We start from the raw sequence: 134,036 nt of genomic DNA, 5'->3' as shown, positions 1-134,036 counted from the left end.
GGGGGGGGTGGGGGGGGTGACAGCGCGTCAGACTGTGGGTGTGTGTGTGTGTGTGAGAGTGTGTGTGAGTGTGTGTGTGTGTGTGTGAGAGGTGTGTGTGTGTGTGAGTGAGAGTGTGTGTGCGAGGGAGAGGGGGTGGGTGTGTGTGTGTGTGTGTGTGAGTGAGAGGTATGTGTGTGTGTGAGGGGGTGTGTGTGTGTGCGTGTGTGCGCGTGTGAGTGAGTGTGTGTATAAATATACAGATATACTAAATGCAAATCCCTTCAATTAAACCCAACGTTAAGTGAATAAACAAAAACTTTTTTTTGTTTTTGTTATTGGTCATTCCACCTTTGTTGGGAATCCTTAAAAGGTGTTACAACAACAGTGCGCTGCCAGGGGTCCCGCCACGGCGGGACGGGCTCCTCCGGCGGGACCGGGGGGGGGGGGGCTGGCGTCCGCTCACCTCTTGTAGAAGTGGAAGCGCTCGGTGAAGAGCAGGAACTGCGTGTCTCCCTTCTGGAAGAAGTGCCGGGCGCGGGACACCTCCGCCCGCTTGGAGTACTCGCACAGGGAGGCGAAGTTCACCTCCTCCCTCTTCAGGTGGTTGCGCAGGCGCACGAAGTCAAAGTAGGACGGCACGTAGATGAGCGTGTGGCCCATGACCGCGTCCCGGTACTGCGGCAGCACCTTATCCACCAAGAACCGGAACCTGCGGAGGGAGAGAGAGAGAGAGAGGCCCTTTACTGTCTGTGTCTCTCTCTCACTCACTCACTAACCCTAACCCTCATCCACCAAGAACTGGCACCTGTGGAGAGAGAGAGAGAGATAGAGAGGCCCTTTACTGTCTGTGTCTCACTCACTCACTCTAACCCTAACCCTCATCCACCAAGAACTGGAACCTGCGGAGAGAGAGAGAGAGAGGCCCTTTACTGTCTGTGTCTCTCTCTCACTCACTCACTAACCCTAACCCTCATCCACCAAGAACTGGCACCTGTGGAGAGAGAGAGAGAGATAAGCCGCGTTTCCACCAAAATTACCCGGAACTTTCAGTCCCAGGAACTACTTTACCAGGAACTAAAAGGTTCCTTCAGCCAATGGTTGTCTGCGTTTCCACCGGGGTCTAAAGTACCGCGAAGATTAGGCAAATTAGCCCACTGACGTTGTCGTCGGTCCATCTGTCATATGATTTCGTCTGTAACCCCATACTACCACCGAAGTAGCCTACATTATTTTCTAATAACCGGGACAGCCCGGAGGGGATTATTCCACATATATACAACGGGTTACCAACAATGACTATATATGGTTACTTTTGTATTTATTGATTTTCATATATCCTCTCAAACACATTCATTAACAGCAGAAAACATGCACACGTTGTAAACGATTTGATGTTTTATTACTTTCTCGTCGTCAATTCCATAGGCTATAGGCTAATCGCAAAATGACAAGAATAGAACGAAAACTCGGACTTGCATGAAAATGTAAATTAGTAGTGGTACAGCCACCGTTTGCTTTCCTTCGAAGTTACTGCTAGCCGAGCAGCGAAGTGTGCCCTCCAGATGCGAACCATGCACCATAAATGAGTCCATAGTCTTCCTGGTCTTTTCGTGGAATTGAAAAATGGCAGTAAAATTGAGTAAAATTACGGCAGTCTGAAAAAGCTAAAGGGAAGATTACTAGAATTAACCTGTTATTTTACCCGGATAAAAAGTGCGTAAGGTGATTTCCAGTTTGCTTGTACTGTATCACCAATGTTAATTATGCAGAACTACCGCATACCTCACATAACTGTATCAAACGTTTTGAGTCAATTACAACGGGCTAACAAAGAAAATCCGGAAGAAAATATTCAGCAACCGAATTAATCCGTTTGAATGTTTTGGTAGCCTACGTAATATGCTGTCCCAGCACGAATGCTTAGCATTTTATAAAACGAATACTAAAGCAAGAAAAGAACAGAAGAGCACACGTTATAATTCCAAGACGTTGACAGGTTATAACCAAAAGTAGGCTACTGCGCCGCATAACGTCAAATCAAACTTGTAAGTTATTAAGAAAATAAATTGGTTTGCCGCTGCATATTTTCAAACATGGCGGTTAATGGCGGAAAATAAATACAACACAAATGCTACGAGTACTCGACCAATCAGAAATGTTCAGCGCTGCAAGCTCCACCCAAAAGGTTCCTGTACTTTCGGAAAGTACTACCCCCCGAGCAGGAACGTTTTGGGGGGTAAAACAAAGCCCCCAGAACTAAATTTAGACCCTAGTTCCTGCGGTGGAAACGCACTGAGTTCCTCAAAAGGTTCCTAGTTCCGGGGTATAGTTCCTGCGGTGGAAACGCGGCTATAGAGAGGCCCTTTACTGTCTGTGTCTCTCTCACTCACTCACTCTAACTCTCATCCACCAAGAACCGGAACCTGTGGAGAGAGAGAGAGGGAGAGAGGCCCTTTACTGTCTGTGTCTCACTCACTCACTCTAACCCTAACCCTCATCCACCAAGAACTGGAACCTGCGGAGAGAGAGAGAGAGAGAGGCCCTTTACTGTCTGTGTCTCTCTCTCACTCACTCTAACCCTAACCCTCATCCACCAAGAACTGGAACCTGCGGGGACAGAGAGGCCCTTTACTGTCTGTGTCTCTCTCTCTCACTCACTCTAACCCTAACCCTCATCCACCAAGAACCGGAACCTGCAGAGAGAGAGAGAGAGGCCCTTTACTGTCTGTGTCTCTCTCACTCACTCACTCTAACCCTAACCCTCATCCACCAAGAACTGGAACCTGCGGGGACAGAGAGGCCCTTTACTGTCTGTGTCTCTCTCTCTCACTCACTCTAACCCTAACCCTCATCCACCAAGAACCGGAACCAGCGGAGAGAGAGAGAGAGAGAGGCCCTTTACTGTCTGTGTCTCTCTCACTCGCACTCTTTCTCTCACTAACCCACTCTCTCTGTCTCACTCTCAGTCGATCTCTCTGCTTTTTTTCCATTTAAAACATTGCTATGCAATATGGATTATAATAACATAATTGTGACCCTAGCTTAAAAAAATAATCAAATCTCTCACTGAGGCTGCACTTTTTATGGCTTGTAAAACACCTAAATACAAATATGGCATAAAACTTACGTGTGGAATTGCTCGTTCTAAACATTTTTTTATAATTAAAAAAAAAAAAACCAGACAGGCAAAAATGTGATTTAGTATGAGACAAACAAAAGTTACACCAGCAAATTTCAATTAGGCCCTTTCATTGAATGAACGTTGGTGCCCTCTAGTGTCCATGACTGAGACCTGCACCTCCACTTACCTAGCGTCCTGATCCATAAAGCTGTCAGAACTGAATCTCTGAAAGACGTGAGGCAGCTGGACCACAACCTGGCAGATGGACCCCGTTTTGGGCAAATTCTTCACAGCAACCTGAAAAACCAATCACAGCACAGCATTGAGACAGTGAAAATGTGTCATGGGTTCACAACTAGCGATGGTATCAAATGGTATCAAATAAGGTCAAATATCAAGGTAAAAAATCCCCAAAAAGACCAGTTTCCTGGCGGATACTGCTCAGGCGGGGGGGCCCGCGTTCGAAGCGGCAGTTAACGTTTGAACAGGGAGGCGGGGACTGACCTGGCCCCTGTAGTTGAAACAGTGCTTGGAGAGGATGTTATTGATCTGGGGTTCCTGCACGGCGCTGAACACCAGGGTCTGCCGGTAACACTGAGCCCAGTTGTTCAGGTTCCACATGCGCACCCGAGAGAAGTCCACCCCGTGAGCGTCCAGCGGCTGCAGGTTCAGGTGCTTCATCACATGCTGAGGAACGCAAAAGACGGGGATTGTGGGTTAAAAAATTTTTTTAATTAATTAATTAATTAATTAATTAATTAATTTAAAAAAACCTCACACAGCTAAATTTCTGGTGCTAAAATGTTGGTGGTGAGTGAAAGTGTTACGGTTCTGGTCTTAAATTTCTACGCTCTTCAATTACAGGCCCATTTCATGTGGAGAGACAGGTCACATGACACTACAGACCTGTGAGCTGAGGGTGGTGGGTTTTTTAATGGGAGTGCCAAATTAGGGTTGAAATGAAAACCTGCAGGACGGTGGATCTCCAGGAACAGGGTTGGAAACCACTATTTTAAACTAGGGATGCCCAGCCCTGTCGCGTAGGTTTAAAGTTTAACCCTAATTCGGCACACCTGTTACACTAATCAGCAGCTCACTGACATCTCTAGCTGTTGAGTGAGGCGTGCTTTGTTAGGTTTGTAGTGAAAACCCACAGGACTGGCCTCCAGCAACAGAGACGGGCAGCCCTGGCGTAGGATTTCAGCGCGGGTGAGGAAGAGGAGGGCCCTACCAGCACGTGCTCCCAGTTCTGCATGAGGAAGACGTCGGCCTGGTCCACCACCAGGAGCTGGATGGAGGACAGGAAGTCGAAGTCCCGCACGGACTCCCCCTCCGTCCCCAACACGGTGCGCAGGCCCAGCGGGGACGCGATGATGATGTCGGAGGAGTAGAAGGGGGCGTAGAGGCGTAGGCTCCTCCGCAGTATTGACACGCCTACGTGGGCGGGACGGAAGGCCGAAATTTGAGGGGATGGGGAAGAAGGCACCGTCCAACATCAACATCATGACGGATGTAAACACTGTGCAAATGGGACAACTGCTTGTGAGAAGCTTGATTTAAGCCTATAATGTGTGAGGTCACAAATGTGTGATTAGAATGTTCTTAGCCGAACATTCTAAATGCTGATGTCACAATCACTACTGGTGACTGAAAGCGACAGAGTTCTTAGAACACTGACTTGGTACATTCCAAAAAAAAAACCTATGCTTCAAAGGGTTAAATAAGGAAAGTGTGCTCTGCAGCAAGGAAAGAGTGATGACGCAGAACCCTGTTGACATGTGAAAACACAGTCAAGACAACAAATGAAGTGAATCTAATCTAACCTCTGCAGTTTGAGGTGAGGGGGAGAGAAATGGGTGAATAAACAACGGTTAATGGTTTGTTTAAAAAAAAAATAATAATAAAAATTTCTTAAAAAGAGTCATTGAAGAAATGTCCATCCGACCTATCCTGAAGTGGTCGTCCACGTTGCCGGAGAAGACGGCGTGGTAGTCCTCAGGCCTGGTGAGGGTGGGCGGCCGGTCGCCCGGCTCCTCTCCGAACTCGTCCTTAAAGCGCTTCTTGTTGCTGACGTCCATCTTGCGGCCGCGGGGCTCCAGGAGGCTGATGAGGGTCTGCACCACCCGCAGGGCGCTGTCCCGAAACGGAACCAGGATCAGAACCTGCAGGGAGAGCACAGGAGCCCGCGCTCAGAGACACTGTGCACACACACACACACACACACACACACACACTCAGACACACTGCACACACACACACACACACACACACACACTCAGACACACTGCACACACATACACACTCTCAGACACACTGCACACACACACACACACACACACACTCAGACATACTGCACACATACACACACACACACTGCAAACACACATACTCAGACACACTGCACGCACACATAGACACACACACACACACACACTCTCAGACACACTGCACACACACACACACACACACACTGCACACATACTCACACTGCACACACACACACTCTCAGACACACTGCACACACACACACACACACACACACTCAGACACACTCTCAGACACACTGCGCACACACACACACACACATATATGCACGCACACACACACACACTCAGACACACTGCACACACACATACACACACACACACACACACACACACACTCACACACACACTCACAGACACACTGCACACACTCAGACACACTGCACGCACACATACACACACACACACTCACACACACTCTCAGACACACTGCACACACACACACACACACACTCAGACACACTGCACACACATACGCATGGACACACACACTCAGACACACTGTGTGCACACACATACATACATGGACACACACACACACATACGCACGCACACACACTCAGACACACTGCACACACAAATGCAAGTGCACACACATACATGCATGGACACACACGCATATGCACGCACACGCACACACATACGCATGGACACACACACTCAGACACACTGTGTGCACACACATACATACATGGACACACACACACACACACACATACGCACGCACGCACGCACACACAGGCACACTGCACACACAAATGCAAGTGCACACACACACACGCATGGACACACACATATGCACGCACACACATATGCATGGACACACACACACACTCAAACACACTGTGTGCACACGCACGCAAGTGCACACACATGCATGCATGGACACACACATACGCACGCACACACACTCAGACACACTGCACACACAAACGCAAGTGCACACACACACATACACTCAGACACACTGTGAACACACATACATGCATGGACGCACACACACACACACACACACACACTCAGACACACTGCACACACAAACGCAAGTGCACACACATACATGCATGGACACACACACACACATTCAGACACACTGTGCACACACATACATGCATGGACACACACACACACACACATTCAGACACACTGTGCACACACATACATGCATGGACGCTCACTGACACACGCACACGTATCGACACGCACGCATACACAGACACACACGCACACACAGACACACACCAGATGACATACTGCCACACCACATCCGGCAGCACATATGCAATCTCTATTCTGATCAACTCCGTCCATCCAAAAATAGAGTCGCCCAAAATGAAAGCAACAGCCAGCAGCCAGCAGCCCGCAAGCACACTCTGCGCGCTCGTGGGGGGCCGCTTCATTCACGGCGGTAACCCCTCCGAAAATCGACGGGTCACCTTGGGGCGAGTCAGGCCTTGGTCCCGGAGCTCCCCCTGGTGGTCGTCCCCGGCCTGGCGCTCCCTCAGCTGGGTGTTGTGCTCCAGGACGCGCGAGTTGGCCTTCAGCACGTGGTTGAGGGCGTGCAGGCAGTAGGCGCTCCGCACCTGCGGCGCCTCCGCCAGGGGCGCGCTCTCCGGAAAGTACACGTCCCGGTAGGAGCCCATCAGGCCCAGCAGCTCCTGCTGCAGGGGACTCACATCCTCCGGCGCCCCCTGGGGGAGGGAGGCCTTGTTTGCGGCGGGCCAGTTGGCCTCCAGGGCCTTGTGGAGGCGGGGCGGAGTCCTGCCAATCTCCTTGCCGAGGGTGCTGAAGCGCTCCACGGTGGAGGTGAACACCAGGGACCCCAATCTCGGCCACTGTGGAGCAGGACAGAGGAGAGGGCCAGAAACATCCATTTACTTTCAACAAGACATTAAAGCCTTCACTACTCAACTTCAACAGATCCATCATGACACTAAAGGACTTCACTACTGAACTTCAACAGATCCATCATGACACTAAAGGACTTCACTACTCAACTTCAACAGATCCACCCTGACAGTAAAAGACCTCACACAGATAACCTCAACAATTCCATCGTTCCATCCTTTCTTGCTTACATTTTCATCGGGGAAGTTAACCATTAACCATTAACCATAAATGCTTCTGCACACATTAAGCCGTTAACTTGCGGGGCACTTTCAGATACTGTGGTTTGTTGAAGGACTGGCTGCTACACGGCAAGAATTTCCAGCAGAATTTCCTTCAACACCCACACCCGCACGTTATCTCAGCCATATATGACACAGTTCAGTGGTCTAATATAGCATCGATCACTGGACAAGAGCAAAAAACTAACTGTCAGAATGTTTAAAAACAGTGATGAATTCGCTTGTTCTGGAAACCTGCATGCGTGACGTGCCGAGGTAGTTTTGTGGAACAGAGGGATGCCCTTGGACGCCCCTTGAAGGAAACAGCCCTCACAGCTAGCAAAGGGACGCTTACCCTGGTCTGGGTCCTGGCTCTGCTCCCGGTTTGTGCCCTCTTCACTTCGTCTTCACTAAGCTCTGTGTCCAGGTGCTGTACAAAGAGGTCTGGGCACACAGAGAGAGAGAGAGAACAGCAAACTTCCTAAACGCAGGGCTCCCCAATCCTGTTCCTGGAGATATACCATCCTGTAGATTTTCACTCCAACCCTAACAAAGCACGCACCTCATTCAACAGCTGCAGATGTCGCTGACCTGCTAAATCAGTACAATCGGGTGTGCCACAATTAGGGCTGAAAGGAAAACCTACCAGATGGCAGACTTCTAGGAAGAGGACTGAGCAAAACTGCCCTAAAGCAAGTACACGACATAGCTCAGGAGGTAAGACCGACTGTCTGGCAGTCGGAGGGTTGTCGGTTCAAACCCCGCCCTGGACGTGTCGAAGTGTCCTTGAGCAAGACACCTAACCCCTAACTGCTCTGGCGAACGAGAGGCATCAATTGTAAAGCGCTTTGGATAAACGCGCTATATAAATGCAGTCCATTTATAACTTCTTTTACGCACGTTCATGAAAAAGCTACTGCACCAGTGGATGTGCGACAGCTTCAAAAGAAGGCAGCCCTCCTGGCGCTGGGGTGCGTCTGGCCCTGAGGCCCAGGAAAAAGGAAGCGTACCGTGGGCGTCATCCTGCAGCGCTGGGGCACCCGGAGCCTCTGGCTCCTCCCCTTCCTCCTGGAAGTTTGTCTCCAGACTGAACTGCGACTCGTGCTCTTTGTCCGTAAACTCCTCGGCCAGCGCGACGTCGTCCCCGCCGGCACGTTCGCCGTCTTCCTCTTCCTCACCCTCCTTTCCCTCTTCCATCTCCTCGCCCTCTCTCTCCTGCTCTCCAGGTGTTTTATCTACCTCGTCGCCCTCTTCGTCTTCGTCATCCTCTTCGCCACTGTCGCTCCCACCTTCTTCTCCTGTGGGGGGGGGATCGGGAAGAACAAAACTTTATATTTCGCGAGTATGGATTCAACGCAGCTACCCTCCAACTCTGTTCACGTGAACCTGCAAATACAGGTTCATTTAAAAACAAGACAAATCTAAAGATCCTGCCCGCATAATTCCACTCACCATTCTCCAGTTCTTCTTCTTCACTCTCGCTTTCTTCGTCTTCACTCTCTTCTTCCTCCTCCTCCTCCTCCACAGTAGGCTTGCTCAGAGTCGACAGCAGCTTCTGGTAGGCGGACGCGCACTCAGGCTCGCTCTCCGCGTCACTCTCCGCGCTGGACTGCTCCGGGCTCTCCGGCTGACGAAAGGGATAGAGCTCGCCTGTCAGTTAATACATCTGGCAAATGTTTTTTACACAATAAATTAAGTACATTTATATGCTAACACTAGAGCCATGCTGGCCTTATGATAATGTTTGCCTTCAATTTTGCAGGTGACGCTAGTCATGCACACGACGTTGTTTTCACCAGGAATAACGATAAAGTAAAATAACAGCAATAATAATTGTATCTCTAACTAAAATTAGCATGCCATTAGTGCGTAACGTGGATTTTTAGGAGTCACTGAAACAAAGGGAAATAACTCATTTAATAGTCTGTAAATTGACAAACTCGCAAAGATAAATACAAATCTAGCAAGAGGGTTAAACAGTTGCACTCACCAGATTCACAATTTGTGTCTTCTCGGACTTTTCATTGACGCTAGCGGGCACAATGAAATATAAAACAGCTAAATAAACATGAAACACATTAAAGACAAAAGTTCAACATAACAGATATATTATTTCAGCAAACTAAATGGCCGTTATACGGTTTCCTAACGGCAACTACCCAGCTAGCCAGCTATGTAAATAGTGGGTCGTGGCAACGGCTAGCAACAAGCTAGCTTTTACTTTAAACTGGCATATCAATTTATCAGTCGCGTACTTACTTGTCATGGAAAGGGTGTTGCTCTCCGAATTCTTTTAGATGCTTCTTTTGTTTTTTAGTCAGATTATTAAAAATATGACTTTTTTGCCTTCTCTTCCCCATCGCCACTACGACTTCACGTACAAACCACACGTGCGGTGCCTAGTAGTTTCCGGTAAAGAAATCCCAAGGTACGTTAACCAATAAGAACTGACGCTGCATAAAACGAATTTTTTAAGCGACGTGACGTCAACAGTAAACGCGATGATTGGAAGTACTGAACTATAATATAGTATCATATTATGAGAAGCGTAATTTTTTTCCCATATAAGTTCTTATTGTTCTACAGTCTATGGTTCTTATACAGGACAGATGGTATCATTTTACCGGCGTCAAGCCCGCCGCCATTTCGGTAAACAAAATCAAGCTAGCCTCAAAGTGATTAGAAATGCGCATCAGGACAATGCATTTTCTGCACGTAACAGATGTGTACTTTCAAAATAAAAGCACTTTAAAAAAATCATGGAGAGTTCGTTTTTCTCGATTGTTTAGGGACTTTTCCTGGAAACACATATCTTAACAGTATAAACACAAAAATCAAAGCAGTCAATTGTTTCTGCAAAATTTTAAATGAAACATTGTCTAATAGTATGTTCCAAAATGACACTCTGCCTCAAAATCATAAACAGAAGGCAATAATTGAATATACCTTTTGAATACAAATAACACTCGTGTGAAGAAATACAAGACACAATAGTGATTTTTAAGGCATGAGTATGCTTTTGAATTATCAGTGTTGTACTGTCAATGTACATACAAAGAACCTTGAGATGGTTTTTGTCTCTTTTTTTTTCTTCTTCAAATTAGTGTAATGTAGGGAGCGCACACTGTAAAATAAAAGAAACAAGGGAAAGAGATGAAAAACTGTTCTGGTAGTAAATTAAAAAATATATAATAGTAAAAAAAAAATTTAAAAAAATTTAAAACAGCTCCTCCAGATTTCCAGCGGCAGGTTTTCTTTCTTTTTGTGCTGGAATAATCAAAACTCAAAATATCGGGGTGTGCTCTCGGTCTCAGCCCCAACTGTGAAGAGGAATACAACTTTAAGCACCTGGGCTGATTGGTTAACGTAGGCCAGGTGCGTGTGCTCTCTCCACCAGCCGGCGCAGCCGAGATCAATCCAGTTCACCGCCGGACTGAATGCCAGTGAAAGATAAAAAATCAGTCAATCACTGACAATTCCCCAACATAAACACATCTACATCCCCCCACCCCCACCTCCCAAAAATCACAGCCACTCACAAACAGACATTGATCTCTTCACAAACACTCATAGGAACGCAGCTCAAGACAATATACATTTATTTATTTATTTACTTTAAAAAGGGGGTTCCTTTATTGATTCAACCGCTGGGTGATAATTTGACTCTGTATAGGCTGCAATGCTTCATGCATTTTCCCTCATATCTCATTGAATTCTTTCTACTGTCTGCTGACATTGACCTTTCAATACTCAAATAGTATTTCATAAGTGTTTTGCACTTCTCAAATTAAGGTGCTTTAGTATTTTTCCAATTTTTCTGAATTAATTTCTTAAAAACTAAAGACGCGAAAAGCATCTGCCATCCAGTTGGATATCTTACATTTTCCACATTTTGAAAAACACAGATCAGGGGTGTAAATGTGACTTTGCATTTAAACACCCCGGATATCCATCCTTCAATATCCTCACAAATCTTTCTAATTTTCTGACAATACCAAAAGGCGAGTTGCTTTGAATGTGGCACATGAAGCATCTATCTGAGGGTATTACACTTAAGAATTTACTAATCAATTATAATTTACTCCTGTCATCAACTTATATCTAATTAAACGTAAATTTTCATTAGTAGTAATTTTATGTGTGAGTTGCTAACATATTTTCAATTTAATTATAGCATTTAATTATGACTATCGCTACAATATGCACTTTCTATGACCATGACTAAGAAGTAACACGAAGGCTACTATTTAACACGTTATAGAATATGCCTTTAACAAGTTGTAGAGAACAGACAACGTGGACTGTAGGTAGTAGGCCAGTCTGGACCATAGACCGTATAAAAATATATAATATGAAAAATAGGCTCCACGCTGAAGCCCGTGCCACACCGCTTACCTCACCTGTGCGTGACGGTCGCGGAACCTCTTGCTTTTCATTTCGGCTCCCATGTTAACAGGTTAGAGCAGCCACGCAGCCTGCGTGAGACGCGTGTCTGAGACGCGGCACGAGCCTCGCTGCAGCGGCGCGTCATCTAGAGTTTCGGCGTGGAGCCAATTTTTCACGCGTGAGGCGCGCGGTTCTCAGCAAAAATAGACAGTGAAAAGATCTGTTGATGGTCATATTGACATCATACCAGCAACATTACATAACTGACACTTTTCACTCTAGTTTCAATGTCTAGACTATATCTGAATATGTCACAGACATGAAAAAATAATAATAATTATATATATATATTACAATTGAGCACACGCTTCTTAACCTTTTTCTGTCTAAACTAAATCTAAATTAAAGTTATAATGAAATGAAATCCAACATTATATTATTGATGGCCATTATAAAAGGCAAACTCAATGTAGAAAGACAGGACTGGCAGTAGCAGCGCCGCAACAGAGGCGCTGGCGGTGTGGACACACACATGCGTGCGAGCCGCAGCAGTTCAGCGTGATAGCCGTCACACACAGGTGATATAAGAGGTGTGGCACAGGCGTAATAAAGCCTGGACTGATGTTCTGCTGGACCTCCGAGTGTCGCATCTCTCCGGAACCCTGTGCTGTGAAATACTGACGGGTTTGTATTACCATTCCGTTTCTGTGTTGCTCGTCACCTCTTAAACCACATCTGTAGAATTACATTGTAGCCCAGCGGATCCTAGTGGGTCAGGTAGGAAGTATAAGGTGTGGGCACGGTAGTCCATGCACAGGTGATGACTGGCTTACGTGTACCCCCACACCAAACCTTTCTATTGTTGGAGATGCTGAGACGCTGTTAGCCTGGCTCTTGATTTCCCGTGGGTATCATATTGGTTGAAATGTGCGCTTTCGCTCCAACTCCCGTTTGATGATGCTAAGTAAACTGAATGATTGTTATTTCGTAGGAAGTGTAACCGAACGGACAGGCGATGTATGCATGAGTCAGCGCTACACAGGTATTTTGTTTACTGTTACCATGTTTTAAGTTTTATGCGCTGTGGTTTATGAAATTATGCAATAAGGTAACTAATTTCACGCCGGAATGCTGTGGGGTACGTGGGGAGAGCCAATGTGTTAGAAGGGTTAGCGGCGCCTTCTATAGTGGGTCACCTGTAAAGCTTATACACATTGCCCGTATGATATGGAAGTATTGTTTTCTGTATTGTAAATATTCATTGTGTTTATTTAAATGCATTTTGGTGCTGATATTAATGCTGCCTTTTGTGTGATTTTAGACCGTGTGTTTAGCCACTGCTTTTCTGGGTCTCAATTATTTGAAGTCGAGCCTTATAATATAAGGGACCGTACTCTGTAAACCGAAAGCACTGTTGCACTGTATAGTGCCTTATGATATATTGTACTGCGTGAAGCACTTCAAATAACAAAGGGAATTTGCAAGACGAGTAATATTGAAACTTGAATGAGATTCTGAGAACAGTTTAATATCTCTTAGCTACCAAAGCACTTTATTGTAATTTCCTTTTCATATCCAGTTTGCCTCTTTCTGTATGTTGCAAAGATTTTAGATTTAATCCATTGTTAAAATAAACTTTGTTATTTTATATATATATGCACGAGTCTGACTGTTTACCTGTTGAGAGGTCCGGGGCCTGCTCATGATATGTAACCAAGTGTTACAATATTAGTTCATTCTGTTTGGCAGTACCCTCCAGCCTTGTGGATATCATGTATATGTACTATTTTTTTTTTTAATTACCTGTAATGTACAATCATAATAATGCTAATACATTCATGTTTGTCACTACATATTATTTTATATGTATGGCATTGCATTCTGTCATACTGTGCCAGTATCTTCATCCAGCTCTACAACCAAGCTGGCTAAGGTGTAACTTGGCGGGATGTCATACCTGCCATCCAAATTTCCCTGTTTCCAGCTTTTCAACCAAACAGTTCACTGCAGGAAAAATAAACGAGCAAATGGTGGCACAGGAGGTCTCAGGAGTGCATTTGTTTAATTCTCAGACTTGCCAACCTGCAAAAATATTTTGAGTATTACAATAGTCAGTGCAACGCTTAGTTCACATGCTTTCGCACGTACCATTTCGCTTTGCACGCACACACAAGCCTTTCTTCATAATTCTCGTTTTGACTGTTGAAGTGATCAGGCAAAATTGTATAACTTGACCTGATTCTAAAATTGGGATGGCAGGTATGCCATCCCGCCAAGTTATGCCTTACCTATACAGCACCGAGAGTTTGGCACTTTTCAGGGTTCCCCACAGAAATAACCACAATAGCCACAGACACTCAGCCCTTAAAAACATTAAATTCTGTACATTCTGACCCCATTTCAACAGACAGATTTCATAAACAACTTCACATGTCCACACAATAAAGCCCCAAACTAAGGGGATTTTGCGTTTTCTCCTTCTTCTTCTCCTTCTTCTTCTTCTTCTTCTTATTCTTCCTGCCCACTAACAACATGTCCTATCCCACTAGCAACATGTCTCCCCATTGGACATTTCATGGTGCCCTCCTGTGTCTCGTCAGTGTCTGTTCTATTTAAGTTTCCCTCTTCCTTGACTCAGGTGCTGGATCCTTGTGGTTATGTCTGGTTGTTTTGTGCGCCCTGTTCATGTACCTGCTCCATGTGTTCCTGCCCATGTCCTGGTTTCCTGGTGTTTTTGGATTTTCTGCGTTTTCTTTGTTCCTGTGCTGTTCTTGAAGTTTTCCCTTGTTTGTTAATAGTTGCCCTGCGAGGCCTTTTGTTCCCTTTTGTTCCTTTTTTTCAGTAAAGTCTTTTGTTCTTATCATTTGGAGTTTTGTATTTTCCCCCCTCTGCGTTTGGGTCCAAACCCCCCACACATCCTGACACTATCTAACTAGCTAATTAACTATCAATGATCACGGTACTCGGACATGAAAGTCTCATTAATGTAAGTATTCCCTTTACAGTTCACTGCACGTTTCTGTATTTACATAGCTCCACACAAATGGCTGGCAGTTCATTCATTGATATGGGCTGGCATGCAGTGCAAGGAGAGGTCTTTAGTCAAGCTCGTTGCTTCGAAGTGCTTCACAGTATGCATCAATGTTTCCTTTTCAACATTTCCCCGTCTCTGCAGATAGTTTTGAGACGTGTTCCTTAAAAAATAAATAAGAACCTGCGAGACCATGAACTCTTTCACACCAGAGGACTTTGACTTCACTGTCCTGGAGGAGGGGTCTTGTGCCTGTGACGTCCTTGAGCAGAGGATCAACGAGTCATCCATGTCGGTGAGTGACTGCCAGCACAGAAATCTCAAAATGTACTGGAAGGCTGCAGCTTTTACAAAGGTTTAATTTCAATTAGCAACCTGTTCAAGTCCTTGAAGCTATGTATGTGGACACTTGCCACTTCATCTCTTGAAGTAAACACTTGAAACCAGCAGACACTTGCAGATCTCTCCGGGCCAGAAACTGAGATCCACAGTTAGGCGTTTTGCCTCGCTGTTGGTCTTTAGATGAGTGCCGTTGAGTTTTGTGCCACTCGTTTGCATTTTGTGCTGGGTGTCCTTGACGTCCCCTCTCACCGTTCCCCAGGATGACAAAGACGCCTTCTACGTGGCGGACTTGGGGGACGTCCTGAAGAAGCACCTGAGGTGGGTGCGTGCCCTGCCCCGCGTCACGCCCTTCTACGCTGTCAAGTGCAACGACAGCCGCGCCGTTGTCATGACGCTCGCCTCCCTGGGCACAGGTTTCGACTGCGCCAGCAAGGTACTGCCCTACACCAGAAGCACCAGGAGCTGCTGCAGGAGCATCAGTGTTTGCGTGCTTGTGTTTCCGTCTATTACCTTGGCTTAATTGGTTAATTAGTAGGTATGGGACAAAATATTGCTGTATCAAATTTCTCAATGCAAAACAATGGCAATGTGAAACATGTCCTTTTATCTTGTATCACACAATGAAATTAAACTCCCGCATAACTGCGTTCCTCATTAGAGGCTTATTGGAATATCGGATGCACTCGTTTATGAATTAACGTCAATTTGTAATTGAGACTGACAGCAAGGTGTAGTGCCAACTTTTTATACGAGTGCATGCAACTGATCATCTGTGTTCACCACGGTGTGAAAACAGGAAAAATGGGAACCAAACAGAAAAAATGGGAACGAAACCGGAAAAATGGGAACCAAACAGTTTGGATGAATTCAATTTAGAAATTGTCAGCTGCCATGCTAGTTTGCGTTTTTGCAAAGTTCCTATTTATGTCAGTTATGTGGGGATGTTTATTGTTCCACACGACGGATTAAAAATTGTTTTGAAAAAACAGTGTTGACTTATTAGGCTATGCATATTAACCACTGATTGTTGCTGCTGGTCATTACTTTTGGACATTGTTTTCATAATGAACTACACATTAATTTTTTTTTCAAGGAAACATGAGTTAAGGGTTTTAAACTTCTTTCTTCAACATAATTTTTTTTATTTTAATGTGGAGGGATGTCATTTTGACCCCTATAATTGGTTGCCTGTCTTCTCATGCCTGCTGATTAGTGGTGTGTCAGTTCACTGCTGTTAAATACAGTCAAGTCCATAAATATTTGGACACTGACAAAGTTATTGTTATTTTAGCTGTCTATCACAGCATATTGGAGTTGATTTTGAATTTGAAGGTATTTACATCCAAATTGGGTTGATGGTGTATTAATTACAGCACTTTTTATATGTGATCCCCCTCTTTTTAAGGGACCAAAGGTAATTAGACAGTTGGCTGCTCAGCTGTTCCATGGCCAGGTGTGTGTTATTCCCTCATTATTTCATTCACAAGTAAGCAGATAAAAGGTATAGAATTGATTGTGGCATTTGCGTTTGGAATCTGTTGCTGTTAACTCTCAATATGAAGTCCAAAGAGCTGTCTCTGTCGGTGAAGCAAGCCATCATTAGGCTGAAAAAAAAACCCATCAGAGAGATAGCAAAAACATTAGGTGTGGCCAAATCCACTATTTTTTTACATTCTTAAAAAAAAGAACGCACTGGTGAGCTTTGGAACACCAAAAGGCCCGGAAGATCATGGAAAACAACTGTGGTGGATGACAGAATACTTTCCCTGGTGAAGAAAAACCCCTTCACAACAGTTGGCCAGATCAGGAACACCCTCCAGGAGGTAGTTGTATCTGCGTCAAAGTCAAAAATCAAGAGAAGACTTCACCAGAGTAAATACAGAGGGTTTACCACAAGATGTAAACCATTGGTAAGCCTCAAAAACAGGAAGACCAGATTAGTTTGCCAAAAATCATCTAAAAAAGCCTGTACAGTTCTGGAACAACATCCTATGGACAGATGAGACAAAGCTCAACGTGTACCAGAATGATGGGATGGTGGAGGTAGTGTTATGGTGTGCGCATGTATGGCTGCAACTACAACTGGTTCCCTTGTATTTATTGATGATGTGACTGCTGACAAAAGCAGCAGGATGAATTCTGAAGTGTATAGGGCTATATTATCTGCTCAGATTCAGCCAAATGCTTCAAAACTCATTGGACGGCACTTCACAGTGCAGATGGACAATGACCGAAAGCATACTGCGAAAGCAACCCAAGACTTTTTTAGGGCAAGGAAGTGGAATGTTCTGTAATGGCCAAGTCAATCACCTGACCTGAATCCAATTGAGCATACATTTCACTTGCTGAAGGCAAAACGCCCCAAGAACAAGCAGGAACTGAAGACAGCTGCAGTAGAGGCCTGGCAGAGCATCACCAGGGAAGAAACCCAGTGTCTGGTGATTTCTATGGGTTCAAGACTTCAGGCAGTCATTGACTGCAAAGGATTTGCAACCAAGTGTTAAAAATGACAATTTAATTCATGATTAAATGGTAAATGGTAAATGGACTGCATTTATATAGCGCTTTTATCCAAAGCGCTTTACAATTGATGCCTCTCATTCGCCAGAGCAGTTGGGGGTTAGGGGTTAGGTGTCTTGCTCAAGGACACTTCGACATGCCCAGGGCGGGGTTTGAACCGGCAACCCTCCGACTGCCAGCCAATCGGTCTTACCTCCTGAGCAATGTCACCCCTATGATTATGTTAGTTTGTGGCTATGTATAAAAATGGTTGTAATTCCTACCTTTGTTCATACAATATTTTTGACAAAACCCTTAAATTAAAGCACTTAAATCACATCTTGATTGTTTCATTTCAAATCCATTGTGGTGGCGTACAGAGCCAAAATGATGAAAATTGTGTCACTGTCTAAATGCTTATGGACCTGACTGTATTTACTGATACAAACTACTCAGGATGTCCCATAACCCTGTTTTTTTTCTGGCGTCCCATCCGCCTTTTTAAGAATGAGATCCAGCTGGTTCAGTCTCTCGGGGTGGACCCCAGCAGGATCATCTACTGTCCCACATTAAGTACGCCTCTGCCCACGGGGTCCAGATGATGACCTTTGACAGTGAGGCAGAACTCACAAAGATCGTCCGTTACCATGAAAACGCCAAGTGAGTGACTGCCATGTTCTTTTGCTCCTTTCTCGTCATACTCAACCACTCACTCAAAGTTTTTAAAAAAATATATTCAGGGCTCATCAATAAGGAGTGCCCATCAGCCCAGGGTCACTATGTGGTTGGTTTGGGCCAGTTGAATGATCTGTTACATTACAGGCATTTGGCAGATGCTCTTATCCAGAGCGACGTACAACAAGTACATCTGTTACTTGCCCAACTGGGCCAGTACCCCAAATAAGTCTCATTCCGGTCAGAGAGAGAGATACAGAGAGCTGTTTTTACCATGCATGCATATTTAACTAGACAGGAAAAAACGCCTTCAGCTAACCTAAGCTTGTAATGTCCCGGAAATAAGCTTGCACTTTGCATGTTGAGGGAAAATCATTGGAGCTCCCAATAAAGTGAATGGGAAATATCAGACTTTTGAAGGCAAAAGAAAACTTTCTTGAAGGTATTTTGAAACTCGATTAATGAATTGTACGTTTCATTTCAAAAACAGATTGGAAAAACATGTAATAAAATATGTACATTTTAATCAATATTTTCCAAAGACTTCTTGACCAAAACAACCCGTTTCACAAACTGGTACACACAATAAAATTTACAGTATGGTCACAAAAAAATGTCCAATTAGGTTTTCTTTGTTTCTTTGTTTTGTTTTCTTTTTGAAGAAACTTGTGTTTAGGGTTTCAAATGTTCTTCAACATAATTTCATTATTTGAATGCTTAGGGATATCATTTTGACTCCCTTAGTAGGATGCAAATCAAAACATGGGCTTTTTGTCTTCTCATGCCTGCTTATTAATAGTGTGCCAGTTAATTCGTAGATTAGACTGCTCTCGAACATTTACTGATCCAAACCACTCAGGATGTCCCATGATCCTGTCTTTCTAGTGCCCCACCCCCCTTTTTCAGAATGAGATCTTCCCAAGACCAAAACAACCAGTTTCGAAACAACCAGTTTCACAAGTGGCTACACATAATGAAATTCATGGTTCAATGAGGTTTTCTTTGGTTGTTCAATCCCCTTGGTTTTCTACATTGAATTTAATGGGCAGCAAGCTCTTTTGCCCTCAACATGCGCAAGAACCTGTTCCCTGGAGAGCAAAACTATCTCCTGCTGCCAAGCATTCAACAGGTGTTCTCTGACAATATGACCTTCTGTCCTAGGAGTTACACAGCGAGAAAGTCCTGGGTTTGAATCCAACCTGGGCTTTTCTTTGTGGAGACCATACTGCTCATCCAGGAATCTTGCCATTTACGTTTATGCCTGACAAATGTGCAGATCTGGGTCCTGAAACGAGCAGCTGTCCCAGTGAGCCCTAACTAAGGCTTACTCAGTCTGCTTAGAGAAAAAAAAATGTATACATTTCCTGGAAATAACACTAGGATCCATCTGGACACTGAAACTAACACCTATCGTGGAGCAGCTGCTCATCTGACTATTCAGTATGTCCAGTGAATAACTTGTTAACGGTGTTACCCCAAAACTGCATACGAGACCAATACGGTGATTTTCACACCTCTTAAGTGTCACACTGGACCTAACTTACCATGTTCCGCACAATCCTACTTTTGAATATTTAAGGCCTGACCTCACCAGTATTTGGGCACCACTGGTACCAGCAACAGAAAGCCCTTCAATAGGAAAGGGCATGGTAACACAAAAAGACATCCAGTGGGCAGCAGTTCACTTTGTTTGTTAATAGATTTGGCTGAAAAATCTACAGTAACTGTGTGCTGCTGTCAGCATTGACTAAAATCCCTAAAGAATGTTTCCAGCTCCTTGTTGAAACCATTTCATGAAAATTTCAGGTTGATCTGGTGACTAAATGGGGTCCTACCCAGTATTAGATAGTTATACGTGTAGCAACGTGTTAGTTCAGTCAAGCCCAGCTCTGGCGAAACTGGCTGATGGCTCGGCTGATTAGTGATGTCACAACCCTGTCACAGTCCACTCACATAAAATGGCGATCTATTTAAATCACCCCAGCTCCTCTTATGCTTTTATCAGGCTGTCCTTTATGGGTGCTACGGGTGGTGCACTGGATTGTACTGTTGCCTCCTGGCAGGAATGTCCCGGGTTCAAATCCGACCAAAGCCTTTCCATGTGGAGTTTGCATGTTCTCCCTGTGTCCGTGTGGGTTTCCTTTGGATGTTCCGGGTCCCTTCCATGCTGTCAACCTATCCTGTGTAATTTTAACGTCCTTGTTGCTGCTGGATTTGTTCCGTGTTTGACACCAGTGGTCCTGACTGAATAAATATTTGGGTGGATGGATGGATAGATAAATGGATGGCTATTTGAATGGATGAATAGACATTTGGATGGCAGGATATCTTTGTGGATGGATGGATAGATAGATTGATGATGGATGGTTAGATGATAATAGAAATTTGTTTGGATGAATAGATATTTGGATGGGTGGACACTTTAAATGAGTATACAATGTACTGCAGGCATTTCAGTTTCCATGTTTGTGTATCTGCTTTGGAATATCCCACCTCTGAGCCGTCTCTCCCTCCCCTTCCTCCTCCTCTTGGTCAGGCTGGTGCTCCGCATCGCCACGGACGACTCGAAGGCATTGTGCCGAATGAGCGCAAAGTTTGGGGCGACACTGGAGAGCAGCCGGCTGCTCCTGGAGCGCGCGCGGGAGCTGGGCCTCGACATCATCGGGGTCAGCTTCCACGTGGGCAGCGGCTGCACCGACCCTGAGACCTACAGCCAGGCCATCTCAGACGCCCGCTGCGTCTTCGACATGGGGGTGAGCGCCCGGCACTGTGTGAAACACTCCACTCAGCCGGCAGTTGGAGTTTGAGCTGCCATCAAGTGTTGTAAAAACTACCCATTTTGACTATAATCCCCTTAGCCTAGATCTCAAATTCCAGCCGTAGAGGGCTGTAGTTATAAAAAAAAGAGAGACATTTCAATCAGCAGCAACATTTTGCTCCTGGAAAAAAGGGGTGTGTGGGACTTAGCCAATAAATTACTTAAATGAAGCATTAAAGTGCAGAAACACATCAAAAACCAGTAGATGTGGCGACCTATCAGGGACTTTCAGATTCCTGTCATAGCTGATCATGTGATGCGACAGTCAGGCTTTGCTTTTATGGCTTAATGCACTGTGGCCTTGTGTGTGGTCAGAGGGGTCTATCGTGTAAAGGATATGATCTTATGACTGACCTCTGGCTGTTTTGCAGGCAGAGCTGGGCTACAATATGACCCTTCTGGACATTGGCGGGGGATTCCCTGGGTCCGACGACTCCAAGCTGAAGTTTGAGGAGGTAATAATTTCTCCACATTCTCTCAGAAATAACACAAAGGGAGTATCTGCAGTCTTGTGATGTGTTGGCTTGCACTCACTGGAAAGGACCTAGAGTAAAAATGAATGTGTGAATTAAAGTAGAAATGAATGTGTGAATTAAAGTAGAAATGAATGTGTGAATTAGTGATGCACAAATCTGGCCCTAAATGCGAGACAGGGACTGGTTTTGACCTGGGATACTAAGTGAGTGGAATCTCTGGCCAATCAGTGACTAATTAGTCAGTCAGTTAACTGTCAGGTCGAAGAGCACTGCTGGTCTTCAGGGCCAGGCTTAGAGTATCCCTTATGTAAATGGAGGTTGTTTGAGAATCCTAGCTTTGTTGGATGGGCTTGAGGGGCAGGAGGGTTTTCATCTTGGCTGATCTATCCCTTGTTCCCAGTTCACAGCTGTCGTAAACCCAGCGCTGGACAAGTACTTTCCGGCCGACTCTGTGGTCCAAGTAATCGCTGAGCCTGGCCGCTACTATGTGACTTCAGCCTACACGCTGGGGGTCAACATCATCGCCAAGAAGGTGGTGATTCGAGAGCAATCGGCCTGTAACGGTAAAATCTGGGAAAATGCCACAGGAGCCACATGCTCAATCAGTAAGTTCTTTATCCTTCATTGACCAAGCCCTCTTCTGTGTATTCAATGCTGTTTTCACTGTCCTCAGAAATATTCAGTCAGACGAGTGGTATCTTCCAAGGCTTCCAAATGCAGAGTTTTCTGTTGTACATTTTTGTTGTAACATAAACCTTTGTAGGAGTAAAGTCTCAAACAACCGATACACCATTAGACATGTAATTCCGTTATCTAAAATGCTTCTCAGTCTGGCAGTGTACTGGGCAGAAGTTATACTGTCCATGTTGAGTCATTGCGAGTCCCATTGCCTATATTAAGGGTCTGCTAAGCAAGTACTGGTCATAGAAGTTTATAGGTGAATGTTTTGTTCCAGAGAATCTATACAAACATTAACATTATATAACATTAACAGATGTCACGGTACGGGTGCTGGGACCCAGGCGCAGAGTGGAAAAAAACACGAAACTCAAAAGGGAGAAAATTAACAAAGACTTTACTAACGACAGGTGAACAAACAGGGAACAGACAAGGCCACAATGGGCTAAAACACAAACTCAAAAAATAATCTAATGAAACAGAAAACAACAGGAACTCAAAAACACAGGCAGGGCAGAACATGGGAAGGGAGAGCACAAGGGAAGGTCAAACGAAACACAAGTCAGGAACAAAATACAGGCAGGTACAAACGGTTTGTAACAAATAGAATTCGGGAACAAACACAAGAAGGCAGGTACATGAAAGTCAGGAACAAACACAAACAGGTAAAAAACGCAGGCAGGTACAATGGGTCTGAGGAAACGCAAGTCGGGAACAAACACAAACAGGTAAAAAACGCAGGCAGGTACAATGGGTCTGAGGAAACGCAAGTCGGGAACAAACACAAACAGGTAAAAAACGCAGGCAGGTACAATGGGTCTGAGGAAACGCAAGTCGGGAACAAACACAAACAGGTAAAAAACGCAGGCAGGTACAATGGGTCTGAGGAAACGCAAGTCGGGAACAAACACAAGGAACCAGCACCCGAGTCAAGGGAACAGAGAACTTAAATAGACAGGGGTAACAAGACACAGGTGAACTCAAAAAACAATCAAACCAGAAGGAGGGGATAAGACACAGGTGGGAACAATGATGGGATAACGAGACAATGAAACAATCATACAATTAACAGGGGGGGAGCAGGACACAAAACAGAAGTGCCGCCATATGGCGGCCCAACAGGGGAAACACAGACAGGAAAACAGAACCATGACAAACAGATATATCATTATTTTGTACACAATCCTTTTGGGGTGGGACGGAGTGTGGCACAGTGGGTAAGGAACTGCGCTTGTAACCGAAAGGTCGCAGGTTCGATTCCCGGGTAAGGACACTGCCGTTGTACCCTTGAGCAAGGTACTTAACCTGCATTGCTTCAGTATATATCCAGCTGTATAAATGGATACAATGTAAAGTGCTAAGTAAAAGTTGTGTAAGTCGCTCTGGATAAGAGCGTCTGCTAAATGCCTGTAATGTAATGTAATGGGTGAATGCAACGGTGAAACAGACATAAATTCTCTATAGGAATTATCATTCTTAAGTAAACACTGGACATTCTATCAAGAATTCTCTGAGTTAGTATGTTTTAGGAACTAAAAACAACAATGGATTTTGTTCACTGGATTCTTGCTGACTTTATCGTGATTTGTGTCATCTGTGGAGTGCCAAAACGTAAAGAAGGTGTGGACCGCCCCAAGCTTGTTCTGCCACCCCACATGTTATTAAATAAGGAACCATTGTCGCTAAAACATTGGCAACGTAAAATAGTTTATAGAGGTAGGATCATGTGACGAGACTGAAAAATTCACCGTAACTAACAGAACAAATGCAAATAAACCACTCGGGCTGGTGCAACATAAGGGGTTAAGCATATTTGAGGCATCTTTTGGTATGCGGAGTCTTGCTTTTCTCTGATTCATTACTTTATTTGGCGTTTACACACCCAGGTTGTCTTAGCACAGTAATTTTGGAAAATGACCTCATTTCTTTTAACACAACTGCAACCCCCCTCACTCCCACAGGCAAAGCTGATGGGGCCAACAACGGGACCCTGATGTACTATGTGAACGAGGGGGTCTACGGCTCGTTCGTCGATGTGATTTTCAGCTACGCCCATGTCCTGGCAACTCCACATAAGGTGTGAGCATGAAGCCCGTGACCTGGTGCACTACTTTCATAGTCCTGCAAAACACTGCCAAGTTACAGCGCCAGGTCATGTTTGTTTCTGTGTCCTCTGTAGTGCCGGATTGTGTTTGCATTTCCTTGTAAGTGAGTTCTTCCTGTCTCATTGCAGAAACTCAAGCCGGGTGAGCGTACCTACCCCTGCAGCATCTGGGGCCAGACCTGCGACGGGCAGGACCGCATTGTGGAGCAGTGCATCCTGCCTGACCTGCAGGTGGGCGAATGGCTGCTGTTCCACAACATGGGGGCCTACACCATCCCCATGTACTGCACCTTCAACGGCTTCCAGAAGCCCGACATCCACTATGTGATGTCCCGGAGTGTGTGGTATGTGGCTTATGTTTTCCGCTGTGTTTTTCCAGATTTGTGCCATTCATTTTTTACAGAGAAGGTGCTCCAATGATCACCAAATGCATCAATGGTACCAGCCAAGGTGCCAACTTTGGCTGAGCAGCTGATTTCTGTTTCATGGTACAGCATGGCATATGCTGATTGCATTTGCAGAAAAGGATTGAAATGTTTCTGTCGTGGTGAACACAGCTGTGGGTTTGAAAGCCATTGTAGGCCCTGACCTCCAGTGACCCCCCCCCACCTTCTTTCTTGTTTCCAGGCAACGCATTCAGCAGATCTCCACTCAGGGGCTGCATAGCCCCATTGAAGAGGCCTGTCCCAGCGACCTGCCGTCCTGCTGCAGGAGGGAGAGCAGCCTGGAGCTGCCAGCCAAGCCCTTCCCCGCCCGCATGCGATGTTCACTCCCATAAATACTTGAAGATAACGAAGAATTCAACGACAAAGCAAATGCTAATGAGCAAGACCTGCAGTACCCGGCTCCTCTGTAGTGCATAGGCCTTTAATAATGAACGCCGTCCACCTCACTCAGCTTCAGGCAACTTCACCCCAGTTGTGTTCATTCCCAGTCCCTGGGTGTGGACATCCCTCTTCGATCTGTCCTGTTCAGACCTTTTGTCCGAACATGGTCCGGATATTCCGGAAGTTCCAGTAAGGGTGGTCTTCACCCTGAACATTTTATTCCATTATTATTCCACCAGAAGTCCATTTCAGCCCAGGCTTCCCCAAACGATTTTTGCCCAGTTCAGCATTACTTTTTGTGGCCAGGAGATATGGATCTCTCTACCACCAGACATTAATCAACATCACTCCACTGATTAAAAAAACTATTTAGGGTTCTCTGTTGTACTGATCACATTAACTCTTCAGCAAGACTCGACATTTACTTTTTTGGGGGGTGGGGTGGGGGGGGAGTATTTATCTGATTACCTGTATTGTGCATAAAAGGGGATCCCACCTGTGAAACCCTTGAGGGCTTTTTGGCTTTCCCCTGCATATCTCATAAATGCATTCTTGGATCTCTGTTTTTTTTTTGGTGCATTGACTTCCCGGCAGTGGGTTACTGGTTTGGCGTTGGGTTCTTGGTTTGGCCAGGAAGCATCACAGCCCCCATTTCCGAGGCACCCCCCTCAGCCAAGTATTTGATTTGGTTCCCATTCATTATTGTTTCTGTAACTGGCAGTTTTTTTCTGGGGGGGGGGGGGGGGTCGGGTTAGTTAGCCCCACACCCAACCCAAATGGCCAGGGACTGCCTGGTCTGCTTTCTTCCTTTTGACCTGTCCAGTTTGGCTGAACCTGCCAGGGGTACAAAACCCATCCAGCATAGCTCTCCGGGTCATGGGAGTCTGCAACCCTCTCCACCAAGACAAGGTTACAGTCAAGGAGAGGCAACTCCTGCATTGTGTTCAGTTAATGCTTAGTTTTAGTGGCCGTATGTCCACACTTTTACCAATAATGAGCCTATTAATGTACCTCAGTCTTTCATTTCATCAGTTTTTTTTTTTAACTCTCCTTATGTAATCTTTGCAATATAGCACAATGTGAATACGGGACTTTTATTCTTTATGGCATGCATATCTATTTTTGACACAATATATCTTAATCCCTCAAAACATGAAAAGTGTGGTTAAGAAAAAATGAACAGATAATTCAAATTCAAGGTTGCAACTGTGACTGGAACAGAAATGAGCATTCATAGTGGTCTTCCAGGACTGAGCGTGAGAACAGGGTTCCCACTCGTCCTGGAAAACCTTGAAAACCTCGACATTTATCAGCTAGTTATCCAGTCATTGAAAACGCCTGGAAATTAGAAAATTTACAAAATGTCCTGGAAATATTTGTGAGGTCCTGGAAAATTGTAGGCTAGGCTAAAAGTCAAGCTATTAATCAGTATATTTAGAACTGAGATTGCATATTTTCTTGTATTTTTCTCTGCTTTTCTCATTTTTTTCTTGGAAACATATCAGTACTTAACAGTATAAACACAAAAATCAAAGCAGTCAATTGTTTCTGCAAAATTTAAAATGAAACATTGTCTATAAGCATGTTCCAAAATGACACTGTGCCTCAAAATCATAAACAATAGTCAATAATTGAATATACCTTTTGAATACATATTTAACACTTACATTTGTGTGAAGAAATAAAAGACACAATGGTGATTTTTAAGGCATCCGTATGCTTTTGAATTGTCAGTGTTGTACTGTCAATGTACATACAAAGAACCTTGAGATGGTTTTTGTCTCTTTTTTTTCTTCTTCAAATTAGTGTAATGTAGGGAGCACACATTGTAAAATAAAAGAAACAAGGGAAAGAGATGAAAAACTGTTCTGGTAGTAAATTAAAAAATATATAATAGCTAAAAAAAAAAAAAAAAAAAAAAAAAAACCATCTCCAGCTTTTCAGCGGCAGGTTTTCTTCCTTTTTGTGCCGGAATAATCAAAACTCAAAATATTGGGGTGTGCTCTCGGTCTCCTACTGTGAAGAGGAATACAACTTTAAGCACCTGGGCTGATTGGTTAACGTAGCCCAGGTGTGTGTGCTCTCTCCACCAGCCGGTGCTGCCGAGATCAATCCAGTTCACCGCCGGACTGAATGCCAGTGAAAGATAAAAATCAGTCAATCACTGACAATTCCCCAACATAAACACATCTACATCCCCCCATCCACCCCACCCCCACCTCCCAAAACTCACAGCCACTCAGAAACAGACTTTGATCTCTTCACAAACACTCATAGGAACGCAGCTCAAGACAATAGACATTTATTTATTTATTTTAAAAAGGGGGTTCCTTTATTGATAAAACTGCTGGGTGATAATTTTACTCTGTATAGGCTGCAATGCTTCCCTCATATCTCATTGAATATCTCATTGAATTCTTTCTTTTTGTTACTGTCTGCATTGACCTTTCAATACTCAAATAGTATTTCATAAGTGTTTTGCACTTCTCAAATTGAGGTGCTTTAGTATTTTCCAATTTTTCAGAATTAATTTCTTAAAAACTAAAGACCTGAACATCCAGTTGGATATCTTACATGTTCCACATTTTGAAAAACACAGATCAGGGGTGTAAATGTGACTTTGCAGTTAAGTCTAATTTTCTCACAATACCAAAAGGTGTACAAGGGAGTTGCTTTGAATGTGGCACATGAAGCATCTATCTGAGGGTATTACACTTAAGAATTTACTAATGAACTATAATTTACTCCTGTCATCAACTTATATTTAATTAAACGTAAATATTCATTAGTAGTAATTTTATGTGTGAGATGCTAACATATTTTCAATTTAATTATAGCACTCAATTATGACTATCACTACAAATGCACTTTCTATGACTATGACTAAGAAGTAACACGAAGGCTACTATTTAACACGTTATAGAATATGCCTTTAACAAGTTGTAGTGAACAGACAACGTGGACTGTAGGTAGTAGGCCAGTCTGGACCATAGACCGTATAGAAATATATTATATGAAAAATAGGCTCCACGCTAAAGCCCGTGCCACACCGCTTACCTCACCTGTGCGTGATGGTCGCGGAAGCTTTGCTTTTCATTTCGGCGCCCATGTTAACAGGTTAGAGCAGCCTCACAGCCTGCGTGAGACGCATGTCTGAGGCGCGGCTCGAGCCTCGCTGCAGCGGCGCGTAGAGTTTCGGCGTGGAGTCTATTTTTCACGCGTGCGTCAGCAAAAATAGAAAAGATCTGTTGATGGTCATATTGACACCATACCAGCAACATAACATAACTGACACTTTTCACTCTAATTTCAATGTCTAGGCTATATCGGAATATGTCACAGACATTATATATATATATATATATATATATATATATATATATATATATATATATATTATTATTACAGTTGAGCACACGCTTCTTAACCTTTTTCTGTCTAAACTAAATATAAATGAAAGTTATAATGAAATGAAATCAAACATTATATTATTGATGGTCATTATCAAAGGCAAACTCAATGTAGAAAGATAGGGCTGGCAGTAGCAGCGCCGTAGCAGCAACGCTGGCGGTATGGGCACACACATGCGGGCGAGCCGCAGCAGTTCAGCGAAGTAGCCGTCACGCACAGGTGAGGTAAACGGTGTGGCACAGGTGTCAATGTAGAAAGATGGGGCTGGCAGTAGCAGCGCCGCAGCAGCACCGCTAGCGGTGTGGACACGCACATGCGTGCGAGCCGCAGCAGTTCGGCGTGATAGCCGTCACGCACAGGTGATATAAGAGGTGTGGCACAGGCGTAATAAAGCCTGGACTGATGTTCTGCTGGACCTCCGAGTGTCGCACCTCTCCGGAACCCTGTGCTGTGAAATACTGACGGGTTTGTATTACCATTCCGTTTCTGTGTTGTTCGTCACCTCTTAAACCACATCTTTAGAATTACATTGTAGCCCAGCGGATCCTAGTGGGTCAGCTAGGAAGTATAAGGTGTGGGCACGGTAGTCCATGCACAGGTGATGACTGGCTTCCGTGTACCCCCACACCAAACCATTCTATTGTTGGAGATGCTGAGACGCTGTTAGCCTGGCTCTTCATTTCCCGTGGGTATCATATTGGTTGAAATGTGCGCTTTCGCTCCAACTCCCGTTTGATGATGCTAACTAAACTGAATGATTGTTATTTCGTAACCGAACGGACAGGCGATGTATGCATGAGTCAGCGCTACACAGGTATTTTGTTTACTGTTACCATGTTTTATGCGCTGTGGTTTATGAAATTATGCAATAAGGTAACTAATTTCACGCAGGAATGCTGTGGGGTACGTGGGGAGAGCCAATGTGTTAGAAGGGTTAGCGGCGCCTTCTATAGTGGGTCACCTGTAAAGCTTGTACACATTGCCCGTATGATATGGAAGTATTGTTTTCTGTATTGTAAATATTCATTGTGTTTATTTAAATGCATTTTGGTGCTGATATTAATGCTGCCTTTTGTGTGATTTTAGACCGTGTGTTTAGCCACTGCTTTTCTGGGTCTCAATTATTTGAAGTCGAGCCTTATAATATAAGGGACCGTACTCTGTAAACCGAAAGCACTGTTGCACTGTATAGTGCCTTATGATATATTGTACTGCGTGAAGCACTTCAAATAACAAAGGGAATTCGCAAGACGAGTAATATTGAAACTTGAATGAGATTCTGAGAACAGTTTAATATCTCTTAGCTACCAAAGCACTTTATTGTAATTTCCTTTTCATATCCAGTTTGCCTCTTTCTGTATGTTGCAAAGATTTTAGATTTAATCCATTGTTAAAATAAACTTTGTTATTTTATATATATATGCACGAGTCTGACTGTTTACCTGTTGAGAGGTCCGGGGCCTGCTCATGATATGTAACCAAGTGTTACAATATTAGTTAATTCTGTTTGGCAGTACCCTCCAGCCTTGTGGATATCATGTATATGTACTATTTTTTTTTTTTTTAATTACCTGTAATGTACAATCATAATAATGCTAATACATTCATGTTTGTCACTACATATTATTTTATATGTATGGCATTGCATTCTGTCATACTGTGCCAGTATCTTCATCCAGCTCTACAACCAAGCTGGCTATTATTTCTTATTAAAAATATATATTTTGCATAATGCAAACCTGTATATGTATGGGGCATGCCCCCGCCAAGGTGTAACTTGGCGGGATGTCATACCTGCCATCCCAATTTCCCTGTTTCCAGCTTTTCCCCAAACAGTTCACTGCAGGAAAAATAAACGAGCAAATGGTGGCACAGGAGGTCTCAGGAGTGCATTTGTTTAATTCTCAGACTTGCCAACCTGCCAAAATATTTTGAGTATTACAATAGTCAGTGCAATGCTTAGTTCACATGCTTTCGCACGTACCATCTCGCTTTGCACGCACACACAAGCCTTTCTTCATAATTCTCGTTTTGACTGTTGAAGTGATCAGGCAAAATTGTATAATTTGACCTGATTCTAAAATTGGGATGGCAGGTATGCCATCCCGCCAAGTTATGCCTTACCTATACAGCACCGAGAGTTTGGCACTTTTCAGGGTTCCCCACAGAAATAACCACAATAGCCACAGACACTCAGCCCTTAAAAACATTAAATTCTGTACATTCTGACCCCATTTCAACAGACAGATTTCATAAACAACTTCACATGTCCACACAATAAAGCCCCAAACTAAGGGGATTTTGCGTTTTCTCCTTCTTCTTCTCCTTCTTCTTCTTCTTCTTCTTATTTTTCCTGCCCACTAACAACATGTCCTATCCCACTAGCAACATATCTCCCCATTGGACATTTCATGGTGCCCTCCTGTGTCTCGTCAGTGTCTGTTCTATTTAAGTTTCCCTCTTCCTTGACTCAGGTGCTGGATCCTTGTGGTTGTCTGGTTGTTTTGTGCGCCCTGTTCATGTACCTGCTCCATGTGTTCCTGCCCATGTCCTGGTTTCCTGGTGTTTTTGGATTTTCTGCATTTTCTTTGTTCCTGTGCTGTTCTTGAAGTTTCCCCTTGTTTGTTAATAGTTGCCCTGCGAGGCTTTTTGTTCCCTTTTGTTCCTTTTTTTTCCGTAAAGTCTTTTGTTCTTATCATTTGGAGTTTTTGTATTTTTCCCCCTCTGCGTTCGGGTCCAAACCCCCCACACATCCTGACACTATCTAACTAGCTAACTAACTATCAATGATCACGGTACTCGGACATGAAAGTCTCATTAATGTAAGTATTCCTTTTACAGTTCACTGCACGTTTCTGTATTTACATAGCTCCACACAAATGGCTGGCAGTTCATTCATTGATATGGGCTGGCATGCAGTGCAAGGAGAGGTCTTTAGTCAAGGACGTTGCTTCGAAGTGCTTCACAGTATGCATCAATGTTTCCTTTTCAACATTTCCCCGTCTCTGCAGATAGTTTTGAGACGTGTTCCTTAAAAAATAAATAAGAACCTGCGAGACCATGAACTCTTTCACACCAGAGGACTTTGACTTCACTGTCCTGGAGGAGGGGTCTTGTGCCTGTGACGTCCTTGAGCAGAGGATCAACGAGTCATCCATGTCGGTGAGTGACTGCCAGCACAGAAATCTCAAAATGTACTGGAAGGCTGCAGCTTTTACAAAGGTTTAATTTCAATTAGCAACCTGTTCAAGTCCTTGAAGCTATGTATGTGGACACTTGCCACTTCATCTCTTGAAGTAAACACTTGAAACCAGCAGACACTTGCAGATCTCTCCGGGCCAGAAACTGAGATCCACAGTTAGGCGATTTGCCTCGCTGTTGGTCTTTAGATGAGTGCCGTTGAGTTTTGTGCCACTCGTTTGCATTTTGTGCTCGGTGTCCTTGACGTCCCCTCTCACCGTTCCCCAGGACGACAAAGACGCCTTCTACGTGGCGGACTTGGGGGACGTCCTGAAGAAGCACCTGAGGTGGGTGCGTGCCCTGCCCCGCGTCACGCCCTTCTACGCCGTCAAGTGCAACGACAGCCGCACCGTTGTCATGACGCTCGCCTCCCTGGGGACGGGGTTCGACTGCGCCAGCAAGGTACTGCCCTACACCAGAAGCACCAGGAGCTGCTGCAGGAGCATCAGTGTTTGCATGCTTGTGTTTCTGTCTATTACCTTAGCTTAATTGGTTAATTAGTAGGTATGGGACAAAATACTTCAGTATTAAATTTCTCAGTGCAGAACAATGGTAATATGAAGCATGTCCTGTATCTTACATTACATTACATTATAGGTATTTAGCAGACGCTCTTATCCAGAGCGACGTACAACAAGTGCATAGGTTCATGATGTAGAGGTGCAAAAGAAACACTAGAGTGAAGTAAGGATCGTAGTGCCAGAAGTGACCACATTGATCAGGACTCCAACCCTGTAGAGTAAGCTTGTTCAGCAAGCAAGACTCCTACCAAGTACAAACTAGCACTGGAATCACACCTAATCAAACAAAAACAATCCTGCCAGATACACTAACATAATCATTATCCTAACTAGGTACAGTGAACTGAACTATAGGCTAGGGAGGGCTGGGGAGAGGTGCAGCCTGAAGAGATGAGTCTTCAATCTTGTATCACACAATGAAATTAAACTCCCCCATAACTGCATACTGCACTAGAGGCTTATTGGAATGTCTGACGCACTCGTTTATGAATTAACGTCAATTTGTAATCCAGACTGCCTGGTGTAGTGCCAACTTTTATACTAGTGCATGCAACTGATCATCTATGTTCACCAGGAAACAGGAAAAATGGGAACCAAACAGTTTGGATGAATTCAATTTAGAAATTGACAGCTGCCATGCTAGTTTGCACTTTTGCAAAGTTTCCATTGATGTCAGCTACGTGGGGATGTTTGCTGTTCCACATGACGGATTAAAAAATTGTTTTGAAAAAACTGTGACTTATTAGGCTATGCATATTAGCCACTGATTATTGCTGCTGGTCATTAATTTTGGACATTGTTTTCATAATGAACTACACATGGCACTGAATTTAATTTTTTTTTCAAGGAAACTTGAGTTAAGGGTTTTTAAACTTCTTTCATCAACATAATTTTTTTTTTTTAATTTTATTTTAATGTGGAGGGATGTCATTTTGACCCCTATAATTGGCTGCCTGTCTTCTCATGCCTGCTGAGTGGTGTCAGTTCACTGCTGTTAAATACAGTCAGGTCCATAAATATTTGGACACTGACAAAGTTTTTGTTATTTTAGCTGTCTACCAGAGCATATTGGAGTTGAAATTAAATAATGAATATGAGCTTCAGCTTTAATTTGAAGGTATTTACATCCAAATTGGGTCGATGGTGTATTAATTACAGCACTTTTTATATGTGATCCCCCTCTTTTTAAGGGACCAAAGGTAATTAGACAGTTGGCTTCTCAGCTGTTCCATGGCCAGGTGTGTGTTATTCCCTGATTATTTCATTTAGCCTACAAGTAAGCAGATAAAAGTTCTAGAATTTATTTCAAGTGTGGCATTTGCATTTGGAATCTGTTGCTGTTAACTCTCAATATGAAGTCCAAAGAGCTGCCTCTGTCGGTGAAGCAAGCCATCATTAGGCTGAAAAAAAAAACCCATCAGAGAGATAGCAAAAACATTAGGTGTGGCCAAATCAACTATTTTTTTACATTCTTAAAAAAAAAAAGAACGCACTGGTGAGCTTTGGAACACCAAAAGGCCCGGAAGATCATGGAAAACAACTGTGGTGGATGACAGAATACTTTCCCTGGTGAAGAAAAACCCCTTCACAACAGTTGGCCAGATCAAGAACACCCTCCAGGAGGTAGTTGTATCTGCGTCAAAGTCAACAATCAAGAGAAGACTTCACCAGAGTAAATACAGAGGGTTTACCACAAGATGTAAACCATTGGTAAGCCTCAAAAACAGGAAGACCAGATTAGTTTGCCAAAAATCATCTAAAAAAGCCTTTACAGTTCTGGAACAACATCCTATGGACAGATGAGACAAAGCTCAACGTGTACCAGAATGATGGGAAGAGAAGGGTATGGAGAAGGGAAGGAACTGCTCATTATCCAAAGCATACCACCTCATCTATGAAGCATGGTGGAGGTAGTGTTATGGTGTGCGCATGTATGGCTGCCACTTCAACTGGTTCCCTTGTATTTATTGATGATGTGACTGCTGACAAAAGCAGCAGGATGAATTCTGAAGTGTATAGGGCTATATTATCTGCTCAAATTCAGCCAAATGCTTCAAAACTCATTGGACGGCGCTTCACAGTGCAGATGGACAATGACCGAAAGCATACTGCGAAAGCAACCCAAGACTTTTTTAGGGCAAGGAAGTGGAATGTTCTGTAATGGCCAAGTCAATCACCTGACCTGAATCCAATTGAGCATACATTTCACTTGCTGAAGGCAAAACGCCCCAAGAACAAGCAGGAACTGAAGACAGCTGCAGTAGAGGCCTGGCAGAGCATCACCAGGGAAGAAACCCAGTGTCTGGTGATTTTCTATGGGTTCAAGACTTCAGGCAGTCATTGACTGCAAAGGATTTGCAACCAAGTGTTAAAAATGACAATTTAATTCATGATTATGTTAGTTTGTGGCTATGTATAAAAATGGTTGTAATTCCTACCTTTGTTCATACAATATTTTTGACAAAACCCTTAAATTAAAGCACTTAAATCACATCTTGATTGTTTCATTTCAAATCCATTGTGGTGGCGTACAGAGCCAAAATGATGAAAATTGTTTCACTGTCTAAATGCTTATGGACCTGACTGTATTTACTGATACAAACTACTCAGGATGTCCCATAACCCTGTTTTTTTTCTGGCGTCCCATCCGCCTTTTTAAGAATGAGATCCAGCTGGTTCAGTCTCTCGGGGTGGACCCCAGCAGGATCATCTACGCCAACCCCTGCAAGCAGGTGTCCCACATTAAGTACGCCTCTGCCCACGGGGTCCAGATGATGACCTTTGACAGTGAGGCAGAACTCACGAAGATCGCCCGTTACCATGAAAATGCCAAGTGAGTGACTGCCATGTTCTTTTGCTCCTTTCTCGTCACACTCAACCACTCACTCAAAGTTTTTAAAAAAATATATTCAGGGCTCATCAATAAGGAGTGCCCACTGGCCCAGGGTCACTATGTGGTTGGTTTGGGCCAGTTGAATGATCTGTTACATTACAGGCATTTGGCAGATGCTCTTATTCAGAGTGACATACAGCAAGTACATCTGTTACTTGCCCAACTGGGCCAGGACCCCAGATAAGTCTCATTCGGTTCGGAGAGAGAGATAGAGAGAGATGGTTTTTTACCATGCATGCATATTCTGTTGGACGGAGTGTAGTACAGTGGGTAAGGAACTGGGCTTGTAACCAAAAGATCGCAGGTTTGATTCCCGGGTAAGGACACTGCCGTTTTACCTTTGAGCAAGGTACTTAACCGAAATTGCTTCAGTATATATCCAGCTGTATAAATGGATACAATGTAAAATGCTATGTAAAAGTTGTGTAAGTCGCTCTGGATAAGAGTGTCTGCTAAATGCCTGTAATGTAATGTATTTAACTAGACAGGAAAAAACGCCTTCAGCTAACCTAAGCTTGTAATGTCCCGGAAATAAGCTTGCACTTTGCATGTTGAGGGCAAATCATTGGAGCTCCCAATAAAGTGAATGGGAAATATCAAACTTTTGAAGGCAAAAGAAAACTTCCCTGAGGGTATTTTGAAACTCGATTAATGAATTTTACATTTAATTTCAAAAACAGATAGTAAAAACATGTAATAAAATATGTACATTTTAATCAATATTTTCCCAAGACTTCTGGACCAAAACAACCCGTTTCACAAACTGCTACACACAATAAAATTTACAGTATGGTCACAAAAAATTGTCCAATTAGGTTTTCTTTGTTTCTTTGTTTTGTTTTCTTTTTGAGGAAACTTGTGTTTAGGGTTTCAAACGTTCTTCAACATAATTTTATTATTTTAATGCTTAAGGATATCATTTTGACTCCCTTAGTAGGATACAAATCAAAACATGGGCTTTTTGTCTTCTCATGCCTACTTATTAATAGTGTGCCAGTTCATTCGTAGATTAGACTGCTCTCAAACATTTACTGATCCAAACCACTCAGGATGTCCCATGATCCTGTCATTCTGAAAAAGGGGGGTGGGGCACTAGAAAGACAGGATCATGGGTCTTCCCAAGACCAAAACAACCAGTTTCGAAACAACCAGTTTCACAAGTTCTCTGACAATATGACCTCCTGTCCTAGGAGTTACACAGCGAGAAGGTCCTGGGTTTGAATCCAACCTGGTCTTTTCTGTGTGGAGACCATACTGCTCATCCAGGAATCTTGCCATTTACGTTTATGCCTGACAAATGTGCAGATCTGGGTCCTGAAACGAGCAGCTGTCCCAGTGAGCCCTAACTAAGGCTTACTCAGTCTGCTTAGAGAGAAAAAATGTATACATTTCCTGGAAATAAAACTAGGATTCATCTGGACACTGAAACTAACACCTATCCTGGAGCAGCCGCTCATCTGGCTATTCAGTATGTCCAGTGAATAACTTGTTAACGGTGTTACCCCAAAACTGCATACGAGACCAATACAGTGATTTTCACACCTCTTAAGTGTCACACTGGACCTAACTTACCACGTTCCGCACAATCCTACTTTTGAATATTTAAGGCCTGACATCACCAGTATTTGGGCACCACTGGTACCAGCAACAGGAAGTCCTTCAATAGGAAAGGGCATGGTAATTATACACAGTTTACAGAGAACGGTGTGAAAAACAAAAATACATCCAGTGGGCAGCAGTTCACTTTGTTTGTTAAAAGATTTGGCTGGAAAATCTACAGGAATTGTGTGCTGCTGTGTCAGCATTGACTAAAATCCCTAAGGAATATTTCCAGCTCCTTGTTGAAACCATGTCATGAAAATTTCAGGTTGTTCTGGTGACTAAATGGGGTCTTACCCAGTATTAGATAGTTATACGTGTATACAGCAACGCGTTAGTTCAGGCAGGCCAAGAGAGTCAAGCCCAGCTCTGGTGAAACTGGCTGATGGCTCGGCTGATTAGTGATGTCACAATCCTATCACAGTCCACTCACATAAAATGGCGGTCTATTTAAACCACCCGGGGCTCCTCTCTCATGCTTTTATCAGAGTGTCCTTTAATGGGTGCTACGGGTGGGGCAGTGGATTGCGCTGTTGCCTCCTGGCAGGGATGTCCCGGGTTCAAATCCGACAAAGCCTTTCCATGTGGAGTTTGCATGTTCTTCCTGTGTCCGCGTGGGTTTCCTTTGGATGTTCCGGGTTCCTCCCATGCTGTCAACCTATCCTGTGTAATTAAAGGTCCTCGTTGCTGCTGGATCTGACACCAGTGGTCCTGACTGAATAAATATTTGGGTGGGTGGATGGATAGATAAATGGATGGCTATTTGAATGGATGAATAGACATTTGGATGGAAGTATATCTTTGTGGATGGATGGATAGATTGATGATGGATGGTTAGATGATAATAGAAATTTGTTTGGATGAATAGATATGTGGATGGGTGGACACTTTAAATGTGTATACAATGTACTGCAGGAATTTCAGTTTCCATGTTTGTGTATCTGCTTTGGAATATGCCACCTCTGAGGCGTCTCTCCCTCCCCTTCCTCATCCTCTTCCTCAGGCTGGTGCTCCGCATCACCACGGACGACTCGAAGGCAGTGTGCCGGCTGAGCGTGAAGTTTGGGGCGACGCTGGAGAGCAGCCGGCTGCTCCTGGAGCGCGCGCGGGAGCTGGGCCTCGACATTATCGGGGTCAGCTTCCACGTGGGCAGCCGCTGCACCGACCCCGAGACCTACAGCCAGGCCATCTCAGACGCCCGCTGCGTCTTCGACATGGGGGTGAGCGCCCGGCACTGTGTGAAACACTCCACTCAGCCGGCAGTTGGAGTTTGAGCTGCCATCAAGTGTTGTAAAAACTACCCATTTTGACTATAATCCTGTTACGCCCCTCCGCGTCAGGTGGGGGCGCTGGCTGTTTGGAGGCCTGTTTTCTCTTTTCAGATAATTGGAAGCACCTGTGGTGGTGCCCATAAAAGGAAGCCTGTAGTCGGCTTCTCGGGAGGGGGCTTGATTTTCTCCTCGCCGTTGGACCACGGCCGTGTCTGGATTTCACCTTATGATGCATAGTTATTTTGTCCTTACGTATGGTGTTCTAATAATAAAAAGTATTGGTTATTATTGGGAAAACTTGGTGTCGGCATCGCTTATGTTTGCGGGTGTGGAGCGCAACCGTAACAAATCCCCTTAGCCTAGATCTCCAATTCCAGCCGTAGAGGGCTGTAGTTGTCTCTCTTTTTTGATATTTCAATCAGCAGCAACATTTTGCTCCTGGAAAAAAGGGGTGTGTGGGACTTAGCCAATAAATTACTTAAATGAATCATTAAAGTGCAGAAATGCATCAAAAACCAGTTGATGTGGCGACCTATCAGGGACTTTCAGATTCCTGTCATAGCTGATCATGTGATGCGACAGTCAGGCTTTGCTTTTATGGCTTAATGCGCTGTGGCCTTGTGTGTGGTCAGAGGGGTCTATCGTGTAAAGGATATGATCTCATGACTGACCTCTGGCTGTTTTGCAGGCAGAGCTGGGCTACAATATGACCCTTCTGGACATTGGCGGGGGATTCCCTGGGTCCGACGACTCCAAGCTGACGTTTGAGGAGGTAATGATTTCTCGGCATTCTCTCAGAAATAACACAAAGGGAGTATCTGCAGTATTGTGATGTGTTGTCTCGCATCAAATTTAAAACATTGGTCCTAGCATACCAGGCAGTCAAGGGATCAGCCCCAGTATACCTCCACCAGACATTCAAACCCTACATGCCAGCCAGATCCCTCCGTTCTGCTACCTCAGGACGCCTAGCACCTCCCCCTCTTCGCACCTGCACTTCCAGAACACGTCTCCTGTCTGTTCTGGCCCCACGATGGTGGAATGACCTCCCTGTGGAGGTTAGAACAGCTGAGACACTGACCCATTTCAAACGACGACTGAAGACTCACCTCTTCAGGCCGCACCTCTCTCCATCCCACCCTACCCCCCTGTAAATGACTGTAAGCTTAGGGTTGTAACTAGGCAGCTGTTTCGTAAGTGACTTAGGTGCATTAACTGTCTTAACTACTACTTGTATTTTTTCCATAGACTGCGTTGTTGCCGTTCTCGTTGTAAGTGTTAATCAGTTTAACCTTCAGGGTCCAAGTTGAACTATGCGGTTGTTCCCTGCACTTGGACCGGTACTTCTCTCTAGGGGTTTCGTCATACTTGTTGATGGTTATGGTTATACACTTTGTTGTACGTAGCTCTGGATAAGAGCGTCTGCCAAATGCCTGTAATGTAATGTAATGTAATGTGTTGACTTGCACTCACTGGAAAGGACCTAGAGTAGAAATGAATGTGTGAATTAAAGTAGAAATTAATGTGTGAATTAGTGATGCACAAATCTGGTCCTAAATGCGAGACAGGGACTGGTTTTGACCTGGGATACCAAGTGAGTGGAATCTCTGGCCAATCAGTGACTTTAATTAGTCAGTCAGTTAACTGTCAGGTTGAAGAGCACTGCTGGTCTTGTATGAGAATTCTAGCTTTGTTGGATGGGCTTGAGGGGCAGGATTGTTTTCATCTTGGCTGATCTATCCCTTGTTCCCAGTTCACAGCTGTCATAAACCCAGCGCTGGACAAGTACTTTCCAGCCGACTCTGAGGTCCAAGTAATCGCTGAGCCGGGCCGCTACTATGTGACTTCAGCCTACACGCTGGCGGTCAACATCATCGCTAAGAAGGTGGTGATTCGGGAGCAATCGGCCTGTAACGGTAATATCTGGGAAAATGCCACAGGATCCACATGCTCAGTCACAAAAGCCGCGTTTCCACCAAAATTACCCGGAACTTTCAGTCCCAGGAACTACTTTACCAGGAACTAAAAGGTTCCTTCAGCCAATGGTTGTCTGCGTTTCCACCGGGGTCTAAAGTACCGCGAAGATTAGGCAAATTAGCCCACTAACGTATAAAAAAGCGACGTTGTCGTCGGTCCATCTGTCATATGATTTCTTCTGTAACCCCATACTACCACCGAAGTAGCCTACATTATTTTCTAATAACCGGGACAGCCCGGAGGGGTTTATTCCACTTATATACAACGGGTTACCAACAATGACTATATATGGTTACTTTTGTATTTATTGATTTTCATATATCCTCTCAAACACATTCATTATGTTTTTATGCGAACATTCACTTTCATGTCTTGACATCCGAAGCGACAGAATGCATTCACATTTATATGTATAACTGGCAACAACAGCAGAAAACATGCACACGTTGTAAACAATTTGCTGTTTGATTACTTTCTCGTCGTCAATTCCATATAGGCTAATCGCAAAATGACAAGAATAGAACGAAAACTCGGACTTGCGTGAAAATTTAAATTAGTAGTTGTACAGCCACCATTTGCTTTCCTTCAGTTACTGCTAGCCGAGCAGCGAAGTACGCCCTCCAGATGCGAACCATGCACCATAAATTAGTCCATAGTCTTCCTGGTCTTTTTGTGGAATTGAAGAACGAGTAAAATTACGGCAGTCTGAACAAGCTAAAGGGAAGATTACTAGAATTAACCTGTTATTTTACCCGGACAAAAAGTGCGGAAGGTGATTTCCAGTTTGCTTGTACTGTAGCCTATCACCAATGTTAATTACGCAGAACTACCTCATACCTCACATCTGTATCAAACGTTTTGAGTCAATTACAACGGGCTAACAAAGAAAATCCGGAAGAAAATATTAAGCAACCGAATTAATCCGTTTGAATGTTTTAGTACGTAATATTCTGTCCCAGAACGAATGCTTAGCATTTTATGAAACAAATACTAAAGCAAGAAAAGAGCTGAAGAGCACACGTTATAATTCCAAGACGTTGGCAGGCTATAACCAAAAGTAGGCTACTGCGCCGCATAACATACAAGTTTGATTTGAAGTTATTATGAAAATAAATTGGTTTGCCGCTGCATATTTTCAAACATGGCGGGTAATGGCGGAAAATAAATACAACACAAATGCTGCGAGTACTCGACCAATCAGAAATGTTCAGCGCTGCAAGGTCCACCCAAAAGGTTCCTGTACTTTCGGAAAGTACTACCCCCCGAGCAGGAACCTTTTGGGGGGTAAAATAAAGCCCCAGGAACTAAATTTAGACCCTAGTTCCTGCGGTGGAAACGCGGCTTAAGTTCTTTATCCTTCATTGACCAAGCCCTCTGCTGTGTATTCAATGCTGTTATCACTGTCCTCAGAAATATTCAGTCAGACGAGTGGTATCTTCCAAGGCTTCCAAATGGCAAGTTTTCTGTTTAGGCTTACCAATTGCAAAATAAAACAAAAAAACATTTTTGTTGTAACATAAACCAACTTGTCTCAAGTTGAGACTCATGCACAACATTTTCAGCATGCACACTGAAAGACTGATGGCTTGTTTATGCTGGAGAAAATGCGTGTCCTTTTTATGCAAGCCAAACAACCGATACACCATTAGACATGTAATTCCGTTATCTAAAATGCTTCTCAGTCTGGCAGTGTACTGGGCAGATGTTATACTGTCCATGTTGAGTCATTGCGGGTCCCATTGCCTATATTAAGGGTCTGCTAAGCAAGTACTGGTCATAGAAGTTTATAGGTGAATGTTTTGTTCCAGAGAATCTGTACAAACATTAACATTATATAACATTAACAGATATATCATTATTTTGTACACAATTTTGGGTGAATGCAACGGTGAAACAGACATAAATTCTCTAAAGGAATTATCATTGTTAAGTAAACACTGGACATTCGATCAAGAATTCTCTGAGTTAGTATGTTTTAGGAACTAAAAACATGGCATCTTTTAGTTTGCGGAGTCTTGCTTTTCTCTGATTCATTACTTTATTTGGCGTTTACTTACTTTAGGTTGTCTTAGCACAGTAATTTTGGAAAATGACCACGTTTCTTTGAACACAACTGTAATCCCCCCTCACTCCCACAGGCAAAGCTGATGGGGCCAACAACGGGACCCTGATGTACTATGTGAACGAGGGCGTCTACAGCTCGTTCGTCCATGTGATTTTCAACTACGCCCATGTCCTGGCAACTCCACATAAGGTGTGAGCATGAAGCCCGTGACCTGGTGCACTACTTTCATAGTCCTGCAAAACACTGCCAAGTTACAGCGCCAGGTCATGTTTGTTTCTGTGTCCTCTGTAGTGCCGGATTGTGTTTGCATTTCCTTGTAAGTGAGTTCTTCCTGTCTCATTGCAGAAACTCAAGCCGGGTGAGCGTACCTACCCCTGCAGCATCTGGGGCCAGACCTGCGACGGGCAGGACCGCATTGTGGAGCAGTGCATCCTGCCTGACCTGCAGGTGGGCGAATGGCTACTGTTCCACAACATGGGGGCCTACACCATCCCCATGTACTGCACCTTCAACGGCTTCCAGAAGCCCGACATCCACTATGTGATGTCCCGGAGTGTGTGGTATGTGGCTTATGTTTTCCGCTGTGTTTTCCCAGATTTGTGCCATTAATTTTTTACAGAGAAGGTGCTCCAATGATCACCAAAAGCATCAATGGTACCAGCCAAGGTGCCAACTTTGGCTGAGCAGCTGATTTCTGTTTCATGGTACGGCATGGCATATGCTGATTGCATTTGCAGCAAAGGATTGAAATGTTTCTGTCGGGGTGAACACAGCTGTGGGTTTGAAAGCCATTGCAGGCCCTGACCTCCAGTGACCCCCGCCCCCCCACCTTCTTTCTTGTTTCCAGGCAACGCATTCAGCAGATCTCCACTCAGGGGCTGCATGGCCCCATTGAAGAGGCCTGTCCCAGCGACCTGCCGTCCTGCTGCAGGAGGGAGAGCAGCCTGTAGCTGCCAGCCAAGCCCTTCCCCGCCCGCGTGCGATATTCACTCCCATAAATACTTGAAGATAACGAAGAATTCAACGACAAAGCAAATGCTAACGAGCCAATCCTGCAGTACCCGGCTCCTCTGTAGTGCATAGGCCTTTAATAATGAACGCCGTCCACCTCACTCAGCTTCAGGCAACTTCACCCCAGTTGTGTTCATTCCCAGTCCCTGTGTGTGGACATCCCTCTTCGATCTGTCCCTGGGGAAACCTCACTTCCTCTTTCCCTGGAGGCTCTACTTCAGGGCTTGGCGGGTGATGATGGTTGCTAGTCTCCCGATGCCATGCCCTCTCCAACCACACTTTCACAGCTTCTTAAAGATGACTGAGAACGATCCTGTTCAGACCTTTTGTCCGAATATGGTCCGGATATTACGGAAGTTCCACTAAGGGTGGTCTTCTTCACCCCGAACATTTTATTCCATAATTATTCCACCAGAAGTCCATTTCAGCTCAGGCTTCCCCAAACGATTTTTGCCCAGTTCAGAATTACTTTTTGTGGCCAGGAGATATGGATCTCTCTACCACCAGACATTAATCAACATCACTCCACTGATTAAAAAAACTATTTAGGGTTCTCTGTTGTACTGATCACATTAACTCTTCAGCAAGACTCGACATTTACTTTTTTGGGGGGTGGGGTGGGGTGGGGGGGGAGTATTTATCTGATTATCTGTATTGTGCATAAAAGGGGATCCCACCTGTGAAACCCTTGAGGGCTTTTTGGCTTCCCCTGCTTATCTCACAATGCATTCTTGGATCTCTGTTTTTTTTTGGTGCATTGGCTTCCCGGCAGTGGGTTACTGGTTTGGCGTTGGGTTATTGGAAGCATCACAGCCCCCATTTCCGAGGCACCCTCCTCAGCCAAGTATTTGATTTGGTTCCCATTCGTTATTGTTTCTGCATCTGGCAGTTTTTTTCTGGGGGGGGGGGGGGGGGGGGTCGGGTTAGTTAGCCCCACATCCAACCCAAATGGCCAGGGACTGCCTGGTCTGTCTTCTTCCTTTTGACCTGTCCAGTTTGGCTGAACCTGCCAGGGGTACAAAACCCATCCAGCATAGCTCTCAGGGTCATGGGAGTCCACAACCCTCTCCACCAAGACAAGGTCAACAGTCAAGGAGAGGCAACTCCTGCATTGTGTTCAGTTAATGCTTAGTTTTAGTGGCCGTATGTCCACACTTTTATCAATAATGGGCCTATTAATGTATCTCAGTCTTTAATTTTATCACTTTAATTTTTTTTAATTGTCTTTATGTAATCTATGCAATATAGCACAATGTGAATACGGGACTTTCATTCTTTATGGCATGCATATCCATTTTTGACACAATATATCTTAATCCCTCAAAACATGAAAAGTGTGGTTAAGAAAAAATGAACAGATAATTCAAATTCAAGGTTGCAACTGTGACTGGAACAGAAATGAGCATTCATAGTGGTCCTCCAGGACTGAGTGCAAGAACAGGGTTCCCACTCGTCCTGGAAAACCTTGAAAACCTCGACATTTATCAGCTAGTTTTCCAGTCACTGAAAACACCTGGAAATGAGAAAATGAGAAAACGAAATGTCCTGGAAATATTTGCAAGGTCCTGGAAAAATCTGCGATTGTATCCCCCCCCCCCCCCCCCCTCCCGTCCACTACCGGCTTTAGGCTACCATTGCCCATGTTTCATGTCTGTAAGTCTAAGTCATTGAAATTATCCTTGAAATGTCTGGGAAAATAAGTGGGAACCCTGGAGAACCACTGCCTCTCTGCAGTCCAGTTAAATGAATCCTTTTCACCAGGAGATGGCGCTGTTAATCTGTTAACAACACAATGTGGCATCACACGGCCAAGAAAGATTTTTTTGCAAATGAAACTTCACTGGATTTTTTTTCCACTTAATTTGTTTCTTAATTGTGGTTATGGTATTTTCTTCTGAAAAATAAATATGTCTGCATTATCTGCAGCAACTATTTGCTGGTTGTATAGTCTCTTTTTTTTTTTTGGTAACACAGGTAAAACGATAGATGGTTTTAACCTTAATCTGCACACTGTTTTTACACTGCATTTTCGATTACCATTCTGTCGATCTATAGAATGCACATCTGCAAGTCACACACACAGACGCTCGCATACTGTCGTGCATGTGCAGGATGAATCAGACACTTTGCGCAAACCCAGCAGCCCCTCCACCCATACGGTCGTGCAGAACAGCATCTCTGTGTCCAGATGGTGTACTGACTTCATAAAAACATAAAATTAGTCATCATATGTCACATATTTATATTGGCACTGTTGACGATGTCATTAAGTTTCATGCTGAAGAAAAGAAGGTACGGATGTTTCAATCTCGTGAAAGTCTGGGTTAATAGATTTAATTACAAAAATTAGCAGTTACGGACCGTCCTTCCCCTGCACTTAGCGCCATCTAGTGCCTACACGTGTTCACTGCGAAGTACAGGCAGTCCTGACCTGTTTCAGTTTCCCGGGAAGTCAAATAAAAGTTTGAATCTTAGTTTAAATCCGATTAGAGGTAGGCTAAATCTAATGCCATTGACAACTTGCGTGACCTACAGTTGCCGCAAAATTATTTATTATGTGGTTCAACTATTATTTGCTTTTTCAGTGGCACAAACTCAGAGGCGCTGCGCAGATCTGATTTTCCTTTTATCATCTAGATGGGTAGACAGTGGATGGTTGAATGGTATTCATATGTAATATTAATTTTGCTAGACCTGCTCTGGTCCTGATTTAATGTGTTTTCTGAAAGGGCATACCTATCCAGACAAACATTATATATATATATATATATATATATATATATATATACATATATATATATATATACATATATATATATATATATATATATATATATATATATATATATATATATATATCATGTGTCTATGCTCAGTGTATGCCACGGGGAATAGTCTCTCAAACGCAACTGAATTCCATCCCAGTGGAAAAACTATTAGGCAAAACGTCTTGCTGCTAAAATGTTTGTCTGGATAGGTATGCCCTTTCAGAAAACACATTAAATCAGGACCAGAGCAGGTCCTGAGCATGGCAATGTTGCAGCAGTCATCCGGGTTGAACTGCAATTTGCTGTATTGCTACAGTATATTTCCTTGTATGTTATAGAGTATCTCCGCAAGCATCCATCCTCAGAATCTCCAGCTCTCTGAAATATAGTTTGGTCTTTGGTTGTCTTTGACGTAGCGCGCGCGGAATTGGACCGGCTGCATCAATGATAGTGACTCATGAATCATCGGGCATGACGTGTGTGCCTAACCGCCGGATACCACTTTGTAGATTGATTTTTCTCGGCACTCTCTTGGCCTTAAATAACACTTCCCTCTGGCTATTTCATATCCATAAAGCCGTTCGTTTGCAGCGCATTTGATAGTTCATAGAAGGCGATTAAATCCCGATGCCTCTTACACCGTCTACCCTGACCCCTGCGCTCATTCCGGCGAATGCGATTAAAGGTAGTGAGGGAAACGTCGCCGGTGAGAGCCGAGTATGCACTTCAAGCGTAATCAGCTTTTAAAGAGACATTAAGTGACGCATATCACCTTCTGCTGAGCAATAACGCAGCTCGCTCGCCAGCGTTCATTACCTTCCAGCACTCACGGAAGTGCAAGCTCCCCGCCCTCTCCACTGACTTCATTTGAAATCACCTTCCGGAAGGTATATGATTAAAGCCAAGGTGCAGTACGTAAGTTTGCTGTAAGAACATTTTTGTTCATTTTTGTTTAAATCTCCTTCACGTCCCCATAGTAAATTAAAAGTACTACGGAAAAAAAAAAAAAATCCGGTCTCTCTGACCGCCCCATCAGTCATTCCAAAATTCATCGCGTCTAAATCTTATCAACCGACCAGGAAGCTGTCTGCCCCGCCTCCTGTTGCGTGTGTCATGTTATATACATATATATTACAAAATACCCCAAGAGACAACGGGATATATCTGAATAGAACCAACATAAATGCAAAAATGACATTTTATTGGCATGTGTTGGAAAATATATTAGGATTATATTCATATAATCAGACACATTATGTTGCCAATGTGTTTTCCTCTTGTTGGATAAGAGATGGGTGAGGTATGGTCCACATTGCACAGACGGTGACGGGTAGTGGAGAACAAACGGAAGGTGCATGGAGGGCCCACCCTTCTGCCGAGGGTCCTGGGACGCGTGTGCGTCCCGGCTGGCGTTCTCTGACTCACAGGCTGTTTCCGTGGAGACGGGCGCTTTCTGGCCCACCCTTCGCTCCTTGAAATGGCTGCGCTTCCAGCGACACGAAGGCCCAATTAGGGCTCTACGAACAGGCAGTGGTGGGAACTGGAAGAGGCCTGGTGAACCGGACCCGGACTGTGAGGTCAGGACAAATCGCAATTATGCACCCCCTAACCCCCCCCCCCCCACAATACCTCCCTGTCCAGCTAAACTGTCAATTCCTGGTGGACCAACTGACCATCTCACACAAAACCACCATGCAGGCACTACCTCTGTTTTTTTTTCAGCAGGTGAACAGATAGGTCCAACGAGTGAAGAAAATCTCTTTGACTGTTTTCCCCTGCCGTTCGTCTCGTTCAAGACCCTGTTTTAGTCCCCTCAGCAACACGCACATCCGGGGAGGGGCATAAATGACAATATATTGCTTTTTTTTTCTGGCTGGTGACAGGTGGTTTTTAAAAATATATATATTCGGGATGCTGCTGTGCCGAAAGACTCGGAACACGCCAGACCAAGGCCCGATGCTTCACCCGGAAGAGGGGTTTGTCGATCTGCCTGCTTCTGCTCTGTTGGTGCCGATGAGAAATGGCCATTCATACTCCTTCCTCTGTGCCCAGGACTGCTGTCTGGCGAGTTAACTCTAACGTGCGGAACATGGCGCACGGCAGACCCCAGCGTATCTATCCAACCTGCTGTCTCGACCGGGGCCCATTCACCGGCTGACCCGAGGGGCCGAGTGCAGCATGCTGGGTAAATGTGTTCCCGGCCCTTTGAACATTGAGGGGAAAGAAAAAAAAAAAACTTTATTCAGATGCTTCTTAAACAAACAATGAACAATGACATTGTCCAGGTGCACATGCCCCCCACTGCCAGTCACAGAATAAGTGATCTTATCTGTGCATGCTTTAAAAAGGCATCTGAAGAAGGAAAACATTTTTTTTTTCAATGTTTGACCCACACGCATTGTTTTAAAAAAGAATCTGAGCCCCATATGAGAAAATAGTCGAAAAATAGTCCTGTTATGTACAGACGGGTGGCAAATTAAAGGAAGAACCAACATAGAGTGTCTTAGTCACTGTCAACGCAAGACACTTTCAACCACAATTTTCGACCCAATTTACTGATGTCTTTCCCATAGACCTGAATGCAGATGTCACTTTAGTCGCTGTTCCTATTGAAACACTATGCCAGCTGAGCAGTCTTTGTGACTGAAGCTCCTGCCATCCATTCCCCAATTATGAACCCTCTTTCAGAGTCACTTTAGAATCTGTTCTTCTTGCCATCTTGATCCAAAGTCAAGGTCAACTGGGTCTGCTCCGTATTTTTATACATGCCACAGAGCAGGATAGTATGTTGATTGCTTAATTGTATCATGCAGCACACCTGTATGGAAGCATCTGGATTCGTTTCTCCACTCATTTATTCAGGTTTTTCCTTAATTTGTCACCCGCCTGTATATACACACACACACACACACACACACGTTTGTATTGCTATACTTGTGGGAACTTCCCATTGACTTACATTCATTCCGTAACCTCTAATCATAACTCTACCTACGGCAACCCTCCGACTGCCAGACAATCGGTCTTACCTCCTGAGCTATGTCGCTATGTCGCCCCCTAGGGTTAGAGTGAAAACCTGCAGTATTGTAGATCTCCAGGAACAGGCTTGGGCAGCCCTGTTATGTCCTGTCACAGAGGCCACCCAGTTTTTTCTTCAGTAGGCTATGTGTGTCCTAGCACAGCAAGATTCGGCAATTCTATTCCTGCAGGGCCAGTGTGTGTGTGTGTGTGTGTGAGTGCAGATTTCCATTATCGCCGATTACAGAATTAATTAGCTGACTACACTTATGCCGGTTTAGTCGTAAATTAGACCACAATAAGATGTTTCATGCTGGGACCCAGGAACAGTCTTAAGCCGTCATTTGTGAACTTATCAAGACATGTAGCTGAAACATCAGTTGCAAAATGACAGTGCTCCTTGCCTACCCTCGTACCATGCAGTAGTCCTGTGATCCTCATCTGTTTTCCTGGAGAGCCACGGGCTCTGTCCTGGTGATTATTATTGGATATGCATTAAGATCATGCGATACAAGAAGATATTAGATCATAATTATTCGCTAAACACATCCTTAAAACCTTAACATGCATAGCCTAATGATGCATGACAACACAGCGGACATGAAGAATACTCTTCTTAAACTAATGTGGGATTATTCACTATTTTCCATCGCGCACTGCAACCTCTGCATAATTTAGAAGTGTTATTTGTGCTATCACGTATCGAAAAGTAGTACATAAATACCGCAGCGATTTCCGAGCAGCCTACATGCTGGTAAATGGTTACGCTCAGACAATGAATTTGGAAATGCTTTCAAATTCAGTCCTGACAGATCTATTTAACACATGAATGGGCTGGGGTTGTGTATATCATCTACCCCACTCTGTTAGCATAACAAATGTTGGCTGTGGGTGTAATTAATTGAAAGCAGATTCAATATGGAGTGCTACCTCGTAATTAGAATTGTAGCATTATACTCGGCGCTGAAAACACTTTTCACATCCTCTAATTAGCGAAACCATAGCATTGCCCACTGCAGGAAGTCTGTCCCTGGGTGAAACGCTGAACAATAGCAAACGCGAAAAAGCAAGAACTTCGGTCGCGGGCTGATCGTGGTTACCCAGCAACAGTTAAATTAAGAGCACGGTGCGGTCTGAATCCTTCCTTGCGGCTTGAAACCGCGTTCGTCTCTCCTACAAGAGGAGCGCGGTGCCTGCACGAATCCGACGGCAATAAATTAACGGTATCTGCGCGAGCGAGGGGTTTTTCCTCGTCCTTCGGCACGCTCGGGTGCCTTCTGAGACAGACCGCGAGACAAAGCCGGGGAAGTTGAACAGACGAATCGTGGGAGGAATTAAATTCTAATATACAATGCAATGTATTCTTCGACCTGTCAAGTGTGTTCAGATGAAAACGGTCCAATGCTCTGCAGTCCATGTAACGGTGGCAGTGACAAACGGAAGAAATGAAATACTATATATTAAATAGTTTTTTAAAAGTGAATTAAACCATGAAGTATTTTTGTTAAGCTGAATTCACCGCACTTTTAAAAAATGTATTTATAAAGAAAACCCTTGTAATTCTTACTTTTAATTGAGATTCAGATCTCAGGAGAAATTTTGATTGAATCCAGGCACCCACTTAATTATTTGTATTTATTTTTTTGGAGTGGGATGGTCTTTTTATTTGGTGGTGGTTGTCAGGCTTGGGGAGACACTGTCCCGTCCTGCAGGTAGCCATGTCCGTCTTTCTGGCTTTTTGGCTGGAAGGACGGCGCCTGCTGAAGTCAGAAAGGTCTCTCTTCCACCCTTCCGGTGATGTCATCTCTCTGATTGACAGCAAAATCACCAGAGTCAGGGGTGGAATGAGCATTCCGGGCGCACACATGCACACACACACACACACACACACAAATACACACACTCAAACGCAAACACACACACAAACACTTATGCATGCGTGCACACACACACACTCAGACACACACACATACACAAGTTCAAGCACGTACACGCACACAAAACTCATGCATGCATGCACACACACTCACACATACACAGACATGCACAGACAAGCACGGACTCACCTGCAAGCATGCACGCACGCATTTGCGCACTCGCACACACACACACACACACACATCAAAAATGTATCGCCCATGAGATGGACTTGCATTCCTGTCTTCTTACTGCATTTAATATGTGAGCGTTTCACTCACCACCCAGGTCCACTACGGCCTACTACACTCTCTGAATAACTGCTCGGTGTGTGATACAACTCCGATCACATTGCTGCTGAATTCATGCACAAGCCCGTCTTAGGCCGAAACAGCAAGGCGCTCGAGTAGATTAAAGGCCGGGCACTTCGCAGAGAGCGCGGGAACGGAGATAGGCGGAACCGAAATATACTGGAGAGTTTTATTTTTTTCATTGTTTTTTTTTTTTTTTTTTTGATCACACTCCGCAGGGTTCCCCGGTCTCTGTTTGCGTCAAGCGCTTCTGCAGCAGTCACCGACTGCCCCTGAACGGAGAGGACTGATATGAGTCCGGCTTTACCTTCACCCAAACAAAGCTCGCGAAAAAAAAAAGAAATACAACGGAGCGTGTAATGGAAATGTGCAGGGTGGGTGGGGGAGGTGGGGGACAAGACTACCGGGCAAGAGAGGTGCGGGGAACAATGGTAAAGCCCGACAGATGATTTGTGACGTCTGTGGATGCCTATCTGCGACGTTTGATTTGTATTGTATTTATAATAATAATAATAATTATTATTATAATTTATATAATAATAATAATATTTATTATTATCATTATTATCAATAATAATAATAATCATTTATTTATTTTATATAGCAGTTTTCACAATCTCAAAGATGCTTTACAAGGGAAGAAACAATCGACAAAAGAAACTAGGGTACACGCATAATTATCAACAACAAAAACAAATTGTGTAGGATGACTTCCGTAGCTGTCTTAATTGCTGTTGATGGGGATAAAAAAGGTACTGGATAGAACTGATGCTTGCTTGGAGAAACACGCACTTCCAAAATAACATAATGTACCGCAGAACTGTCAGACATGAGGATGATCATTATTATTTTCATCGCATATCTAGATGGACCAAGCTTCACAAGACTAAACATTTAATTGAAGATGGTTACTATTTGTTACTAGTGCATGTGTCTGTGTGTACGTGTGTGTGTACGTGTATGTACGTGAGTATGTGCATGCGCATGTGTGCATGTGCCTGTGTGTATGTGTGTGTGTGAGCATGAATGTGTGTATACATGTATGCGTGTGTGAGAATGTACTGTATGTCTGTGTGTGTGTGTGTGTATGTGCATGTGTGTGCGTATGTGTGTGTGTGTGTATGTGAGCATGTATGTGTGTGCGTGTGTTAATCTTCTGTACCATTCTACTGAAGGGTCTTTCAGAGGGAGGGTAGTGCACTGATGAAATCATGGTCTCTGTAGTCCACCGGGACCCCTGGAGCCTGTTGTGTGTGCTCTGCTATCCATTAATCTGGTCTGTCGAGACGGGAGGGCACATTACAGGAGAAATGCAGTCTGTGAGACAGCGGATAAGACACCCCCCCCCCCCCCATACCCACCTCTTGTTCCAAATCCCCTTGGAGGGTTCCACAAGCCATGCAACAAGTGTGTGTCACATTGTAACCTTACATATTTCCATATTTTCTAATTTAAAAATATTTTCTAATTTACATTTTGATCTCAGTGCTGAAGTCTTATGTATGGTGTGCAGCATATGAGGTTGCTGTGAGCTACGAGGGTACCAATGAGCTATGTGTGCTGAAAGAATTCTGCAGAGTCCTTGCTGCAGATCTCTACTCAGCTACTCTGGCCAAACCAAGCAGAACAGCAACTCTGAAAATGACCATGGCAGATAAGTGTGTGTGTGTGTCTGTGCGTGTGTGTGTGTTTGTGTAAATGTGTTTGTGTGTTTGTGTAAGTGTGTGTGTGTGTTTGTGTAAGTGTGTGTGTGTTTGTGTGTTTGTGTAAGTGTGTGTGTGTGTGCTTGTGTTTGTGTAAGTGTGTGTGTGTGTGTGTGTTTGTGTGTGTGTGTGTGTGTGTTTGTGTAAGTGTGTGTGTGTGTGTGTGTTTGTGTAAGTGTGTGTGTGTGTGTGTGTGTTTGTGTGTGTGTGTGTGTGTGTGTGTATGTGTAAGTGTGTGTGTGTTTGTGTAAGTGTGTGTGTGTGTTTGTGTATGTGTGTGTGTGTGTGTGTGTTTGTGTATGTGTGTGTGTTTGTGTAAGTGTGTGTGTGTGTGTGTTTGTGTAAGTGTGTGTGTGTGTGTGTTTGTGTAAGTGTGTGTGTGTGTTTGTGTAAGTGTGTGTGTGTGTGTGTTTGTGTAAGTGTGTGTGTGTGTTTGTGTAAGTGTGTGTGTGTGTGTGTGTGTGTTTGTGTAAGTGTGTGTGTGTGTGTGTTTGTGTAAGTGTGTGTGTGTGTGTGTGTTTGTGTAAGTGTGTGTGTGTGTGTGTGTGTGTTTGTGTAAGTGTGTGTGTGTGTGTGTGTGTCTGTGCGTGTGTGTGTGTTTGTGTAAGTGTGTGTGTGTGTATGTGTTTGTGTAAGTGTGTGTGTGTGTTTGTGTAAGTGTGTGTGTGTGTGTGTGTTTGTGTAAGTGTGTGTGTGTGTGTGTGTGTTTGTGTAAGTGTGTGTGTGTGTGTGTGTGTTTGTGTAAGTGTGTGTGTGTGTGTTTGTGTAAGTGTGTGTGTGTGTGTGTGTTTGTGTAAGTGTGTGTGTGTGTGTGTTTGTGTTTGTGTAAGTGTGTGTGTGTGTGTGTTTGTGTAAGTGTGTGTAAGTGTGTGTGTTTGTGTAAGTGTGTGTGTGTTTGTGTTTGTGTAAGTGTGTGTGTGTGTGTGTGTTTGTGTAAGTGTGTGTGTGTGTGTGTTTGTGTAAGTGTGTGTGTGTTTGTGTTTGTGTAAGTGTGTGTGTGTGTGTGTGTTTGTGTAAGTGTGTGTGTGTGTGTGTTTGTGTAAGTGTGTGTGTGTGTGTGTGTTTGTGTAAGTGTGTGTGTGTGTGTTTGTGTAAGTGTGTGTGTGTGTGTGTGTGTGTTTGTGTAAGTGTGTGTGTGTGTGTGTTTGTGTAAGTGTGTGTGTGTGTGTGTTTGTGTAAGTGTGTGTGTGTGTGTGTTTGTGTAAGTGTGTAAGTGCGTGTGTGTGTTTGTGTAAGTGTGTGTGTGTGTGTGTGTGTGTGTGTGTAAGTGTGTGTGCGTGTGTGTGTGTTTGTGTAAGTGTGTGCGTGTGTGTAAGTGTGTGTGTTTGTGTAAGCGTGTGTGTGTGTGTGTTTGTGTAAGTGTGTGTGTGTGTGTGTTTGTGTAAGTGTGTAAGTGCGTGTGTGTGTTTGTGTTTGTGTAAGTGTGTGTGTGTGTGTGTATGTGTTTGTGTATGTGCCTTCCTCTGCCCTACCCTGAGTGACAGGGCTGTTTTCTTTGGCGTAGCCTTTGCATATTTTTTTTTTGCCATTAAAACTCAAATCTAATCCTTCGCCCATTCGACTACCAGGACAACACACACCACCACAAGAACAGTTGGCATGGTTACCACAACATCATATCTGCCTTTAAAAGACTTGCTGTCATTATACAACAATCAGTGAATTCTAATCAATTCATCCAATTTTCCATAATGGCTTCCATTCCACACCTCCCCCCCCCTCCCATTCCCAGCACGATAATTGAGCTTAATGTTGACTGTGGGCTCATGCTGTAGCTGTGTTAAACTTCACGTCCCTTTCCCAGACGGTAGACACAATAAATTGTTTCCCTCGCAGCCAACATGCCACACGGTCGGGGACGGTTGACAATTTCAATCAGGTTATCAAGTATTGATTATCGATTTATTTTTTAGTTGACGGTGTCCTGTTGCTGGGGAGTGCAGTTTCACCCTCTACCTAGAAACAGACGTGAGAAATAAAGGGCTGTGTTTTGTACAGGGAGGAGAAGGCGAGAGAGAGCGAGGGGAATCATTTGCTCCTTGATGCCCAGGCCCCTGCGACAGAACCAGACCTACCTAGGTCAAATACGTACTTGTTTTGGATTCAAGTACTTTTCTACGCTTTACTGATCTTGTCTGGTGTATTGAAATACCAATGTATTGGTACTCTCAAAAAGTGCAAAACCCCACCTTCTGGTCATAGTGGCAGCCTCAGTTACTCCAGGCAAGATCAATGGAGCACAGAAAAGTATTTGAATCCAAACCGAACACGTATTTGACCCAGGTCTGGACAGAACCTTGATCCGTACCTCAGAGGTAAGGTTGAAAATACAAACAATCCCCTCAACAGATCCTCACGACTGTCGCCCTGCAACTACAGGACACCGTTTCACCCTTTCACTAGTCTTGGCTAGTCTTGCTTCTTATTTTTATTATTTTAATTTTTTTTCTGGCAGCTTTTCCTCCCACAAGCTTGTCTATTTTTCCTTTCAAGGAATAGAGAAGGTTAAGGTATCCCTCAAGTTAGTTGCTCCGACAAAAGGTTCAACCAAATTGCTTTTACGGAACCACGCTCAGGCTACCTTAAAACTCAAGGATTAACGGCCTATGAATCTTTGGAAAAAACGAGAGTTATGTTTTTTGCGAGTTTATATTTATGACTGTGCTTGTGTTTGTCCACTTGGTTGCAGGTTTGGCCTGCATTCCTGTCACTTCTATGTTTGTTTATTGCTACCCTTGGCAACAGCTACGTCCTGCTCTTTTGGAGGGGTTTGGCAAAAGATGAAGAAACATATATGGCAGTCGAGGCTATTTTTTTGTTTTGTTTTTGCAAACGTGTTTCTATAGTTAGCGTAGAAATATTATTTCAGAACATATTTCATTTTTAGCACTACAAACACGAGCGAACAAGTGACACTTACGTGAAGCGCACTCTCTTAATTCTGTCTAATAACTGGGACAGGGGAAGCAATGTTTAGAATAATACTGATTCTCAGTTGCCTCTTTCGCCATTCTGTCGGAATGTTCACAAGGAGCCGACCAGGCTGCTTAGCTCACGTGTATTTTTTTTAACGTAAATGTTTATCTTCACTAACGGGAGCGGCCGAATGCATCATGATTCCAGGACCACCTCGTTGCTGCAACACCCTCCATAAATTCAGGAGGTCAGTGACGGCCAAGCGCATCTGCCAGAACGCCTGAAGTCAGCTGAGAGCTCAGCCCTCTGAAGGGAATGTTTTCTGGAATGTTTTTTTATTCTTCCTCTCAGAATTCCAAGTCAGTGTTCTAGAACTCCGTTGTTTCCAGTTACCAGTAGCGACTGTTACATCAGCATTAGAACGTTCAGTCACGAACATTCTGATCACATATTTGTGACATCACACCCAGTTTCACGGTGTAAGAAACGTGCACTGGTGTCACCAGAAGACCGACGGTTGACCCATTGACCATAGGAGGCACTACCATGTGGGGGGTACACACATATGCACTCACACACACACACGTGTACACACAAGCATGATTCCTAAAGGAAAGCTGAGTCATTCCATAACCCAGGTGGCGATCCACACCAGTGGACTCTTCCTGAGTCCCGGCAGACTGAGTCGATATTTTCATTCTAATGACCCCCCCCCCCCCCCAGACTGAGGCAGCTCTCCTCTCTCCTCATCAGCCTGAGCGACAGCCGAAAATCCTCTCATATCTACCTGGCTGTGTCATATTCCCCGTCTCCATTGTGCCTGTTCCTTCCTTCCTGGTGTCTCTGGGCTGATGATTGACGCACAGTTTGTTCTGTTTGTTTCTGTCTCTCCCTCTCCTCCCCAGAGAGTTCATATTGGGGGGGGAGGGGGGGGGGGTGGGGGGGAGCTGGGGACATTCTGTGGCTCGGCTCCCTCGACTCTTTTCATCACAGTAATGTTCTTTCCTGTGGTCACAACAGGAGGATGGGGAGGTAGGAAATTACCCCCGCCTTTTCTTCTCCTGCTCTTCTCCTCTCTTCCCAGTCAATAGGTGTGGGTGCAGCAGTTTACAAGGCTTCATATTTTTCTCCCTCCCCGCCATCAAATCCACCATTTCAGATTCAGCAAGGGATAAAAAAACCCACCGTTTCATATTCAGCAAGGAATAAAACCCACCATTTCAGATTCAACAAGGGATAAAACCCACTGTTTCAGATTCAACAAGGGATAAAACCCACTGTTTCAGATTCAACAAGGGATAAAACCCACTGTTTCAGATTCAACAAGGGATAAAACCCACCATTTCAGATTCAACAAGGGATAAAAACCCACCATTTCAGATTCAGCAAGGAATGAAACCCACCGTTTCAGATTCAACAAGGGATAAAACCCACTGTTTCAGATTCAACAAGGGATAAAACCCACCATTTCAGATTCAACAAGGGATAAAAACCCACCATTTCAGATTCAGCAAGGAATGAAACCCACCGTTTCAGATTCAACAAGGGATAAAAACCCCACTGTTTCACATTACACCTCATTCCATGCCTCTCTTCTATAACACAACTGAGCAAAAAAAAATGAAACTCATCTCCCTGATTTTTCATGTGCCTGGATGGAGGTGCTTATTTGATTAATAAATCTGCCTGTCTCTCACCCCAGCGACGCTTGCTAAACACACAGTAAGATGTTCGGTGTTAAATGGGCTCTTACAGAGCGCTTACGGTCCCTGCACTGGACTCACATGTACTCTGTTAAGAGTTAAATTAACACTGGACACCAGTTTTCAATGTGCACTTGTGTTTGCTTTTCTTTGGGTGAAAGCATCTGGCGAGTGTCTAAAGTGTATAGCTTAGGTACCCTGTCGTCACGGCGATAGTGGTGGGTGAGGGTTGGGGGATGAGGTGCTTTTGTGGACCTAGGGCATGACGAAATTATATTCTAAGGAAATATATTGTAAAGATATAGCAGTCCTTTGTCATATTTATGTGGCAATGATTGGCCCTTGCAGTTTGTGCTATGTGGCAGTGTACAGTGTGTGAAGTTTCTATGAGAGTGGGTATGTTTGCAGGCGCTGATGGTGGGGGGAAGGGGAAGGGGGCGAGGGTGAAATTGATGCAGGGACAGCTTGGGGGGGGGGGGGGGGGGGGGGGGGGGCGGTGAAAATGGTTTCCAGAAAGGTTATGTGGGGGTCAACCAGAACGCATAGCACTGATGTGTGCCGAGGGAGTGGGGAGACAAATACCCCGGGGGGGGGGGGGGGGGGCAGAGAGGTTAATGAGAGAAACCGAGAGAGAGAGAAAAAACGAGAGAAATAAAATTGAGAGGGACAGAGAGAGAGAGAAAGAGAAAGAAATAGAGACTGAGAGAGTGCTTATATCCTTACGAAATGCAAAAAAGTACAGAGAAGTAGAAAAAAAACTCTTACTTATTTACGTACTTTCTAAAATAAGTGTAATTGTCTCTGGGCCAGAGTGTCCGTCATAAGCAGCCGGTTGCTGTTGCTCCTGGCAGACAGGGGACAGTGGTTAGCTGTAGCATTAGCAGCGCAGCATGCTAACACCTGCAACAAGTGCCCACAACTGAAATGAAAATGATAATAAAATTATGCATGTGTGTGTATACCCATTACGTGCCCCCCCCCATTCCCTGCCCAAATTCAGTGTTTCATTTTCATATATTGTGACAACAGAAGTGCAAACTCGTCATGCCAACAAAGTGCTTCTGAAATTTACAGAGATGGGTGTGTGTGTGTGTGTTTTTTTGTTCTGTTGTGGGTCTGTGTGTGCGTGTACGTGTGTGTGCATGTTGTGTGTTGTGTGTGTGTGTGTGCGTGTGCATGTTGTGTGTGTGTGTGTGTGTGTGTGCATGCGCATGTTGTGTGTGTGTGTGTGTGTGCGTGCGCATGTATGTGTGTGTGTGTGTGCGTGTGCATGTTGTGTGTGTGTGTGTGTGTGTGTGTGCGTGCGCATGTTGTGTGTGTGTGTGTGTGTGCGTGTGCATGTGTGTGTACATCCCTTCAAACGGACGCTGGGATAATCAGAATGAAGGAAACTGAAAGTAAAGGATGAAGGACATCTTTGATAATATATGAAAGAAAACAGACCACGCAACCGTCGTCTGCATCGCCCCCTGCCACCCTGTAAACAGCCCTGCTGAGAACTGGGTCTCATCCAGACCCTGTGGAACTGTCACAGGAAGTCCGTCAGTCTCCTTACTCACACACACACACACACACACACACACAGGAGCTCCAGCGCTGCTGAGGATCATGCCACAAGAAAAAACGCTACACTTTATTTATTTATTTTTCTCCCCACTTACACTTCTTGGCAGCAGGCTGATGAAAATAATAATAATAATAATAATAATCATAATAATATCAAGTAACACTGGAATGTAGAAAGATTCTCACTGTGAACACATGGGGGGGTGGGGGGGGGGAGGATGAGAGGGAAAAGCACGGCCTCGTCTTCCAATTATCGGCGGTTTCACGTTCCACGCGCCTCCTCTTCAACGACGATGACAGCCGGCTAATATCAGTAATAATCTTTTTTTTTTTTTTTTTTAAAGCCTCGGATATCAGCATCGTTATCAAAGGCAAAAAACGACGAAATCGCAGCCATTAGAACCGCAACAATGACAGGAACGACGAGAGAGGGAGAGAAAGAGAGAAAGGGAGAGGGCCGAGCAGGAAGAAAGAGAGAGAGACCGCCCCCATCCCCATCACGGGCGGTTCACGCGAGCTTGTTTTACATCAAATACTTCGGTGAGAATAGCGACGTTCGGGGGGAAAAAGCACTTCATACACTGACGACCATGCAACACGCTCGCGGGCGCGGAGTCACATCGCGAGGAAGGGCAGCGGATCGGACAGCACGATCGGGCCACGAGAGATATTCCACACGCCAACATAAATATCTTTTTTCTTTTTTTTTTTTTGGGGTGTTTTTCTCATCTCTTTTTTTTTTCTTCCGTTGCACTTTTTTCTTTTCTTTTTTTCACAACTAAGACTGCATTCGATATAACGGCAACAATAAACGTTTCGTCTACATTTCACTATAGTAAGATGGCAAAAAAAAAAAAAACTTCAACGAAGAGAAAAAAGAAATCGCCTAAAAGGGAGAAAGAACAGCACGGACGTCAGCGCGGTTGTAAGCCAAGTCTCGTAAAAAAAAAAAAGAAGCAAAAACAGAACAATGCTTTTTCGTTTTTTTTTTTTTTGTTTTGTTTTTTTTTTGTATAGGTTCCAAACTACATTCAGCCGCTATTTGACAGCCACGGATTTTCCTCTTCGGCGAAGGTCGTCGGTGAGGGTTTGTGACTGGACTGCGTTGCCACGGAGCGAAGCGAAGGCGCAGGCGCGCGCTCGAATGCAAAACACGAAACAGTCGATCGTGGAGCAGCTCGTGCGCACGGAACACATTCAAAGTTAAAATTTTTTGAAAGCCGACATAATTTAGTTCTCCGAATGAACAGAAATCAATCCGTAAAGAAAAAAAAAAAGTAACATTTTTTTAGCAAAATAAAACAAAAGTAAAATACTTGTTTAAAAACCAAAACTGCCTCCATGAAACAAACTGGTACTTCTGCCTCCAGAATGAAGACAAATAAGACATGTAAAATAATAATAACAATAATAATAATAATAATAATAATAATAATAATAATAATAATCTGCCCACAGAGAGCACTGGAATAACAGGGTAGGCAGTGGTTAGAACATTGAGGACTGGCCCAGATGAGGCTGTGGTGGGCGGGGCAGTGGGCGGAGTCAGAGGGAAGAGGCGGGGCGAGTCAGTGTGTCACGTCTGTCGGTTTTCAGTTTCTCAGAACTGGCTGGCACTGCTGGGGTCGCACTGCAGTAGCCGGACGATGGAGGGGTCGCTCTTGGCACCTTTGATGAACTCTTCCAGGGAGAGTTTGCCTGAGGGGGGGTGGGGGGGTGGGGGGAGAGAGGACAGAACCACTGAGTGAGGGGGGGTGGGGGGTTGTGGGAATCAAAATGCATGGTTACATTACTTCAGTACAGCCGGTGCCCCACTTCAACCAATGGGGGAGAACTGTACATTCTGGTTGGCAAGCTCTGGTGCCAGAAACCCCCCCCCCCCCCCCCCAACCTACCCCCCAGCCACCCACTCTCCTCACCCTATGAGCTAAGCCTTGTCGACGGTTAGCTTGTTACCGGCCTCCTCCGGCACCGCAATTAACACAAATTACTCCCACCACACGACCTCATCTAATCAGCGCGACCTGACCTGGCGCCGCGTGGTGACGTCACGCGCAAGAAGTGATGTCACACACGCGCTCGCTCGCCGCACAATGAAGATGACCTCACGATAACGGATTTCATTTTAATTCCTGAAGGGAAGGGGAACTGAATCCCATCCCGCGTTTCTCTCTGGCGCTGGGGGCGTTTGGGGCGTTGCCGGGGGGGGGTTCCTCACCATCGTTATTAGTGTCCATCTGCCTGAAGATCTTGTCCGTCCGCTTCTCCGGCGTGGACTCGTCTTCTGGCATCTTCATCACGGAGGAAACCATCTTATAGATCGCCTGAGAGAGAGAGCGGGAGAGGGAGAGGGAGAGAGAGGGGGAAGGAGAGAGAGAGAGAGAGAGAGAGAGAGGGGGGAAGGGGGTGAGAGAGAGAGAGGGGAAAAAGAGAGAGAGAGAGAGAAAGAGAGAGAGTGAGTGAAAGAGGGAGACGTAGGGTGAGAGACAGAGGGAGAGAGAGGGTGAGTGAAAGAGAGAGAGAGGGGGTGAAAGAGAGAGAGAGAGGAAGAGAGAGAGTGAGTGAAAGAGGGAGACGTAGGGTGAGAGATAGAGGGAGAGAGAGAGAGGGTGAGTGAAAGAGAGAGAGGGATGAGAGGGAGTGAAATAGAAAGAGAGAGCGAGTGAAAGAGGGAGAGAGGGGGTGAGAGAGAGAGAGAGAGCGAGGAAGGGATAGAGGGAGATTAACGTCAGTAATATAGTCTAAGCGTTTCACAGTTTTGTTTGATAAATATTTTATGACTTAATTCCCGCCGTTTTTGAACAATGAGGGAGAGTGACAGAGAGAAAGGGACGAAGAACAAAGAGGTTGATAAATGAGACGTGTGGAAGTGAAACCATTGGGATTTGGACGAAGCTGAGAAAAACGTGAAGCTTTTTATAATCTAAATGGTAAATGGACTGCATTTATATAGCGCTTTTATCCAAAGTGCTTTACAATTGTTGCCTCTCATTCACCCATACACCAACGGTGAAAGGCTGCCATGCAAGGTACCAATCAGCTCGTTGGGAGCAATTAGGGGTTAGGTGTCTTGCTCAGGGACACTTCGACACGCCCAGGGCGGTGGATCGAACCGGCAACCCTCTGACTGCCAGACAACCGCTCTTACCTCCTGAGCTATGTCGCCCCCCCATCATGATCTGCCTCTATCATAACGGCGGTGCCGAGTGGGGTAACCATAAAAACCTCGGGACGCGGCAGGCAATTAAGCCTCCCTTAAAGCACCATCTGGGCCCTCTACCTGGCTTCCCTCCGTGAACACCACAGAGCCGTCCAGAGCCGAACCGCCCCGCTCCCTCTAAAACCTTCCACTTCTCCTTCTCCGCTCCGACCCGTCGCGAGCGAACCGCTCTCCATCTTCATTTCGGCGCGATTATCTCGCTCCCGCGGGCGCCCGTGAATTATTCAAACCGCTTGCCTCCCGCGGAAGAGAAGAGCTGCGCTGGAAACGGGAGAGAGAGAGAGGCGAGACGCGAGGTCCGCGGTCGACGTTCACGGAGGGCGAGCGAGCGGCTCGGTAATCACAGCCGGGAAGGAAGACAGGTTTCACCGAGACGCCGATAACGCATCACGAAAACCCGCCGATCTGGAACCGCCCACTTAATTACTTCTGCCATCCGTCCCTCTGACGACAGCAGCTCTACCCGGAAGCTTCCGGAACACTGATGGTGAGGGTCACATGACAGAACACTGTGCTCCAATCAAAACCGCGTGAAGGGCGAATAAACGACATCACTTCTGGTTCAGGAAGCAAATTTAGGCTTTGCCTTGGGTCCAAGTAAATTCGTAAAGAGCTGTTAGTTTGTGTGTGTGTGTGTGTGTGTGTCTGTAAGCGTGTGATTGTTTTTGTGCTGGGGGTGAATGGTGTGTGTGTCTATGTGTGTCTGTAAGCGTGTGATTGTGTTCATGCAGGGGGTGAATGATGTGTGTATGTGTGTGTGTGTGTGTGTTTGTGTGTCTGTAAGTGTGTGTTTGTTTTCGTGTAGGGGGTGAATGGTGTGTGTGTGTGTTGTGTTCATGTTGTGAATAAGGCCATGCATGTGCTTGTGTCTGTGTGTGAGTACACTCTAAGTGTGTGTTTGTTTTCGTGTAGGGGGTGAATGGTGTGTGTGTGTGTTGTGTTCATGTTGTGAATAAGGCCATGCATGCGCTTGTGTCTGTGTGTGAGTACACTCTAAGTGTGTGTTTGTTTTCGTGTAGGGGGTGAATGGTGTGTGTGTGTGTTTGTGTGTCTGTAAGTGTGTGTTTGTTTTCGTGTAGGGGGTGAATGGTGTGTGTGTGTGTTGTGTTCATGTTGTGAATAAGGCCATGCATGTGCTCGTGTCTGAGTGTGAGTACACTGTAAGTGGCTGCAGTAACAGCAGGCCTATACACACAGCAAAAACAGCCACTGCTCAAACTGAACACACTCCAGGCGGTTGTTACAACCGAGGTATGCAGAAGAGCATCTCTGAATACACAACACGTCAAACCTTGAAGCAGATGGGCTACAGCAGCAGAAGACCAACCCGGGTGCCACTCCTGTCACCTAATGAAGTGGTCGGTGAGTGTATATTTACATATATGGTTTTACGTTGAAATGAAGCATAAAGGAGAAAGAGGGAGCATGAGAGCGAGCACTGAACAAAATGGAGAAAGAGGTGGAGAGCGGGAGAGAGGCAGGGGGAGAGATGGAGGGAGGGCGTGAGAGAGAGAGGTGGAGGGACTGAGCACTCAAAGAAAGGGAGAAAGAGAATTTAAAGACAGGAGAGGGGGGAAAGAGGTCGGGATGGAGCAACAGAGGTGGAGGGACTGAGCACTCAAAGAAAGGGAGGAAACAAATTTAAAGACAGGTGAGAGAGAGAGAGAGGGGGCGGATAGGACAGGAGGGGCCGGGGTGGGCGGGGCCTCACCTGCACGATCTCCAGCATCTCGCCGCGGCTGATGTAGCCGTTGCCGTCCAGGTCGTACATGCTGAAGGCCCACTTGAGCTTCTGCTCCAGCTTGCCGCGCGAGGTGACGCTCAGCGCGATGATGAACTCCCGGAAGTCGATGGTGCCGTCGCCGTTGGTGTCGAAGGTGCGGAAGACGTGCTCGGCGAACTTGGAGGCGTCGCCGTAGGGGAAGAAGTTGGCGTAGATCTTCTTGAACTCGTCCACCGTCAGGTGGCCCGTGGGGCAGTCCTTCAGGAAGCCCTTGTACCACTCCTGCAGCTCGTGGTCCGTGAACTCCGTGTTCTCCCGCAGGTCGTTCAGCACCTCCGGCCGCAGCTTGCTGTTCTGCTTACCCATGACGCACCGCTTCACGGCTCCCGTGCCTCCTCCTCCTCCTCCTCCTCCTCCCTCTTCTTCTTCCTCTCCTCCTCTTCAGCTACTCGACCCTTCGCCCGTCTCTGCGTTCTCTCGCTCCTCCACCGCTACCCTACTCTTTCCCTCTCCCTTTTCTGGGTCTTCGTCTCTCGTCTTTCTTTTCTTCCTGCCTCTTCTTGCTACAGGCCCTGGGGAGGGAGAGAGAGAAAGAGAGAGAGAGAGAGAGAGAGAGAGAGAGAGAGAGAGAGAGAGAGAGAGAGCAACTGGTTCAGAGCTTTGCTGGATACATAAACACATTAAAGAGAAAGATGGGAGGAAGAGAGAGGGGGTAGGGAAAGAGTAATAAAGAGTTTCAGAGAGAGTGAGAGAGACATGAGAAGAAAAAAAAGGATGAGGAAAGACAGAGCCGTCCATCAGTCTTCTGTGTTTAAATCCACTGTTTCCCTTCCCTTCCATGATCCTGAGTTCTCATAAAAATCATTCAAAAAGACAGCTTCGTTCCAGCAACATCCGTTCAGAAAGGACCCCAGTTTAATAAAACAAAACCCAACACTAGTTAGATTAGATTAATCAGCATCAGGATGGTATCTTTGCACCTCTATTCACCGCACTACCACGGCTGCACTCACAAGTTTCTCCCTTGCTCAATCTGCTGTGTGATGTTAAAGACAGCGCTGTGTGTTAAATAAACCGATGTGTGATGTTAAAGACAGCGCTGTGTGATGTTAAAGACAGCGATGTGTGATGTTAAAGATACCGCTGTGTGATGTTAAAGACAGCGCTGTGTGGTGTTAAAGACACCGATGTGTGATGTTAAAGACACTGATGTGTGATGTTAAAGACAGCGCTGTGTGATGTTAAAGACACCGCTGTGTGATGTTAAAGACACCGATGTGTGATGTCAAAGACAGCGCTGTGTGATGTTAAAGACACTGATGTGTGATGTTAAAGACAGCGCTGTGTGATGTTAAAGACACTGATGTGTGATGTTAAAGACAGCGCTGTGTGATGTTAAAGACACTGATGTGTGATGTTAAAGATACCGCTGTGTGATGTTAAAGGCAGCGCTGTGTGATGTTAAAGACAGCGCTGTGTGATGTTAAAGACAGCGCTGTATGATGTTAAAGACAGCGCTGTGTGATGTTAAAGACACTGATGTGTGATGTTAAAGACAGCCCTGTGTGATGTAGCACAGTGGGTAAGGAACTAGACTTGTAACCGAAAGGTCGCAGGTTCGATTCCCGGGTAAGGACACTGCCGTTGTACCCTTGAGCAAGGTACTTAACCGTATATATATCCAGCTGTATAAATGGATACAATGTAAAATGCTATGTAAAAAGTTGTGTAAGTCGCTCTGGATAAGAGCGTCTGCTAAATGCCTGTAATGTAATGTAATGTAATGTAATGTTAAAGACAGCGATGAGTGATGTTAAATAAACCGATGTGTGGTGTTAAAGAGCTGCACGGATGTTCTCCACTTCTGTAAGACGCTCTGGATAAAAATGTCCGCTGAGTAAACGTGGTCTCACGCGATAGTTATCTCTCTCCCTCACAAGCAGGGGGACAGCCCACTGCGACGATGACAAACGATGACATTTCCCCAAAATCGGAAAAAATGTCAGGCGGGACATCTGGTCAGGGACGTGCCCCACGCACGACTCTCTCTCTTCAGAGAGACGGCCTCATTCAGAGTTTCGTTCTTTCGTCCTCCGTCTCTCCCTCCCTCTGTTCCTCTATCTGCCTCTCCTTTCTTTCTCAGACCGCGTTCGGTCGTCACCAGTGACCACTCCCCTGGGCTCTCGCGTGCATGATTCATAACTGATGTTTTCATCCACCGACCCCCCTCAGACAGAACAATAACACATCACGTCGCGATGGAAATAAATCCTTCCTGGTGTTTGAAACTGGCGGTGCTCGAACACCCGATGCTTTTGGCACACGACAAAACCATCGCCCCCAAAAAAAAAGGAAGCGTTTCATCACAAGAGACGTAAGAGAAGTTTTATCAGCTTGTGCAAGAGCACCACGGAGAGCTACACGGCGCAGGAAAACAGCAGATTGAGAGTATTTCAGGGCCAATGAGAAACAGAGAGAGGGGAGAGAGTCCGGGAGCAAACAGAAAATGCATCGGCAGAACGGAAACATGTCAAATCAGAGTGAAAATATGTACGCGCGTGTTTTTTTTGCTAACACAGCAAATCAATACACATAGTTCATAATTACTGACATTGTAATTTGGATGGGAGGGGGGCCCGGGTTCTCTAAAATAATGAATCTACCCTTATTAACCTTATTTAGAAGAACAGTGAATGTAAAACAAATGATGATTGGCTGAGCTGAACCTGAAACACCATGTGATGTGATATGAACGTTAGAAGTGCTCAGAGGGACTGCCCCTCTGTGGGACTTCTGAACACACACCTTGCTGTGTGAACTGCCTCCCCTTCTGCAGAACACAGAATACCGATTGTTCACAGGTGCTGCCTCAAAAATCTTCCCAGGAATCTAACAAAATATAAAGCTGCCCCCTGAGAACAGGGATGGAGGTGGGAAGAAAATTAGAAAGAAAAACAAAGAAAAGAAAAAAAACAAACAGATTATTATGAAACAGCGCTTATTCATCGTTATAAAGCAGCTTGAGTTAAGAATGGCTTACAGGCTGACCGGTTTAAAGAACAACTGTAACTACGACAGATCGCTCTGTTTCGCCTGAACAAACGCTCAACGGATGGTTTAACAACAGCACAAACTGTATTCCAGGCTGGTAGACTGTAAAATATAAATAACTGTCAGTTAAAAAAAACAAGAACAAAGCCCATAATAAACACATCAATCAAATCTGTCTCGCTGACTCACGTGCACTTGTAGCCAATAAGATGTACGTTAATACGTGCATTTTCGATATAAATGGACCGCACACTTATTTCTGACCCTGGGGGTAAAAACAGAGGTACACAGATGTAATAAAATCAGTAACTGCCTCCAGAAAAAGAGCCGTGCTCAGCGTTTATGGCTTAAAGACGAGGCTGTAAGATGGATGACCTATCCAGACACGGCCTACATACAGTACGGCTGCGTGCTGACGTCAAGCCAATCCGACAGGACTGACCAATCAGAGCCTCTCTTCCAGGCCACCAGGAGTAAACAGAAAATTCAGAACGGAAACATTTGAAATCTGAGTTAAAATATACGAGTGTTTTATCCAATCAATATTATCCAAAGTTCATAATTACGAAATCTAACAAAATACAAAGGTCCCCCCTGAGAACAGGGATGGAGGTTGGGAGAAAAGAGGGTCTAACTTTCGGCAGAAAAACGTAATAGACATTTTAAAAGCAATGAGCTGCAGGCCATTTGAATGTTAAGGGGAACATCTGAAGTTATTTAGCCTCATCTGAAATGAAAACACTTTTCTAAATATAACTCATTAAAACTGGTACAGATATAATAATAATAAAAAAAAGTCCTATGTTATTTCGTGCTTGTTAATTACACAAAGTATAGAATACTGTACATGCTATAGCAGTGGTTCTCAAACCCAGCCCTGGGGACTCCTGGTGTGCTGGTTTTCATTCCAACCACAATTGCAATCCCAGAAATTGTAACATGTTTTCCATTTTTTCTTAGGTGCCAAGTTTGAGAACCACCGTACCGTACTACACCATACTACGCTATACTACACTATACTACATGTACTGTTAGGATCCCAGAACGTATTACGCTGTCGCAAATTCCAGCAGAGAGCAAGCCACTTCGCTCATGCTCTCACACAGTCCACAGTAGTTCTGTATTCAGGAATAATGATGAGCGCTCGACTGGGTCTGATAAAGTGCCTCCCCGCCGACCGCTTCCTCAGACCTCAGTGGCTTAACGGCAGGCGAGCTATTCTTCTCCCAGCATGCCCGGCGCGGCCAGGGCCGCAGTCGGCGGGAAGAACGGCCGCCGTCGTCGCCGTCGCGCCACGAAAATAAAATCCAGGGAGCGAGTCGGAGTGCTGGGCGCTCCGCATGTGGCCCCGGACCCACAAAGCCCCCCTTCTGTGTGCCTGTCAAGGGCCTGAGCCGCCTGCTTCCTGTTTTAATTGAATGAACACAATTTTCTATTATTCAGCTGCTCTCCGCTACCATCCATTACCTATGAGTCACCATCGTCCCCCCCCCCCCTTCCCGCCCCCCCACCCCCCAACCCTAACCCCCCCCACCCCCACCACCTCCCGCCAACCCTAACCCCCCCCCCCATCCACTCACTCTGATTCCAAATGCATCTAACAACTGGGAGCCCATTTCTCCACTTAGCGCTGATATCAGACGGGAAAATTTATAGGCCGGTCTAATGCTGATTACCGACAGGGAGGAAGTGGCAGAGACGTGTCAGAGTCTCTTCCATTAAGGACCGCTGAAGTCACTGAATCGCTGTGACCACGGGGGCAGAGAGGGAAACAGCTAGCGCCTAGCGTGCTGTTAGGCTAACTGACTGACGTCGCCGCACGGTATGGGCAACATGGGCTGGCCACGGGGGCAGAGAGGGAAACAGCTAGCGCCTAGCGTGCTGTTAGGCTAACTGACTGACGTCGCCGCGCGGTATGGGCAACATGGGCTGGCTGGTCGCTCCCTTTTCCCGAGCGTCAATCCACAGCACAGCCTCTGTCACCTCCATCCCTGTTACCCATATGCTCGGCGATGCGGTGTGTGCGCGCACCGGACAGGATGGTGAATGTGTTTTTGTCGATGCTGTGTGTGTGTGTGTGTGTGTGTGTGTGTTTGTGTGTGTGTCTGCCTGTGTGTGTGTGTGTGTGAGTGATTGGATGGGTCTTATCTGATCATCAGACCCTCACCATGGCCATATCTTTCAGTGATTCAGTGGCCTGAGTACTCGAAACACACACACGTACACACACACACACAGAGGCAGTCACACACACACGCACACGTATGCACATGCACACATACACACACACGCACACGCACACAGGCGATACTGAGGTGATAAGAACGAGCTGTGAACAAGCGAGGTGAGGATTTCATGACAACAATTATGAGTTCTCTGCCGCAGTTTGCAACTCAACTAACCTTTAACACACTCACACACTCCCACACGCTGCACAGTAGGATATTCTTGAAAGAACAAAGTGATTTAAAAAGGAAACCCCCAGGAAACAAAGGAAAACAGTTATTTCAGCCACGTTTTGTGAAAACCAGTAAATTCTAGATGATTAGGTATCTGGGCTCGTAACTCTTAAGGCTGTGGGTTGCTGCTCTTGTACTCTAAAGCAAGGTACCTAATCTGAATTGCTTCAATTGAAATATCCAGCTTTACAAAGCAAACGTACAGTAAAAGAAGGTAAATCTGGATATAAGACCTTCCGCAAAATGGCTGAACGTGCAAGAAGGAGTATGCAGTCATCACCCGCAGCCATTACATTGTAATCTTGATTGTACTTCCGGGGAAATACTTTTTTTATTTTCTTTTTTGGATGCTAAGGAAGAGGAGTCTTCAGCTGACGCTGAAGAGAACTCAACCAAACTGCCGTCAGAACTACGAGTGAATTCTGAGGACCACTTTATGAAGAGGTTCCTCTTACGGATGCTACATTGATTAACGTGTGGGCGGTATCAGTGTCGGAATCAGCTGGCAGTTCGCTTTTAAGCACTAATTCTCTAACTGAGCAGCGCTAACGCAGCCTGACAGAAGGAAATTAAGTTGGCACATGAGTCTTGTCACGATTCTGAGGCCCTAATCCATTTTAATTTACAGGAAGACACACGCTCGCATGCACACACACAGGCACGTGCACACACACAACATGTTGGTCCCCAAGGATTCTCAAAGGTCCTGATAGAGATCTATGCAGAGGCGGCATCTTAAACTGCAGTCCTGGAGGTTTTCAGGGTTTCAGCACCTAAGCACTTAATTTGAGTCACTGATTGGCTGAAGGGTGAACACGCATCACTTCCACAGCCTAAATTGGCTCTTGAGTGAACGGAAACCCACAAACCGGAGGGGCTCCACCGCTTGAATTTAAGAATCCAGTCGCAGAGAAAATTACTGCTTTCGGTTTCAATAAAAAATGACCGTGATTCTCTGTGTTAACACTGTGTATTCGCGCACGCGTGTTAACGCATTCATTTCCTCACACGGCTTGCAGGGTTTTGGTCCGATGCCACAGATAACCAGGCAGCGCACGTGGAACACTGCGGCAAGTGAGTGCCCCCCCTCCTGCCCTCTCTCCGGCGTTCGCTCCCGAAGACTCCCGGTCTCCGCTTTTAAAAACCGCAGGCTCATTGTTGAAAGCAATCAGCGCAATTAAACAATCGACAATTATCGGCGCTGATTACCTCCACCTGACAGTTGTGACGAAGGATCCGAGAGCCGCTCCTCTCACTCTCTCTCTCCCTGTAGCCGACGCTCAGACCACGCCCACCCCACCACAAACACGTTCTGCGTTTTGCCAGCCGCGATGACATGACACAGAGATCTTGTCCGAAGGCGCGCGCCGGCAGCCTCGGGGCCGACGCCCCCCCCAGAGGACGAGCGAGAACGTTACGCTCAGGAGTACCGCGAGCGCGTGCCAGGCGACCGTGTCTCACGGACGCGTCGGAAGACGTGGTTTCCACGGCGACCGCGTTAAAAAGGGTGCTGTGTACGCATGGCCGCGGCGTGCAGACAGTACACCAATGCCTTAGGAGTCACACCCGAGTCATTTTAATGTTATAATATTAATATTACATATATATAGGGCGACATAGCTCAGGAGGTATGACCGATTGTCTGGCAGTCGGAGGATTGCCGGTTCAAACCCCGCCCTGGGCATGTCGAAGTGTCCTTGAGCAAGACACCTAACCCCTAACCCCTAACTGCTCTGGCGAATGAGAGGCATCAATTGTAAAGCGCTTTGGATAAAAGCGCTATATAAATGCAGTCCATTTACCACTTACCATATATATATATATATATATATATAAAGATCTGTGTTAAGGTACTGGAGACAGAGTCAACCTGAGGAACAGGCCGCAGGAATCTACGGAAGGGTCGAAGCGGGCGTGTCAGGGATTGGGGATCGCATGCTCAGAGGTGATTCTCACGTTGGTCATTCCGCGACCTTCCAAGAGAAGACCGAGGAGCCAGCGAGACTGAATATGCTCTTCAGAGTGAAACTCTTCAGAGTAAAAAAAAAAAACCTAACATTCGCCCGAGGTGTCGTTCGTATTCTATGGAAGAAATAAACATCAAAGAATGACGCATCAAAGAAGTTTGTGAAAGAACGAACAGGATTCTGCTCCTCTTTTTCTCTTGTCCTTTTTTCATCTATTTTTTTCCTGCCAGCGGTGGAATTCTGAGTCCGGTCGCTCGGCTGTTCGCTGAACTCTGAGCGTTTTTTGTCAGCGGGTGCCATTTCTATGACAGAATGTTTATCTTTTATTTATTTTTTTTAAACGCTCAATTTGGAACTCTCACTGGTGGGCTAGTGCCGTGACTGGGGCCTGCTCTCTCGGTTTGGGAAAGCACAGACGGGCACGCCGTCCTGTCTGAAGCTCCTGCAACGCAGGCGTCCGCTTATTTCCCATCCAGCACAGCACCTGCGCAGCTGCGCAGTCGCCGCATCAGGTGGCCAGAAAAACGTACGCCCTTAAGGTCACATGGGGGTGCGAGTGTGACGTGATTGGCTGTTCTGCTCCTGGAGTCGGCCAGCCATCCTGTGCATCCATGAAGCCACACACTCACATACGCACACACACACACACACAAACACACACACATACATATATAATCTTAATGCTCGACTGTCTAAATAAGCAAGAAAGACTGTCCTTGGACTTTGGTGGTTACGCTCGAACAGATCCAGCCCAGCTCATTATTCACCCCTGACTGGAAGCTCAGGCTGGCAGTAACACGTTCTGGATCAGCCACGGTAAAGCATTCAAACCTTTACAACAGCTAGACCAGACTCTCCACAGCCAGCCGAGCAGAGCGCAAGCACCCAACTGACCACCGGGGGTGCTCTTGCACAACGATGACCTAACGGGCAAATATTATGTCTTTGGACTGCGGGAGGAAAATAGGAGTACGTGGACAAAGCCCCACGCGGACACGGGGAGAACACGCAAACTCCACACAGAAAGGCCGTGGGACGGGATCTGAACTCGGTACCATCTCACTAGTCACTGCGCCGTACCACCCTTATATTTATCATGCCCACATATTTACAATATATTGCTGCATATTCCATCCACGTAAGGGCTCTAGTGAGAGCTATACCTTTTGTCTTAGCTGGATGTATCCTCCAACAGTCCAGAATGCACTACTCTGTGAAGTGCATAGATCTCATACATTTACTTAGCTTGGTAACTGGTATAGAATGGATAATGGGCTGAACCACTGCCACCAGCTAGTGTAATTTTATTATAATTTCCCTGAACAATAACACAATAAATCAGCAATAAGGCTAACACGACTAGCTGTGTACAGCAGTTGCATTATTTCAGGACAGATATAGAGACAGGCATAACCTTGCTAATGGGATGACGCAAGCTGGAATGTCTTAAACCTAAAACAAAAGGAGTATCGAATAAAACCGCATAAATTGTTCTTATAAATAATTTGACAGTTATTGCACTGATTTTTATTTGGTCGATAATTAGATAGCAACATGTTGTGAACATATTAGTTATTATTACCAAGCTTGCTGAAGCATATAACCGCTGCGGTACTGACAATGCCCTGCTAATTAGCTGATGCATACGTGTGTCGACATTTCTAATTAAAACATTTCACGGTTGGCCAGGCAACCACTTAGCAACAATGGCCACCTGCATGACAAGTCTTCCATCAATTCTAACAAATGGCAAGAAAGTGTAAAAAGGAGAAAAGTGGATCATTTATATAATGTGTGGTAAAGAAATAAACAATTCAGAACACCGTCTGATTTCAGTCTTTCCACCATTTTTTTTTAGTGCGCACCAAGAAGAGAAAACAAGATGGCAACAGGCAACGAGGATAATGGAAGAAGTAGCGAGGGATGAGGGGAATGTCAGGAGAGACGGATGAGAGGAGGGCAAGGAAAGAGGGATGAGAGGTGACACCTGTGGCGTGACACCTTCCTGAAAAAATGCAGCGCTGACTGGTACCAAAGAACCAGAGGAGGAGGAGGAGGAGGAGGAAACACCTTCAGGGTGTTGATTACAGGAAAAGAAGAGTGTACCAAAAACAAAACAGGCAGACATACGCACTGTAACCACTATGCTTTAACTGTCCCAGAAGAGAACAGCAGAGAGTACCTCACCGCTAACTAACTGGACAGACAGTGGGGGAGGGGGGGGGCATTCCAGCACTGACTGGAGTCTGCCGCTTCTCACTGCACAGCTTCTCACGGACGAGAAGGTTCCGGAACCCTCCCGACAAAGCCTCACGCACAGACGCAGGTGCGGTCTCCATGGATACCCCTGAGCTCCTGCGTGAGAATCTGCTCTGTTGCCGACGTGCCTGTGCCTGTGTGTGTTTGTGTGTGTGTGTCAGCTGTAATCACACGAGCACCATGGACTTCTCGGACCGTGAAGAAAGGCGAAGCGGTCCCACTGTCCATTTCCAAGGCTGTTAAAAGACTTCCACTGCGGGAAGACGGTCCAGCGCACTGGATGGGTAACCAGGGACAGCAAGAATCCTGCAGTTTGGGGGGAGGTAGTAACCAAGACAACAGACGGTGCTTTCTAGAAAGAAAAAAAACCTGAATGTCTGGAAAGTAACACAATGACACAAAAAGATTTTGTGTCCCCCTCCCCCCACATAAAAAGTTGCTCCCACTTCCTCAATCCACACAAACTACGAGCAAAAAGTAAGTTCAAGTTTAAGTTCAATGGATGTATGTTTTTTTTTTATGATGACTCTCTTTTTGAGTGCGGTGATTTTCTGATCTTTTTCTCAACGTAAAAAAAAAAAGTAATCAAAAAAAAATAAATAAACAAGCTCCCGAGATGAACACATCCCGTGAATCACAGACGCAGAAAATGGCAAGTTTCATACTGCGCTTATTTAAAAAAAAATGGGCTTCATACGCACAAAGGAAACAGTGTTGCCATGACTATTACATGAGAAAAGATTGTGGTCACGTAAGGCCATCTGTGAGGCTGTTTGTGAGACCTCCCCCCCCCCTCAAACCCCCCCTACCCCCCCCCCCCGGTTCTGAGGCCACATGGAGCGTCTAGCAGGGACAAAATGGTGGAACTTTTGGCAAAACGGTGAACAGCCACAAGCCAGGGCTACGCTTATGTAGACACCATTGTCAGCAAGAACTAACAGCATCGGTGACCGGTTAATTTAAGATGTAGGGCAGGTGTTCCTGGGGGGCAAACCCACCCCCCCACCCCACCCCACCCCACCCCACCCCCAAAAAAATGGACTGCTTTGATGGGAGACTTTGTGAAGAGATGTGTGGATGTTTTTCAGTATGATTGCTGTCAGTGAGAGAGCATCCCTGTCCATAAGGGGACAGGCTAAGCGCACATCTTCAGAGATCTTCTCTCAGTACGTCTACTATGACCCTGAACATTACGTTCGTGTTATGACATTATGTTTGTGTTAAAAATTGGTATCGTTACTTCAGTATTAACTTTTTGAATGTACACTAGAGGACCATATCTTTAGACTGCACCTTGGTTCCCACACACCCCCACCCTGTAGTACTGATTCAGGTTATGGTACTTTATTGGTTTCAGGTTATATTTATATGGTTTTATGATTCCCTTTGGGCTTGTTACAGTTATAGTCTGTAAACATTTGTACCATGGTTGTGAAATGTACGATTGTAAATGTGAATGAGTAATGAAATGTAAATTGTGTAGATGTAAATGTATAAATTGGCTTACTGTAAATGTAACTGTGTAACTAGTAGATGTATATTTGTAAATGTAAATAACTAAATGCAACTGTGTTGAAGCAAATTCATACATGTAACTGCCTAACTGTAAATAATTGTCCAGATGTGAATGTGTAAATGTAAATGACTTACTGTAAATCTAATATAGTAATTAAACTGATTGTATATATAAGTGTGTAGATGTAAATCTGTAAATGTAAATGACTGTAAATGCAGTCATGTGGCTTGTAAATGTGTAAATGTAAATGACGGTAAATGTAGTAATGTAGATGTAAAAAATGTTTTAATTCAAACTTTATTTAAGATTCTCGGTGACAGTTGAGGGCAGGAACCCTCTTTCTCAATGTGCCGAGATTACACGAGGTATAAGAAATGAAATGTGTAAATGTAAATGTCTTTAAATGACTGTAAATGTAGGAGTGTAGATGTGTAAATGTGTAAATGTAAATGACTGTAAATGTAGTGTAGATGTAAATCTATAAATGTAAATGACTGTAAATGTAGTGTAGATGTAAATCTATAAATGTAAATGACTGTAAATGTAGTGTAGACGTAAATCTATAAATGTAAATGACTGTAAATGTAGTGTAGATGTAAATCTATAAATGTAAATGACTGTAAATGTAGTGTAGACGTAAATCTATAAATGTAAATGACTGTAAATGTAGTGTAGATGTAAATCTATAAATGTAAATGACTGTAAATGTAGTGTAGATGTAAATCTATAAATGTAAACGACTGTAAATCTATAAATGTAAATGACTGTAAATGTAGTGTAGATGTAAATGTGAAAGCAGAAGCTGTTTCTATGCCCTCATATGAGCTGTATCTCTCAGCGCTGGCGGCTCTGCCAAGTGCGCAGCATTAGCCAGAGCCTGAGTGAGTCACGCTCTGTAAATGCAGAGAAAACAAACACGCCCCCCCCCTCCTCCCCAACGCCCCCCCCCGAGCTGGTGGCGGGAGGCGTGTGGCCCATTGAGCACCGCGCAGAGGCCAGAGCCTCGCGTTCCTACAGAGCCCAGCTCCGACGCCTTTAAAGCAGGAGCACCGGCGTGACACAACGCCCCCCCCCCAACTACACCGCACCCCCTCACCCTGCTCAGCCACCACGGAGTCCTGCCCCCCCTCCCCCCCCCAACTCCACCCCACCCCACCCCTCCACCCTGCTCAGCCACCGTGGAATCCTGCCCCCCCCCCCCCCACCCCAACTCCACCCCACCCCACCCCTCCACGTCCCAGAGCAGCACAGACCCGTCCGCGCGCGGCGACCCCGGAGCGACCTCGGATAAAAGGGTCTGCCGAAAATGCGGCGGACGCGGCAGGCCCCATCGATCGCCCCCGCCGGACAGACAGACAGGGGCGCGTCATCGACCCGAGGAGAGATGCATCGGTGGGGCTAATTGCTCCTAGCGCGGCTATCGAGCTCCACTCTCTTAGCAGCGCTAACGATAATTGTGGTTTGGAGCGGGGGGGGATGGGGGGAGAAGCGTCGGCGTCTGTCAGCGGTTGCTACCGAGCAAGGCCACACCTGACGCAACCCGACCCCCCCCCCCCCCCCCCCCCCCCCCAATCTGCTCCCAGCTATCGATGTGCGCTAACTGGCAAAATAACTTAATTGGTATGCATTAGCTCCTAAATTTCTTCAGCACAGGAGTGCAGACTCTGAGGTATTGCAGGGAACACTCGTTTATGACTTTTGTAACTGGGGTTAATGCACAAGCCAGCGTGTATTAGCAGAACCAGCCTGTGGACGCTGGTTAGTTTCCGTAAACACGCATTGGAAACAGCATGTGAAATACAATCCATCTTCCTTGTTCAGTCACAGGCATTATGCCATGTATTTCAATGCTTCTCTCGCTCTCCACCTCAGCTAATGTGTGGTGAGCGTTCTGGCGCAAAATGGCTGCCGTGCATCACCCAGGTGGGTGCTACACATTGGTGGTGGGTGAGGTAAGATCCCACTCATCACTGTAAAGCACTTTGAGTGTTTGGAAAAGTGCTATATAAATGCAATGATTCATTAGTTCATTCATTCATTTGATGCATATATACGAAAGGAACACTGTTTGCACTTGTCCCGACCAGCGTCCTTGGCTATTTACCCAGTAATATGTCACCTGATCCTACAGGGCTGGTCCTATCCCAGCTACGGCCTTTATCTCTCTGCACCGAAGCGATTCTAAAAGGACAAACACACAGGTGTAAGGGTCCCGCTTCTAACACCTCAATTTTAGCACTGCAAGAACTACTGTAAAATATTTCAAAATGGCTGGCTATAAAATACTGACCCCCCCCCCCCCCCACAAGACAGAAAGCAGAACCTGTAAGTAGAAGCTCAGCTGTACAGCAGCACTGATGCAGCTTGAAATTTGTTGGTAACCCTTTAAGATTAGAATGTTCGTTAACATTCTAATGCTGATGTAACAATCACTACTGGTAGTAGAAAGCACTGGGGTTCTAGAACACTGACTTTCCCTAGAAGCCTGCTCTTCACAGGTTGAAATCTCGCCTCTGTCCATCCACTCGTCTGAACTATGCAGGTCTTGACGTGTTTACCGCGGGCTCTTGGGAAACACTCACCAAACCTGTCCGTCCCTGTCTATCTGTCTGTCTGTCTGTCTGTCTGTCTGTGTCGTGTATGAGCGATGGACAGAGTCCCATGCATGGGGTGGTGAGGTGTGGATATCTCTCCTTCAGCCTGTCTCTGAGCCCTTCTCTCAGTCAAATGTGGTCATTCTCTAAGCCTCTCTGACATGGTGAACATCTAATCCCCTACATACCACACCCATCAGTGATTCACCTCTCATCTCACGGGGGGGAAGTGAAATTACTGAGCGATCTCATGCTGAGTTGTCCTGTATGTGTGTGTGTGTGTGTGTGCGCGCGCGTGTGTATATGCATGTGTGAATGTGTGTAAAGTGTGTGTACGTATTCGTGCATGTGTGTGTGAGTGTGTGCATGTGTGTATGCTGGTTCTACACTCAAACCTCCCCCCCCTCCCCCCCCACCCCCCCCACCCCCACACATACACAGTATTTATCTGCACAATCTCCTAGGGCGTGATCCTTATGTGCCCAGGAAAAGACGGGACTTTTGTGTCTTTACAGAACGGGGGACATTCTGAGCCCCGACACGCTGGCAGAAGATAGGAAAGGGAGAAGCTGCTTAGCCTTCACAGTATATTTACGGCTCTGCCAAATTAAAATACTCTACGGCTAACTGGGGAACATTCTTATCACGATGGAGACTCACAACCAAATGGGAATGTCTTCGGAATGCTTGCCAACATTCCCGAAACGCTCCCCATCGTTCCTGAAACCTTCCTTCCTGCCTGGAAATACACAAAAAAAAACTACAAATGCGCAGTGGTCCAGCCGTATACACGGGAGTACTGTTCGCAGAAAGTCGTAGTGGCCGTAATAACATTAATACATCCCGATGGGGAGCAGATCTGTCATTAAAAAAAATAAACGCCTGATAATCAGGTCTGGAAGGATGCTCTGCATTAGCCTCTGAAATACTCAGTGATGAAATCCCAGTTACTGGAACCAAAAAAACAACATAAAACAAAAACAGCAGGATGTTGGAAAAGCTGTCAGCCCAAAAATATCCCAAACAATGGCGGGTAACAATGGCTGTTCCTCTTCCCCCTGACTCCTCTGGCCTGACCTTAGCTGCTCTCTCCAGGAGGGTATTGTCTGGGCCAGGATTTCAAGGGTTCAGTCAGGAAGTGCACACACCCACACCGAGAGTGAACTGACACAGAGAGCTATCCCAGAGCACAGTCTACTGACACAGAGAGCTATCCCAGAGCACAGTCTACTGACACAGAGATCTATCACAGAGCACAGTCCACTGACACACAGATATATCCCAGAGCACAGTCTACTGACACACAGATCTATCCCAAAGCACAGTCTACTGACACAGAGAGCTTTCACAGAGCACGGTCCACTGACACACAGAAAGCTATCCCAGAGCACAGTCTACTGACACAGAGATCAATCCCAGAGCAGAGTCTACTGAGACAGAGAGTTATCCTAATGCAGTCTGTACTGATACAGAATTATCCTAATGCAGCCTGTACTAATACAGAGAGGTATCCTAATGCAGTCTGTACTGATACAGAACTATCATAATGCAGTCTGTACTGACATGCAGAGAAACATTTGAAACTGAGCCAGAAAGACTGCACAAAACCCTGCTGCTCCTGTCCATTCATAAGAGTTCTAGAACAGGCCCCGGGAACGTCCAGCCATAAGCACCTGTGAGGTCATAAGAGCCCGTGAGGTCATAAGAGAGTATGAGGGCAAAAGAGCCCATAAGGTCATAAAAGCCCATGAGGCCATAAGAGCCCATAAGGTCATAAAAGCCCATGAGGTCATAAGAGCCTGTGAGGTCATAAGAGAGTGTGAGGGCATAAGAACAAGTGAGGTCATAAGAGCCCATGAGGTCATAAAAGCCCATGAGGTCATAAGAGCCCATGAGGTCATGAGAGCGTGTGAGGTCATAAGAGTGTGTGAGGGCTGCAGCTGCTGCTCAGGGACAGTTCACGCTTCTCAGCTCAGGGCCACGCCCGCCATTGTTCCTCCGCCGAACTCGTCTTCCTCCAGGCGACCGACGCCCCGGCGGGGAAGCGGACGGGCCGCTGAGAGGTCCCGCGGGACGGCGGAGTCACGCGACGCGCCGTCTTCCCTCTCTCCTCCGCCCGCTCCCCCCCCTCCTCTCCTCCTCTTGCTCTCCGTCTCCCTCACTTTTTCCAGGGAGGAGCCGTGGAGAGCTTATGCAGCTGGTGGGACAGAGTTTGGGAGGAGGGGGGCGTGGGGACGGGCCTTTTTTTGCGGTCCCAGAGAACTGACTCAGTTTTCCGGGCGAGCGAGGCGTCGGTCTGGCGCGTGGCGGCGTTCCCCCGCCCCCAGGGCAGGAAGTGACCTCGCCCCGACGTGCAGCTGTGCCACGGAGAACGCTACCTCTCCCGGCGTGTCCTGTCAGGACAGGAAGACTCCGCCCAGCAAAGGATCACCAGCCTGTGCCGAAATTCTCCGAACGGAACGAAGACGACCCCCCTCAGGGCTCAAACGGAGGCCGGGCACCGGGCCAAGGGTTCCAAAAAATGTTTAAAATCAAGATCCTCTAAAGAAAAAAAACCTCTGAACCCCATCTTCAGTCCTGCTGCTTCGCTGCTGCTGTCTGTATCCCATCTCAATAGCCCTCATTACAGGCTGCAAACGCACTGGCCATTTAACACGCTACCCGTCATACACAAATCAACATCAGACAGGTTTTTGCACCACACGCTACACGCTGCAATGGCCGTAAAATATTCCCAATGACAGGCAAAACCACCACCCTTTTCCACCTGAAAGTCTGAAGGGCATAATTTATGAAACATAAATATATGAACAAAATACTGATAAAATATATATATTTTGTATTTTTTTCCCCCTTCAGAGCCCTTTGGTAATCTCATCCCCCTCGGGGATACCCAGTTTAGTCCGCCCTGCACCAAATAATCTCTAACTGGCCCATCTGGACATTTTGGGGATTTTCACATTTGAATCAGTCCCTCCATAAAGGCCATGGAGACCGGTTACTGCAGAGGGGCTCCGGCTGTGGAGGTCTCCATCCCGGACTGAGCTCACCAGCACCAGGCAGGCCAGGGTGGGTCTCCCTCCCCTCCCTCCCCTCCATCCCATTCCTCCCCTCCCTCCCCTCCCTCCCCTCCATCCCATTCCTCCCCTCCCTGCCCTCCCTCCCATTCCTCCCCTTCCTCCCCTCCCGTCCCATCCCTCCCTCCCTCCCTCCACCACAGGGACGAGGAGAAGGAGGCGCAGACAGAGAGCAGGCCGAGGGCCGGAGGAGAGAGAATCGACACCAGAAACCAGACCCGGCGTAATCTACTTCCTGCACTGACAGGAAGTTGTCACAGCACTCTAACTGCAGCAGTCTTGTGGCTGCTGGCGAATGCTCTGAGAGTGACAAATACCCCACACACACACATTCACACACGCATGAACACACACACACACACACACACAAGCACACACATGCACACACACAAACACACACACACACACACGCACACACATGCACACGCACACACACACACACAGACAGACACACACACATACGCACACAGAGACACACACACACACACACACACACACACACACACACACACGCACACAGCAGTAGGTAAACAGACAGTAAGCAGTTAAAACAGTTTACACAGGTCACACCACATGTGCATGTGCTATTCTCTCTAAAATGAATATTTCCAGGAATTACCCTCCCTCGTCTTTCCAGGAATTTGGCTCCCTTATCTGATTGGCTCGTTGTCTGCCTTTACCTTCAGTCCTGGGTGTGGAAAGGCCGTCTCTCCCAGAATGCACCTGGGGTCTCTCTGCAGGCAGGTCCCTCGCAGTCAGCTGGCCCCTACGGTGACGTGACACCTGTCAGTCAGACACAGCTGGCTCCTCCTGTGATGTCACACCTGTCGGTGTAAAAATAAAGACGCTTTACATCCCTGATGAGCGGGAGAAAAAAACACTGCCCCGTCCATGGCAATCTCCCGTCCTCACACAAGACTCCCACGTCCGAAGACTAAGACAGCTCCCTCACAGAGTCTCCCGAGGTTGTCCCCCAAAAAACAGTCTTCACCCAAGACTCCCACGCCTGAAGACTAAGACAGCTCCCTCACAGAGTCTCCCGAGGTTGTCCCCCAAAAAACAGTCTTCACCCAAGACTCCCACGCCTGAAGACGAAGACAGCTCCCTCACAGAGTCTCCCGAGGTTGTCCCCCAAAAAACAGTCTTCACCCAAGACTCCCACGCCTGAAGACTAAGACAGCTCCCTCACAGAGTCTCCCGAGGTTGTCCCCCAAAAAACAGTCTTCACCCAAGACTCCCACGCCCGAAGACTAAGACAGCTCCCTCACAGAGTCTCCCGTGGTTGTCCCCCAAAAACGAGGGCCAGAAACCGGCCCCCGCTACTGACGCGGCGTATCTGCAGCGCGCATAAACAAACGTGACAAAAAAAAAACCCAAAAAAAACCCCCACAGCCGAGAGTTGTGTAAAAAGAGCAGGCCGAAACGCTGCTCTTTATTTTAACCGACAGAAAGGGGCGTGGCTCCAGACAGCTGGTCGCCGTGGCACCGGAGGAGTTAACCGTTTGAACAATATAAATATTTAACGGCTTTCAGACGCTACGCAAACCCAGCGTACGCTCGAGATGAGGGAGCGGGAAATCCAGAGGCTCTGTCTCATATCGCGTGATCGATGGCTTCGGGGGGGGTTCTATTTAAGATCCTCATCCTGTTCGGCTCCTCTCGGTAAAACGGCCATTTTATAAATGACTGATTAACCTCCCTGTGACACTCCTGCGAGCGGGTCCTGAACAATAACAACCGCAGGGTCCGCTGCCAGAGCCTGCCTTTTCCATCCTGCGGCTTTTTCCACATTATTCCCCTGCTTTTCCCGCCCTCTCGCTTCATCCCCCCCCCCCCCCCCCCCCACAAAGAGCACGACAGGACCGAGGCTATTTCTATCGCTTCGTAGCGCAGCCTATACCCGGGACCAAACCCCCTCAGGCCCTCTACGTTACATACAGCAAGCCACCCTGTGTGTGGGAGTGTGTGTGTGAGCTAACATACATGAATTTCTCACGACTTAAGACTTCAGCAACCGACACGACTTCAGCAACCAAAGCGCGTCTTCCCATATTTTGAAGACCAAATAATGATAGCCTCCTTGATTTGCCATATTGTTCGGTAAAAATGGAAAGCTGTTCCGATAACACTTAACAGCACATACCATAGATATAAATAATTTTAAAAAAACATACCATAGAGAAGCGAAAATACCGAGGGGTGTGTTGTGTAACATATAGAAAAATATTGTAAAATACACCAGTTTATTCGCTGCTTTGGTCTCAGTAGGATGAGTCCTAATGCAACCAACAGAATGCACCATTAAGCAAAAACGACAATAGACAGGTACGTACTGGTAAACAAATTTGTCTGTAAGCAACAGGTGCCGCACGTTATATCATTTAGTGTTTCCAAATGTTAGCATGGCAGCACTAGTTTTAAGCATAAAAGGTATTGGAGCATCAAGAAGGAAACTTGCATGGCACCAAAAATCAGAATAAGTCCATTAGCTTGGCTTCTAAACCTTTTCCTAATGAACTTATCCTGATTTTCAGTAGTGCGAGTTTTCTTCTTGATGCACCAAAACACATTTGTCTGCCTCCATATATCTAAATGTATCACAATACATTACAGTGTAATTTTACAATATATGGTTACAAGATTTTAATTAGTTGAGGGTAGGCAGTGTGGACAGCTGAATTTGGATCTATTGTAAACAACACTCAAAATCGTTCATCAGAAACATAGCTTCACAAACATTAGCATGAAAAGCCAAATGTTTGGGGGAAAACGGATCCAAAAGTTCATTTACGATGAAAAGACTCTTCAGACATCCGAAACTAGAGAAAAGTTAGATGAACGGTGGAGTTTTAATGACTTTGGCTTCGTTAGACAGGAGTAATGAATCTCTGAGCTACCGGAACGCCCACGCCGTCGTTTCTGACGTGCAAAGAGAAGCAATTAGTCTACGTTTCATTCCCTGGAGTAGAGGCACTGGGTACACAACAAGAGCGGGAGCGAGGGTTGGGTTGCAGGGACCGCCCCAAACCTGCCGAGAGGAAACCCACACGGCCAGCAACTCCCGAATCCCGGAGGAACCCCCAAAAATGTCCCCCGTTCGGCCCGCCAGGCGCCTGACCCCTGCGACGGCACCACAGCACCGAGAAGCCGCACAGCTTAACGAGTGCAAGTCATCAATTACTGTGCCCCAATTAGGAACCCTGCTCCAGTGTTCCTCTCTCCCTCCCTACAGTTTACTATAAAGAGGTCTCGGGTTGGGTGGACTGGGAGATTGCGGAACTTTTAGATCTCCATAGCAACGCTACAGACTACTCAGACCACACCCTGTGAACGCGCTTCCAGAAGACGCGCGGCCAACTTGGAATTCTTCGGCTCCAGCGGCAGGGAAGACGGAACATCTGCTGTCAAGCTGAGCAGCGAGGCCACCGGGGGGGATTCCCACAATGCACTGCTGGGCCGTCCCTAGAGGGCTCACTGTCGCAGCTCCCAGTGACCCGTGCCGACGACCTTACGCCACTCGGTGTTAAATTAACGCGGGCGGAGCGTACGTCATCCCCACGGGTCTCAGAGCGAGCTCTGCTGCGGCAGAACAGACCCCGAACACGGAGAGGGCCGTTCCCCCCGCCAGAAGAGAAACAGCTGGGGGCCAGCGGCGCCGAGCTATCCCAGATGCAGTCAGCGAGTCCCAGAGGAAGGCAATTAAAACGAACTGTCAATGAGCGTCCAGTGATCCATCGCCCGTCGCCGTAAACGATGTCAAGTGAGAAGCGCAGAAGAAGAAGGGGCAGATGGCTCCCGCGTGGGCAGCTGGGGTCCGGTCCCTGTCATCACATGCTCGTAAACCAGCATTTTCAGGGGGCCAAAAAGAGAGGGCTGTGATTCGTCAAGAGGACAGCAAGATTTCATGACACCCCATAAAAAAGGGTGGAGCTACAACAAGCTGTCAGTCACTGACTTCATTTGACCAGATCTAAAAAAGGTTTCGCGCTCCAAAGCGAATAGAGTGAATGGTTCACACCAATCAGTCTGGACACTCGGACATGTCTTTGCCGCTATGAATCCACAACCTGACCCCGCCCCTTCTTCAGTCTGGCTCCTCCCAAAGTTCCTTCCTATGTTCCACCCACAGAGTTTTTCCTTGCCATTGTTGGCCCTGGCTTGCTCTGTGGTAGTTTAGGCTGGGGTAAACTGTGAAGCATGCTGTGTCAATTTTCTTGCAAAATGTGCAATATAAATAAAGTTTGGATTTGATTTGAAAATATGACTGATAACATATGGTGCAGCCCCCATTCCCAGTCCACCCTCTGACTTGTTCACCACACCTTGTTCACCATCACTATCTCAGATTACCCGCCATCTGAGATGGCCAGCTCTCTGAGATACCCCACTATGTGAGATTACCCACTATCTGAGTGGGTAATACCTGTTGTGTGAGATGACCTGCTATGTGAGATTACTCGCTGAGTTAGATTACCTGCTATGTGAGATTACCCACTGTGAGATTAACCGCTATGTGAGATTACCCACTATCTGAGATTACCCGCTATGTGAGATTACCCACTGTGAGATTAACTGCTACGTGAGATTACCCACTATCTGAGATTACCCGATATATGAGATTACCCGCCATGTGAGATTACTCGCTATGTGAGATTACCCGCTGTGTAAAATAACCCGCCATCCGAGAGTATCGTGCTCAGGGCCGAGCCAGAGCAGCCCCCAGTCACATTGCCCACACGTCCAATCGCGCTGCGCGGACACCCGTCTCCGCTCCATCGCCACCCGCCTCCTGGCCTCGCCTGGCTCAGCCAAACACAGCCCCCTCACAAGCTGTGAACGCCGCTGTGCTGGAACTCAAGCTGTCCCCTACACTGCCTCTTTTACCGTCTCCCGCTCTTCTTCTTCTTCATTTTCTCAATGTCAGATCGACTCCGATAAGAGTCAATTTCACTCTGACAGAGTACATTTGCACTCATATGTAACATTGTTAAGCATTGGTTAAACATTATTAAACGTTATTAAGCGTTTGTTAACGTTTGTTATTAAGCAAGTCTGCCCCGGGGGGGGGTGGTTGACAGAGCCCAGCAGTTTTCCTCACCTGACAGACCGAAGATCGAAACTGAAACTGATAAAATATTCAAAAAATGAAACATAAAAGTTCTTTGAAAGAGGCAGCCCGAGGGTTCGGCAGAGCAAACTGCCCCCCCACCCCCACCCCCCCATCCTCAGATCACCGGAAGGCAAAAAAAAAAAAAGAAAAAAAAGAAAAAAATTCAATTCAATAATAAAACGAATAAATAAGTAAATAAACCAATCCGGCGGGGGGGACGGCGTTGGGCCCCGCCCCCTCCGCTCAGGCTCATCTCTTATTTACGATGTCCTCGTGCACGGTGGAAACCCAATCAGCTCTCAGGCCTCGGCCGCGCCCCTCCGGAGAGGCCTGCCACTCGATCCGCCGCCGCCGCCACCGCCGCCACTCGCGCGGACAAAGGGAAGACGGATGAGGGGAAGGGGGGACGGAGAGGAGAGATAATTACAGGCAATACTGCGCTCCGGGAGGGATGAGGGAGGGATGAGGGCCCTCGCTCAGAGACACCAGCAGCACGCGGCCTCTCCGCTTTCACCGGCCCTCACAGGCCCTGCTCTCTCTGACACCCGCTGCTCTCTCTGACACGCGCTTACAAACGCGCGCTCTCTCACACACATGCACACATACACACACACACGCACACACACGCATACATGCACACAAACACACATGCACACACACACACATACAGATACACACACACATGCACACACATACACACACACACACACACACACACACATGCACACACACGCATACATGCACACAAACACACATGCACACACACACACACACACATACAGATACACACACACATGCACACACATACACACACACACACACACACACACATGCACACACATACAGATACACACACAGACGCACACATGCACACAGAAACACACACACAGATGCACACATACACACACACACACACACACATGCACACAGATACACACACACACACATACACACAGATACACACACACAAGCGCAGACATGTTCACACTCACAAACACACAAACACACACACACACAGATACACACACACACGTTCACACTCACAAACACACACACACACAGATACACACACACACACGCACACATGCACACAAACACACACATGCATACACACATACACACGCAAGCACACACACATACGCACACACGACAAATGCAAACACACACATGCAGGTACCCCCCCCACACACACACACACACACATGCTTAAGCACACAGATGCACGCTTGCACATATACACGCAAATCTATGCATACACACAGGCTGTTATATACACATGCTCACACATACACTCACATGTTTGCATACATACAAACACAGGCAAAGATGCGCACACACATACAAACACACACACACACACACACTCATTCACACACTAAGACAGTCATACTCTCAAGTGAGCACACGTACGGCTGTTCGCATACATACCCGCTTATTTGCATACACACAAACGCATGCAAAGACGAACAATGAGTGCGCACAGACATGCAGCCCCACACCTGCACACACGCAGCCCCACACCTGCACAGACGCCAATGCAGCGATGCAGCCCCACACCTGCACAGACACCACTGCAGCGATGCAGACAGGCACACACTGGGTCAAAGCTAGCCCGGAACAGCAGCACACACTGGGTCAAAGCTAGCCCAAAACAGCAGCCTGCGCTGGGTCAAACCTGGCCTGGAACAGCGGGGCATGCTGGGTCAAACCTGGCCTGGAACAGCGGGGCATGCTGGGTCAAAGCTAGCCCGGAACAGCAGCCTGCGCTGGGTCAAACCTGGCCTGGAACAGCGGGGCATGCTGGGTCAAACCTGGCCTGGAACAGCGGGGCATGCTGGGTCAAAGCTAGCCCGGAACAGCAGCCTGCGCTGGGTCAAACCTGGCCTGGAACAGCAGGGCATGCTGAGTCAAAGCTAGCCTGGAACAGCAGCCTGCGCTGGGTCAAACCTGGCCTGGAAAAGCAGGGCATGCTGGGTCAAAGCTAGCCCAAAACAGCAGCCTGCGCTGGGTCAAACCTGGCCTGGAACAGCGGGGCTTGTTGGGTCAAAGTGAGCCTGGAACAGCGACGCACGCTGGGTCAAAGCTAGCCTGGAACAGCGGGGCTTGTTGGGTCAAAGCTAGCCTGGAACAGCGGGGCTTGTTGGGTCAAAGCGAGCGCAGAACAGCACGCTCTTTCACTGTGTTCTATTTTACTCTGTTACCTCAGTTCACTCTTCCGGGTTAAGGCTCGTGTGAAAGTCACGCCACGGAAACAAGACGCACACCTGACACCCGACGCACAACAAACACAGACCCATTAGGTCCGTCCACTTCAGAGTACACGCCCCGTAGGTGCACTGTGACCCGTCTCCACAGTGACAGAGACAAAACAGTCCGGGCCAGTCACCCTCACGGAAACATGATGCAGTGTATTTTCTAAATATGTGGGCGTTTTGAAATCATCACAAATTAATATATTTTAAAAAATTATTAATTTTGTATTTCAAAGTAGGCTACATCACCATACCTGATGGCAGTAATGATTTGTACAATTCCCCGTATACTGTGAAGTGTAAAAAATATCTTTGATAATGCGTTTTATTTCGATATATATATATATATGTGTCCCACTCCTGTAACGGACGCCCGCGACCCCCTGAATAATGAAAGAGCCGGAAGCCCTGAGCTCAGAGAGGAGACGGAAGGGGAGCCAGTTCACTGGGAAGGGTGGCAGTGGAGCGGTAAGGATCACGCTTCCCTCCGAAGACAAAGGAACCCCCCCCCGCCCCCACCCGTCCGCCACACAGCAGGGCTGCAGACAAAGGCCGCCTCGGCTTCTTAGCTTTCCGAGGGGGTCATTCGTCACCCAGAGCGGACGCGTCGGCTCGCGGGCCCCCAGCCAAAATCCTCACACACACACACACACACACACACACACACGCCTCTCTTTCCCTTTTGTCCAGGCGAACGGCTCCCGCTCCGATTAGCGGGCCGCTAACCGAAGCCTCCGCTCTCCGCGGCTGCTCGTGCACAAAGGCGGAGAGCTCCGGCCCCCGATGGCCTCACTCAGGAGGACGGCTGCCGGGCGAAGGCTGCTCCCTCAGCCTGAACCACCCCTGCACCTCTGGATGAAAGGCGGCGGCTAAATTAATTCTGGGGGATATCGTAATAGCAATTAATTCTGAAGAGCCTGAGGCTCGAGGGGCTGTCTGGAGACAGTCTGGTACCTCTGTCAGGCGCCCCCCCCCCCCCCCCCCCCCCCCACCCCCCACCCCCCCCCGTCCTTCCTCCTCCACAACAAGGTAGCACTTCGCTGGTCAACCTGGGTTGACCAGGGGAGGGAAGGTCTGAGGTGGCCTGGCGGGTACTGCTCCAGTCGGTGGGGCTCTTCCAGCCTCCCCGCGCCAGCTGCCCAACGAAGCCGAGGACTGCACAGCTCAGCTGGGCCCGCTTTCTGCCCCAAGCCGAAAGGGCGTGTGGGCAGTGTAGAATAATGGGCAAAGAGCTGATCTTGTAACCCAAAGGTCACAGGTTTGATCTCTTGGTTGCACACGGCCATTGTACCCTTGAGCAAGGTACGTTGCTTCAGTATATATGGGACGGAGTGTAGCACAGTGTGTAAGGAACTGGGCTTGTAACCGAAAGGTCAAAGGTTCGATTCCCGGGTAAGGACCCTGCCGTTGTACCCTTGAGCAAGGTACTTAACCGAAATTGCTTCAGTATATATCCAGCTGTATAAATGGATACAATGTAAAATGTAAAAAGTTGTGTAAGTCGCTCTGGATAAGAGCGTCTGCTAAATGCCTGTAATGTAAATGTAATGTTTATATCCAGCTGTATAAATGGACAAAACAGGAGAAACCGGCAAAAAAAAAGATGCAAAAAGCCCCTAGCGTGTCCAGATCCAAGGACCTCCAATCACTCGTTTGAGGTCTCCATGGGACTGGAACCAAACGCAGGAGGAGGGTTGCTACACAGCAGGGCTACAGACAAAGGCCTCAGCTTATTAGCTTTCTCAGGCTCCTTCATCACCAAGGGAGCGTGTCGACACGCGGGCCCCCAGCCAAAATTCTCACCCACACATCTCTCTCCCTTTTGTCCAGGTGATCATTCTCTACTTCAATTAGCAACCGTTACCGAAACCTCTCCTCTCCCATCCCTGCACACACACAAAGCGGAGTCTGAGGGCAGTCTGAGAAGAGATGCATGCTGGGAAGAGGGGCAGAAGAGCAGGAGCGCTTCGTAGCACTGAAACTTCTCCTGGGCCTGAACACCCTAAACCCAACCTAACCTCCCTTACAGCAGTGAACACCCTAAACCCAACCTAACACCCTAAACCCAACCTAACCTCCCTTACAGCAGTGAACACCCTAAACCCAACCTAACACCCTAAACCCAACCTAACCTCCCTTACAGCAGTGAACACCCTAAACCCAACCTAACACCCTAAACCCAACCTAACCTCCCTAACAACAGTAAACACCCTAAACCCAACCTAACCTCCCTTACAACAGTGAGCACCCTAAACCCAACCTAACCTCCTAAACCCAACCTAACCTCCCTTACAACAGTGAGCACCCTAAACCCAACCTAACCTCCCTTACAACAGTAAACACCCTAAACCCAACCTAACCTCCCTTAGAGCAGTGTGTACACCCTAAACCCAACCTAACCTCCCTTAGAGCAGTGTGTACACCCTAAACCCAACCCAACCTCCCTTAGAGCAGTGTGTACACCCTAAACCCAACCTAACCTCCCATAGAGCAGTAAACACCCTAAACCCAATCTAACACCCTAAACCCAACCTAACCTCCCTTACAACAGTCAACACCATAAACCCAATATAACACCCTAAACCCAACAGTGAACCCAACCAGCTCCACTGCACACAGCAACCAGAACATCCAGAACCATTCATTTCCTGCAGTCCATAATTCTCCAAGAGTTAAGGCTCAGTTGGTCAGGGAATAATTTTCCAGTTTTCAGTTTTTCCCCTTGTGGAAAATCTGTGCAGATGGCACCATTCCAAAGTAAAGACAGATCGCCTATTATAGGGATGGAATTCTGGAACGATACCTCTGTTTTACATTAGAGCACTTAAATACAAACTGCAGCTAAGGTTCCACATTCATGGAAGAAATAGAGGAGCACAGATATCAACTTTAAAAAGACATTAAACTAATTTTATTTTCAGAACAAAATACGTCAATTCGGTTGCATTAATATTGCTTAGACGGTGACTAGAGAGCTACTGGGTCTCTGTTTAGCTTTCAAAGTTTGGCTGCTAAAAATAAAAAAATCTAATAAGCAGGCTAATAAATGAAAGCAGGACATTTTCACTGAATCAACCGCGTCAGTGGCATGTCATCATATCTCCCGTAACTTTATCACGGGGTTAATACTGATACGTGTGTCTAAAAATTACCAGCCGATACGCATGTGCCCCTGATATTATTGTGCCTCTGATTGATTGATTGACCACAGACCGGTCAGCCGGAGGAAAATGACCAGGAAAGCCCCTTCAGCTCGAACCTCAGGCACCCTCATCACGTCCACACCATTATCTATCGTTATCACGCGGCTCGGCCCCGTTACCTGGCAACCCCCAGCTGTTATGACATCACAAAGGAGGCACTGGCTCTCCTCCTGGAGAGGCCATGTCAGACAGACTCCCCTGTTAACTGCACAGCCAAGAGACACATCTTGTTTGGCCTTAAAGAGTTTTGTAAAAAAAAAAAAAAAAAAAGAGAGGACAGAGAGAGATTAGCCTCCAGTGAGTGATGACATGACCCGTCTCATCTGCACTAACCAAATAATAACCCAGATGACAGCTGCAATTTGCACGTTTCAGTGAACCCTGCTGAACCGAGTAGTGACAGGGAGAAAATTCACAGAGTTCTGCAATGAGAGACTAGAGAGACACACACACACACACACATTCACATAAATATACACACAAACTTACACACACACACACCCTCCACACTCTCATGGGGCACTGTGATGCAAAGACACCAGAGACATCAGGACTCCAGGTCTCAAAACACAGTAATGACCAGCAGTTTGGACCCAACAATGTTTTTGGACCCCATACTGTGAGTGGGCTCCTGGTTATGGGCGCTAACCAAGATATAAAAACGAGAACACACACACGCACACATGCAAATCCACACAGACACACAAAATCCCATGAATCTATACACACAGGTGGGTATGTGGGTGGGGAGGGGGGTGGATATGTGGGTGGAGAAGGGAGTGGGGATGTGGGTGGGCAGGGGGGTGGGTATGTTGGTTGGGAGGGGGGTGGGTATGTGGGTGGGTATGTGGGTGGGGAGGGGAGTGGGTATGTGGGAGGGGGATGTGGGTGGGGAGGGGAGTGGGTATGTGGGAGGGGGATGTGGGTGGGGAGGGGAGTGGGTATGTGGGTGGGGATGTGGGTGGGGTGGGGAGGGGAGTGGGTATGTGGGTGGGTATGGTGGTGGGGATGTGGGTGGGGAGGGGGTGGGTATGTGGGAAGGGGATGTGGGTGGGGATGTGGGTGGGGAGGGGAGTGGGTATGTGGGTGGGGATGTGGGTGGGGAGGGGAGTGGGTATGTGGGTGGGTATGCTAGTGGGGAGGGGGGTGGGTATGTGGGTGGGTATGGTGGTGGGGATGTGGGTGGGGAGGGGGTGGGTATGTGGGAAGGGGATGTGGGTGGGGATGTGGGTGGGGAGGGGAGTGGGTATGTGGGTGGGGATGTGGGTGGGGAGGGGAGTGGGTATGTGGGTGGGTATGCTGGTGGGGAGGGGGGTGGGTATGTGGGTGGGTATGTTGGTGGGGAGGGGGTTGGGTATGTGGGGGGGGAGGGGGGTGGGTATGTGGGTGGGGAGGGGGTTGGGTATGTGGGTGGGGATGCGGGTGGGGAGGCGGGTGGGTATGTGGGTGGGGATGTGGGTGGGGAGGGGAGTGGATATGTGGGTGGGTATGCTGGTGGGAAGGGGGTTGGGTATGTGGGTGGAGAGGTGGGTGGGTATGTGGGTGGGGAGGGGGTTGGGTATGTGGGAGGGGAGGGGGGTGGAGATGTGGGGAGTATGAATTCAGCTCATTGAGCTGCCCACTGAAAGCAGCCATTCTCCCAGTCAGCTGCACACTCAATCATCGGCGGAAGCTTCTGGGCTCTCACCGGCCTCTTCCTCTTCTTTGTGCCACCACGTTATCCTGGACGTTAAAATTCAGCTACCGTTCAAACCGCAAACACATCAGACCCGGTGTTAGACCTCACCATGGCTAAATGTGCCCGGAATAATCCAAAAATCTATTTTACCAGCCACACATTCCATCTGAACTTTTATTTTGTAACTCAGAATTCGGCTCAAACCGACTCTCAGCGTTTATGGAAATCGCACACTTACACTCAAGATGAACCAATCTGAATTAACTCTGGGAAAACCCCTATGGAAGAAAAAAACCTGCCATATACAGCAATAAACTGAAATCAAACGTTTTATGACAATACGGCAACAATTTCAGCACAACGTATTGCCTCTTTATGATACAGCAACGCATTTTCAAAAAATCAAGGCGGGGTTCTGCGAGAGGGTTTGGCACAGAAAGCCGGTCCGATCGGGCCCGGCGCTGAGTCCAGGAAGAGTGGAGGCCGCTCTCGCCTGTGCGCCTGGGCTCGTTTCCCAGGGGACTGCAGGAGAGGAGCGGGGGGGGATGGTGGGATGGAGGGATGGAGGGATGGAGCGAAGGGGGAGGGAGGGAGGGAGCGAGGGGGGAGGGGGGAGGGAGGGAGGGAGGGAGGAAGGGAGGGAGGAGGCTTCTGGTCCTGGTCACGGCTCTGGTCTTCACCTCGTGCTGACAGGGGCAGCAGGACGAGCCGCGGCGTACGCCTGAGTTCGGGTTCGAGCCGGGGCGGGGCGGGGCGGGGTGTGTGTGTGTGTGGGGGGCACTTCCTGGTCTATTACGAACGGTCACGGAATCAGCTGCTCTTCCAACCGAAGCGGCTCACGGCCTCTATTCCACAGACTCGCTGCTCGTTCTTATTCATCCTGCATTTTGACAGGAAGACCCAACCGAGATGGAAATCTCTTTTACAAGGAGGATCTGACACAAGCCTGTGTGAGCGTGTGAGCGTGTGCGTGAGTGTGTGTGTGCCTGTGCATGTGTGTGTGTGTGGTAATCTCCTCCCTCTAAGTCCCTGACAGGAGGCCTAAATTGAAGGGGAACTCTACATCAGCTTGTCACACCTCTTCTGTTTCATTTTTTTCCCTTCACCATGCTGCCAATTAGCACCCTTTGACTGTGGGCTTTCCCCATTTACTGTAGAAAGAAAACCACACAGCTGCAGCCGTTTGCTGAATGCGACTAAATCAGTTAGAGGGAGAGGGCTGAGCACATGCAGTGCACACACCCACTCACACATTCACACACACACACACGCACACACACATGCACATACACACATCCACATACACGCATACACTGCCACATTATTACATCCACATTCACACATCCACATACACTCACATTCACACATCCACAGTCACACATTCACATATACTCACACATGCGCATACACACATTCACAAGTTTCACTCTCACACATTGATCCACATACATGTGTTTATTATTATTATTATTATTATTATTATTATTATTATTAATAATAATAATAATCATAATAATCATAATTAGTATTAATATTAACATATACTTCATGTTATCAATAAAAATGTATTTCCTGACAATAAAGAATGTTTAATATGAATTATTAACCAGAGTGAGTGAGAGAGAGAAAGATAAATAATTATCAAAATAAATGTTTTGCCAGAAAGCACTTCACACTATCTTCAGTCGATCTGTAATTAGTAGCTCCAAACACCCAGTTAAAAAAAAACACTGCTATCCAGCCACACATCGTTACCCAAAAAGTAAACGCGTCTCCTCGCAAATCAGGCACTGAGGCGATTTAACGAACTCAAGCAGCCAGTAAAAGAAGAGAGAACGGAAAGGACCCCAAAAGAAGAGAGAACGGAAAGGAACCCAAACAGACGGGGGGGGGGGGGGGCCCTGCGTTTGCCGTAGCCAGCGGCTCGCGGGGACACCGTCGGAGATCCGGTCAGCGACGAGCCGTCCAATCGCCAGGCCGCCGGACACCTGCAGGAAAAAGGGCGGGAAAACTCCGCCACAAACGGCCCGCTGTCCAGCGCGCCGCGCTCCACGGCGGCCAATCAGAAGGAGCGGTTTAAACATTAACCGCCACCGGGCGCACAGAAATTACTGCGGTTTCCTGGAGCGGTTGCCTCGGTGATAAGGGAGGTGGTTAAGCGTTTTATTGCTACCGCACGCTCTCCGACGCTGCTGCAACGCCGATGGGAAAAGCCTTCTAGCCGTGCGGCGATTTGTTTTTTAACGATCTTTCGCCGGAGTCGATATTCCCAACGCCCTTAACCCCTAAGCCATGGCGCCGGTAAAAACGAATCGTTTTACGACGGTCGAGAGGCTGCGGCTCCTGACGGCGAGCAGGCTGAGCTATCGGAAAGCAGGCCGGTTACGGCCGTTTGCACCGGACGCAACGAGTTACTCACGGCAGGTTCTGGGCCTTTCATTGCTGGGCTGAGTTATTTCTCCTGACGTAAATGGCAAAATGGTAAATGGACTGCATTTATATAGCGCTTTTATCCAAAGCGCTTTACAATTGATGCCTCTCATTCGCCAGAGCAGTTAGGGGTTAGGGGTTAGGTGTCTTGCTCAAGGACACTTCGACACGCCCAGGGCGGGGTTTGAACCGGCAACCCTCCGACTGCCAGACAATCGGTCTTACCTCCTGAGCTATGACGTCAAACTGAAGTCCTCCCCCACAAGAACGATCCGGTCCTCACCCCTATCGAAATTCCATTTTCGCGACTTTCCAACGAATTGCGTCTTTGGGACCAACAGACAACTTTCTGGGGTGTTTCTCGTTATTTTCTACAAAATTGAGCTACTTTGTAGATGGAAGTGCCCTGGCAATCTGTCCAGCCCCCCACGTCCCCAGACCAAGATAAGCGGGTCTGGATAACGGATGGCTGGATGAAGATGGAATTGAAGGAGGGAAAGTTTTTTTTTTTCGTCTTTTTTTAGTAAAGCGCAGGCAGTCACGAGCTTGCAGATGCTCTCGGGTGCGAATAGCAGTCGACAGGACCATTTGGCGGAGGGCTTAATTGCACAAACCAGCAGGACAGCCGATCTGGCACAGCCATCCCTGGTGATGCTAACCAGTTACTGACAGCACGACCAGCACAAAAAAGTGTAACTTCATCCAACACGTTTTTCAAAAATACATATATAATCAAGCTGTGCCACAGATGATTGCCTGGGGGTTTGAAACCCACCACCTGTAGCACAGCACAAGCTGCCAGACTACTCTGCACTGTCAAGCATGAGCTAGACCTACGGAAAACATTGTGTCTATACAACGCTCTATGGTACCATCAGGCTCATAAGGGAAGGAGTACATCTGATGTGCATGGCAGAGGCAGGAAGTGTGTGTGTGTGCGTGTGTGTGTGTGTGTGTGTGAGTGTGTGTGTGTGTGTGTGTGTGTATGAGTGTGTGTGTGTGTGTGTGTATGTGTGTGTGTGTGTGAGTGTGTGTGTGTATTTGTCAGGTGCATATGCGGTGTGTGCCTGCATGCAGGAGGGCATAAAGAATCTGTCTTTCTCCCTCCGAAACTGACCGTAACGCTGCCAGGCAAACAGGGCAACGTGAGGGCAGAAAAGGAAGCGGGCTGTTCTGTAAATACTGGGAAAAGTGATGTAAGCCAAAGACGCATGATGCAATCCCAGCACGAACGGTGAAACGCGCGGCGATAAGTCCGCTCCAACCCGAGGTTACACGAGTCCGACAGGAGCCAATGGGAACCGGCGGAACGCTGGACGCTTCGCTGTGTGAGGCTATCTCACGATATGCGTGGCGTATCTGAAGAACGCAGTATTATCTGCTGCAACGTGGAGAGGCAGCCAGGGCCGAATGTAGCCAAAGAAACTATTAATCACGATAAAGACAACCCAGCTGACACTGGAACGTTCTCACAACGTTACCTGGAACGTTTCGTCAAAGTTATAACATTGTGACTACACGGCACCGACACTGTGAGGACGGAAACCGGTCCTCGCTTCCAGTGCGAACAGGGCAGAAGTTCCAACGCAGGACCGCCGCGGGCAAGACCGCGTTCGCCCTGCAGACGATGAACCGCAGACGGTCCTCGTCAGGACCGCTATCGGGAAAAACTCCCGTCCAAACGCCCCGACCCTTCCTACCTCGGTTTCCACGGCAACGAGATAACCCTGACCAATCAGGAGAGCGCCCCGTGGTTAAGGGGGCGTGCCCCAGCGACTCCCGTCCTGAGGTAAGCCAGGCGACGCCCGGGACGTAGCTATGGGCCGGGGGGACCAGAGAGCTTCATTCCCCCACAACCACACAACGCTGCTTTCGGCTTGTCACACTTTGAGTTACATTACATTACATCACAGGCATTTAGCAGACGCTCTTATCCAGAGCGACTTACACAACTTTTACATAGCATTTTTACATTGTATCCATTTATACAGCTGGATATATACTGAAGCAATTTCGGTTAAGTACCTTGCTCAAGGGTACAACGGCAGTGTCCTTACCCGGGAATCGAACCTGCGACCTTTCGGTTACAAGCCCAGTTCCTTACCCCTTACCCACTGTGCTACACGCCGAGTGACTTCTCTTATCAACACACGATCGGGACGAGCGAAAGGGACGCTAGGCGAAGACAGGCGACAGCGCCGAGGAGAGAGAAAATGCGCTCACTGTCGGCGCTCGGCTTCTGAACCTGTCAGACGCCTCGACTCACTTTGCTCCGGCTCTGTGACTGCTGGAGGTGAGTCAGAGTGCATGCAGTGTTAGACAGACACCTAACCTCCCCGCTCAGAAGGAAAACATCCTCACAAGGTTGCTGCCATGTAGGGGCGACATAGCTCAGGAGGTAAGAGCGGTTGTCTGGCAGTCGGGAAGGTTGCCGGTTCGATCCCCCCGCCCTGGGCGCGTCGAAGTGTCCCTCAGCAAGACACCTAACCCCTAACTGCTCCCAACGAGCTGACTGGCACCTTGCATGGCAGCCTTTCACCGTTGGTGTGTGAGTGTGAATGGGTGAATGAGAGGCAACAATTGTAAAGCGCTTTGGATAAAAGCGCTATATAAATGCAGTCCATTTACCATGCAGTGGCAATGTTACAATACCGACAAAACATTCTAGTGCCATCGTGAGGTCATTCTGTATTGGCTGGGCTCCCAACAGGCCACCCTGACGAATATTGTTTAATTTACTCATCCTTCAGTAAGGGCGATGCACATTGACAATCTTCATCAGTTAAAAAATTAATTTTCCAAAAATCTCTTTTCCAAGTCAGGACTTATCAGGATGGCAGCACAGAAAAGCTGATAATGCAACTGCAAGCAGTGAATAACACAGCAGGGTCAATACAGAAAAAGGTTATTGACAAATGACTAGGGTAAACAAGGGAAGCAAGGCCTTTAATTAGTATCGGCTACATGTATTGATTAAAGCTCCAGCACATCATTTCATTTAATTGAGTCCCTGGTAGGATATGACTGGAGGTCATGGGTGAGGACAAGCAGCAAGGCAGGGATTAGACGTATTTCGTGAGCAGTTCTGAGACCCAGCCTTCAGCAGACCGAGTCCTTCCAAGACCCTTATTTATGCCACACAAGCCTATACACACACAAAGCCCACACATGCACATACACACGCACACAGATACACACGAGCACACACACACAGATACAAACATTACCATGCCATGAGCGCGCACACGCACACACACACACACATGCACACACCCGCACACACACACACACACACACACACACACACACCCTGAGACCCAACCTTCAGCACAGACCGAGCGTGTCCACAGCCCATATTTATGCCAAATAAATACACACAAGCACACATACACACACACACACCCGCACACACACATACCTTGAGACCCAACCTTCAGCACAGACCGAGCATGCCCATGGCCCTTATTCATGCCACATAGATACACACATGAGCACACATACACACATACACCTGCACACACACACACACACACACACGCACACACACACACACAGACCGAGCATGCCCATGGCCCTTATTTATGCCACATAGATACACACATGAGCACACATACACACATACACCTGCACACACACACACACACACGCACACACACAGACCGAGCATGCCCATGGCCCTTATTTATGCCACATAGATACACACATGAGCACACACACGCACATGCACACACACACACACGCACACACACATACACACACACGCGCACACACACATACACACACACACGCACACACACATACACACACACACACACACACACACACACACACACACACACACACCCGCACACACACACACACACACACACACACACAGACCGAGCGTGTCCACGGTCCTTATTTAAGCTGTTCTCAGACCAGGGCTGGGCCTCCCACTGAACTGGACCGAACCGCCCCGCCCTCCCCATGTCTCTGACTAGCACCTCCGTCCCATCCAGCCAGCCAGTGCAGCGCAGTGCGGGCGGCAGTGTAGTGTAATGGATAAGGAGCTGGTCTTGCAACCTAAAGGTCGCAGGTTCGATTCCCAGATAGGACACTGCCGTTGTACCCTTGAGCAAGGTACTTAACCTGCATTGCTTCAGTATAAAACCAGCTGTATAAATGGATGCAATGTAAAATGCCGTGTAAAAAGTTGTGTAAGTCACTCAGGATAAGAGCGTCTGCTAAATGCCTGTAATGTAATGGTTAATGGCGTAGTGGGCTTATAAGACTGAGGTTCTATCCTTCAGCAAAAGTACACAGCCTGTACTGCTGCAGTAACGTCCAGCTACAGTGCCCTCCATAAAACTTGGGACAAAGATATATATTTTTTTCCCTTGACTTGGCTCCATACTCCACAATTTAGAATTTGAAATGAAACTATTCACATGCGGTTAAAGTGCCCTAAAATAGGGTGGAGGGGGCATGCGCAAACCATGCTGTAATTTCTACATGGTGGAAACCAAAATCTATAAAGTATACCCTTATATAGAAAAGCTCAGAATCTGCGCTTTAACTGCATGTGAATTGTTGGATTACAAATCAAAAATGTGGAGAGCAGAGCTAAATAAGGGAAAGAATAGGCTATGTCTTTTTCCCAAACATTATGGAGAGCACTGTATATAAATGAGCTGCATGCAAATGAGTTGCTGAGGAAAAGTGCCTGCTGAACACCATTAACTTACACTGACACACACATACACACAGACACACAAACGTACATAGATACACACGAGCACACAAACACACGAAAGCACATACACATACATACTCGCACACACCACACACAGATACACACACACGGGTGCAAGCAAGCATGAACAAAGAATATAGCATCCACATATTCACATGCCTGCACACACACACACACACACACACACTCATTAGGGATTTCATTAGCATTTCACCACAATATCTGTCTGTTTTTCTGCCACAGTGAGGAGGAAGAGCCAAACCCACCATATGAATATTTCACATCCAACAGTGCACCATTTATAGTCACGGTAACGAGATTAATATCTAAAAAAAAAATACACTCGCTATTAAACTGGTACCCGCAGAACATCCGAAACTCAAGACCCCTTTCATCTCACTCGGTGGCATTCTGGTGACACTTCTGTCTGAGGATTTTTTTATATACACATTACTTTGTTTGGTGCCAAAGTGCATGTAGCGTTTGCTACAGGATAATAATAATAATTACATCAATAACATTTTTTTTTTTTTTTTTAAAAGCATACACCTGTCCCAGAATACACCCAGGCCGCCGTGAAACTGGGAGAGATTCATCCTGGCCCTGACAGCGAATGACCTTCTGGCTAAAAATAATCAAGGTTTCCCCCCTTCCTTCCTCACCCCCCCCCCCCCCCCCACCCCCCCCCCCGCCCCCCCGCCCCCCCGCTGTGAGCAAATGAGCGAATATTGTGCCGCGCGGCGTCTTGCGCACGAGGCGGAGATCGCGGCGGCGAAAGGTCACAACGTGGCGGAGAGAGAGAGAGAGAGAGAGAGGGAGAGAGAGAGAGAGAGAGAGAGAGAGAGAGGGAGAGACAGAGAGAGAGAGAGAGAGAGAGAGAGAGAGACAGAGAGAGAGAGAGAGAGAGAGAGAGAGAGAGAGTGAGAGAGAGAGGGAGAGAGAGAGAGAGAGAGAGAGAGAGAGAGAGAGAGAGGGAGAGAGAGAGAGAGAGAGAGAGAGAGAGAGAGAGAGAGGGAGAGAGAGAGAGAGAGAGAGACAGAGAGAGAGAGAGAGAGAGAGAGAGAGAGAGAGAGAGAGAGAGGGAGAGAGACAGAGAGAGAGAGAGGGAGAGAGAGAGAGAGAGAGAGAGAGAGAGAGAGAGAGAGAGAGAGAGAGAGAGAGAGAGAGAGAGTGAGGGAGAGAGAGAGAGAGAGAGAGAGAGAGAGAGCGGGGACGGCGAGTGTTTAACACGACTCCCCCCACCTTCTCCGGGTTTCACTCCCTGAGCACAGCGGGGTGCGTGGGCATCGGGCGGGGGTGGGGGGGTGAGGGTGGGGTGGGGGGGGGGGTGAGGGTGGGGTGGGGGGGGGGTGAGGGGGCGCTATGGCCGTCTCATCGCTCAGCCGCACAGTTCAATCTGCACTTCATTTTCTCTTCCCCCTCTCTCCTCCTCCTCTCCATCTATCCCCGTTTCGTTCTGTTCATCTGTTCCCCCGCCCCGCACAACCCCTCTCCATCACAGCTTTCACAGCCACCGTCCCTCCTCTTTTTCTTTCTGTCAATCCCTCTTCTCCTCTCTCTCCGCTTCTTCGTATCAACAACCCTGCCCCCTTTCTTCCAATACTACTTTGTTCTGTCCATCCTTTTCCCAGTCTCTGTCCCTTCTTCTGTCCTCCCATCTGCGGTTCCTAACCCCCTGTTCCTGGAGCTCTACCGTCCAGTAGGTTTTCATTTCAACCCTAATTCTGCACACCTGATTCTATTAATGAGCAGCTCAATGCGATCTCTAGCTGTTGAGTGAGGAGTGCTTTCTTAGAGTTGGAGTGAAAACCTGCAGGACAACAGATCTCCAGGAGCAGGGCTGGAGATCACTGCCGTACATGTATCTCTCCTAACAGCCAATCACTGCACCCTCTTCCATTTTCTACTCTGGCACAAATGTTCCCATTTCCTGCCCCTAAATTTCAAATATTACCTCACCCCCCCCAGAAGTGTGCACGGTGGGAAAAAATTGGGTGTTCGTGGGAACTACGTTTCCCAGAGGCCTGTAATCGTACACGGAACACAAGCAGCACTGTATGTGGAAACTTCTAGGCCCTGAGAGAGGTTGGGGTGGGGGGGGGGGGGGGCGGGTGCAGTGGGTAGTGGGCAGAGGGATAGGGTGATGTAGGCGGCCAGATATCATAAATTTTCCATCTCGTTCTGCCAACTCCCTCTTAAAGCAAAAATAAATAAATGAATAAAATGCAGCCCCGCAACGCACAGCCCAGCACAGCCATCTGGCAGCGAGAGGCTGGTCCTCCCTCTCCAGCAGGGGCCGGCCCGCTCTGGTGCGTGGGCGGCCTGGACGTCTGAGGCGAGGGAAGGAGGCGGGGTCATCTGGGTAGAGCCTGGCCTTCCAGAGGCACCGGGGTGCCCGAGGGGGAGCTCAGGGGAGCTCGTTAAGGCTTGGCGGAGGCGGACGATGTGTGGAGAGGAGGGAGCGTCTGTGCGTCAGATGGAGACGCTCGCGGTGCCAGCGTAGACGCCCTGAGCGCTAACCGCCAGCGAAGCGCCCCCACAGGCATCCGCGCTCTCTCTCTCACAGGCAGCCGCGCTCTCTCTCTCACAGGCATTCGCGCTCTCTCTCTCACAGGCATCCGCGCTCTCTCTCTCTCACAGGCATCCGCGCTCTCTCTCTCACAGGCAACCGCGCTCTCTCTCTCTCACAGGCATCCGCGCTCTCTCTCTCACAGGCATCCGCGCTCTCTCTCTCACAGGCATCCGCGCTCTCTCTCTCACAGGCATCCGCGCTCTCTCTCTCACAGGCATTCGCGCTCTCTCTCTCACAGGCATCCGCTCTCTCTCTCTCTCACAGATAAGATCCTTCGCGCTCTCTCTCTCTCACAGGCATCCGCGCTCTCTCTCTCTCACAGGCATCCGCACTCACTCTCTCACAGGCATTCACACTCTCTCTCTCTCACAGGCATCCGCGCTCTCTCTCTCTCACAGGCATTCACACTCTCTCTCTCTCACAGGCATCCGCGCTCTCTCTCTCACAGGCATTCGCGCTCTCTCTCTCACAGGCATTCACACTCTCTCTCTCACAGGCATCCACGCTCTCTCTCTCACAGGCATCCGCGCTCTCTCTCTCTCACAGATAAGATCCTTCGCGCCCGTTCAAAGACTTGGCCTTCCGTAAACCAGTTATCTGCCCTCGGTATCGAGAATAGCAGTCGCGCGGGCCGGCTAGCTCTCCCGCGCGACGGAGCGTCGCTAGCGTCGCACGGCTAACCGCATCGCTTAACGGACGGCCCGTGATTGGGCTTCCCTCCAGCGAACTCTCGGCCAATCGCAACGCCTGAACCACGCTCAGGCAACTCAGCCCCTGCCAACACCCCCCCCATCCCCACCCCCACCCCTCACCCCTCAGACATCCCTGCTCTCATGAGCCTGAAGGAGAGTAATGAGAGAAAGAGAGAAAGAGAGGGGGAGAGAGAGAGAGGGAGGGAGAGAGAGAGTGTGTGTGTGAGCGAAAGAGAGAGAGAGAGAGGGGGGTGTGTGTGAGAGAGAGAGAAAGAGGGAGAGAGAGAGGGAGGGAGAGAGAGTGTGTGAGACAGAGGAAGAGAGGGGGAAAGAGAGAGAGAGGGAGGGAGAGTGTGTGTGAGAGAAAGAGAGAGAGAGAGGAGGGAGAGTGTGGGAAAGAAAAGGGGAAGAAATAAAGAGCAAGAGAAAGAGAGATGACAGAAAGAGATGCCATTGCAGAAGAGCTCGGTTGCCTCTGTGGCATTTCGGTCGGGCGTGCCAAGCCTGGCGCTCTTAAAACCGAAAAAAAGCTCCTGCCAAAAAGCTCCAATAGCGCGCCTGCTTCTGAACCGACAGAGTCGGCGCTCTTTTCAAAATTTCAATTCAACGTGCTCTTCTGTTTTTTTTATTTATTTATTTATTTTTTTGGGTTGTTTTGTTTTGTTTTCTACCGTGGCGGGAAGTCCGAGAGCGGGCGACGGGGTGCAGAATATGCGCTGCCAAGGTGACCCCACACGCGAATGCCAGCGAGCGCGTGCGGTAACACAAAACGACAAACGCACCCCGAAACGCGCACGCGCACCCCCCCCCCCCGGCACCCCAGCGAGCCCCCCCACCCCCCCCCCATCACCCCACCCCATTAGTCCACCCTGACGGCATACAAGGCTATTAGCCTCTCAGCGCATTAAAAATGGCATTTCAAACACCCCATGCATAAAACATCAGACCGTTAGCTTTTTGTTTCTCTTTGCTAACGCCTCATTAAAGGACAGCGCTTACAGGAAGCAGGTGATCCAAGCTGCCTGGGACCCGCGAAGGGAAGCGTCACACGCGCGCAAAATGGAGAGTATAATTTTGTATATTTATTCATCCGTGGCTGACAGGGATATAAACACGGTCTAATTCGCTATTTGGAGGATTGTGGGTATCTTCCCATGACAGATTCCTGCTTTGTATAATGGGCCCAGCGGTCGCTGCATGAGTGCCCCTCTCCCCAGTCTACTCCGGGAATAGATCAGACGCACAAATAATATTTTCGAGCGGTCGCCACTTAATCATAATCTCTTGTTCGGGAATGCAGATGGAATCTGGACATTCTTTCCCGCCCCGGGATAGAGAGAAGAAGAAGAAGAAGTAGAAGAAGAAAAAAGAAGGAAAAACACAAAAAATTTAATGGTTTTCGGGGGGGAGCGATGGGCCCTGAAGGGGCGAGGGGAGAGCTGGTGTGATTGGTCAAACGGATGTAGCATGTGACCTGTGACACGCTAAACTGGGGCACTCGCCGTTCCTGTTCTCCGAGGTCCCCGGGTTCCAGGAAAGGCCTTTTTCCGAAGATGGGAACCAGCAGGGTAGGAATGCTTAGCATCTGGGAATGATGTCACAGGCCAGGAGTCCACACAACCATACACATATACATTCACACACACGCACACACACAAGCACACACACACACACGCACACACATGCCACACAAAGACACGCACATGTACATGCACACATACATACCTACAAAGCCACATACGCGCATACACTGGTGCACTTAACCACATGGCTAAACACACACACACACACACGCGCGCACACAACCTCAGAAAACAGGAAATGGCGAGACTTCCTCATTCTCGCCCGAAGGCCACAGAAATAGCCTGGGACAGGCTGGCTCGGCCTGTCGAAACTTCGCCGCCGTCATCTCATTTCTTCAGAATGTGCGAGGGGAGGCCTGGCCTTGCCGCTGCTCTGCCGCCCGAATCCTGAGCACAAGCCCCGGACACTTATCTCCCAGGGCCTGGTTCCCACACTCCCCTCTCCCATGCCGATGATGACATCACAGACACTTTGATAAAAACGGAGAGAAACGTCAACAGGAGCGGATACAATGAATGACAGCGTAATGCTGTTCAGTGGCGCTAGCTCGGCATTGCACCGCATCTGTTGCCCACGACTCAGACCCGAGATGCCGTACGGGGCGGTTTTCTGTCGCGCAGCAAAAACGTTTCAGCGCCAAAAGTGGAAGATCTTGTCAAAACCCCTTTTTTTTTTTTTTAGCCGGATAAATGTTAGCTGTCACAGCTGATTCACCACACGTTGAGGCAGACATTGAAGTTTCTTTTTTTTCATGTATAAAGATTTCAAAATGTTTCTAAAAAGATTTCTGCTCTATTCTTATACTCTACTGAGGGTTTCTGTATCGCCCTTAATGAAGTTCCCAGTTGACTTCCATTCATTTTTTTGGGGCCGGTAATTGAGTATTGAACAGTCCTTCGTAGCAAAAAATACCCACAATCCACAGCGCGGCTGATCGCAACGAACGTAAGATTTGCTAATTGTTGCTAGCATTCTACGAGCGTTCCGGCTAGCTAATGCTAGCGCCTGACCCGTCTCTGCTGAAACCGTCTGTGATGACACTCGGCTCTACCTGTTGCCCGTGCTCTGATAGGCTGAGGCACGTACCTCCGCTAGCCCAGCTGACAGCACTCCAATCTATCCAATCCATCCCAGGGCACGCACGCCATTCACTCACACACCCATACCTATGGGCAATTTAGAGTCTCCAATTTTGGACTGTGGGAGGAAACCGGAGTACCTGGAGTGAACCCACGCGGACACGGGGAGAACACGCAGACTCCACACAGAAAGGCCCCAAGCCGAGATTCGAACCCCACGACCTTCCCCCATACCCTGAAGACCTGCCTGTCCAGGACATACCTCTCGCCCCGCTTCTCCACCCTGAATCCCATTCCCCTACTCCCACATCTTTCCCCTATACTCCCCATTCCAAAAAAACTGTACCTTCCAAATGCTCGCTCTAGTGGCAACGGATTACCTATCGCCATGGTGTCACGGTCCAACCAATGAGCTTCGCATTCATCGCTACTTATGATGTTGGTGATTTATGAATCGAGGCTCTTCTTTTGCACTCATTGCGAGTCATTGATGATACAAGCGTTGGCTAAATTCCTAAAATATAGGCCTAAATGTAAAAGGGAAATGTCCCGCCAGTTCACAGGTCTTTCAGACCTTTCAAGGACCCAGTACCCCGAATTCAAAGACTCAACCAAGCCGTACCAGGAAGTTACATCGCAAGCGCTGCGGACCAATAAAGCAAAACACAAAAAAAACGTTTTAGATATCCGATATTTCACAGCGGGGCGAACACAGATGATCAATGGCAGACAGCAGGGGGGCCCAGGAGTCCTGACTTCCCCCAACAGCACGAGGCGAAACCACCAGAGCACTGCACTCGTGTTAAAAGCTGGCACTTTTATCAGGCTGTCAATCTCAAACAGAAACTGAATGAGGGTGCTGGGTGGTCCAGTGGGCCTCGAATGTGGAAGGCGGTTGTGCAGCAGTTATGCTGTAATTTAATTTTGCGATACACGACACAGGGACACATTTCACGTCACCATTGTTGCGCATCACAAAATCCGATAAAATATTTCGTCTCATGCTTGATGCGTATGAACGTTTGGTTTCAGTTTTCACTCTTTAAACATTTTCGCGTAAAAAGCAGCTCCTCATTGGAAAAATGTGCCCGTTGCATGGAAACACTTTTTTATTAATCAATATTTAGAGAGAGAATCAAAATATTTTGAGCGCAGACCTACGGCCAGCTGAGAGTGAAGACTCAAATTTTTGTTACTATGGAAACGTATTCTTTAAAGAATTTTGAAGACAAAGCCATTGTCTGCACCATCCCGTTTAAAACAAAACCCACGACAACGCTGTCTTCCATCACAGACCACGCCCTCCTCAGGAGCAGACCGAGCCCACACCCAGGCCCCTCCCACCATACCCCCAACACACCGCTGTAGGTCAGCCCTTTTCTGTCTGTTACAGTGATGGAATGAAATGTCACTCGAATGGCAGTTAGTTTTTAAAACATTTAAAAAAGCTGGTTCAGACGGCGTTCCCCCCGGGGAACAGAATGAGACGCCAAGAGCCCCAGCTGCCCCGCATCACTTCCTGTATCATCCCGGGCTGGGGGCACAGCGTCCCAGATACGAAATATTCCCGAAATACACCGAGGAGACAATAATGAGACAAAAATAACAACTCGCTCACTTACAGTCATCATTAAACATTCATACTGCTGACTAATCCCACGCCCATGTTAATCACAGTGCGTAAACACTGTGAGCGACGCGATGGGCTTCCCTTCTGGAGTAGCCGTTATTCGTCTGTTCGTCACGCCGGCGACACCCTTCGAGTGTTCTGTTTGGGTTCTCGGAGTGAGCAGACAGCTACCGTGGCACACAAAAAAAAGTGTGGGAAAAAAAGGAGAAGAGAAAAAGAAAAAAAAGAGCGGGAAATCATTTGACACCATGCGCGGTTCCAAGGAAAACTGCGAGAAAGCGGCAGAATTTGCCTTATTGGACCACTGCAGGCGGGTCGCAGTTCGCTGGAACCGGCCTGATATGCAGCAACCTGGAAAAATAATGTGAGGTCATTTCTGAATGACTCAATCTCCTCCGGTTCTAGAAAATATCACAGCTAAAGCTGTAAAGAGAGTGAGAGAGAGAAGGAGAGAGAGAGGGGGGAGAGAGAGGACAGAGGGGGAGAGAGGGGAGAGAGAGGGAGAGAGAGGGGGAGAGAGTGAGAGAGAGACAGTGAGAGAGAGAGAGGGGGAGAGAGGAGAGAGAGGGGGAGAGAGTGAGAGACAGTGAGAGAGAGAGAGAGAGAGGAGAGAGAGGGGGAGAGTGATCTTGCACAACTAAAAACAAACCCATTTGACACTGACACAAAAATATGCCCACTATCGCATCACGTACAAACTTGTTTTCATACAACTGTAAAAACTAGTCTTCACTGGCTTGCATTGTGTAAACTGTTCAGTGGGGACAAGTGGTACCATTTTTCTAGGCTTTTAGCATCAAAATGATGGTTGTAAGGGATGTGCACATGCATTAGAAACTGACTGCTGGCTTCCCCCACATCCATTAGACGGCTGTTTGTGCTCTCTTCCGACCAAAACAATTTGAGTGAAATATCCACAGATTTAGAACTGCGGCCCTCTGATTAAGAGTCAAAGGATCGAGCCACGCGCTCACTCTGACGTACTCTTCAGCAGCTGAAATTACATTATCCATTATGTGACTGTAGTGGAGTTTGGAGACCTGGGTTAGCACACGAACGCATACTAGTGACGTCACCCCCTGGAGAACCAATCAGAGCATGATTACCGCCCTTTGCCGTAGCTCGGCAGGCTCACGACATCACTTGACGCGCAGAGCAGCCAACAAGGGGCCATGGCTGCAGACCTATCCCCCATCCCATTAGCAGAGGAGGGCCGGGCCTAAAGTGGCTGAATTAGCACGAGGGCCCACTTGCGGGGAGCTCAAGCAGGTATGAGATCTCTTGACCCAGGGGTGAGATTTCTCGACCCAGTTCTAGCACCAGAGTGTGCTTCACAGAGGCACTGATGCAGACAGAAAGGGCACTTCCACTGCATACCGCTCCAAGCGCTTGCTAGAGACGGTACTAAACACTAACAACGCATCACTTGAGCCTTTGCAGCCCTGAACAGAGATGGAAACAACACTCCCTGAGCACAGCAGCTGGAGCCATTCCGGCTCCCACTAGAGGTGGAAATAATGCTCCCCCTGTAGAACAGCTGGAGCCATTCTGGATCTAGTGAGAGGTAGATGAAAGCAAGAAGCTGAGGCCACCCGTTAGGAAGCCACCCAGTACAATAATCTGGTTTGAGTAAGGCCTGAGACCTCTAGAAGGAGCCAGAATGGCTCCAGTATTAAGCTCAGGGAGGGTTAATTCCATCTCTGGAGAGGACTGAGGAGGGGTGTGAACGTCCTACTATCAGCTACCAGGGTGGGGCCTCCGTCTCCCATGTCTCTGCTCAGCACCCAATGACACCCAGCGGCCAGCACCTCCCCCCTTTCTCCCCACTGGGGCAGCAGTGTTGTGTAATGGTTAAGGAACTGGGCTTGCAAGGCAGTGGCTGTGGGTTTGATTCCCAGCTGGGGTGATGCCACTGTACCCTTAAGAAACGTGCCTGACCTTAACCTATTTTTACACACAATCCAATGATTAATGGATTGTATGATTGTATATCCTGGAGGAAACAAGAGTGCCGAAACGTCCAGGCAGTAGAAATTAATCTGGTGCCAGTAGACGTGCGCATGTAGGCTACTGGAATAATTTCTACCATACGAGTCGTCTGGAACTGCGCAATCCATAAACAATACGCACACCAACATAAAAAACGCAGCTTATTACATATCTATAGACGTTACTTAACCAAATTGGCATAACCTGTCACGTGATGCTTCGCCTAAAAGTATATTCTAAAATGCATCGAAACGAGACATGATATTGCATTACTTGCAGCTGGAAAAACAACGTTGACCCGCATTGTTTCTGAAAAGATATAGACTGAAGTATTCACGAACACGACCACATAGCTGAACAAATGACACTGTTGAAACACCCGAGTCGTATAAAGTAATTTACTAGCTATAACATCATAATTACACCACAGACGTTTAGCTATTGGCTATACATCAAGTTTATCCTATTCATTTCAGCCCAACTCGCCGTCTCCGTTGTCCTGACTCTCACATTCAGCGGATGCGACGAGACGTGTATGATAGGAAAACATTAGACTCGGGGAATTACTGGTAAAGAATAGGCTAGAAGTTAATATGCACACGAATGTTCCTTGTAGAAGGAAAATAATACAAAAGAAAAGCAATCGCTCTGCTGAATCAGCAGAAAAGACTAGGAAAGTGCTTACTTCGACACAAACAATATACTGTTGCTTGTTGTAGTCAGCTAAGCTAAGCTACTTTTGCTCTCGCTGTAGATGATGAACAAACCCGTATGCTATGTCCCATACGAAAGTAGCAAACTGCGTGAAATCAGCATATCGTCCCGTCATTTCTCATGACCTGTCAATTGTCAATTTCCATTCACCCGTCACGCAATTTTCGGGACCAATAACGTTAGTATAACGACGGACAACATCTTGTGTATCTGGCAAAGTGTATCAAGATGCATAAAACTAACGATTAGCAATTTAGTAATGTCACGGGACAAAAGTGAAGAAATAGTTTATAAAACTGTTTTGTTTCAACACGTCCAGTCCATACTGTAATAAAAAAACACATCACAGACACGAGGCAATAGAGCTTACACATGACATGCGTAACGTTAGCATATATCCTATATTTCAACGCAGTTACATGCCGGTTTATCGGCTACAAAAAGAAATAGAAGTAATTTAGAAACTCACAATTTCTGCTAGTCCGTAGCTACTTCCTCCGTAGACGTTTTGGATGAGTGTTTCTCCAGCGAAGCGATCGCGTCCGTTCTTTGATATTCTACTTTCTTTCTTAGTTTACTATTTCGACACGTAGGCTACCTCAATGTCTTGCATCTCTTCCGAAACACAGAGGAAAAATGACCATGGAAAAGTGGATGCCCAATCTGGTGTGTAACGTGGCTGGCTGAACGTGGAAGCGCAACAGTTAGCTAAATGTAATAGGAAAATTTACCCTTTCTCATTGCCAAGCTTGAAGCTAGCCAGCTCGCTAAGCTATTTGTTTTTCAACTGAGGAGTGGCGCACTAGTTTGATTACTGCAATTGAAAGGTACGAGACAAAAACAACATTTGAACCAAAATGTCCTTTATTCTTATTGAAAGGCTGGATTACCTACCTAACTCCGCTTTCATTTGAAAATGAGAAAGTCCATTCGAAGACTTATCAATTCCATGTCGATACAGACTTCAGCACCGCTCACTCGCTGAGCAATTCAATATAACTTGTTAATGGGATATTCCAATCCAAATATAGGGGACAAACTTTTGATTAAAATCACTTTGCCCACAAACCATTTAAGAGCATTTAAATATTACAATCAAAATGGCAGTTTATTACTATTTACCTTCATCTTTATTATTGCGTAGGCTTACGAATATTTGTTATGAAGGTATAGTAGAACTACCATCTCCTTCTCACCCCTCGGCGGTGAACATAGATCTTTCCACACATGCATCTACAGTAGCCTACAGCAATGAGACATAATTTAACAAAAGGAAAGGATCCAGTAGCGTATAACAGTTTACCCCCGAGGTTTAACGGAGCGAAACCAAAGGTGGGTTCAGAGTGATGTTAGTTTGAAGTTAGTTTGAAATTTGACTTGGACAATGAATTTAGCTTCATATTTAGATACAGTGGCCAAGCTACAGTTATTAACGACTGCATTTAAATATCCACCTTGAATATCGACTTGATGCTGAGAGAGCTATTGCCGCGATGCCAAAACCTTCCGTCGCTTGAATGTACTGACGTAAATATACGAGTGTGAGAGGAAACTGTGAAGCATCATGATATCTTTTCTACATGAGGCTTGTCTGATTGACTTCTCTCCTGATAGCTTCTAACTCCACACACGACGTCTGACCCTTGAATAAATAAAAAAGGAATAAATAAAAAAAAATTAAAAAGACACCCTTGTAACGCTTGCTCCGAGCAAAACGCAAGGAAATGCTGTGCCTAATTCTGTTAGGCAGGCTTAACAGGAGGCTTTTCAAAAAATCATTGTTTTTATTTTTATTCTTTATTTTTATTAAACCATGAAGATCACAACAAACAATAAAGTCAGGTCTGTTATCCAGAAGTGCAGTTTTTTTAGCGACTTCTCGGCCCCCTTTTTATACTTCCTCTCTGATCCACACAAATCAAACATCACGCGGCTGCGCGCACAGCCGCACGCGGAAAGAAAAGACGCCTCTCAGTCATTTTTCACACCACGTCGCTGTTGGATAATTCTTCTTGTAATTAACAAGCCGTGCACACGACTGAAGGTCACAATCTATCAGTAGCACAGATTCATCAACTACCATGCCATCCCATACCCCTACATTTCCATACCCTCCGTTTCACAAAAAAGAAACCAACAAAAAAAGCAATGATTAAATAACATAAAATATAATCATTAAATTAATATATATATATATATATATATATATATATATATATATATATACACACATATATATATATATATATATATATATATATATATATATATATATATATATATATTCCCTCTACAATAACATTCACTCATTCAAGTCCAGAGGGTCTGATACAGGCTATTCGTCTGTTTTGCTTGTTCCAATTTTGTATTCACAAGAGCGAGTTTATATCCGCGTCATCAAAACTCTGGACTTTATCTATGAAATAATGCGTAAAATATTGATATTTGACTTTATTATGGCACCATGAAATAATTTGTTAATCTTTAGCATGTCAACTGTTGTTCTACTGAGCAGACGCCCAGGCAGAATGATGAGAATAGGCATCGAATTGATTGCCAGGTCCAGAGTAGAGAAGTCATTAAAGTCCTGCTGCTTATTCACAGAAGACGGCGTTAAAAATAGGAATGACTGAGTCAAAAAGCAAACAGAACCCGCGCGGCTCTCTTTGTGCGTAACCTGGAGATGGGGGGGGGGGGGGGGGGGGGGCGCTTATTCATAAAGTCTATTGGCCCGGATGCCAGACATATTAATGGATCTATTATGGTGCAAGTTTCCATGCTGTATTTATCAAACTAATTCACTTCAACATTTCACAGCGAAAGCAATTATTCAGTGCTGATGTTTTCTATTTAATTAGTACTTAACACATAGACTTCCAGTAAACAATTTAACAGGTCACAACTTTGCAAGTTTTATGAACAGATACTTGTAACACAACATTTAAAATATATATTATGAACAAAGTTAAACACACACATACACAGACACATGCACACATACACACACACACACACACATGTGCATACACACACATATCCTGTCATTGGGTTCCTGCAAACGAATGTTTCATAGCAATGTGAAATTGTGAGAACTGGAAGGGGGGGGGGGGGGGGGGTGCAGTACAACAAACCTTCCATGCTGAGAGACTGTCCTAATAATGACAATAATGTCTTATTCATGAGAGCCTTCAAGAAACTCAAGGTCGCCCCGTGTTTAAAAAAAAAAAAAAATCAATACAATGCAATTCAAGTCAATTCAACTCTGTTTCTGCTGTGAGAGGTGTTGGTGGGCCTGTAGGGGGCACTCTTCCTTCTGGGCCAAAAAGAAACCCTCTTGGCCAGGGGTGGGCGAGGAGGGCCATACTTGTTTCATGCCAACTTCTGGCCTTAATTATGTAAGTAGCCCTAACATTTACACCATCTGACATTTTTTGCTACATTACGTGATAAGCGATTGAATGACAGCTGGAGACCGTTCTTGGGGCCCTGTGCGGAGCGCGTTACTGTGAGCTAATCCACGAGTGAACTGACGTTGGTGTGTACAGCCAGCTGGCTCATTCAGCCAGGGCAGTTGGAGGAAACACAAAACCTGCATTCACCCTGGCTCTCCAGGGCCAGAATTGCCCACCCCTGCTCTTGGCTAAATAAGAAATCAAATGCCTTAGCACAGTGATGGGAGCACTGTAATGTATAGAGGTACAACCATGCAGATCATGTGTTAAATTGAATGTTAGTGAACGTTAAACTCAGTCAAAATGAGAATCGGTATAAAGTATCATTTAAACCATAAAATAAAATAGTTACATTTTTTAATTTCTTCGCCTTTTGCAAAAAAAAAAAAAGGGCATTCTTTAATGTCGTTGTGCGCTCTTTATTTTAAAGAAGGTATCGGTTCAGGCACTGTTTACGTGCCAGCACCGTTTTAAAAGTGCTGTTGTACCCATCGGTATCGTCTAAATCAAAATGATACCCATCCCTACCCTCCACTGCTTATTAATGTCCCAGCTTCCAGCCAGTCTGTGTTTCAGAAGGCATTTAACTGGCCTATCTTCAATTTCCAGCACCTGGGGTCTGTATGACCCAGCAGGATTACTGAGATAGCTGGATAACTGCACTGAGTAAAACCCTGAAGCCTCCCAAATCTGGAGCATGGACTGAAGTTAAAAAAAAAATTTTTTTTTAAAAGAGCTGGTTTTCTGGTTTTTATTCAGCGCAGTTATATCCAGCTCAGTAATGATCCTTGGTGATACAGACCCATGAAAGGCACAGACCCCCCCAGTTCCTGGGAATAGAAGATAAGCTACACAGGACTGGGAGAGAGAGTCAGAGTCCAATTCTAGTTGATGTGTCACAGCAGCAGGTCCGAGAAGCTTTGGCCATATCCAGTTTGGAGGTGTGATGAATAGTCAATTTTAGCCATGCTTCTCCAACAACGCCGGAAGCCAAAGAGATTATGGATCCATCAGTTTATCTTGCTGTAAAGTTCTAGTGCAGCCAAAATGAACCAGCATAATTATGTCTTTTGATGTCTCCAAAGCTATGTGTTTTGCTACAGAAGTACAGTTTTAAATCTCTGTCTTTAGGAAGTTAAGATTGTTGTATTACTTATTCTAGTGGTGTAGTGTTTAAATACTCCCTATAAGGGACTGGTGTTAGTGGTGTAGTGTTTGAATTCTGTCTATAAGGGACAGAAAAGCACAAAAGTAAAATGCATCCTAACCCCAAGCTCACTCTTTTCAAAGGCAGGTTGAAGATAATTCATTAATGAAAAAAGAAGACTTTCCATTAGTGCTGCGTGAGCCATGTTTGGGTTAAAGTCGAAAGGAAAATTTACATTTACATCATTTGGCAGACACTTTTATTCCGTAGCGATTTACAAAAGTGCTTTGAATTACAGCGCAAGATGGCTTCACATCTGTCTAGCAAGCGAAACCCTCAAGAGAAATAACTACTGTCCAAACAAAAAAGTTTGCTTAAAAGTATAGAGAAGGGGTAGAGATGTTTTAATTTAAAAATGGTATTAAACATGGAACAAGTTATGGAAATACTAAATTTATAAACACATTTTGATGGTTTTAAAACAAAAATTAAGAAATACACTATATGACCAAAAGCAACTCACGGTCCTCGAGGGCCGAGAACTGCTGTTTTTCCACCCTGCCTTTGCCTGGGAGTCAGGTGTGAAGACAGTCTGGCCAATCAGTAGCACTAATTACCTGGGAGAAAAGAAAACCAGGGCTGGATTTGGATTCGAGGGCCAGAGTTGATGATCCCTGTCCTATGGAGGACATATGGGTCCTATTGGGCTCTTATATACTCTGTTAGAGTTGAATTAACGCTGGCATTGTACTGTGTGCTACCAATGTTAGTCACCGTGAGCTTGGAAGGTCCCATGGCACTTTTGTTAAGATTAAGGTCTGCAGTCTTACGAAAAGGGACAGTGAGTCTGTGGAGCTTCAGTCACTTTTTCCACCCTGTCAACCTCCGGTAGCACGTCTAATGATGCAGTCCGACAACTTGCGTGGTAAATGGCACAAGAGTGATTATCCGCATTAAAGTAGGATAAAGGGAGGTGCACGTCCTTTAAAAAGAACACATTAATGTGCACCTGGCAATGTAAGGACTTCTAATCACTGACACTTGATGAGGAGTGTGTGGGAAGGAAATTATCTTCAAAGCTCTTCTTTGTCCTGGTTCCTCCATGCATGTTATTGATAAAGGTTGCTTTCCGTACCTAATTTTAGACTGGAGCACAGGCTGCCTCAGGTGTTGCAATCCAACATGCAGTCATTTTAATAAATGGCCATTGAATGAGACGACTGATTCGCAGCCAGTCATGGAACCTCAGTCTTCACAAATTCATGGTTTGAGATTGCGTACAGTACGTTTTATTACCTCTTCTCTTTTCTGTGAAGAAGAAATGCTTTCATGGGTAGGATTCTTCCAGCTTCTTAGCATGCCTAAAAGTACAAAAAAAACAAACAAATGCAGACGGCCATTACTATGACCCAAACCAAGTCGTGCAGCCTCACCACATCCCAGCATGCTTTGCTGTAGAATGCGACTGAGGTGGCACCATTATCGATAAAGTTTTCCATAAAATGTTAAAATATGTTGCAGTCCATTGTGGTGTGGTGGCCATTGATTTTCTACAACTATCCCCTGTTAGAAAAAAGCCTCTTACATTATTATATTGGCCAGCAATTACAAATGTCCAGGCACAAACCATGTTCGGTGTTATTAAAGTGTTTGGAGGCACGGATTCAAATGAGATGAAAACACATGAAATGGCCAAATTGGGTTGCCAGACATTTAGTATGTGGGAGAAGTGAGCCACGTGTGCGGAAAGTGGTCGTGGGACTGTTGGAGGGGAGGGGAGGGGGGGATGCTGGGACAGGACAGAATTTTGCTTACCGTCAAACAGCATAATTACATTTTAAATGGGAACTCAGTTACTGTGAAGTGGATATTTCTGGGGATCCATGGAAGCCATTAACAAGAAACAGTAATACTTGTACAGGCATAGCAAACACACACACACACACACACACACGCATGCACATATACACTGACACACACACACACACGCATGCACATATGCACTGACATGTATAGACGCACAGACACACATGCACACACACACACACATTCACATGCATGCGCACACACACACACACACACACACACACACGAACATATGTACTAACATGTATATACGCACAGACACGCATGCACACACAAACACACGCACACGCGCATGTGCACGCGCACACACACACGCACACACACACACACACACATAAACACAGACTCAGCCAAGGGAATAGGAGCCCCATTTCCTGAATCTGAATTTTGTTGAGCAAGTTTAAGAAATCGTCTTAACCCTTTCAGTGGCTCTACTTCGCAGACATCCTGACACATCGGTGTTCAGTTGCAAACACGCAAGCATCGATCAACTCTTAAATACCCCTGTCACTGAAATTGCCTTAGAATTGAATTGATGGATGCAACAGATTTTTTGGTGACCACGGAGAACAGTGTCAGTTTAATATACATGAGCCGTTCCCTTAAAAAATACTGCTGTTTATTCTATTCAAATTCAACTGCTTGTCAAGTCAGCCTCGCCCCACAAAAATAATTAGACACGGACATCAGGTTTCATTTGCAGCCAGTGAAAAAGAAGTACAACTTACACTGGATTTCCTACTTCAGACAAATCCCCATTTCACGTTTTCCCTATCACTATGTTTTATTTATTATTTATTTTAAAAAATACAGACCAGCAAGAATGTTGTGATTCTTAGGCATAACATTTTTTTTTTTGCAATATTGTACAGGACAAAAATATAAGAAATTCCAACAATAACACGCAGAGTGGTCAAGCTTAGACTGTGTTGCAGGTCTACCAGCCAATTCCAGCAAGTGTGAGACTGAATCATATATAGCCTGTTAGCTTGACCTCCTCTTCTGTTCTCATTAATGGTGGATATTGCTTTGGCGTGTCAGAATGCAGGGGGCAATTCCCTCTCTTCTCATCCTTCTGCCCAGTGCATGATGGGTATTCCTCGAGGGATATCTCACTGGAGGGTCAGACCCCCGGACTGTAGGTTATGTGTGCGGGGTCAGAATGGGGACCTCTGTGTGGACAGCTCAGAGTCGTCAGAAAAATGTGTACTTTTGTGTACGTCATGGTATACACACACACACACATGCACGCACACACGCATGTGCACGCACACACTCACACACAAACATGCATGCACGCACACACACACTCACATACACACGAGCATGCACACAAACACACACGCACACACAGACATGCATGCACACACACACACTCACATACACACATGAGCATGCACACATAGATGCACACACACACATATGTGCATGTACCCATGCCACGCACAGGCATGGACACACATGCATGCATGAACACACACACACACGTATGAACATGCATGCACACACAGGTAAGCTAAATAACCTGTTTGCAGTGGCCCAACACATTGCAGCGCTCCATATTACACTGTACCAGGTACAAAAATCACACGGTTAAAAAGTGTCTCCCTTCCCTTGTTTTCGATTTTTTGTCTCAGTGTTGGGCCACCGCACTTCTAAGAGCAAACAGGGACTGGGGGGGCTTCAATTAAGGTGCTGCGAGTGTAAATATTTCACTTACTGCACTGTGACTTACTGCCATGCACACAATGGGAGCGTCTAGCTTCACGGGCAGGGGCGCCGGGGAACAAATAATATTTGGAAATGTCGCGGTCGTTTCAGCCGCGCTGAGGCAGACCTACGGCTCTACACAGAGCCCTGTTTTCACAGGCCAGGGAGCGGTAACTCACGGAGGAGGTGAATTAAAGCACGTCCAACTCAATTTCGGGTAATTTCCTCCAGAGACTGTGTGGTGCACCTCTCAGCGCGGCTGAGAGGAGTTGGGTTTAATTACCCACAGCCATGGCGGGTTTGGATTAGTGTAGCACAGTGGGTAAGGAACTGGGCTTGTAACCGAAAGGTCGCAGGTTCGATTCCCGGGTAGGACACTGCCGTTGTACCCTTGAGCAAGGTACTTAACTGAAATTGCTTCAGTATATATCCAGCTGTATAAATGGATGCAGTGTAAAAATGCTATGTAAAAGTTGTGTAAGTCGCTCTGGATAAGAGCGTCTGCTAAATGCCTGTAATGTAATGTAATGTAATGGATTAACCCCTTAAGGGAGTATCCTGCGCTCATTAATATTAATATCTGTAAGACACATCATGTGTAAACCATTCCTCATTGCTGGCTAGGTTAGAGCCGGTTAGTGCAGACTGTCCCAATGCAATAAAATTACACTACCAGGCAAACGGAAAAAAAGCAACATAAACTGGGCTTTGCCATCGTATCGTAAAACCTGAGGATTAATTCATGTGTAATAACATTGTAACACTGAGCCACTGTACACGAACATTAGACTCTATAGCAGTCTCAAACTCCAGACATTACATCCGAATAAAGAAAGTCTTTGATTCCGCATGTATGAGCTTGAAAGCTGATTAATTAATCACTAGCTAACGGTAGGCCTAATTACAGGCCCTACTTGTTCTGTGACAAGTTCTGAGAAAAAATGGACATGGCAAATACTAACTGTACAGGTCACTGTAATATTATGGGTAAGGCAAATACTAACTGTACAGGTCATCGTAATATTATGGGTAAAGCAAATACTAACTGTACAGGTCATCGTAATATTATGGGTAAGGCAAATACTAACTGTACAGGTCACTGTAATATTATGGGCAAGGCAAATACTAACTGTACAGGTCATTGTAATATTATGGGTAAAGAAAATACTAACTGTACAGGTCATTGTAATATTATGGGTAAGCAAATACTAACTGTATGGGTTATTGTAATATTATAGGCATGGCAAATATTAACTGTACAGGTTATTGTAATATTATAGGCATGGCAAATATTAACTGTACAGGTTATTGTAATATTATAGGCATGGCAAATATTAACTGTGCAGGTAATTGCAATATTGCAGTGCCCGTGGGCTCCAGAAATGCTTGAGAAAGTTTTTTTGCAAAGGGTCACACCGTTACACGAAGCTTGTGTATATCTGTGTAGTCTATAAATATGAGCTTGCCCTGTGTAACCAGGCAACAAATCTAGCAGTCTGCCATAGCTGGTTCAGTAAAGACGTTCCCATAGCTCTCCTAAATCCTTTCGCGTCTCCTTCAGCCTTTCCAAATTTATTTAATAAAAATGAAAGTAATTTAAGTCTCTGCGATTCTGGCCTCAAGACTCAACCACGATGATATTACAAAATATCCCCAAAAAACATATCTCCTCAGGGTCAACTGGAAATCCTATTTTATCCTTTTACTAAAATTGCTTTGGTGCTACGCTAAATCACCCCATGTACTGTATGCAGCACTTTTAGAGGGTATAAACTATGATTTAGAATAGAATAGAATACTATGATTTAATACAGTGATGAACATAATGTTGTTTCTGCTTTCTGTTGAAAAACAGTCTCTCGTTAACCTACCCATTATTTCAGGAATAATTATGAAATGATGATAGACATGCTTATCAATTGTCTCTAAATTAACTTTCCCAACTCTTAAGTGCTCTTCAGAGAAACCATCACCAAGTTTTATCACATTTCTCCCCTCTTTTTTGCCTTTACGTGTTGTATTGTTGTGTGAGCTGTTCTTATATGCTGAGTAGATTGTCCTGCTTTTGTCATGTCTCTTCTATAATAAAGTTTCAAATACAAATTTCTAATAAAATAACAAGACATATTTCCAATATTTCACTATTGACTCATCAAATATTATTATCCCTTATCAGGTCATATTTCCCATGCATTAAAGTTGGTATATTTGTAGCCTTTTCTCTGATGGAGATTGGATCTGCAATAAATATATGAAACTCCAATTAAATTTAGATTTTATTACTCTGTATGAGTGACACTGGTACCACACTGATATAGCTCCTATAATACTGAGGAAAGTGCTTACATTTTCCATTTGCATCATGGGAAATTATTTACATCCTAGAGAGCCTTGCGGTTACCCATAGTTCCGGAACACATTTTGCAAAACACAAATATGCAAAACTTTTTTTTTTCTCTCTGAACAGTCCTTATATATATATATATATATATATATATATATACACCTTTTACATGCTCTTCTATAGTTTTGAGGTACTCAGTAAGGGTTTATCTGTTCATCTTGGGGACTACACTCAGCCTTTGGTTTCCTTAAGATTACTTTGAGAAAAAAAGGCCCCTTGCGTAGTGCAGACAGTCTCCTCAGTAGTGTTTAATCTTCGAAGTTGAAAGCAGCCAATCTTGTGGAGTGAACATCTTGCACCAAAGGCAGGCCCTGATGCTCACTAAATCTGGTTTTATGTGGATCTTTTATTTTTATTTATTTGGTTTTTTTTTGTTTGTTTGTTTGTTTTTTTCAAAAATGTGCATGAATCCTGGAGTTTGTGGTGTTGGGTCCCTAATATGGCCAGTTAGCGAAAGGTTGGTGAAATTTAGGCATTCAGGTGAAAACTCGGCTACATTTGGATGAAAATGAAAGTTTGTTAGCTGACTAGGGCATATCCAGGCTATGTCCAGGTAAAATCTGAGCTATATTGGGGTTAACTTGGTCCGTTTATGTCAAAACACCTCTAAACCTAGATTTTCACCAATTCCAGATGTCAAGATTTCGCCTTTTGCTCACTGGGTAAGCTTGTGAATAAACAGCAAGCATTATACTTGCATTTACCCGTAAGTCTGTGTTAAGGACAAAAACTGCTTGAATGCTGCTTCTATACCTGAAGAACTCCCATCATGCAACCGGTGAACAAACACATACTAATGACTGCCCCAGCCTGAAACATGAACTCTTCCCAGAGGTTGAAAATCCAGGTTCAAATTTTTTTTTATAACCTTTACTTTACCAGGGCGGTCAAAGAAGAACATATTCTTATTTACAGTGACATCCTGACAAGATGCCGTGAACTGTCCTGATGGTGAGAAGTAGAGGGTAAAAGGAAAGGAATTAAATAACCACAACAGCATTACAAATCTATACACAGACCCCACACACGGTTATATCCATACAGTAATACAGTCATCAGTGGTAAACAGCCCTGTTCCTGGAGACCTATCGTCCCGTAGGTTTTCACTCTAACCTAACAGAACACGCCTCATTCAACAGCATCTTGTTCAGTTGCTAATTAGTTAGGAAGAATTTTTTCACACAGAGAGTAGACAATGTGTGGAATGGCCTACCAGGTCATGTAGAGGCAGAAACTCTGGGGATTTTCAAGGCTAGGCTTGACACAGTGTTAGATACCATCTAGTCTTTAGGTAATCAGAGCACTAACCTACTCAGGAAAATGGCATTGTTGGGCTGAATGGCCTGTTCTCGTCATTATATTATGTTATGTTATGTTAGTTAAATTGGGTGTGCCAAATCAGGGTTGAAATGAAAAACCTACAGGATGGCCGATCTTCAGGAACAGCGTTGGTTACCACTGATACAGAAGCACTGAGCAGGTAGCTGGAAAAACAATAGGGCAAGCGAGGACATAGGCAGCTACTATAGCAACGGAGGGCAAAGTAAAGTAAAAGTCCTCTCCAGTATTTTGTTCCAATTACCTTGCTCATTAGGACAAATTCTTCAGCCAGGGGAGGGGGTAGAAGGTATCAGTGAAATGAGCTGGCTGAGTATGTGGGTGGAAGAAGCACATGGCAGGACTTTTACACCTTGAGTCCCGGACTATCCACCTCTGATACTTATCCAAGTTTCTTGAGAACAGACAGTGAGAGAGAGAGAGAGAGAGAGAAGGTAAAACTCACAGGCTATGTACGTGACATCCAGGCTGATTTGGTCATCTGCTGGTGGAAACTGTGCTGTTAAGCTGGAGAAATGGCGAAATATGATCTGGTTTCGAACCTTCGGGGACATTGCACTGTACCCGTGGAGATACACACCGTGGGCCTGATTTAGTAAGACCTTCAGCACACGGAAAACCTTTTTAGCATACGCAAAACCAATAGCATGACCAATGATTGGTCATGGTATTAGTTTTGCACCAATCATTAGTTGTGTTACTAGCTACACATGTGCTAAAAGGCTTAGTAAATCAGGCCCAATGTCGCAGAAGAAAGTGAGTAATAAGCACTGATAAATACGATCAGGCATTCCAGATTGAGTGAGAAACAGTTGGGGGAAAAGCTTTAAAAATATTCTTAACAAACCAGAAATAAGTAAAGATAAACATGTAAACACACACTGTAAGATTTTCAAGGAACCACTTTTTGAAGACCTGCTGAAATATGTCTCGTTTAGTGGAAACACAGTGGAAACTTCTGTAAAGGTATCGGGGGGGGGGGGGGGGGGGGTGGAGAGATTTGTAGCTCAGCTGTCAGTGCTGAGCGGGGGAAGCTTTGTGAGCAGAGGCACATCTAATCGTGTGGATTTGGGCGTCGCACTCTCAGTCTCAAACTGAGGATGTCACTGTCCCATGATGCTCGGAGTCTGGGTATTTCAGGGATCGGCGCTGTCGTGTCGGAGCACAGCAATCCTAGCAATGACATTTCCGCCTAATTCCCAGGTCCACACTGATTGGCTGTTCACTTAAGGGATTTCGGAGCAGACGCTGACACATACGAGCACCCGCACAGCCAAACACACACACACATACACACACACGCACATGAACACACACACATGCACACACACACACACGCACACACACGCACACACACACATACACACACACACACACGCACATGAACACACACACATGCACACACAAACACACACACGCACATGAACACACACACACACACATACACACACACGCACATGAACACACACACATGCACACACAAACACACACACACACACACACAAACACTGCAATACTGCATTTCGTAACCATTGAACTGAAGTTTGACGGGAAGGTTTGTATGGGTTTATATATAATCAGGCTCAAGGGAGGGAGAGAGCGTGGGGGCTTATCTTTCCCAACGACCGACAAGGTCAGCATGAAGGAGTGTTTTCATTTGTTAAAATACAGGAAATGGGCTGTAGGATTATCTTGCGATTTGAGTCCGCAAGGACAGCTCTCTCTCCCCCCCCCTTTTTAGCATACGCAAAATCCCCCCCCCCCCCCCCCCCCCCCCCCATTATCGGTTTATTCGCCATTATTTGTTTAAACACCACTGTCAATTTATACAGTAAATGTAGGCAAATTAGGAAAGTTTGTCTGCATTTGCATATGTGTGTGTGTGTGTGTCTGTGCACACCGATATGTGTGTATGTCCGTTTGTGTGCATGTGCAAATGTGTATCTATGTGAGTGTGTGCACAAGCCTGTGTACGTGAGTGTGTGCATGTGCACGAGGAGCATGTGGAATCTGAGTGTGTGGCACTTAGATGTGTGCGCATGTATATGTACTGTATGTGTGTGAATGTACCTTTACATGTGTGCACGTGTGCGTGAGCACAAGAACTAAACTGAACAGAGCTAGTGATGGACAAAGCTACAATCATACAAGTGCCACTGAATTACACGCCTTCAGACCTGTGTTTGCTTCCACTTCCCTGCTGAACTTACATCTTAAACATCTTAAATTGACACTTCTTGCGGGTTTTAGTTAGTTGACCATCTTAACTACCTGTTCACCAGCCTATAGTCAACTAGTCTACCAGTTTAGCCACCAGTTTTTTTTTTTTTTAACCAGCTTTGTCTAGGCACAGACTATTTTATAATCTCAGTTTGTTTTAGCTGGACTTTTCAGTAGGTTTGTGACTAATTGTGCTCATAACCATTGGTGGCCCTTTAAACAGTCTTTTTTTAATCGAATTGCCAAGATTTCTGGTATACCATCTGTGCCAAAATTCATTTGTGTACATATTAATTGTCCCCAGTAATGATCAAACACAAAGATCTTTGCTGTAGCAGTCTTACATTTCGAAGTATAATGGGTGTATTTATTCATTTGGGATCCAGACTAACTCCGTTCTATTTGCAATCTGTCAGATATCAGGTTTGTGGATTTACGTGCACGGAGACGGAGCGCTTTGTTTGCCTTTCCGATCAACAGCGCGCCTGTTTTTAAGCCCGTCTCCGGTGACTGTAAGAAAATAACTCTTAATAACTCCGCTACCGTGAACCTGGCAATCGGATGTCACCTCTGCTGCCTATCTGTCGCCACTGCTGACAAAATACTGTACATCAATGGTTCCCTCCTCACCCCCAAATGGAGAAATACGGCACTGTTGTGCGCGCGTGCGCGAGCACTACATTCAAATTAAGTCCGTTCGCATTTCAGTTGCTCCTGGCTGTTTGATCACTTCTGCCGTTTCTCCGGGAATGATGGAATGTGCTCGCCTGAGGCCGTAGGCAGGGTTGCAGACAGGGATCTGTGGCCCCATGAAAGGATCTCATATTTGGGACACACCACCCCAGGCCTCTCCATCGCAATTACAGCACCCGCACCATATTTTCAGGGCCCCCGTCAGTATTTGCCCTCGCAATTGTGTCCAACTCGGCGCCACTGGCTGTTCGTTTAGCGAATGAATGATCAGTTCTGATGGATTGTGCATCATAACTGCTTGCACAGCTCGTTATTTAAGATAGCATTATGTAGCACCTAGGCTACAACTTCTGGAGGGGGGTCACGGCGATTAAATCTGGTCCATCAGTCTGCCTGCGGTCTCATGGCGTTTGATTTATGGGAATCATAAGCGGAAGAACTCCACGAGAAGTCACAATCGCCAGGTCACGAGCAATAAGAGAGATTTAATGGAGTCGCTTAAAGCCGATCGTGAGCATGCTTCGCGATCTAAACAAACTGCACGCAATACTGTGGGCTACTGGTGTGTTTAAAATTGGTTTGTGTTGACAGGACATTTATGATTCAAGATAACAAAGATCCACAATACGGCGAGATTCATTTACGCGAGCTTCGGCTGCTTCACTTGACGGTAGCCTACACATCTCGTGCTGGAGAAAAATGAATCACGCACGGATCCAGGTGTAAATCCTGAAAAGTTGGATTAGGTATGTTATCACAGTTTTGCCATTCACGCCGGGGACGGGATGATTGTTTGTTTCTCGTGTAGCACTCGTTCCAGCGTTTTGTTTTGGGTAATTGCCCGCCACCAATTAAGCGCTGCATGGGATTCCACCGGACTCGACCTTAAATCCTGCAGAATTGAATTAAACCTGGTGTGCATAGTCGCATTCTGTGTCCAGCAACAGTGCTGATTCCACCAGTCATTAAAAAATAAAATAAAATAAATAAATCGGAATAGCTTTTAGCTGCTATGCACTTCATTTTTGGGATTCAGTTCCAAGCCACATCACGAGTGCAGCTGGCTCTGGTAAATCTTATTGTGCTTATTCGTTTGTACTTCCTTACCGGTTTCTCTTCTTTTCTTCTTTTTTGGAATTCCCGAGGGCAGCCACAATACCGTATGCAGTGCCACCCGTAAGTATTTGGACAGTGGCATAATTTTTGTTGGGTTGGCTCCGTACTCCAGCATATTAGATTTATAATGAAATCGGTTTTTTTTTAGGTTGAATGAGACGCTGTGTGATTTGCGAGGCGTGTGGGAACATCTTACCTGCTCCGATCCATCCAAATTCCTCAGGCTCATTGAACAACACGCCCATCGCCTTGCACCAGGACAATGGCAGCAGTGTAGTATAATGGCTAAGGTGTTGGTCTTGTAACCTGAAGGTCGTCGGTTCGATTCCGATAGGACACAGCCGTTGTACCCTTGAGCAAGGTACTTAACCTGCATTGCTCCAGTATATATCTCATAGGATACAATGACCCCAAACACACTGCTAAAGCAATGTGCCAAAACTGTGGAATGTTCTTCATTGGCTGAGTGAATCACTTGACTTGAATCCAACTGAACTTGCTGAAGACAAGACTGAAGGCAAAAATCCCCTGAAACGAACAGGAACTGAAGATGGCTGTGGCACAGGCCTGGCAGAGCATCAGCAGGGAATATATTCAGCATCTGGCGATGTCTGTGTGTCACGGACATCAGGAAGTCATTCAATACAAATGATTTACAACCGTGTAATAAGTATGACAACCGTATTTAAGATTACGTTAATTGTCCAATCACTTTTGGTCCCCTACAATTGGGCTGTAATTCATACATATATCACTGGGTATGGATGTAAATACCCTTAAAGCTGGTGGCCTGCACTTTGAACACCTCATATTCATTGTTTCAGTGCTAAAGCAACAAAAAATTGTGTCACTGTCCAAATACTTAGAGACTGCACTGTAATATATTTTTGTATGCTTTTGTAAAACAGGTATCAGTGGTTGACTGCTGATCATTCAAGATCTGGGCATCTCCCACACCAGGGCAGGCTACAGCCAAAAGCTTTCAAACCAGATACTTACTATACCTTTAAATTTGTTTCTCTGTTTGCTACATTTTCTTCAACAAAGGGTGTTTTAATGCATACTTCAGAAGCATAAATAAGACAGAGATGGACTGTAATTGTTGCTAGGAAACCCAAATGGGCAGGTATAAAGGAAGTTTTATTGTCTTGTGTGCGTGCGTGCGTGTGTGTGGGCGTGTGTGTGTGTTTGTGTGTGCGTGCGTGTGTGTGAGTGTGTGTGTGTGCGTGTGTAGGGGAATGGGGCACTGAATTAGATCAGACCAAAAAAAATGCTTTGACTTCAATGGGCAGTGACTCAGCCTTCAGACAGAGTTCTTGTTACCACGGACCTTTTATATGCCCAGAGATGCTATTTTAGGTTCAGGCTAGTGTACGAAACAGAGAGTTAAGGAGGAAGATGGTGAATGTGCTTTTTTCTTGTGAAAGAAACGGTTTGCTCGGACAATCATATTGTATTTAGGAAAAAGCACACTGTGTCAAATTAAGTGGCGGCAGCCTCTTTGTGGCTCTGGGGATGTTCATCTGTGGGTACAGGTTGCTGGGGAAACGGATACTGCTGATGAACTGTAGAGGAAAATAAGTGAAATTAATAAAAAATGCTATTTTTACACAAATTATGTACTTCCTGGGCAGTCTGGTGAAGTGTGGAACTTGTGTGCTCCAAATATGTGTTTGCTGACAAACCTAGGGGCGGCAGTGTAGCATAATGGGCAAGGAGCTGGACTTGTAGCCTCGCCGGGTAGACTCCCAGCTAGGTTTGACACTGCCGTTGTGCCCTTGAGCAAGGTACTTAACCTGCACTGATTCAGTGTATATCCAGCTGAATAAATGGATGCAATGTAAATGCTATGTGAAAAGGTGTGTAAGTCGCTCTGGATAAGAGCATCTGCTAAATGCCTGTAATGCAATGGAATGTCCTCTTCTGCCTAGCAGCATCCCACATGGTTCTAGAGTGCCATCTTCTGGTAGAAAAGGATACTACATTGCAATTGGCAGCAAAGAAAAACTGGCGGTACAAAAATATCTTCTGGGATGTTAAAATAAGTACACATCTACATTAATGTGAATATTTCAACGCCTGTGGAATTGTATGAGGTGAAAATCGCCATAGCAGAATTGATTGACTCATTGATGGCTGCATTCGAATGGACATTGTGGACGTGGCAATGAATGAAGGCTAGTGGCAATGGTTCTGGCAGGAGAAACACAAAGCACTTTGAATGACTGCATAATTGATAAAAATTATAGCTTTTACATTTTGGTTGTATCCAGCAGAGCGTATGTGAATGTTTTCCTTTAATTATATGATGTGAATTGGTGTTGAAAATAGGTTAAAATAACTGTTGAGTCTAAAGTTTTTTTTTTTTTTTTAATTATATCCGCAGTTCAAAGCTCTATTAAAGCTCTTTTTGAATTATGAAACATACATTAATGGAAGTGGCTGAAAGAAGGTGGCAGTTAGAGGTTTGTGAAATGGGTGGACCTTTCCAACATAAAAATGGTTTATCCGTGTCATGACATGGAAACTGCTGCTGTTAATAGTTTTTCTGGGATATTGTGTAAGGACTGTGCCATGCTTCTTTTAAAGACTCTATGCTATCCCTTATTTAACTGCCTTTATAGTTTTCATCAAAGCCATTGTCATGAAGAACAGGTTATGGTGCCCTGAAATGGACGTGGGGCTATGTATAAAAAAAGTAATGTTGTGCTGTAATTTCTCCATGGAAGACAAAATGTATGAAACTACCTTTTAATAAAAGCTGTGAATCTGCACTTTAACCACATGTGAATTTTTTGATTGCAAAGCTAACACTGTGGGGTACAGAGCAAAATCAAGAAAAATATGTCTTTGTCCCTAACCTCATGGAGCCCTCTGTACATGTTTCTAAATGATCAATGTTAAAAAAATTTTCTGGAGTAAGATGTTGATTTATAGCCTGAGAACTGGAGGTCTGACTTTGTATTAATGTCCACTACAAATTCACTTGCGATTGGCGACCCACTAGATAGCTGCACTGCTGATTGGTCCAAATGTAAAATTCCATGTGAGTGACCACTTACAATTCCTCCTGTAGGGGGCAGTATAAGAACTTTATTGCTTTCAAGATTTAAAATTTAAAAAATACAAAATGTACAGTATACAACAGGTTTGATACAGTATCTGTTTTATTTTGTACTTCATGTATAATTATTTAAAGAGAATAATGAGATATATAAATAGAGAAAAAAAACTTAACTGAATAAAAGACTCATTATATTAGTATTAATTTATCATTCTTTTTGTGTAATATAACTATCAAACATCGCAGCTGGTTTCTAAGTAATAAAAAAAAAAAAAAATAAAAGGAGAGCGAAGCGATCGCTTTCGGTTCCCTACTTGCTCGCGGTCACGGGCGACACGCCCTTGTTCTCGTAGTGCTTCCGGATGTGCTCCAGGATGACCCTCTCGTCGTTCAGCTCCCGCCTGAGCAGCATGACGTAGCACTTGGGGCAGAAGTGGCAGACCAGGAGGCTGTAGCTGGACACCAGCATGGCGGAGGCCTCCACCGCCTGCACGTAGGCCCCCGCCGTGCTGAGGTAGATGGGGATGAAGAGCATCCACGCCACCAGGTAGACCAGCATGCCGACGGCGACGAAGCTGGAGTTCCTGTACAGGTCGGGCAGCCGCCGGCCCTGGAAGGCGAACAGGAAGCAGACCACGGCCAGGAAGGCGATGTAGCCCAGCGTGGCGGCGAACATGGCGACGCTGCCGTTGTGGCAGCGGACCAGGACGCCATCGTCGCCGTCGGGGGAGTTCTCCCGCCGGCGGTGGGGCGGGTCCAAAGCCAGCCACGCGGCGCACAGCGTCACCTGGACGGACATGCAGCCCGTCACTATGGCGACGGGGTTGTTGAACCTCCTCAGCCGGCCGTGGGCCTTGGCGTCGAAGGCGAAGCCCACGCAGATCTGGAAGAGGTTGGCCAGGACGCAGGAGACGCAGAGGGAGAAGCTGAGGACGAAGAGCGGCAGCCGAGCCTACAAAGCCAATCAGAATGCAACTCGTGTGAAAAGGGGTGGTTTTCGATCCTGGATGCTGATTGGCTGAGACCGCGTTCTACGATTGAGTGTAAATCCGATACTGCAGGGGTGTCCAATCTTATCCATTGGGTGCAGGTTTCTGCTTTGTTTTTGGACACCTGGTTCTATTTATGGTTGTCTTGATTGAAGACGGTGCTTAGCTGATCAGTTGAATTAGGTGCTGTAGTGCTGGGACAAAGCAAAAACCTGCACCCACACCAGCCCATTTTCAGGTAACATAGGACACCCCTGGGATACAGTAGCAGTTATTCAAACAGCCTGTCTGTACACAGGAGCACCCTGTACATGAACCCGTCCTTACAAATAATATTACAAAATAAGCAATATTGTGTCATCAGCTAACCGTTTCTCTATGTTGTAGACGCTTTATGAAAGCAGTATGGCAGGCCGTGCTGCATCGTGAATGCAGTCATGACTGCATTTGGTGGGGGGGGGGGAGATTGTGGAAGAGCTACCTTGCATTTGAAGTCCGAGGGCTTCCCTATGGATATGGACACGCTTCCGAAGCTGAAGCTGAGGGAGAGGAGGATGAGGAAGCACAAGCCGCCCCCAGCACCCTTGACAATGGGCGTGTTCCGGTGCTTGACGAAGAGGGCGGTCACCAGCAGGGTGAAGACGAACCCCGCCAAGCTGAACGTCTCCAGGACGATGGAGAATCCGTCGGTCCACTCCAGGAATGTCTCTCTCTTCTTCAGACAGCCGTCCCGCTGGGGCGACACGTACTCGTCGTCCTGGCAGGACGCGCACGCCGCTTCTGCGAGTTCAAACGGGGGGGAAAAAAACAAAAAACGCAGGAGCGCGTGCGTCGTGGTAACCCCGCGTTCTGCACTCCGTCTTTTCAAACTCCCGGCGAATTGCAGGGATCACATGTAAGAAGGTCACAGATATGCGATTAGAATGTTCTTTACTGGGCATTCTAATGCTGATGTATGGTGTGCTGATGTACTGCTGGTGATGGTGTGTTACTGACTGAGAATTAAAAAAAAAAAAAAACCTACTCTGCAACAAACGCTGAAGATCCACACTAAACATGGCTCAACACTTCTATGAGTCAAAGAGACCAGATGGAACATATCCATTGAGATAGTTCTGCTGAGATTTGACGAGCCCTCCAAGACTGGAGTTAAACCAGCAGACACTGCGGCCCTCCAGGACTGGAGTTAAACCAACAGACACCACGGCTCCCCAGGACTGGAGCTAAACCAGCAGACACTGCGGCCCTCCAGGACTGGAGCTAAACCAGCAGACAGTGCGGCCCTCCAGGACTGGAGTTAAACCAGCAGACACTGCGGCCCTCCAGGACTGGAGTTAAACCAGCAGACACTGCGGCCCTCCTGGACTGGAGTTAAACCAACAGACACCGCGGCTCCCCAGGACTGGAGCTAAACCAACAGTATCTCAGGGTTTAACTCCAGTCTAGAGACTGCCTGCAGTGCTGTGGGTCACTGCACCAGGCAGAAGAGTTATTATACTTACTTTTCCCGGGGGAATACTGGTTGGGCCCACAGGAGCTGCAGGTCTTGCAGCAGGAGTCCTTATTAGAGTGCAGCTCATGTCCGTAGGGGCAGACTTTGTAACAATTGGAGGCAGTCACCTAATGTCGAGCAAATTAAAAAGAAAAGAGGAACAGAACAGAGGAACATGTTAGAATATGCTGTTCATGCCAAATATAACTGTATCCAAAATATAATGTGCTTTATTCAGGCAGGTCAACCCAGTCCACTCAATTCTCATTTGCACTGACTACCTGGGAAATCAGACAGTTCAGGACATGCAAGGGGACAGTACAGGAAATCAAACGTAGGGCAGATTATAAGGTAAAACAGCAGTAACGAATTAAACGTGCTCAACTCCTGAAGAAGGCTGTTGCCGAAACGTCTGTGCTGATCGTGCTTCACACATTTGCGTAATAAAATATCAGTTTGAGTTTTCTGGGCAGAGTGATCTGCGGTTTTCTCTACAGTGGCCATGTGTGCAGAAAGAAACGTTTCAGTATTAAACCTACCGTGATAGAGTAAAATTTACTCAGATGGACGGGTGGTTTGACTTGTTTTTTTTTTTTTTTTTTTGGCAAACACTGAACATTTACTGCGTATGTACAAAGCCACTTTTGTCAGGGGATTTAAACAGGGAAGTATATTTATCTACAGCCCAACTCCTTCAAAAAGAAGCCATGGGAACCATGATGTCCGCAGTGAGACCTTGATACCTTTAGTGCATCCCTTTCATCCACTTTCATCCCCCCCTCCCCCCCCCCCCCCCCCCCCACACACTGACAGATGTTCGGTACCCACTCAGCTCACCGTGACGTTTCCATATTCACTTATTAGGTGCTCAGGCATCACAATGTCACCGGAGGGTGCATATTCTCCCATTTTCTTCAAGGAAACTTTACCATCCGTCGTGTCCCAGACCAGAATATCGTGTCCGAGACTGGGGTCTCCGTTCGGATCGAACGCGATGTCAGTAATGTTGTCCACGGTGAAATTAACTTGTTTCACTTCTTCAAGAAGCTGTTGAAAGGAGCCGAGATGGTAGACAATTCATAAATGCAATAGCTCGTATTGGCAACCGATATGCACCAAATAGTTTTACGTGGTTTAGATATGCTAGGTCTTGAAATGTGAACATCGGTCAAGTAATGCAAAAAAAAAAAAAAATCTTTTTTTTCAAATCACCAAAGTTTTAGCCTAAACACGTAAGCTATTAAATCCGTCAGTCGCTGTTGCCATGGTAAACGTAGAGGGTAATCATACGGACAAAGTGCCGGGCGTCTTACCTCGCGGGCAGAAAACGTTGCGTTCCTCTCGCACTTAACGTAATCACATTTCAGCAGCCTGTGCAAAGCCTGCGCTATGACATTTACTGCCAGGTAAACTGCGTACGATTCATCTCGGTCGATGTAGTCCGCAAGACGCCGAACGTTAGCGCCGCATTCGTCGGCGTCAGCGAGTGAACAGTTCCCAGGACGTTGTCCAGTGAGGTTGGTCTCCCGCGAGCAGGTATAGAGATTCAGGTGGTCGCAGAAGAAGCTGTCCTCCCTTGTGGGCTGTGCTGTGAAGTTGCGCACGTGCTCCTCGAACCCCGGGACTGTGTTTCTCTTCGCGATGAACCCGTAGACTTTCCCGATCTTCTGAATGCCTCCCAGGCCGCGAATTTCGCCGGAAGTGGACCAGCTGTCGCTCGCGATCCAGGTCTTGTTGATGATCCCGAGTCCGA

At 46.2% G+C, this 134,036-nt stretch overlaps 4 protein-coding genes, 1 long non-coding RNA gene and 1 pseudogene across 7 annotated transcripts in view; 2 read left to right on the top strand and 4 right to left on the bottom strand.

Annotated features, from left to right (window-relative positions):
• utp25 (UTP25 small subunit processor component) overlaps positions 1 to 9,969 on the bottom strand; it is a 10,806-nt gene extending 837 nt beyond the window's left edge. Inside the window, exons 1-11 of the mRNA XM_035427036.1 lie at positions 9,795 to 9,969; positions 9,526 to 9,565; positions 8,988 to 9,162; positions 8,409 to 8,833; positions 7,891 to 8,016; positions 6,864 to 7,262; positions 5,049 to 5,265; positions 4,335 to 4,537; positions 3,608 to 3,790; positions 3,291 to 3,400; positions 446 to 691 (exon numbers count right to left, since the gene is read on the bottom strand). Of these exons, the coding sequence (XP_035282927.1) occupies positions 446 to 691; positions 3,291 to 3,400; positions 3,608 to 3,790; positions 4,335 to 4,537; positions 5,049 to 5,265; positions 6,864 to 7,262; positions 7,891 to 8,016; positions 8,409 to 8,833; positions 8,988 to 9,162; positions 9,526 to 9,565; positions 9,795 to 9,895 (2,225 nt within the window). The 5' untranslated portion in view covers positions 9,896 to 9,969. The remainder of the gene's footprint in view (positions 1 to 445; positions 692 to 3,290; positions 3,401 to 3,607; positions 3,791 to 4,334; positions 4,538 to 5,048; positions 5,266 to 6,863; positions 7,263 to 7,890; positions 8,017 to 8,408; positions 8,834 to 8,987; positions 9,163 to 9,525; positions 9,566 to 9,794) is intronic.
• A 2,573-nt stretch (positions 9,970 to 12,542) lies between these two features.
• Positions 12,543 to 25,801, top strand: LOC118225814 (annotated as a pseudogene).
• A 3,352-nt stretch (positions 25,802 to 29,153) lies between these two features.
• Positions 29,154 to 43,955, top strand: LOC118225739 (ornithine decarboxylase-like). The gene is made up of 10 exons (XM_035414664.1): positions 29,154 to 29,247; positions 31,794 to 31,944; positions 32,251 to 32,424; positions 35,204 to 35,376; positions 38,039 to 38,255; positions 38,995 to 39,078; positions 40,060 to 40,222; positions 42,422 to 42,537; positions 42,694 to 42,908; positions 43,196 to 43,955. The coding sequence occupies exons 2-10, from the start codon at positions 31,843 to 31,845 to the stop codon at positions 43,296 to 43,298; spliced, it is 1,347 nt and encodes a 448-aa protein (XP_035270555.1). The 5' UTR covers positions 29,154 to 29,247; positions 31,794 to 31,842; the 3' UTR covers positions 43,299 to 43,955.
• A 15,367-nt stretch (positions 43,956 to 59,322) lies between these two features.
• LOC118211576 (hippocalcin-like protein 1) lies at positions 59,323 to 111,778 on the bottom strand. Of its 3 annotated transcripts, none has more exons than XM_035388918.1 (5): positions 111,262 to 111,778; positions 81,747 to 81,951; positions 64,193 to 64,776; positions 61,480 to 61,585; positions 59,323 to 60,959 (listed from the first exon to the last, which is right to left on the bottom strand). In XM_035388918.1, exons 3-5 carry the CDS (start codon positions 64,568 to 64,570, stop codon positions 60,862 to 60,864), a joined length of 582 nt encoding a protein of 193 aa, XP_035244809.1. In that variant the 5' UTR covers positions 64,571 to 64,776; positions 81,747 to 81,951; positions 111,262 to 111,778; the 3' UTR covers positions 59,323 to 60,861. The 3 variants fall into 3 exon arrangements, with proteins under 3 accessions (XP_035244809.1, XP_035244802.1, XP_035244817.1); XM_035388911.1 differs by having other exon boundaries at positions 81,808 to 81,951; XM_035388926.1 differs by having other exon boundaries at positions 81,808 to 81,951; positions 111,687 to 111,776.
• A 4,246-nt stretch (positions 111,779 to 116,024) lies between these two features.
• Positions 116,025 to 126,485, bottom strand: LOC118214140. The gene is made up of 3 exons (XR_004762589.1): positions 126,396 to 126,485; positions 122,954 to 123,103; positions 116,025 to 116,752 (listed from the first exon to the last, which is right to left on the bottom strand). It is a non-coding gene; the product is annotated as an uncharacterized LOC118214140 (long non-coding RNA).
• A 3,483-nt stretch (positions 126,486 to 129,968) lies between these two features.
• The window catches only part of LOC118232174 (G-protein coupled receptor family C group 6 member A-like), a 6,574-nt gene continuing 2,506 nt past the window's right edge, over positions 129,969 to 134,036 (bottom strand). Inside the window, exons 4-8 of the mRNA XM_035426909.1 lie at positions 133,597 to 134,036; positions 133,121 to 133,330; positions 132,294 to 132,411; positions 131,273 to 131,571; positions 129,969 to 130,754 (exon numbers count right to left, since the gene is read on the bottom strand). The exon at positions 133,597 to 134,036 is cut by the window's right edge and continues 361 nt beyond it. Of these exons, the coding sequence (XP_035282800.1) occupies positions 130,113 to 130,754; positions 131,273 to 131,571; positions 132,294 to 132,411; positions 133,121 to 133,330; positions 133,597 to 134,036 (1,709 nt within the window). The 3' untranslated portion in view covers positions 129,969 to 130,112. The remainder of the gene's footprint in view (positions 130,755 to 131,272; positions 131,572 to 132,293; positions 132,412 to 133,120; positions 133,331 to 133,596) is intronic.

The sequence above is a fragment of the Anguilla anguilla genome, chromosome 1 (assembly GCF_013347855.1).
Source record: "Anguilla anguilla isolate fAngAng1 chromosome 1, fAngAng1.pri, whole genome shotgun sequence".
Classification (NCBI taxonomy): Eukaryota; Metazoa; Chordata; class Actinopteri; order Anguilliformes; family Anguillidae; genus Anguilla; species Anguilla anguilla.
The sequence above is the reverse complement of the archived record's forward strand: the minus strand, read 5'-3'. Positions and strand labels throughout refer to the sequence as shown.

Coding starts and splice junctions, on each gene's coding strand:
- LOC118225739 (XM_035414664.1), top strand. CDS start 31,843: ATGAACTCTTTCACACCAGAGGACTTTGACTTCACTGTCCTGGAGGAG. Junction 32,425..35,203: donor GGTTCGACTGCGCCAGCAAG/GTACTGCCCTAC, acceptor CGCCTTTTTAAG/AATGAGATCCAGCTGGTTCA. Junction 35,377..38,038: donor CGTTACCATGAAAATGCCAA/GTGAGTGACTGC, acceptor CCTCTTCCTCAG/GCTGGTGCTCCGCATCACCA.
- LOC118211576 (XM_035388918.1), bottom strand. CDS start 64,570: ATGGGTAAGCAGAACAGCAAGCTGCGGCCGGAGGTGCTGAACGACCTG. Junction 61,586..64,192: donor AGATGCTGGAGATCGTGCAG/GTGAGGCCCCGC, acceptor TCTCTCTCTCAG/GCGATCTATAAGATGGTTTC. Junction 60,960..61,479: donor GATGGACACTAATAACGATG/GTGAGGAACCCC, acceptor ACCCCCCCTCAG/GCAAACTCTCCCTGGAAGAG.